Source organism: Bidens hawaiensis, unplaced genomic scaffold (genome assembly GCF_021521415.1).
Source record: "Bidens hawaiensis isolate Kalapana, Puna unplaced genomic scaffold, B.hawaiensis_p1.1 tig00039992_1, whole genome shotgun sequence".
Taxonomy (NCBI): domain Eukaryota; kingdom Viridiplantae; phylum Streptophyta; class Magnoliopsida; order Asterales; family Asteraceae; genus Bidens; species Bidens hawaiensis.
The window spans coordinates 867-145,045 of record NW_027497039.1 but is presented as its reverse complement, the minus strand read 5'-3'; the positions used below and the strand labels follow the sequence as shown (position 1 = coordinate 145,045).

The 144,179-nt window shown below is 35.8% G+C and overlaps 1 protein-coding gene and 1 pseudogene across 1 annotated transcript; one reads left to right on the top strand and one right to left on the bottom strand.

Moving 5' to 3' along the window:
- Window positions 1-45,557: 45,557 nt before the first annotated feature.
- On the top strand, window positions 45,558-87,616 carry LOC143591713 (uncharacterized; annotated as a pseudogene).
- Window positions 87,617-96,625: 9,009 nt separating this feature from the next.
- Window positions 96,626-119,557, bottom strand: LOC143591712 (protein NLP6-like). Its single transcript, XM_077071841.1, has 6 exons — window positions 119,446-119,557; window positions 118,894-119,363; window positions 116,478-116,525; window positions 115,563-116,358; window positions 115,096-115,434; window positions 96,626-96,813 (listed from the first exon to the last, which is right to left on the bottom strand). The coding sequence occupies exons 1-6, from the start codon at window positions 119,555-119,557 to the stop codon at window positions 96,626-96,628; spliced, it is 1,953 nt and encodes a 650-aa protein (XP_076927956.1).
- Between the last annotated feature and the right edge of the window lie 24,622 nt (window positions 119,558-144,179).

The following is a 144,179-nucleotide window of genomic DNA, read 5'->3' as shown; positions in this document are numbered from 1 at the left end:
TCATGCGCAACAGAATGTTATTTGAAATTCCGGTTAAATGGAAAATCCAACAAATGCAAGACCAATTGGGTTAGGTTCTTAACTCAACAAGTTGACTTCCAGAAATGGAACCAACCCATTTGGTCTTGTATTTCATGAGATATAATATTTACAAATCAACCTAACAGCAGCTCTCACAATTCAGATTTGCACAACGTTTTTGTAAAATCATAAAAGTTAACTTTTTCACGTTCAAAAATTTCAAATTTATATTCTTTAGAAACTAGACTCAACCTAGTTCACTGTAGTATCAATTATCTCGACCAATTTTCACATTCACACCCCGTTACAGTCAATTGAACATCAATAACACAATCTGTTCGGAAACTGTTTGCATCCAAACTCAACATATTAACTATCTATGGACCATAATCCGTTCATATGACATTCTAGACACTATAATAACTATCCATGCACATCAATTACACACTACATACATGATTAGGGTTTTATTTGAACTCAAAATCAAAGACACCAACGATTAACATGCAATAACACCAATTCTAGTTATCAAATCACAATCAATACATCATCTAATCAAAACAAAACATATGAACACCATACATATGTGTAACGACTCCGGCAAATTCAGGTATACCCTAGCCGGTATATACTATTTACATGTTATTTAATACTGAATATATGAACTATAATGTGTTTATACGAGTATATAAGATTCACAGTACGAATTATACTCGAATGTACAGCTAGTCGTATTGAAATTACGATTAATCGATGAACGGTTATTGAAACCCGAACGAATCGGGGATTTCATTATAGACGAAATATATGATGTTTAGTAAGATTTACGAAGTATTAAAGCTTCGGGATAAGTGAATTATAGCACAGAAAAAGGATTTCGATTTAATGGTACGTCGGTACGTTAAACGAAACCTTTAATATCAAACCAAGCAAGAGACGATCGATCAAGCCGAAAAAGATGCACAATTACCGACAATATGATATGTTAAGTCAATAAATGTCATGGTTTAAGTTTTTAAAGATTTTAAATCGGTTTTATATAAATTTTATTTTTAAGCCGAAAAACGACCGTTTTAGCCTCGTTTTAAGCCGAATTAAGTGTTTAACCGAAAAACGAACTGAACCAGATTATCCACAACATTATCCGGATTACACAAAATCCAAAGGTGTGGCCAAGGTTTGAGATGTGGGCCCCCCCCCACACCATACATGGACCGATCGGTCCATGTGGTGCATACAGACATATCATTTTCTTTTTTCTAAACTCCCAACTCCACATTTCTCTCCATCCTCCACACATTCACCCAAAAACCCTTGATTTTTAAGAAGATCCATAAGGTATAAACATGTTATTATGGTTTAATCTTGGTTTTTAATTCCAAAATCTTGAGAAAATGAGGTTTCAAGTGAAAAATGGGTGAAAACCCGAGATGAAACCGATTCTTGCATGATCAAGTGATGTATACAACTTATACAAGGGATCTTGGTCCAAGAAAGGAGTTAAAAGAGTCAAAAACGAATTTTTACGGTTAAAATCTTTGTTTTGATGTCTTAACCGAAACCATGAAAGAAATGGCTTGATTGTGGGTATAACTTGCTTGGTGTGGTGTTGTTGTGCTTGTAGGTGTTGTATCTAGTTGCTAGCAAAGGCTAGAAAGCAAGCTCTTTGCGATCTAAAGCTAGAAACACAAGGTAGTTCGGTTTTTCGTATGATTTGTAAGATTTGGACAGATTGTGGTAGACTTAGAGTTGAGTCACAAAATTTCACAGAGATGATCTACACATGAAAATATGAGATCTGTAAAATTTTGCTAATTTTTGGATAAAGAATGAATATTTGGTGAATTTAATGCTTGGTTTTTGCTAAAAATGGTGAAAAATAGCTAAATATCATGAAATATTCTGGAAAAATTTAGATAAGCTTTTTATAACATATAAAAGTCACACACAAAATTTCAGGTCCATTGGAGAAGTCTAAGTAGGCTTTTCGGTAAAACGAGTTCTAGGGTTTTCTTGCTCGGTTTTGGTGAAAATGGCATGAAAAATGAGTTTTTGGTTCTGTAAAAATTACTGGGAACTATATGGATGGCAGGAGTCATCCCAGAAAAATTTGGAATTTTTCTAAGGTCGTTTGGTATTTTCGACATATTTGGTGTTTAAATGACGTTTAAAAATAGATAAATAAATGCTAAATATAGAAATTAAATCTGGAAATATTTTTATAAAATTCCTTACTGTCAAAAACTGAATTGTGCAAAATTTCAAGATCCGAGACTAAACGGATAATTATTTGTGCTAAACAGAATATAAAAACAAACTTTTAAAGCTTAAAACGCGAAAACCGGCAAAGTTCGCCTAAGCGAGCTGACTGGTGTATAAAAACCCTAAAAATGGACTATTTTCATGAAACTACGTTAATCAAGTAAAAATAAATCATCCGAAAGTAATTCGGATGATTTGGGTAATTTTACCCGATTTAGCAGTTTCCGGTATACTAAAGACGGAAACGGGCCCCGCGGCCAAACGGGGTGTCTAAACCGAGCTCTAATTTCACCACTTTAATTAAAATATAATAACAACTATTTTCGGGTCGTATGTGGCCAAACTCACTTTGAAAACTTAAAGACGAATAACCGTGCTAGGCACGCAAAACGAGAAAAACAAACTAATGGTAATTTTGACTAAAGAACTCTAAGGGATATCACAATCTAAGTCCTGAGAAGTGTTTCGGGGTTAACATTGTCCCCGGATCGTGTACGGTACTGGGTCAACAGTGTCCCCAGACGTACCGGTTAACACGAATTTAAGTTATATTAATAGAAATTGTGTAGTAACGACTTAGGGATCGTATTACAGATCCGGGCCGGTAGCTGTTCACAGTATTACATCTTGCTCACAAAAAAGGTGAGTTTTCACGAGCCCCTTTTTATTGAACTGTTTTAAATATTTTCCCGGGGCGGAAAGCATGTTTTTATCAAAGTATTTAAGTACATGCCGATCGCATAGAAATGAATGTATTTATATAATGTTTATTGTACGGGAATCGTACGGTAATGTATTGAGAGGGTAATTGTCTGAGTTGCTAATATTGTAAGGCCCGAAACAGTGTTCTGGGTTAACAGTGTTCCCAGAGGTTATTAAATGTATTTCTGGGTTAACAGTGTCCCCAGAGGCTATTAAATGTATTTCTGGGTTAACAGTGTCCCCAGAGGTTATTAAATGTATTCCTGGGTTAACAGTGTCCCCAGAGGTTATTAAATGTGTTTCTGGGTTAACAGTGTCCCCAGAGGTTATTAAATGTGTTTCTGGGTTAACAGAGTTTTCACTTGTAGGCTCAGCATAATTACATCATTAATTTATGATTATTAAAATGATTTGTCATGGTTTATTTAAATTAGTGAAACTCACCAACTATTCGTAGTTGACCCGTTTTCTTTACATGCTTTCTAGGTACACCCAAATTGGAATGAGTGATACGTGCTTGATGATGTGTGCTATTTTGTGGAAGCTTAAGGGTCTATATTTTGTTTTAAACATGTTAACGTACTATTGGTAAAACTTATGTGATAACGCCTAGTCGGTAATGAAACTTGGAACAATGTAATACGTTTAAATTATTGTAGTGGTGTTTTCTTTATAAACAATGCTGTTGATATCAGATGTGTCTGTTGCATCCCGTGTACGTTTCCGCTGCGGTTACGGGGTGTTACAGAACTTGGTATCAGAGCCAGGTTATAAAGAATTAGGATGTCTTTAAAAGATACCTAAAATATAACCAGTAGCTCAACAAAATATAGGATCTGAATATCAACTAATAATTTATTGTGATGAGGTCTGGATGAACTTGGATGGACAAGTGAGTTATTATGGTCCGGAACATAATAACAGACTTGTCCGCACGAGGGAATTCAGGGGAAGTCACGGGGGACTTTAATAGGTAAAATTGGCAACATATGTGCAAATATATGATAATATTGTGTGTGGTCAAGTTGTATAAATAAGTGTATATTAATTTGATTACGATTTACACTATGGAAAGAACTATATGTTTGTTAACTTGTGTGCAGGTTAGAATGTCAAGAACACCTAGTGTATCGATGGAGGAGGACCCGGAGGAAGTCAGCTCCGGGAACTCTGGGAGCCTCCCCGTATCATCCAGCTCTGAGCCTAGCGAAGCTAGTGTTAGGAGCTCTAGCCAGTCCTCCCCTGCCAGGATTGCTAGATCTCCTACCCCACCCGCACCACAGGCCGTCCCTATCCCTCCCGGATTCGGACCCCGCCTCACGGCGCGGATCAGTGTTCCGCAGGTCCCACCTACCTCGCCCCCACCCAGACCTGCTACCCGCAGGGGCGAGTCCTCCCGCTCCCAGCCCGAGCCTGTGACTCCACCTGTGTGGGGTGTCCCTAGGCAGGAGAGGGACGCGGCGGCGTGGCTACGAGTGCTCACCGAACAGGTGAATGAGCACTCCGCCGCCTTGACGGTGGGGTTACAGAGGCGGATGTACCTAGGGGACTGCATACTGGACCACCAGTATGCGATTTCGCAGCTGAAGTGGGAGTGCTCATACTCCCAGTGGATGATCGGCCGGATGGAGACGCGGATCCGGGTTATGCTGGCTGTGATGGTGGTGTTGGTGGCGGTGTTGGTGGGTTTGGTATACCACCGTGTTTAGTTGTGTTAGGATGGGAGTAGACAGGAACCGCTTTTTATACTCTGTGTAAGCAGTTAGTGGTGATGCTAACATAGAGTGAATCTTGGGTAGTTATAATACAACCACTGGCCCTTAGGGGGTCTCTTTTGGGATATATCGTTATAGATACTTTTGGGTATCATTCAAGCACTGACCCATTGTGGGTTATGACGAGATGATGTCGACATAGGCCCTATGTAGGAAAACTTAACTTATGTAATGATGACAGGAAAAGTATGTGAACTGACAGGGATGTAATATGTACTAATGTTTATTAACGAATGGAATGTTTGTTGTGTTTTATGATTGGAACTTGTATTAATTATATATATTTTCTTGATGTTGTGTAGAATGGCACCAAAACGTTCAGCCTAATTGTCGGAAGTGGACGTGAGTCGTTTGATTGCTCAACAGTTAGAGGCGGCGATACCGGATATAGTATCGCGCATCGCCGCCAGTATTAACAATTCGGCCAATCCAACCCCTCCGAGCAATCAAATGACCACCAATAATGACGGGGAACAAAATGTTAATCCTCCACAGAATGATAACACGATTCCGAGTAATGACGCACCGCCTAGGGTGGTCGTTACAGACAGTAATGGCCCTATACCTACGGTAGAGACGAACTGTACTGAACCGACTCGTGCATCCAGGGGATGTTCGATCAAGGACTTTATGTTGTGCAAGCCCCTAGAGTTTAGCGGGTCTGAAGGACCAAATGGGTTGGTTAAGTGGATGGAGAAAATAGAATCCGTTGTGAATATCAGCAACTGCCCCGAGGATTGTGTTGTTAAGTATGCTACCTGCACATTCACGGACCATGCCTTGACATGGTGGAACACGATAGTGCAGACCCGGGGTCAGGCGGCGACAAACCGCATGACCTGGACAGAGCTCAAGGCTCTTGTACTGGAACACTTCTACCCGAAAAACGAATTGTAAAAATTAGAAAATGAATTGTGGAACCTGGAAATGCAGGGGGCAGACCATTTGGGTTATACGAACCGGTTTAATGAGTTGTCGCGTTTAGTACCATGGTTGATCACCCCAGAGTCGAAGAGGGTTGAACGTTATATTTGGGGGCTAACTCCAGTTGTAAGGAGTATAGTCAATTCTGGGGGACACCAGACGTATGAGGGTGCGGTGACGCAAGCTGGTATCGTCACGTATGATTTCGTAAGGAGCGGGTCACTGAAGGTGGCGGGAGAGTCCGCTGGGGGAAAGCGGAGTACACATGACCATAGGATCCATGAAAAGCAGCAAGGTAAACGTGCTAGGCCCACTGCCCAGAACTACGCCATGACTAGTTCAGGCGGAAGGCAAGAACCGCAGAGGGGAACGTTTCCTAAGTGTGGGAAATGCGGTTACCACCATGGTGGCATGTGCAAAGAGGTGGTGTGCCACCGGTGCGGCAGGATTGGGCACTACGCACCGAGTTGTAGGACAAACCTGAACAACTTGAACCAGCAACCGTAACCTATCCGTGCGCAGCCATTTAGGACCCAATCAGCCCGACAACAAAACCCACAAGGAAATCAAGTGATGACCACCAGTCGTGCTTGCTTTGAATGCGGTGGCACATATCACTTCAAGAGAAACTGTCCGAAGCTGAACCAGGGAGGAAATGGGCGGCAAACCGCGGGTCAGGCATCGTCGTCAAATCCGGCGCGAGGCCGAGCATTCGTGATGGGGGCGAACGAGGCACGCCAGGACCCCAGCGTAGTGACAGGTACATTCCTCGTCTCTGATCATTACGCTTCTGTATTATTTGATACAGGCGCCGATAGAAGTTTTGTTTCCGTTAAATTCCTGTCGATAGCAAACCTTCCAATTGGTGAAACCATAGAGCCTTACACCGTAGAAGTCGCTAACGGTAAAACCATGATAGTTAATCAGATAGTTCGGAATTGCCCCTTTCTTCTGAACGAACAATCCTTTCTGATTGACTTGTTACCGGTAGAATTGGGTAGTTTTGACGTGATAGTGGGAATGGATTGGTTAGCACGTAACAAGGTAGAAATAAACTGTGAAAAGAAAATCGTCAAGATCCGGGTGTCGGATGACGAAGAGGTATTAGTGCAGGGTGAGAAGTCGGGCAATATGATACCGTTTATATCCCACCTCAAGGTGTTAAAATATATACGCCAGGGATGCGTGGCGTATCTAGCGAGCTTGACGGCCACGAATCCTGAGGAAAAACGGGTGGACGATATCCCAGTGGTTCGTGAATTTCCACAAGTTTTCCCAGAGGAACTTCCTGGATTACCGCCAACCCGACAGGTCGAATTCAGAATCGACTTATTACCTCAAGCTGGCCCTGTTGCTAAGGCGCCCTACCGACTTGCACCATCCGAGATGCAAGAATTATCCAACCAGTTGCAAGAATTGTTGGATAAAGGATTTATACGTCCCAGTTATTCCCCGTGGGGTGCACCTGTACTTTTCGTGAAAAAGAAGGACGGGAGCCTTAGAATGTGCATTGACTACAGGGAATTGAACAAATTGACGATCAAAAATAGGTATCCTCTCCCCCGAATCGATGACCTGTTCGACCAACTACAAGGTGCGAGCTACTTCTCAAAAATAGATCTTAGATCGGGATACCATCAGGTTAGAATTCAGGAGGAAGACATCCCAAAAACCGCATTCCGGACTCGCTACGGCCATTACGAATTCTTAGTTATGCCTTTTGGGCTAAAAAATGCGCCAGCAGTGTTCATGGATCTCATGAATCGAGTCTGTAAACCCTACCTCGATAAATTCGTCATCGTGTTTATTGACGATATTTTGATATACTCGAAGAGTAAAGAAGAGCACGAGCAACACTTAAGATTAATTTTAGAGCTTCTAAATCAGGAGAAGTTGTATGCAAAATTCTCCAAGTGTAACTTCTGGTTACAAGAAGTGCAATTCCTTGGTCACGTTATAAACCATCAAGGAATACACGTTGATCCAAGTAAGGTCGAAGCAGTTAAGAATTGGCAAGCGCCTAAATCGCCAAAGGAAATCCGCCAATTCTTAGGCTTAGCTGGATATTATCGTCGATTTATAGAGAACTTTTCCAGCATCGCCCAACCTTTAACCCTTCTGACCCAAAAGGATCGAAAGTATGAATGGGGTGAAGAGCAGGAAACGGCGTTTCAAACGCTAAAACAAAGATTGTGCCAAGCGCCGATCTTAAATCTCCCCGACGGAGACGATGGTTTTGTCGTGTATTGTGACGCATCCCGGAGAGGGTTAGGATGCGTGTTGATGCAAAATAATAAGGTTATAGCCTATGCTTCTCGACAGTTAAAAATACACGAGAAAAATTACACTACTCATGACTTAGAACTGGGAGCAGTTATCTTCGCACTTAAAATCTGGAGACATTATCTCTACGGTACGAAGTGCACCATCTTCACCGATCATAAAAGTTTGCAACACATATTCGATCAGAAAGAACTGAATATGAGGCAACGAAGATGGGTCGAGTTGCTAAGCGACTATGACTGTGACATCCGTTATCACCCCGGCAAGGCTAACGTCGTAGCCGATGCCCTGAGTAGGAAGGATCGGGTTAAGCCATTGCGAGTGCGAGCACTGGAAATGATAGTCCAGTCGAACCTTTCGGACCTGGTTCGAGTCGCTCAACGCGAAGCGTTGAAAGAGGAACAATTGGATAAAGAGGGACTTTACGGTAACGAGAAGAATTTCGAACAGCGCGTGGACGAAATTCTCTATTTCAAAAATCGGATTTGGATCCCGACCCTCCATGACCTTCGAGAACTAATCATGGACGAAGCGCATAAATCGAAATATTCCATACATCCGGGATCGGATAAGATGTACAAGGATGTGAAGGAGTTCTACTGGTGGCCGGGTATGAAAAAGGATATAGCCACATACGTCGGCAAGTGTACGACGTGTGCGAGGGTTAAGGCGGAGCACCAGAAACCCTCGGGAATGTTACAACAACCGGAAATTCCTGAATGGAAGTGGGAGCAGATCACGATGGATTTTGTGACACATCTCCCCAAGACGTCCCGAGGACATGATGCAATTTGGGTAGTCGTGGATCGATTAACCAAATCGGCACATTTTATTCCGATTAGAAATAACTATAACACCGAGAGACTTACGCAGATTTATATAAATGAAATTGTGTCTCGTCATGGGATACCCATCTCAATCATCTCCGACCGAGATAGCCATTTCACCTCCAATCTTTGGCAAGCTGTACAAGAAGCGCTGGGAACGCGTATTAATCTAAGCACAGCCTACCACCCTCAGACCGACGGTCAGTCTGAGAGGACCATCCAAACACTGGAGGATATGCTTCGTGCATGCGTACTGGATTTTAAGGGAAATTGGGATCAACATCTCCCACTCGTTGAATTTTCCTATAATAACAGTTACCATAGCAGTATAAAGGCAGCGCCTTACGAAGCATTGTATGGTCGGAAGTGCCGATCACCACTCTGTTGGACTGAAGTGGGCGACACTCAGGTTATTAGATCGGACCTGGTCCAGGAAACGGCCAGCAAAATCCTTGAAATTCGGAACAATCTGAAGGCCGCACGGGATCGGCAGAAGAGTTATGCCGATACCCGTAGAAAACCGTTATCATTTGAGAAAGGTGATAAAGTGTATTTGAAAGTATCGCCTTGGAAAGGAGTAGTCAGATTTGGAAAGGCGGGGAAGTTAGCCCCTAGATACATTGGACCGTTCGACATTATTGCAAAAATCGGTCCTGTAGCATACCGATTAGAACTGCCTGATGAACTGAGTGCAGTTCACAACGTGTTTCACGTGTCGAACTTGAAAAGGTGTCTGTCGGATGAGACATCGGTGTTACCTTTAGAGGGTGTCCAAATAAATGATAAGCTCAACATTGTAGAGGAGCCCATAGAAATAGTAGGCGGGAAAATCAAGCAACTTAGACACAATAAGATCTCGTTGGTCAAAGTTAGATGGAACTCGCAACGAGGCCCAGAATATACTTGGGAACGAAAGGACGAATTTCGGAAGAAATACCCCCACCTATTTCCGCAAAAGGAAGTAGTTAATGCGTAAAATTTCGAGGACGAAATTTTTATAACGGGGGGAGAATGTAACGACTCCGGCAAATTCAGGTATACCCTAGCCGGTATATACTATTTACATGTTATTTAATACTGAATATATGAACTATAATGTGTTTATACGAGTATATAAGATTCACAGTACGAATTATACTCGAATGTACAGCTAGTCGTATTGAAATTACGATTAATCGATGAACGGTTATTGAAACCCGAACGAATCGGGGATTTCATTATAGACGAAATATATGATGTTTAGTAAGGTTTACGAAGTATTAAAGCTTCGGGATAAGTGAATTATAGCACACAAAAAGGATTTCGATTTAATGGTACGTCGGTACGTTAAACGAAACCTTTAATATCAAACCAAGCAAGAGACGATCGATCAAGCCGAAAAAGATGCACAATTACCGACAATATGATATGTTAAGTCAATAAATGTCATGGTTTAAGTTTTTAAAGATTTTAAATCGGTTTTATATAAATTTTATTTTTAAGCCGAAAAACGACCGTTTTAGCCACGTTTTAATCCGAATTAAGTGTTTAACCGAAAAACGAACTGAACCAGATTATCCACAACATTATCCGGATTACACAATCCAAAGGTGTGGCCAAGGTTTGAGATGTGGCCCCCCCCCCCACACCATACATGGACCGATCGGTCCATGTGGTGCATACACACATATCATTTTCTTTTTTCTAAACTCCCAACTCCACATTTCTCTCCATCCTCCACACATTCAACCAAAAACCCTTGATTTTTAAGAAGATCCATAAGGTATAAACATGTTATTATGGTTTAATCTTGGTTTTTAATTCCAAAATCTTGAGAAAATGAGGTTTCAAGTGAAAAATGGGTGAAAACCCGAGATAAAACCGATTCTTGCATGATCAAGTGATGTATACAAGTTATACAAGGGATCTTGGTCCAAGAAAGGAGTTAAAAGAGTCAAAAACGAATTTTTACGGTTAAAATCTTTGTTTTGATGTCTTAACCGAAACCATGAAAGAAATGGCTTGATTGTGGGTATAACTTGCTTGGTGTGGTGTTGTTGTGCTTGTAGGTGTTGTATCTAGTTGCTAGCAAAGGCTAGAAAGCAAGATCTTTGCGATCTAAAGCTAGAAACACAAGGTAGTTCGGTTTTTCGTATGATTTGTAAGATTTGGACAGATTGTGGTAGACTTAGAGTTGAGTCACGAAATTTCACAGAGATGATCTACACATGAAAATATGAGATCTGTGAAATTTTGGTAATTTTTGGATAAAGGATGAATATTTGGTGAATTTAATGCTCGGTTTTGGCTAAAAATGGTGAAAAATAGCAAAACATCATGAAAAATTCTGGAAAAATTTAGATAAGCTTTTTATAACATATAAAAGTCACACACAAAATTTCAGGTCCATTGGAGAAGTCTAAGTAGGCTTTTCGGTAAAACGAGTTCTAGGGTTTTCTAGCTCGGTTTTGGTGAAAATTGCATGAAAAATGAGGTTTTGGTTCTGTAAAAATTACTGGGAACTATATGGATGGCAGGAGTCATCCCAGAAAAATTTGGGATTTTTATAAGGTCGTTTGGTATTTTCGACATATTTGGTGTTTAAATGACGTTTAAAAATAGATAAATAAATGCTAAATATAGAAATTAAATCTGGAAATATTTTTATAAAATTCCTTACTGTCAAAAACTGAATTGTGCAAAATTTCAAGATCCGAGACTAAACGGATAATTATTTGTGCTAAACAGAACATAAAAACAAACTTTTAAAGCTTAAAACGCGAAAACCGGCAAAGTTCGCCTAAGCGAGCTGACTGGTGTATAAAAACCCTAAAAATGGACTATTTTCATGAAACTAGGTTAATCAAGTAAAAATAAATCATCCGAAAGTAATTCGGATGATTTGAGTAATTTTACCCGATTTAGCAGTTTCCGGTATACTAAAGACGGAAACGGGCCCCGCGGCCAAACGGGGTGTCTAAACCTAGCTCTAATTTCACCACTTTAATTAAAATATCAATAACAACTATTTTCGGGTCGTATGTGGCCAAACTCACTTTGAAAACTTAAAGACGAATAACCGTGCTAGGCACGCAAAACGAGAAAAACAAACTAATGGTAATTTTGACTAAAGAACTCTAAGGGATATCACAATCTAAGTCCTGAGAAGTGTTTCGGGGTTAACATTGTCCCCGGATCGTGTACGGTACTGGGTCAATAGTGTCCCCAGAAGTACCGGTTAACACGAATTTAAGTTATATTAATAGAAATTGTGTAGTAACGACTTAGGGATCGTATTACAGATCCGGGACGGTAGCTGTTCACAGTATTACATCTTGCTCACAAAAAAGGTGAGTTTTCACGAGCCCCTTTTATTGAACTGTTTTAAATATTTTCCCGGGGCGGAAAGCATGTTTTTATCAAAGTGTTTAAGTACATGCCGATCGCAAGGAAATGAATGTATTTATATAATGTTTATTGTACGGGAATCGTACGGTAATGTATTGAGAGGGTAATTGTCTGAGTTGCTAATATTGTAAGGCCCGAAACAGTGTTCTGGGTTAACAGTGTTCCCAGAGGTTATTAAATGTATTTCTGGGTTAACAGTGTCCCCAGAGGCTATTAAATGTATTTCTGGGTTAACAGTGTCCCCAGAGGTTATTAAATGTATTCCTGGGTTAACAGTGTCCCCAGAGGTTATTAAATGTGTTTCTGGGTTAACAGTGTCCCCAGAGGTTATTAAATGTGTTTCTGGGTTAACAGTGTCCCCAGAGGTTATTAAATGTGTTTCTGGGTTAACAGAGTTTTCACTTGTAGGCTCAGCATAATTACATCATTAATTTATGATTATTAAAATGATTTGTCATGGTTTATTTAAATTAGTGAAACTCACCAACTATTCGTAGTTGACCCGTTTTCTTTACATGCTTTCTAGGTACACCCAAATTGGAATGAGTGATACGTGCTTGATGATGTGTGCTATTTTGTGGAAGCTTAAGGGTCTATATTTTGTTTTAAACATGTTAACGTACTATTGGTAAAACTTATGTGATAACGCCTAGTCGGTAATGAAACTCGGAACAATGTAATACGTTTAAATTATTGTAGTGGTGTTTTCTTTATAAACAATGCTGTTGATATCAGATGTGTCTGTTGCATCCCGTGTACGTTTCCGCTGCGGTTACGGGGTGTTACAATATGATTTTCGGACATAGGGTTTATAATTATACCTTCAAAAACACCAAAGCAAGCAAGAGGAAGGTAGAAGATGGCTAGAAACGGGTGTAGGATGCTTCAATTTAGAAAGACAAGATCAAAAATCAAGTAATATGTGTGTGTGTGTGAGCCGATCGCAAAGAGAAGGGGAAGGGGGGGGGGGCTGGCCGTCGGCTTTGGGAAGAGAGAGAGGGAGAAGAGATTAGGATTTATTATTATTAATAATAATAACATGTTACACTTTAGTCCCTCAACTTCTAGTTTGTACTTTTCTAGCTTATTTTAACTAGTTCTTGTTTCTTGTCTAGCATCACACATAATATAATCAAGTAACACATATGTTAACACATAATTATCACATAATTATTGTTTTGACGTTTTTCGTTTATTCACCAATTGTTTGCGTCAATTCGTTTGCGTTTCGGTGCAATTCCCGAAAGACTACACATGTAGTAATTGCTCAAGCGTCATTTAAACCCTAGTTTAAATATAATGAGGTGTGTGTTATAGATTCAATGATCTTTAAGTTTGAATTGACGGAGTTGAGTTAACGGGGTTAACCTGAAATTGAGGAATGTCACATCATTCCCATGTTAAAGAATTTTCGTCCCGAAAATTTGAGTCAAGTCGTGATGAGTGTCTGAAAAAGTAAGAAAATTTTTCAGTTTGTCATATCATCCCCTAGTAGAAAGAAATTTCGTCCCAAAATTTAATTCATACCTCCTGTGATTTCTGACGGTTTGTCAGGTTTCGCGGTTTTCTGTGTTTGGTCAGCCCTTCAAAAAGGTAAGGATACTATTTCATCATTTGATCCTCGCCTTCCCACGTGAACTCCGGTCCACGTCTCGAGTTCCAACGAACCTTAACAATTGGAATTTTTCTATGCTTGAGTGCTTCGGTTTCCCAATCCAAAACTTCGACGGTTCTTCAACGAAGCGTAACTGTTCATCAACTTGCAGTTCATCCAAAGGGACTACTTGGGTTTCATCAGATAGGCATTTCTTCAAATTGGATACGTGGAATACATTGTGTACGCTAATGAGTTCCGTTGGTAGGTCCAGTTGGTACGCCACCGGACCAATGCGCTCAGTTATCCGGTAAGTACCAACGTATCGTGGATTGAGTTTGTTTCGCTTCCCAAAGCGAACCACACCTTTCCAAGGTGAGACTTTGAGTAATACTTGGTCGTTCACTTGAAATTCGAGAGGCTTTTGGCGCTTGTCGGCGTAACTCTTTTGGCGATCTCGTGCTGCTGCCATGCGGTTTCGAATTTGAACAATCTTTTCAGAGGTTTCGAGTACCAATTCTGGACCAGTGATTTGGCTGTCACCCACCTCTGCCCAGCATAGAGGTGATCGACACTTTCGTCCGTACAGCGCTTCAAACGGCGCTGCTTTAATTCTTGCGTGGTAGCTGTTATTATACGAGAATTCTACCAAAGGTAAGTGAGGTTCCCAACTTTTTCCGAAATCCAACACGCATGCACGCAACATGTCCTCCAAGGTCTGAATAGTTCGTTCGCTTTGCCCATCCGTCTGAGGATGGTATGCTGTGTTCATATCAAGACGGGTGCCTAATGCGCTTTGTAGTGACTTCCAAAAGTGCGAAGTGAAACGAGAATCTCGATCAGAAATGATTGAGACAGGCACTCCGTGTCTAGACACCACTTCTTTCATGTAGACACGAGTCAGTCTTTCCATTTTGTCCGATTCCTTAATCGCTAAGAAGTGTGCAGACTTAGTCAATCGGTCAACGATCACCCAGATGCTATCGCATCCCGTCGGTGTTTTAGGTAATCCCGTGATTAAATCCATTGAAATGTGTTCCCATTTCCACATTGGAAGTTCCGGTTGCTGTAGCAGGCCAGATGGCTTCTGATATTCTATTTTGACTCTTGCACAAGTCAAGCATTTGCTCACGTAGGTGGCAATGTCGGCTTTCATGTTTGGCCACCAGTAAAGTACCTTTAAGTCATGGTACATTTTATCTGAGCTGGGGTGGATAGAATATCGGGACTTGTGAGCTTCGTCCATCACTAGAGTTCTCAACTCTCCGTATCGTGGAACCCAAATCCGGTTCTCAAAATATCGGAACCCGTCCGATTTGGTTTCAAGTTGCTTGTTCATGCCCCGCATGAGTTCTGATGGAAGATTATCATCCTTCAAGGCTTCGAGTTGTGCATCGCGAATCTGATCGGGTAAGTTGGCATGAATCGTGAGTTGCAGTGCTCGCACTCGCCTGGGTTTATCGGTTTCTTTTCTGCTGAGGGTGTCGGCCACTACATTGGCCTTGCCAAGGTGGTACTTGATGGCACAATCATAATCCTTAAGCAGCTCGACCCAACGACGCTGTCGCATGTTCAGCTCCTTCTGATCGTAGATATGTTGGAGACTCTTGTGGTCGGTGTAAATGGTAAACTTGGTACCGTACAAGTAATGCCTCCATATCTTAAGGGCAAAAACCACATCTCCAAGTTCCAAGTCATGGGTCGTGTAGTTCTTCTCGTGAATCCGTAGTTGTCGAGAGGCATAGGCTATAACCCTCTCGAGTTGCATCAGCACACAACCGAGATCTTGTATCGATGCGTCACAATGTACCTCAAAGTTCTCTGTTCCCTCGGGGAGGGCTAAAATAGGGGCGCTACAGAGTTTGGTTTTCAACAGTTAGAAAGCGGATTCTTGCGCGTCACCCCAATTGTACTTAGTATCCTTGTGAGTCAAAGCGGTGAGGGGTTGAGCAATCTTTGAAAATCCATCGATAAAACGCCGGTAGTAGCCGGCCAGTCCTAGGAATTGCCGCACCTCAGTCGGAGTCTTAGGTGCTTCCCAGTTTTTGATGGCCTCTACCTTACCGGGATCGACATGGATACCATTCTTTTTAATCACATGTCCTAAGAAGTGAACCTCGCGAAGCCAAAATTCGCATTTCGAGAGTTTAGCGTACAGTTGTTCCTTCTTCAACAATTCAAGAATTAATCTCAAGTGTTCTTCGTGGTCAGCCTTGTCCTTGGAGTAAACGAGAATATCATCAATGAACACAATCACAAACTTGTCGAGGTACGCCTTGCATACTCGATTCATGAGATCCATAAATACGGCTGGTGCGTTGGTTAAGCCAAAAGGCATAACCGAAAACTCGAAGTGACCATACCGTGTTCTGAAAGCCGTCTTTGAAATATCTTCTTTGCGCACTCTTAGTTGATGGTAACCAGATCGATCTTCGAGTAGTAACTCGATCCTTGAAGCTGGTCAAACAGATCATCAATTCGAGGTAAGGGATAACGGTTCTTAATCGTCACCTTGTTCAACTCCCGGTAGTCGATACACATTCGGAAAGTCCCGTCCTTCCGTCGGACAAATAAGACAGGGGCTCCCCATGGCGATGAGCTAGGTCGGATAAAACCTTTATCCAACAAATCTTGCAACTGAGTGGACAACTCCTGAAGTTCCGCCGGTGCGAGCCGATACGGGGCTGGTGCTATGGGTGCTGCACCGGGGGTCAATTCGATTTGGAATTCGACTTGTCAAATAAGAGGGAGTCCAGGAAAATCCTCCGGGAAAACTTCCGGAAAATCTCGCACAATCGGTATATCTTCGATTCGTTTCTCCTCCGTGGGTTTCTCGACAATATGCGCTAAAATTGCCGGATGACCCTTTTGTAAATATTTCTGCGCCTTCGTGAGGGTGATGACGCTGGTGGTCATGCCGCGCTTCTCGCCCTGGATCGAAATGATCTCGCCGGAAGGTGTAGTGATGTGGACTATCTTGTCGTGACATATAATCTCCGCTCAGTTCTCAGATAACCAGTCCATGCCGACAACGACATCGAAACTACCAAGCGTAAAAGGTATAAGGTCGATATCAAAAATATGACCTGACAGTTTCAACTTACATCCCGCAAGTACATGAGTCGTTACTATAGTCTTACCATCAGCTAATTCAACAGGAAACTTAGCATCTAACGGGGTTGGAGTTAAGTCTAAGAGTTGGCTAAAGGCTTTCGACACAAAACTCCTATCAGCTCCAGTGTCAAACAAAACAGAAGCAAAACAGTCGTTCACAGGAAACTTACCAGTCACCACATACGGATAGTTGCTAGCTTGACCCGACCCAATGACGAAAGCTCTTCCTTTACTATTGCTTCCGCCACCGCTGCTGCCTCTATTGTTCTCGTTCTGTTTTAAGTTGGGGCAATCTTTCTTGAAATGACCCTCTTGACCACACTCAAAACATCCCTTAGTCGTCATAGGTGATTTAGGAGCACCCTTTGCCGCTAGGTCTCCCCTACATTCCTTGGCCTGATGACCCATTTTTCCGCACCTCAAACACTTGACACGGTCACACGGGCCAGCATGATGATAGTTGCACCGGTTACATTTCGGGTGTTTCCCAGCATAGCCGCTCGAACCCTGCCCGCTACCGTTGTTGCTATTGTTGGGACCCTGATGGCTGAAGCTCCAGGTGAATTCGGGTTTACGGTAGTGTTGTTGCTGTGGGGGGTTCGAGGATGAAGATCTGGCGTTGTCGAACATTCTCTTTCCATTGCCCGGGTTATTGTTTCTGTTGTTGTCAGTGCTCGGGTTGTCACGGGCCTTAGCGGTTGAACCCCTAGGTGGTAATGCACCTTGGGTCACTGCTTGATCCGTCAGTTTGTGAGCTAATCGGATCGCTTGTTGAATCGTGGCTGGTCTGGAAGACGTCACCATGCCCTGAATTTGCGGTGCTAACCCATCAATATACATCACAATACTCTTACTCGGCGGGTCTACCATCCGTGGTCACATCACAGCTAACTCGTGAGAACGGGTGGTGTAGGCTTCAATTTCGGAACCCACCATCTTCAATGACCAAAACTCGGATTCCAACTTTGCAATCTCCTCTCGTGGACAATACTCTTCACGCATTATATTTTGAACTCTTCCCAGTTCATGGCGTTAGCCAGTTCTAATCCAAGAATCTGTACATTCGAATTCCACCAAGTGAGAGCAGAATCTTCAAGTGTCCCAGCAGCAAATTTGACCCTACTGGCAGGCGGACAGTTACACATCTCAAACGCTGATTCGGCCTTCTCAGCCCGACGCAGGAACCCTATGGCTCCCTCGGTGCCCTTAAACGAACTGGGCTTGCAATCCAAATAGTTCTTGAAAGTACACGTTCCAGTTGGACCTCCAGCTTGATTCTGCACATGTGCGGCTAGAGCGGCCGCCGCGTGGTCGTTCAGCAGAGTTTGGAGTTCTGCTGCAGTCAGGTTGATGTTACTGCGACCGTGTCCAGCATTTCTTCCTGCCATTTCCTAGAATCACAGCATAAAATGTCAGACATGAATTCTCGGTTTCATATGCAACACGCCATACATGTAATAAAAAGAAAGGTAAGAGAGAAATAAAAGGAACAAACATCACATCACAACCATATATTAATCCAAATAATAATTCATGATTAAAACCATTGTATTCGCTACAAAGTATTTAAAATCAATCCTTAAAATCATAGAAAATAATATTTTGGATGGAGACAACCCCTCCATCTAGGTGTTATCATCCTTAGATGTCATCGTCTGAGGACACCTCTGAGTGTGCCTCCTCCTCAGCCGGTTCCTCCTCGGGATCCTCCTCAGGCTCCTCTTCAGGATCTTCTTCGGGTTCCTCTTCAGGCTTTGCCTCAGGTTCGACTGCGTTCTGAGCAACTTGCATTTTTAAAACATTGCAACGCTCTAAAGCTATCTCGGTTCGGGTCCCTGCCACTTGGAGTTGCTCTTGCAAGTCTATCATCTCGGCTTGCATCTTTCTCATAATCTTCATCTGTTGATCACTAGCCTCTTGCATTTCCTTCATCGCCGCTGTCAGGCGGGAAATTTCCTCTTTAGTTTCGGTTCCATCTTTTAACAGTCCGGATACGTTCGCTCTCGTATAGCGCATGTAACCAACGTCACGCTCCAAACAAGAAACGACAGCTGCGAGAACTCGCTCCACAGGTTCGGTTATGGGTGGTAGTGTGTTGGGGTAAGCAGGATGGTTCGGGTGAGGTAGCGGGGGAACTTGTTCGCGATAAACCATACGCCTAATCATATTAGGGTACCAATCCCAGCTAACTTCGTTTTCGTACATGCCTCCGGATAAGCGATACCTCTTCGGTGCAGGAGCTTCGAGTTCCGGGACTACACGGGGTGGCGATGAGGTGGGTAACTGTGGTTCCTTCCCATGAGCATAAGTCATTGGATCGGATGATGATGATGGTGGCATCGACATCCCTACAGGTAAGCCGTGTATGCGCGCGTATGAGTGAAAGAGGTAAAGAGATAAGATAACAAAGACTACACAAACATATTCAGTGCGTTTCATTATAACTAATGGGTCGTCGCGGTTATAGTCTAGTATGCATGCAGCTTCTAGTTCGCTATAACCAATGGCTCTGATACCAATCTGTCACACCCTCAAAATCCACTAACGGAGTTTTACCGTCAGAGGGTGTGAACTAACAGGATCGGAATCATTAGTTATAATCAAACCAATAAAACGTTTAAATGAAAATACGTGCGGAAGCGTAAAAACCAAAAGATAAAAGTTGCGTCACGCCCGCCTCGGCTACCTGAGAATAAACAAAAATCCAATGACAACAGTTTAAAATCAGTTTGCATAAACAAAAGCGTTTCAATCAATGCATGATCCTATACCGCGCGCCCGCCTCGGCTACCTGAGAATAACATACTAAAAGTGTCAACACGAGGTTGGTGAGTTCACAAGTTTATATAAAATAAAGCGTTTAACGTGTTGCGTTTAGCGTTTTGCGTTTAGAGTTTTGCGATTAGCGTTTTGCGTTACCAGATAGTGTTATATCAATTATATATCTATAGGTAGCTAGCCTATAAAGCAAGTATTACTAAGTGTTCGACACCGAAGCTGACTGTTTATCAAGTGCCTTGCCACCAGGTCCTCCAGACCATGGTAATTTGTTAGCCAAAATTACACCCACTCGACCTCCAGTCGAGTTTAGCGTTGGGTGGGGTTTGTCAAACCCAGTAGTACTACTCAACAGTGACTCGCTATTTTCCAATACTAAACGGTTCGATGTGTAGGACTTCAATTGTTTCGTTTGCCACTTAGCCTTTACAAGTGATATATAATTTACTAACAAAATCTTAAAAGCGTTTTCGGAGTGTGTTATCTCCCCCAAATGAAAAGCGTTTAAAGAGTTTAAAAAGGGGTAAGTGAAACTCACTGTTTGCAAAGATTACTAAAAACCAAAGTCCGAGAGATGTGCGTCACAGAAAACTCTCACTAGTGTTCTATAACAACAAGGAGACTTTCTAAGTATCGGAACTATTATCGAGTCTCTAGACCCGGCACATAATTCCTAAGCACAAGATACGTTTCGTGTTTCGTTTGTGAATTAACAAGCATATTTGTGATACGTTACACGTGTGAGTAACTACTTACGTGTCAAGTGTTAATAGCGTACGTATCTAGCAATTATTCCCCGCAAGGGCAATTTGGTCAAAACATAACAATTAACTAGCAACTAGCACTTTTCATGTATTTTCACAAAGTTCAGCACCTAACTTTACCGAGAAAGATTTCTACTAGTAAAGATTACTCTAATTCACAGATCATAACTCATCAATTAATTCATCAAAAATCATCACAAAAGCATACATGTGTTAGGTTTCCAGAACATATTTTGTTGTATTTTTATTCTACATATATTTCTCACAATGATCAATTTACTACAGCAAACTCAAAACAGTCAAATTCATGCGCAACAGAATTTTATTTGAAATTCCTGTTAAATGGAAAATCCAAAATATGCAAGACCAATTGGGTTAGGTTCTTAACTCAAAAAGTTGACTTCCAGAAGTGGAACCAACCCATTTGGTCTTGTATTTCATGAGATATAATATTTACAAATCAACCTAACAGCAGCTCTCACAATTCAGATTTGCACAAGGTTTTTGTAAAATCATAAAAGTTAACTTTTTCACGTTCAAAAATTTCAAATTTATATTCTTTAGAAACTAGACTCAACCTAGTTTACTGTAGTATCAATTATCTTGACCAATTTTCACATTCACACCCCGTTACAGTCAATTGAACATCAATAACACAATCTGTCCGGAAACTGTTTGCATCCAAACTCCACATATTAACTATCTATGGACCATAATCCGTTCATATGACATTATAGACACTATAATCACTATCCATGCACATCAATTACACACTACATACATGATTAGGGTTTTATTTGAACTCAAAATCAAAGACACCAACGATTAACATGCAATAACACCAATTCTAGTTATCAAATCGCAATCAATACATCATCAAATCAAAAAAAACATATGAACACCATACATATGATTTTTGGACCTAGGGTTTATAATTATATCTTCAAAAACACCAAAGAAATCAAGAGGAAGGTAGAAGATGGCTAGAAACGGGTGTAGGATGCTTCAATTTAGAAAGACAAGATCAAAAATCAAGTAATATGTGTGTGTGTGAGCCGATCGCAAAGAGAAGGGGGGGGGGGCTGGCCGTCGGCTTTGGGAAGAGAGAGAGAGAGGGAGAAGAGATTAGGGTTTATTATTATTAATAATAATAACATGTTACACTTTAGTCCCTCAACTTCTAGTTTGTACTTTTCTAGCTTATTTTAACTAGTTCTTGTTTCTTGTCTTGCATCACACATAATATAATCAAGTAACACATATGTTAACACATAATTATCACATAATTATTGTTTTGACGTTTTTCGTTTATTCACTAATTGTTTGCGTCAATTCGTTTGCGTTTCGGTGCAATTCCCGAAAGACTACACATGTAATAATTGCTCAAGCGTCATTTAAACCCTAGTTTAAATGTAATGAGGTGTGCGTTATAGATTCAATGATCTTTAAGTTTGAATTGACGGAGTTGAGTTAACGGGGTTAACCTGAAATTGAGGAATGTCACAAAGGTCCCGACTGGATGTTTGACTATGATGGCTTATTTAATTCATTCACTCCATCAACCGATCATCCAGATGAAGATTTAGTTCGTGCTTATTTTGAAGAACATTTGGAAATTCCAAGGTTCGCTAGTTCAAATGATGTTGAAGCTCCAATTGCTTCTCCAATTGAAGAACCTGATAATGAATCTCCTGTTCATGATGATAATGCATCTACTTCATCTTATGATAATACTATTGTGGATCAAGTTATTGCACTTGACAGTGATGTTTCATCTCCTGAATTGGGTGAACATTACACTAATTTATTTGAAAATGTTGTTGTTTCTGAAAATCCTACTCTCAGGATTCATAATTACCATCCACAAGAAAACATTATTGGATACCTTGATGTAGGGGTTCAGACACGACATCAAGTTGCTTCTTCTAGTGACAATAATGCTCTATGTGCTCATGCTGACTTACACGCATCTGAAATTGCAACTGTTGCTAAATTTACTTGTTTTCTATCTCAAGTTGAGCCTACAACTTCTCGTGTAGCTCTGCAAGACCCTTCTTGGGTAGAAGCTATGCAAGAATAATTACCACAATTTTGCATGTTTTGGTGTTTGGGATCTTATTGACAAACCTGCTAGAGTCAAGAAGGCAATTCCGACTAAGTGGGTATATAAGTGTAAGAAAGATGATCGTGGAGTAATTGTGAGAAACAAAGCACGTCTAGTGGTGCAAGGTTTTCATCAGCAAGAGGGTATTGATTACACTGAGGTGTATGCTCCAGTTGCAAGATTAGAGATAATTCGTGGCATATGCTGCTTACAAGAATATCAAAGTGTATCAAATGGATGTTAAGAGTGCTTTTCTCAATGGTGAACTTCACGAAGAAGTGTTTGTTTTACAGCCTCCAGGCTTTGAAGATCCTGATTATCCAGACCGTGTTTACCGATTAAAAAAGGCATTATATGGTCTACATCAAGCCCCGAGAGCTTGGTATGGCACACTCGCCGACCATCTGACGGATAACGGCTTCAAACGTGGAACTGTTGACTGCACTTTATTTCATAAAAATATTGGTGATGATCTTCTGTTCGTTCAGATCTATGTTGATGACATAATCTTTGGGTCTACAAACGATACATTGTGTAAGGAGTTCGAGAAATCTATGCAAACCACGTTCGAAATGAGTTCGATGGAGAGATGAATTTCTTTTTAGGGTTGCAGGTTCATCAGTCTGCGAAGGGAATCTTCATTCATCAGACAAAATATGTGAACGATGTCTTGGGCCGATTCAAGATTACTGCCAGAAAAATCCCTTCTACTCCTCTTCCCGTGGGTCACAATTTATCACCGGATGAATTGGAGGATACCGTTGATCCGACCCTTTATCGTGCCATGATTGGTTCTTTAATGTATTTAACTGCTTCTCGACCCGACATAATGTTTGTTGTTTGTTTATGTGCTAGGTACCAAGCTAGTCCCCAAGTGACTCACCTGGCAGCGGTCAAGCGTATTCTGCAATATCTACGGGGAAATCCTGACATCGGGTTATGGTACCCAAAGATGATACTTTCGATCTTACCGCTTACTCAGACTCAGATTATGGAGGATGCAAGATCAATTTTAAGTCTACTACAGCGGGATGTCAATCCTTAGGAAGCCGGCTTGTTTCCTGGCAGTGTAAGAAGCATACAACGGTCTCCACTTCAACCGCTGAAGCTTAGTATGTTGCAGCCTCGAGTTACTGTTCCCAGGTTTTGTGGATACAACATCTTCGCGACTACGGTTTGAACTTTCTTACTACTCCCATCTTGATTGATAACTCTGCTGCTATTAGTATCACCAAGAATCCCGTACAACATTCTAAAACAAAACATATCGAAATTCGATATCATTTTATACGGGATTGTTATGAAAAGAAATTAATTGATCTTGAGAAAGTGCACACTGATTTTCAAAAAGCCGATCTATTTACCAAAGCGTTTGATAAAACACGTTTTAAACTTTTTTCTTGGTTTAAATGGATTGAAGACCCTTGTTGAGATCCTAAAATTAGGATAATTATCATTATTTGTATTATTGTTCTAGTTTAATTTTCTTCTGTTTTTAGGTTTTAGGGGTGAATTCTAGAAAATACAAAAATATTGTGCTTTTTGTTTGTATAGATAAAACCCAAAAACATTAGAAAACATTGAAAAATCAAAAATATTGTGTTCTTTATTGTTTTTCTCTCATGTTTTATTCTAATAACCCAAAAACATGCTAAAATTAGAAAATACCAAAAAGATTGTGATTTCTGTTTGTACAGAAAAATTCTGAAAAAGTCAAAAAGAATGTGAATTTTTCTTGTTTTGTAAAGAAAAATCCGAAAAGACAAAAAGATTGTGTTTTAGTTTTAAAGAGAAAAACCAAAAATATTTTTGCTTATGCTCGCTAAAAATTATGTCATTTGCTTCTATTTTGAAGGACATATACTTGTATATGTTTCGTCCTGATAATTTCTTGTAAATCTTCGGGTTAGCCATTTACCTGACAAATGGATAGTACTTGGGGCATTTAAGCTTTCTACTTTAGTTTTAGCTGAAAATTTAGTCAATTATTTAAGTTTGTGAAGCGTGCTTGTATGTTTTGGTCCTGTTCTCTACTTGTAGATGGATAGGATATCCATTAATTTATATACTTAAATTAACTGGGGCAATTAAAAATATTTTGTTTTATGCTCCTCAAAATTTTGAGTTTTTGAAGCAAAAAGAGAAAATGATAGTACATTGATTATTTGACCCCAAATCCAGAAAGAAATAAGCTTAAAAGACCTAGTGCTTAACCATTGGTGCATTGATAGGTCTTAAACAAGCTGATAGAGTAAAGTAAGTGATATAAACTTAAAGAAAATCCAAATTGAAAGAGGTTTTAGTCTCTAGAAAAAGTCTCGGTGAAGATGGCAGAAATGTAATAACCGGTCATACTCAATCCTTATAGTTGTTGTTCATCCAAAAATATAATAAAGCAAACAAAAAGCGTTAGGATTCTGGACACTGTGAGTTTTTATGCGGCTTAATCATCTGGGTATTCATAAGCATGAATATTTCACTCGCTTTCTAGAGCAAACCAAAAGTCATTAAACTTGATCACTGCTGTACTCCGTACAATCTAAATTACTGACTTGATCAAAATCCGCTGTTAGTCATACAATTGTTCCTCCCTTGCATGCGTCTCAATACCAATAAGAAACGGACCCCAGGGGATACAATGTATGTAAGCCGACAGATGGACTCGTGCATACTCACTCACAATAAAGGAAACTTGATGCATTGCTCAAAATTTCACAATTGGTATCAAAATTTTTGATCAACACTATAATGGTTTAAGTCAAATTGGGGTGATTTGGCAAAAATCAAATTAAGCTTGAACCGAGATTAGGGGCTGATAGTTTATAATATTCTGTGGCTAATTGAACCATAAATCATATCACATAAATGCTCGAAGGTTTGTTATAAGATTTAAGTGGACAACAATATCAATGACCGACTTAACGGCAGTTGTAATATCGCTGAAATATAAAACTGTGATGGAAGGGCATTTTGGTCAATACGATTCTCTGCTCAAACTCAACAAAAACACAAAAATATGTACTGCTTTTGATAAATCATAGAAAAACACAAAAAGATTGTCCAATTTTTATGTTCGGATGCTTCTTTGTAAATATATTCTTTAATTTTTTATTTTTTTTTACAAAATACCAAAAATATTTTATTTTTCTTACTTTACAAATTATTTAATGTTTTTAAGTTATGTTTCGTAAAAGTGAAACGTATTTTAAGATATTCAATTATCGAGATAAAAAGGTTCTCGGTAATGCTTTTAAGTTAAAATTTGATTTAGTCACTATTTAATTCATTTAATTATTTAATTTAAAATTAAATAATGTTTTAATTCGTTAAAAACTACTTCGTTAATTATGGATAACGAACTAGGTGATTCTTTAGCGAACTGGTTTCTAGTTCGCTCACCTAATTCGCTTCCGCACTCTGTAACGAATCATCCCTTCTTCGTTATACATATTTAACGAATCAAGACACGAGTCATGTCTTGTTCGCTACTCTAAGGTAACGAACTGTAATAGTGAATTATCTGATTCGTTATTTATAATTCAAACGAATTGCGTAATTCGTACACTGTGTACCACCGGTAGTGTGCTAGGCTATATAGGCCAGAAAAAGATGAACAGTCCTTCACTGTTCATCTTTCTTCACTCTAAAGACACCTGTTTCAAATTTTTCTCTGAAAATCGACTTCCAAATTTCGATATTTCAAGTATATCTTTGTGTTTCTCAGGTATAGATGGTCACGGCGATGTGTTTTCGTCAAAAATGATTGTGCTTTGATAGACGAATTATGTACTTTTGTGGTCTAAGGGTTTTCCGAGTTCTTAAACCCTGTTTTGTTTATGCACCATTGTGATAATATAGATTATTTATGTTCAATGTAATCGGAATGTGATTCCGATACCCTTGGTGGACTTTAATCGACGTTTGATTATAGTTTGCAGGGTTGATTATGTTTTCATGGTTTCTGTGGTTCTGTTTGCTCAAGTTAACCTCAGTATCTCCAGGTTTTGAGTCTCAGTCTCATCACCATGAGCTTAATAGTGTGTTTCCGAGTTCAACATGCTCATTGTCTTGATTATTCAACGATAGTTATGGACTAATTGATTATGGGTTCATATTGTTGACTATCTATGTTCTTACCAATTTTGACCTTGACTATGAAAGTCAAAGATCAAGTCAAAATTTTATTGACCATTCGTTATCCTTAGCGAATTGGAACTGCTTCGTGTCCAATTCGTTAAGGAAATACACGAACTAGCTAAGCGAATAATTTAGTTCACGAATCAGATATGGATTCGTTAAAAATATAACGAACTAGATCCTTAGTTCATCATTTTGAATAGTAATTCGCTAAGTCTACTTTGTTAGCTAATTTACATGATAGCGAATCGCTCGATTCGTTACTAAATAGTAACGAATCAGTGTTATATTTAACGAATGACATTCAATTTTAATTATTTAATTAAATTTAAAATTCACTTTTAAATTAATTAACGTATTTAAATCGTCTAAACGCGTAAATAAATTAAATACACATATCTTATGACAATGATTACACCATTTATACATAACTAGACATATTTTGATGTTTAATACATATTACGTCCTCTCATTCCTTATATATGTTTCTATTTATTCAGTATAAATGGCTGATCAAGTAAATCAAGATCCACGATTGCCGATCAAGAGCAACACGAGCAACCACAAGCAGAACAACCTCCACAAGATCAACCACCACAACAAGAACAACAAGACGGCGTTATTTTACTACCATTTTACAAGAAACATAATATTTGTGCTTACGTGAATCAAGATGTTGCAGATTTGGATGTGTTTGGGGATATGTTAACTTTCTTAAGACCCTCAGTGATACACTATGCTATAACTGCTAGACCTAAAGTGTATCTGAGTATTATCAGGCAATTTTGGGACACAGCTGAGTATGTTGAGGAAGAAAACCACATTAGTGCTACAATAAATCAAACTCCGATTACAATTGATGTTGAGGTTATTCGCCGTGTACTTCACTATGCTGATAATGTTGACAACCCTAGTGAATTCGACAGGACGCTGGTCAAGGGTTTATTCACACGCGTGTGTTATGGTGGCGACATTGATAAATCTATGTTGAATAAGAATGGATTATGTCCACCATACAAGTATCTTCTGCATGTTCTAATTCACTGTATGAGTGGTCGTTGTGGTGGGTTTGATGAATGTAGACTCAGTTTGCAATCAGCTTTTGTAGCTTTGATCCTGAACAAGCCATTTAACTTCTCGGAACTAGTGTTTGATCATTTGTAAGAACAAGTTCAGCAAACTGTTCATTCCAAGAAGTTCTTAATGTATCATCGCTTCCTATAACTGATTATTAAAGACTTAATTCCCAATTTAGCCATTGATCCAACTCAGGTGAATGATATGCTTCCTATGGAACACATGAAAGCTGATACGGTGCATCGAATGTTAACTTATCGCAAAGAGAAGCCTCGGGATAAACGAATGATTGGCCATATAATTAATCCGAATTATGAATGTCCTCCTAATGAATGTTGGATCCATGACGACTCGGATTCCTAGCGTGAAGGGGGAGAAGGTGGGAACGATGATGATGGGAATGATGATGATGGAAATGATGGTGATGGTGGAGCTGGTGATGCTGCCTTTCAAGAGCAGCAAGAGGCAGTAAATGCTGCTTTAGCTGCCACCATTGCAGCTCAACAACAAAGGAAAAGGAAAGGGAAAGCGGTGGCAACTGGTGAGCCATCAATGAAAAGACGTGTTCCAGCGGGGGCTGGGGTAATTATTGGTGTTCCACCACCACTTCAATCAATGCCTCAACGCTCGGCAGTGCCGCCTACGACTAGCATTCTGATGCTTACATTCTCGACGACGTTGGTGTCCTATGAAAGGCTTGGTTTAATCCCTCAAATGGCGTTATCTGAGATACCAAGGCCTCCTGCTACATTATCTACCGTCCCTTCAACACCATCGATGAGGCCTCCTCCTCCTCCTCCTACTCCACCACATCCTAGTGATGTCTCGTTTATACGAATCACTCGACCTCAGGGACCGATTCAACCTGTTCATCCCTCACTATACAACTTGTCATCAAACCGTCAGACTGAGATGCTGCTGAATCTTCTCCACCTTTATGAAAACCAAATGGCAGCTAACCGTTAAAATCAAGAACGCCTCATGGAGAATCAACGACGGATGATGAGCTATATATCTTTTTGTCAGAAGGAGACTAAAGCGCTTCGGGCAATTGTTGAGTCTCAAGGGGTGAAAATGAAGAAACAAGAAGAATTGATCTTGCAATTGACTTGCAAAGAAGATGCCCTTAAGAAACTCAAAGATGATGACCAAGATCCTGACGAGTCTGGTGCAGGAGGTGAGCCTAAACAATCACACAGTTCATCTTCTGGTGCTGGTACAAGTGGCGGTGAAGACTCGGGTAAACAGATTATTATATATCAGGATCCAACTGCTGCTAAGCCTATTGAGATGATTGCAGCTAACACTATGATATTTGTGGATGTATCGAGGATGGTTAGGAGTGTGGTGAACAGAGATGAGATAGAGGTTGGTGAGTTTGTGGATAGGTCTCTAACACGGGAGCAGATTTCTATATTGCTTGGGTTGAATGACGATCAGTTGACTGCTTTAGAGACTGAGCCTGATGTCGAGGTGGTGAATGAGGAAGGTATATCGGATGATCCGTCATTTCAGATGAATAAGGACTTTATTTATGAAGATGACGATGTTGAGATGGAAGATGTAACTGCTGAGGAGTATCTGGACTTGTTTCAACACACTAATGTTGATCAAGGTGCTCCGGTATTTGATGAACAGACAGTTAAAGCGACAGAAGATGAATTGGAAAAGGTCTTGAAGTGTAAGCGGACAGTTCAGTCACTTGAAGTCATAACTGATGATGATATTGCAAGATGGTTCAAACGTTAGAAAGTGGGCAAAATCATCAATGCGTATCGATACGTTGATCAAGAACGTAAAGACACTGCTGCTGCATGGGTTAAAGAAAACCAAGTGACCTCCTTCAAGACTGTTTCCAAGGTACATGGTGATATTGTCTCATGGCTCTATGATTCTGAGCTTAAAGTATGTATAGTTAAGTGGGAGAAAGGGGTCCAGTACTACGAGACGATAATAGATGTTCTTACTTTGCCGCGGTGGGATGTTCGTACCCTCGTGAGACGTCCATTTATCAATCGTGGGGGTTACCGAACAGCTAAGTGGTTTCACCAACACTTACTGTTCGAGGTCAATCATGGCTTCAAGTTCTTCAAGCCTCAGGTCCCTAGGCATAAGCGTATTGACGAGATTGATCCTAGGACTTGCTGGAGGAAACTTGTCCTAAAGGTGAAGCCGCCAAAGACGATGAAGCAGGTTCCTGTGAAGACGATGCCTCAAAATATGTATCTATCGTTCAACCCCTGGTACTATGACAATCGTACTGGCGAGGCCGTCATTGTTCTTGCTAGAGGACTGAAGATTGAGCTCATCAAGATAATCGACCCGATGTGGTTGATTAATTTATCAGAGACCAAAAATGACGTGCTCCACAAGAAGCAGATTTTGTTCGAGCGCCATGAAGACTACGACCTGGCTATGAAATTCCAACTAGTTGTTCGTGTATGTCATGAGCATGGAATTCATAGTTGCAGAGACTGGCAGTCCAAGCGCTTCAAGTAATTTAAAGACAAAGAGCTCAAGACGAGGGGGTGTCTGTTAGTGCACGGTTTTGCGTCTTGAGTCTTTGTAATTAACGTTAATGTTTTTGTTTAAATATTTAATGTAATAATTAGTTTAATTATTATCTAGTTCGCTATATGTATGGTCTAGTTCGCTAGGGGATGTTAGCGAACTAAGACTTAAGCTTATTCCCTCCTGATTCGTTAGGGGATGTTAACGAATCAGGGGGTGTTTCATTATTTAAGTGTATGTAACGAAGCGAACTCTAGTTCGTTAAGGGATGTTAACGAACTAGGTTTGTCTTCTATTTATACGTGAACACTGTTCACGCTTAAAAAGAGTTTGAGAGAGTTAATTATCCAAACCCAATCAATACGCTCTCTCGATCTTCAACCTAATATTATACAAACAATTGATATATACTGATAATACATAAACATATACAACACTTAATCTAAGGTAATTATGAGCTAGATCTATGTAAACGTATTAATCGATTATAAACAGATCTGAGATCTGTTATTGTTATTGTTACTGGATTGATACGAATCAGGAGTTCTAACAGAGGAAGATCCTAGGATCCAACAAGATCAAAGTCAAAGACAGGCTGCAAGAGAAGCATGATTTGAAACTTTGTTTCAAAACATGAAAATTGTAAATAATATTGCTTTAACATCACAATAGTTTCCTGATGAAGCAACTGAATTTCATGATGCAACAACTTATTTGATCATTGATGAACCTAATCTCAATGACATAAATCTTGATTCAAATGTGTCTACTAATGTAATTGTACAAACTTCCCATGTTGAAAGAAATCATCCACCTGAAAACATCATTTGGGACATTAATGAAAGAGTTACAAGAAGTGCATCTAAAACTTCAAACATCTGTTTGTACTCCTACTTTCTATCCCAAATTGAACCCAAGAACATTGTTCAAGCTTTAAAAGAAAATACTTGGGTAGAAGCAATGCAAGAGGAGTTGGCTCAATTCAGAGATCTATAAGTGTGGGAACTTGTAGACAAGCCAAGGAATAAGTATACCATTGGAACAAAATGGGCTTTTAGGAACAAGAGGGATGAAAGAGGGATTGTTAAAAAGAACAAAGCTATACTATTGACACTAGATTTCTTACAAGAGGAAGGTATTGACTTTGAGGAAGTGCTTGTACCAGTGGCTAGGATAGAAGCAATAAGAATCTTTCTGGCCTATGCTGCTTCAAAGAATATTAAAGTGTTTCAATTGGATGCCAAATCTGCCATTCAAAATGGAAAAAAAAAGAAGAGGCGGTGTATGCTTCTCAACCACCAGGTTTTGAGGACCCTGATTATCCTAACAAAGTATACAAGTTAAACAACGTTTTGTATGGATTGTATCAAGCTCCAAGAGCTTGGTATGATGAGTTATCAAATCACCTGCTTGCTAATGGTATTCAAAGGGAAGGCATTGACAAGACCCTGTTCTACAAAAGAAGAGGGAAAGATTTACTTCTTCTACAAGTTTATGTAGATGACATCATCTTTGGGTCTACCAATGAACAAATGTGCATTGAGTTTGAAGAAGTAATTAAGTCAAAGTACTGCTTGAGCTCCATGGGTGAAATTAATTTCTTTATGGGTCTACAAGTTCAACAAAAGAAAGATGGCATATTCATTTTTCAATCAAAGTATGTGCAAGACCTTCTGAACAAGTTCAAATGTCAAGACCTCACGACTGCTTCAACTCCAATGGACACCAATAAAAAGATGATTGAAGATGAAAAGAGGGAGCCTATTGATGAACATGAGTACAGAGCAAAGATTGAATCTCTAATGTATTTGACTGCTCAAGGCTAGACAATATGTTTGACGTTTGTGTTTGTGCAAGATTCCAATCAAGTCAAAAGATGTCTCACATGTCTACTGTGAAGAGGATTTTTAGATACTTAAAAGGGATGCCTGATTTGGGGATATGGTACCCAAAGAACCATGCCTTTGATCTAATTTCTTATATTGACAGTGACTATGATGGCTGTAACATGAGTAGAAAATCCACATCTGGAGGTTGTCAACTTCTAGGAGACATGTGAGTACATTGCTGAAGCTGAGTACATTGCTGCATCTGCCTGCTGTGCACAAGTTTTTTGGATTCAAAATCAGATGCTGGATTATGGTCTGAATTTCTTGAACACCACTATCTTTATTGATAATACTGCTTCATTGTTTATTATTAAGAATCCAGTTCAACACTCCAAGACCAAGCACATTGGAATCATACATCATTTCATTAGAGACTGTAATGAGAAAGGATTGTTTGAAATGAAAAGAGTTGAAACTAGTGACAACTTGGCTGACCTATTCACCAAGCCGCTAGATTCCACTTTCTCCTGATAGCCTTAGGAATGATTAACCCTGATGAAGTCTGATTGCCTTAGGAATGATTAACTCTGATGAACGCCCTGATTGCGGTGCGCGCATATAATGTATATATGTGTGAACCCTCGGGTGGGCAAAAGTAAAATTGCACTAATTTTGACGTTATTTTACTAATCTCGTGAAAATAACGTTAAGAGTGGCGGAAGGTTAATCAGGCATCATGTGGTGGCGTTGATAGCCGAAAGACAAGGGCACATGCACCAATCGGTCGCTGTCCCGATGATTGAGTGCTATGTGCCTTTTGTCCAAGGATTGATGCAAAACTATTATCGAGCCGGGGTCTCACCGGAAGCAGCCTCTCTATCCCTATGGGATAGAGGTAAGGCTGTCTACATCTTACCCTCCTCAGACCCCACCATAGCATTTCTATTGGTGAGATATACTGAGTACGATGATGATGATAATGATGAAGTCTGATTGATGATGTGTGCTCATTGTGCAAATTGACTATCTTTAGAAAGGTCATGATGAATAATTTTTGTGATGTGTGAATATGTGGTTGATTTTAACTGATTTGGGATATGAATGACTATTTGTGTGACTTAGGTATCCTTGATACTTAGGTTTGATATCAGTGAATGTGTGTGATATCAGGATAAGTATTTGAAATGATCTATTTGTGTGTGCTTATCTGATGTTTTGATTAGTTTTGATAATCTGATATGATGATGTGATTAGGATAGGATAGACTATGCATAATCTGTCTTAATTGTACATTATGTGGAGTCTACTTGTTTTGATGATTTCATTCATGTTATAATTGTCTTTGAATATGTTACTTATTATTTGTGTCAAAGTATGTTTTGTGTCAAAATTGCATGCTCAAATGAAAATGAAGAACAATTGCAGCCCTTGGATACTACAAAGAAGAGGTCTATCGATGATGTGTTAAATGTTAATGAAACCGATGAACAAGCCAAATTGCAAGATTCCAAAAGGCATGCTGACACTTTGAGTAAATTTATGGAGAGAGAAAGAATTGCAAGATCCCTGACTGAGTAGGAGTTTGTACAATAATAAACTCTGTTGGAGGAGGCTCAGATTGTTAAAACATTAAATGAAGAGGGGTAGCTAGACCAGGAGGTGAATGAAAGCTTGATAAAACTAAGGCAAATTGAAGAAGTTGATAACACCCTGGCTCTAGTTATTTACAATCTAAAACAAGCCCAACCTGAAAAAAACAATTGGTAAGTGCTGATGTTGGAGAATCTATAACCTGAATTCTATCTAAGAAATTGTTAAATCATGTAGAAGAAGTTTCAAAGGAAGAGGATATTTGGGTAACAGATAGAGAAAGAAAATTCGAAAAAGAATTATTAAAGGAGGAAGAGAAGGTATGATGGGAGAACAGATGATTATGATGATGAATCAAAGAGACAAAGGACTGATGAAACTAAAACAAATGAATATTTTATGGAAATTTCTAAGGAGATTGAAAGTCCTATCAAGGTTGTTCCTCTACAAACTGTTGAGCCTGAAGTTAATGATCCTTGGATAGAGGCTCTTGATGATTTCTCTGATGAGTAGATGATACTGTTGACTCCCCAAATGTTGAATTGACTGATGAACATATGGAGAACATACAGACCATGTTGGATGGAGCAAGGAAAGTTAATCCAATAAGTCTGAGTTTGATTAACCATGGTTATAAGTTTGAAACCCTGGCTCCAATGACAGATGAGGAGCTGCAAGAGTTGTTGGATGGTGAAATAAGAGACATAAAGAAAAAGATGGAGAGAAAGAATCGTGATTCCCTGAAATACAAAACTTACTTGAGAATGCATGGACTCTCTAACAAAGATTTAAGCAAAATGAAGTTTGATGAGTTGGAAAATCATTACAATTTAACTGTTGAAAGGGTGAAGAGAGAATAGCTAGAAAGAATGAAGAAAGCTGTCAACCAAACTGAAAGAATTAAAAGACTATACGCCAAATTTGATGGGAAGTGCACGTTGTTGATTGAACATGGTTTCTCTTATGAGCTGGTTGATAGTTTAAGCAGAGAACAAGTTGAAACTCAACATAAAAGAATATCAAGAAAGATCAACTTTGAAAGAACAACAAAGAGGCCAAGGATTGTGACTCTAGATGAGAGGGAAAAGGCTGAGAAGAAGAAAACATGGGAGGATGAGCAAGTTGTTTTGTTTCACAGGTTGATGGAGGCAAGGGGCAGAAGAGATGAAACAAAGAATCTAGGCAAATCAGAGAAGTTGTCCATGCTTGAAGCTAAAAAGAAGAACCATGATCAAGCAAAGCCCTGGTCATCCAAGGTTCCTCATGTTGTATTTGTTAAAGAGGAACCAGTTCAGCACCTAGAGCCACGAGAAGACGAAAACAAGATCAAGACCCTCAAGGGCTTGATGCTGAGCCAAGGTATGGCTGAAGGTGTCTTTAACAATCTTGGCAAAGATCAATTGAAACAATTGTTTTATGAAGAAAAAGATGAATGGGAAAAGTTGGAGGCTGAACAAAAAAGACTCCTACAATTCCAGTGTGGACCACAGGGTGAGCTGATTGGAACACAAAGATCTGTCCCTGAGGGTCCAACTAACAAGGAACTAATGGGAATGATTACCACCTTGGAAAGAGAAGGAGAAAACTACTTGCACTCATTTTATTGCCAAAGGAGAAGATCATTGAGATGTTTGTGAAAGCCGGGCATGTAACGGCCACCAAATCTAAGAAGAAAACAACTTCTAGGCCCTCAGCTGTAAGTGTCCCGATTCCTACCACCAGAGCTGCTCACCAAAGACAACAAAGACCACCATCTGATGTGGACCTACCCAAAAATCTCATCTTTGATTCTCAAACTGATACTTTGAAGGTGGTTATGAAGAGTGGAGAATTGAAGGAAATTGTATTCAATGATGATTTTGCAAATTTCAAAAGAGAGCAACTGGCTGAGATGGCAACTATGAATCTGCATGATTATCATAACAGACATAGATTTACAGGAAGACAAACAAATGGATTATCAAAGCATCTTAAGGATCAAGCTAGAAAAGGGTTCCCCATGCTAAACAAAAAGAGGAAATGGGAACTCTCTGAGTATGAAAGAAATAAGAGAGTGAAGAGGATAAGGGAGATAAGGTATGCTGAAGATACCTACAAGTCAAAAATGAAAAACAAAAACCCTCTAGCAAACATGATGGAGTGCATTAATATGAGGCAGCAAATGACAAGGCCAAACTGTGAAGTCTAGAGAAATGGAAGATTGCAAGTATTGATTATCAAGTCCAAGATGAATCCTACATGCTCAGAAACTCAGATGGGCTATCCTTGGGCATCATAAAAGAAGATGAAGAACTGCAATTCCTGCATGATGATGACTTGGGAGATATATTCAGGTGGACCCTGCCCCCCAATCATCCTCACCAACAGGAATTATTCTTGTTTAAGGAAAGAGCCGCTAGTGTCAAGTTGGATAGAAGACAAGAAGCCTCAAGCTCAAAAAGATAAGTATACTTTTCTATCTTAGGTTTACTTTGTAATTTCCATGGGACATAATTTCCATCTTGTAATATTTTTCATTTTGATATGTAACTTTTATTTTGAAATTTGATGTGTATTTTGGCTAAATGTTTGTAACCATAGAGGTGTTTTGGTACAGCTGAGGTGTTCCAATCTAGTGGGAGATTGTTGGGTTGAAGAAATGATTATAAAAGACAAGATGAAGATTGGAATCTTCTCAACCTCTCCAAAAATGGCTAAGTATGGATACCGAGCACACTTAAGCCTCCTAGCAAGCTTTTACTTATCCTAGCAAGGTACTTTGCCTTCCGGATAAGGTTATCTTCTAGAATTCCTCTTCGGTGTTAATCCGAGCAAGGTTCACTTTGTCTAGCAAGGTTGTTCTTCAAGTCAAGAAAGGTTTGTTTTCGAGCAAACCCTTGGCTAAACCAAGCTGATACCAAGTATTTTGGTAGATATAGTAAGGTTTATTCTTAATAAACAGTAGTCCCAGCAAGCTTGAAGGAAGTTGATAAAGAAATATGCTAAGGAATTCTTCTAGCAAGGTTCAACTCAAAGCAAGCTACAGTGCTACCAACACAAGCTACAGTGTTACCAGAACACTTTGGTTTGCTCAAATAAGTTATTATTATCAAAGAGTTGAAGGGATTTCTGAAGAACATGTTTGCTCGTAGGACCATATCGAGCAAAGTTTGCTATGGTCAAGAGGGTTGAAGTCTGCTAGGTGATTATTTTCTTTTGAAAATATTCTACGTAAAGTCTGCTCGAAGAACTATTCCCCAGCACAGTTTATGATTACCAGGTCTGCTCGAAGAAGACAAAAGCTGCATAGCATGCTCGAAGACCTGTTTACACTTAGAATCTTTTGTATTTTGTTTGAATATGTAATGTTACTATCATTAGGGTTTCTAGAAGGAATGACAGTTGTCAGGGCAGGCCTATAAAGGGAATAATTTAGGGCACACCTATGGCACATGACACCCATACCTTACACCTGATATTGATTTTGACGGTTGTCTTTTTCATGTATGGATAAACATTCCATTCTGAACCCCTAATCGATTTTTTATTATTTATGACATTATATTAATGGAAATCTTTTGAGTTACAATGTGTGTTTGTTACCTTTGTGTCTTTTAGCAACATTTAGTGTGTTAGTGTTTCCTCCATTAATACCTTATTGTTCTTTCCTAAATTAGCAAGTCGTTAACCCTCTTTTCGACACTTAATGTGTGGGTTATGACATAGTGAATGAGTGATATAATTGCGACCGACAGAAATTCTCAAAATTTTAACTAAGAAATATTCCTAAATGTGAAACCTTACTCGAATACCCTATCAAACTGAAGGTTACTCGAATTAACTTAATCAAACAAAGAGTTAACATTGTTGAATGATATATACTGTCAAGTGTACTCGAAGAACAGAGTTTACTTGAAAATACTTCAAAAACATAAAGCATGTTTGAGAACACTTATAATGTTAAATCTTAACATAGAAGTGTGCCCAAAACATAATGTGTACTCGAGAAACTAAGTTTGCTCGAAAACACTTAAACTTTACATACAAAGCATTTAGACATATTCAAAACATAATCACATCAAGATTTTATCAAGTATGCTCGAAAATATACCAAGTTTACTCGAATGAGCTAAACAGTGAGTAAATATTCAAGTTTACTAGAAAAACACTTATTCAGACTATTTTAAATAATAGATTCATCAAGTATGATTGAATTAGAAAAATTTCAAAAACACTTACATGTGTTTCTCTTAAACATACAAGTTTACTCGATACACATATTCAAAGCATAGTCAGACATATTCATATCAAACATTTATCAAGTATGCTCGAATGAGCCAAATTTCAAATAAACAGCTTAGTTTTCTGGAAAGTTCATAAACATTTAAAACTTACTCGAAAGCACATATTCAGGCATATTCAATGTAAAAATGCAACACTTTTTGACTTAAACCTTACTTTAAACAGTTTTTTTATTAAAAGTTTAAGAGCAAATGGTGCATTATGTGATCAAATTTCAATATTATCATTTCAAATCCTTTTCTTTTATGAAAAGATCTCAACATGGGATCATATTGATTAAGTTACCTTTCATTACTTCATTCTCAGCATTATTATGACACATTAGGCAGGTTAATAGTAGGTACTTACTTAACATGAATTTAATTACTTTGGTGATATGCTTAAGATTCAATTAGTTGCATAGTTCATAAATGGATAACACTTATTGCACTATTATGTCCCGTATCTCTTCTCAAGGCTTATTTTGCTTTCTCTAGATCACCCCAAGTTGACTTCAACCCCCTGATATTTGGTCAAAATATATTTAATGACAGAACATTTATAACTTTCTTTAATAAATTCATCTTTTGAAAACTTCTCAAACTTTGAGGTTGAACGTTGGACTTACATGCCACGCAATACAGACTTACATGCCTTACATTCATGGTGTTTAGGACTTATAATGATGCCCCACCTATGTAGTTCTACTATAAACCCTCATATTTGTAATTTTATCAACTTTTGGTAGATGTATAATCTTTTTGTTCAATTTTTTTCTTTTTCTTATATAAAAGTGGATCATTTTGAGTGACAAAATACCAACAGGCTTGTATATTACTGGATAGTAACTGTTCTGCCTATCATTTGGAGAGAATTATCTTAAAACATGCATATTTTAACAATGCACTCCACATTAAGTTTAACATATTCATTTTGTTTATATCACCTCAGTGCTTACACGTCATGGAAAGCTACCATACATATCAATGAGCGCATTAATAATCTTTTCAGCCTTTTAAATCGATATTATTGGTATAAACCTTTTAAGCTTCTTTAAAGCTTGAACTGAATAGTCTTATCATGTCTTTACACCATTGGTTTGCTCTTTTGTTAAAAAATATTTTACTTTGAAAATGTTCTTTTAAACACATAAGTTTTATTACCAAAGCAAATTTTGACAAAAGCAAACTATAAAATAATCAAACATAATCAACAAAACACATTCATTGCATAAATGCAAGTAGGCTAACATGAAATTCTAATCAAGATAAAACATGCATAGTTTAACAGATCTGACCATACTCATCAAACTATCATGAAACTTAACCACAAAATCATACTTAAGCATCATAGATACCTAAGTCATAAATATTCACTTAAGCACATTTTGATCACATCAGATATCACAAAAGCACACATAGTGACAATTAAATCATTTCAACTCATTCAAGACCTTTAATCAGATAATCAGTTAGCACATATTAGCATATATCATTAATCAGACTTCATCAGTTCCAAAAGCTTTGAATTGAATGTTGATCATTCCTATGAGTCCTTTCTTATTGCAATTTCTGACGAAATGGTGTCTGATTTCAATATGCTTGGTCATTGAATGTTGATCTGGATTTTTCAATTAAAATTGGAGTGTTTAAGCAACTCATACCATAATCAAGCAGTTGATTATGAATCCAGAGGACTTGAGCACAACAAGCAGATGCAGCAATGTATTCAGCTTCAGCAGTTGAAATTGACACGGTTGTTTGCTTCCTGCATTGTCATGAGACCAGCCTATCTCCTAAGAATTGACAACCACCAGATGTTGACTTCCTGCTCATGTTGCATCCACCGTAGTCACTATTTGTGTAGGCAAGAAGATCAAAAGCATTTTTCTTTGGATACCAAATTCCCAAGTCTGGCTTTCCTTTCAAGTATCTAAAGATTCTCTTGACAATAGTCGTTTATGAGACTTTAGGATTAGCTTGGAATCTTGCACACATACACACAGCAAACATGATATATGGTCTTGATGCAGTCAGACACATCAGTGATCCAATCTTAGCTCTATATTCATGTTGATCCACATGCTCCCCCTTTTCATCAGCTGTACATACTTAGATTGACAAATGAATATTCCATCCATCTTTTGTTGAACTTGCAAATCAAGAAACAAATTCATCTCTCCCATAGAACTTATACAGTATTTTGACTTCATGACCTCTTCAAACTCTAAACACATATGTTCATTTGTTGACCCAAAGATGATATCATCAACATAAACTTAAAGTAGAAGTAAATCTCTTCCTCTTTTATTGTAGAAGAGGGTCTTGTCAATGACTACCCTTTGAAAACCATTACCAAGCAGATGATTAGACAACTCATCATACCAAGCTATTGGAGCTTGATGTAATCCATATAGAGAATTGTTAAGCTTAAATACTCTATTTGAATAATCAAGATCCTCAAAACCTGGAGGCTAGACTTGTTAAGCTTCTAGCCTTGCTACAAGAGCAAATAGTTTTTCAAAGTGAACTCCTTCTTCTTGTAAACATCCAAGTGAAACTAATCTTGCCTTGTTTTTCATTACAATTCCTCTTTTATCCTTCTTGTTTCTGAAAACCCACTTGGTACCTATTGCATACTTTCCTCTTGGCTTGTAAACTAGTTCCCAGACATGCAGGTTTCTAAAATGAGCTAACTCTTCGTGCATTGCTTTAACCCAACTGTTGTCCTTTAGTGCTTGAAAAATGTTCTTAGGTTCTTTTGAGATAAAAAGCCGGAATATAAACAAATGTTTTCCGTTTCAGAGGCATTTCTGGTCACTCTTTCAGCAAGTCACCAATGATGTTCTCAGCATGATGATTTCTTTCAACCGAAGAAGTATGTATGATTTAAGTAGAAGTTAAATTTGATTCATTTTGCTCAAGTTCTACAGTGATCAAATCTTGTTATTCATTGTTCATTTCTGCTTTTTCAACATTCTGATTTGATATTAATGCAACATCATTTCTCATAGTTAAATTCTGAAACAAATGTTCAAATACTGACAATCTGTCATTTTGATTTTGATCTTGTTGGGTATTTATATGAGTATATTCCATGTCATGGTTCTCGTGATCTTGTGGGTGATCAAGTTGTTCGCTTTTCTCAACCTCATTTTCTTCAAAAATATTTCTGTAGAAAGAGAAGTCATGATTTTCATCAGCAACTTTAGACCATAATTTGTCTAAGTCAATTTTCTTTTCAGATTTTGCTTCAGGAACACTTGTTCTATAAGAATTTTCATCAATATCTTTAGGATAGATTTTGAAGGATTTGATTAACTTTTCTAGATCAATCAACCATGTTGCTCCATCAACAGTGTTGAACTGATTCTCATTAAAAATGATATCAGATGATTCAAAGAAACTGTCCATGACTTTGATTGAAACTTATTCAAATAATCTTTGGTGTTTAACGAGAACATTTGCGTTCAAAATGCTTGAGAAACTTGACGTAGGGTTTTCTTTTGTACAAAATCTCAAGGAGTTTTGTTTTGTCTTTTGTTAAGAAGGAGTATGTTTTGAACATAACATGCAGCGTTAATTTCTTCCGCCCAAAATGTTACATGCAAATAATCATTTGCAAGCATGGTCCTTGCAGCTTCTATGTAACACCCCTAAATTCTCATAAAACGAAAGACACGAGTGTAGAGTTTGTAATTAATTTCTCGAGCTTCGCTTGAGGGCTCGGGGACTCATGGACAGGTCCAAGAAGTATTATAATCAGTTTGGAACAAGGGGGATGAGTTTACAAAGTGCAGGGACCAAAAGAGTAATATCGAAGATTATAACATAAAACCCTCTCCCATCACCCTATTGCGGCCGCAAGCTTCACAGCCCCCGCACCCTTCATTAGTTATCATACTAAAACTATTCCAAGCTTCTAGAGGTTGCTCAAGGTGTGTACTACACTCTCCTAATCTTTAATTTCATAATATAGGTCGTTAAGAGGGTCAATTAATCCTTAAATTAGGGAAAGATTCGGATTAAAATCAATTGGCACACTTCCCGAGGTCAATGGTTGTATTTTTTGGTGCTAAATTATTCCCAAGTATTTCTAGTATATCATACTAAAATTTCATGATCATTGGAGTTGTTTTGATAGGTTAATTTAAAAACCGATTTCTAGGGTTCTTGAGTGTTGAAATCGTTAATTATTGTCTTCCGGGTATTGATTAACGATATGGTCAACCCAATTAGTTTTAGAGGTCCTATGTTAGTGTAAGGAAAGTAGGAAAATTATTTTTTGGTTATAGGGGTTGGTTTGGTTGGTGATTCCTTAATCGAATTGTAATAGCGCGTAAAATTGGTTAATTGTGAATTAACGGGGAAAATGATGAGATTTCAAACCCATCAACTTCAGTGGTTAAATAATGATGGGTAGGCTATAACAATGTCAAATATTATCAAAATAGAGATGGTTTGGTTGGTGGTTGGTTAATCAGTTCGTTAATGCACGAATTCGACACAATTAACGTAAAACGGGCATAGTTTGGGGATCCATTGGTGGTGCTTATATTGGTAGGGAATATTGGGTAATTTAAGGTCTCTGGGGGCTTATGTGGATGCTTATGAATGTTGCGTGAGTCAATGGGTCAATTCAATCCCATTAGGATTTCTCGTAGAATAAGCGAGTCGTTGCGGTCTAGTTAGTGATTATTTTGTGCTTTAACTTGACAAGATTGTGATTTATTGAGTGATTATCTAGAGGATCCGGTTGTGATATTTGTGTGATTCGTTTCAGGTTAGTTTCAAGATGCCCATTTTTAAATGTTTTACGTTTTGGGCTAGCATACACACTTTATGACAATTTACCCTCTAGAACCGTTTGGATGACTTTGCATAGTTTATGTTATTTTTACTATCTATTCTTGGAAGTTTGTATGTTTGATGTTTGTTTTATTTGGATGTGTGTGTGTGGCCACCACATGAATGTTTTTGTTAAGTCGTGACCGAGTCGAAGAGAAGTATAAACCTCAATTTCCCTGTTGGGGGGTTAAGGTGAGGAGTCCCATAACATGAAGACTGCCCATGGGGCGAATGGATGTTTAAAAATCCCCTAACAATTTATCTGTCCTTGGGGTGAAATTTATTCGAGTACTTAACCTTGTGTTTTGAACTTGAGAGAATGTGACCCATGTTACGTGCTTAACTGAGGAAAAATCATTTATTTATTTATTCATTTTTATGAAAGTCGTATGTTGAATTTTTTGACCTTTCTTTAATATCTTTCAATTATAAAAGCATGAACTCACTCAGCTCAAGCTGATTTTGTGTGTATGTTACATTGATTGAAGGTTGAATGTGGATGGGATTGCTGCTTGGAAGTGCTCAAGACTACCCTTGATCTCGAGGCAGTTCTAGTCGAAGCTTTTTACCATTTTAATAATTAAGACAATCATAAACTACTTTTCTAGACTTAAGAACGGTGTTTGGATATTTTTATTAACTTTTCCGCTTCAAGAATACCCTGCGTTGGATTTTTGAATTTCATAAAACTGGTTTACCTTTTAAAATTTGAGTTTGCTTGGAATGATTATCAACTGTAGGACTCCCGGGTTTTGGGGCCTTACAAGTTGGTATCAGAGCCAACGTTTGAGAGATCCGGGCACCCGTCGGTGCTTGGACTCAAACAATTACGGAAGGGACTAGAATTGCCAATCGCGGGTAGCTGCACTCCAAGAGGTAACCTTTCACTTTACGAGTAACTGTAGATATTTTAAGTGTTTACAATTTTCTTTAAGTGTTGGGTAGAATACTAACATGAATAGGATGGGCGGGGTAACATAAACAACTAACCACACGGGCTAAATGTTGTTAGCGGTTACCATTATTTTTCATATTCTAGACAATACTTGTGCTTAAATTTATTAAAGTTCTGTCCCTGTAGGGATAAGGCATGGCTAAGACTCGATCGACAAGAAGGGGTCATCCCACCTGGCGTGGTCATAGACCTCGCGTTGAGGCTGGAAAGAGAAATCTAAGCCTCGTGTGGGAAGAAACCCCGGTTCCTGAAAAGGAGGAGAATATCGCCTTAGACCCGTCTATGCGTGCGGAAATTTTGGATGAGGTTCTTTATAGTTCTATTTTCATAATCTGACCCAAGTCATGGGAGACAGGGCAGTGAGGAGGATGACTTGGGGAGAATTGAAGCAGCTGGTTACCGATCAGTTTTGTCCTCCACATGAACTTGATAAAATCGAACATGAATTCTTAACTCTGGAGGCGGGGGCCTTGACCCATCGTGAGTATACCACCAAGTTTAATCAAATGGCTAGACTGTGTCCGGACGTGGTTACTCCTGAGAGCAAGAGAATCAAGATATACATGAAAGGTCTTCCGGTGGATATTCGGAGGGGGTGATGAATACTGACATGAGCACCTTTCACTCGGTGGTTACCCTGGCTGGTACGTTATAATATCAACGGGAGGTCATGAAGCCGGCCGAACATAAAAACCATTGGAACTCGAATGTTAACTCCAATGGCAAACGGTTTGGGGGCACTAGTTTTTTGTCGGGGGAAAAGAAAGCAAGGACCGAGGGGGATAGTTATAAGAGGGAAGTGAAGGACGATAAATGTAAGAAGTGTGGGAAAGGGCATAGGGGCGAGCGCAAGATAAGGTCTTTGGCTTGTTTCCGTTTTGGGAAGACAGGACATCTTCACTACGAGTTGTTAGAGCATTAATGTCTAATGCTAGGTCTTATGGGCTTATTATGTAATAGTTTGTTTTGTAAAGGGCTTAAGCTGTCAATTATGTAAACGGTTAGTAGCGTATAAGTCACAATCATCCATATAAGACTTACACGGTCATATAAGTCTTATATGTTAACCATGGACTTATACGTAGATACTGTAGCAGTATAAATAGGCTTTCATGTTCATTATTTTGTAACAATTTTGGTAACAGTTCTGATTTTGTACTCAAGTTGTTATATCAATATATCAGGTCTTATAAGTGAACGTGTTGTTATTCCTTTACAGTATTATTTTGCGATATTGTTTAGTATAACAAATAACAAGTTAATCAGTCTGAATCATAACGTGTTTCACATAAATGATTTCATGCATGATCATCATGCACTTTCAAGTGGTATCAGAGCATGTGGCTCATATTCGCTATTGATTTCAACACATTCTGGGGTTAATTGTTGAATATTTGAATATTCAAAGGCAAACCTCATCGCCGATTACACTTTCTTCAATTAATATCTTGTTTATGGATCATTTTTCAATTCCTTTGGTAAAGATGATCGCTGATACCTAATAATCATTTCTGCACGAGTGATTTTGATTAATTCAACCTCAAATCTTTAGATTTTCAAAGTTGATAAGTATGTCAGGCGTATAAGATGTATTGTTCACGTATAAGTTGTCTTTCGTCCGTATATGATGTTATACAGAGTATAAGATTTGTGTTGACCTGATAAGTTTGACAAATAAGCTGAGTGTGCGTGTAAGGTATTATACGGGATAAAGAGGTTACACGGTTATACATCGAAGGTTATACGCTGAAAGGTTATTTGTCCGGATAAAGTTGCACGTGTGTTGTTTGCTGATTTTTGTGCAAAGATTGCAAAAATGGAGGATTTAAATGTATTTGTGACACATACATCACCGATCATTCAGAATATTAACTTGGAAAATGAAATGGGAACACTAACCAAGCCCCCGAAGCCGCTTAGGATGGAAGACTATCCTACTTGGGCAAATAAGTTTGAATCTTATGTACAAGCTGTGAACTATGACACTTGGGAAGTTGTTGAGGTTGAATATATCATTCCAAGAAATGAAAATGGCACAAGTTATAGATTATCTCAAATACCTGAAGCTAACAAGGCTAGATTTCTTCATCATAAACAGATGATGAATGTGTTTAAACAATCAATCAAGTCTAAGATCTTTCAATTACTACAACACAATGGGTCATGTCATTCAATATGGGAAGCTTTATTGAATAAAGAAAGAGGGAATCCCGACATGAGAAAGTCAAAGATGGCATTGTTAAAGAAAGAGTTTGACATATTCACAATGGTCAAAGGTGAATCAATGACTCAACTGATTGAGAGATACTATCATCTTGTGAATGAAATGAAAAGATTGGGAATTTTTGGGTCCATATTTGGTGGTTTGTACTTAGTTATATGTTTATTGGGTTTTCGTATTGGGCTATGTATGTAAACCGAGATCCTTATGGATCTCGGTGGGCTTTGGGATATGGTTGGGCTAGTGTTTTGGTTTACCTATATATAGATAACATGTATAGGGTTTATGTTGGTTGTTCACATTAAACACTTTCATAGCCACCATCTAGAGAGCAATACAGATTGTGTAATCTCATGTACCAGACGGTTTAATAATATAATCGTGTGAATTTGGAGTATTACATCGTGTTCATCATATTTACATTATTTCGTATCATTGCTCTTGAATCACCACTGTGTTAGGATTCTACACTAACATCATGTTTTATTGATATCATAATTGTAGTGATCCAGATTCGGGACTTACAATTGGTATCAGAGCTTTTTGAACCATTCAAGGTTCGGGTTTGATATCAACGATTCAAGATTTCGATGTTCTTGGTGTTTTAATTTGGTGTTCCGGTGAACAGTGGATCAGGGAAGAAATAGTGCTATTTTTGGCCATAGATTTGGTTAATTTGGAAAATATTTGAATCCCATAATTCAAGGGATTCAGTAGGTTACAAATCTCAATACGATCAAGTCAGATCTCGGCTAAAATCAACAGTTCTCGGCCATCAATCAAGAGATTTCAGTGTTTTCGGCTGAAATCAGCAGTTCTCGGCTTGAATCATCGTTTTCGGTCAACAATTAGAGTTTTTGGTCAAAGTTCGTTTTCGGTCAACATTGGTTCTCGGTCAACTGTGTTCTCGGTCAAAGTGTGTTTTCGGTCAATACCTGTTTTCGGTCAAACAGAGATCAAAGTTTAGGGTTCTCGGTAAAAAGAGTTTTTTGACAGGAAAAATTTTCTTGAACGAAATTTTTCCAGAATACTCCTTATAAGTAAAAATACATTTTTGAAAATTTTGGCGAAAACAATTTTTTCCGGGTGATTTTCGGTGAATTTTTGGCGAGAAAAATCGGAAAAAAAAATTTGTCTTAAACGAAATTTTTCCTAGACGCTTCTTTTGAGTGGGACATCTTTCTTGAAAATTTCGGCTATCATATTTTTTCAAATAATTTTGGTGGGGAAATCAGATCAATTCCTTTAACTACTCAATAGCTTCTCCTTAACTCATCTCAATGTTTGAAGTTACTCTTAATCAGTCTGCTCCCTCACAAGTAGCGAATTCATCTGAGCTAAGGTTTCAACCATGTTCTCTAAATTGTGGTGAAAAAATAGAAATGTATAAGATACAGTCAAGTACCCCCACCATACAATGACAACTATACTAGTCTTCCTCTTACCAAAGAGCAGGAAGAAAAGGTAAAAGACATGAAGTATGGTAAACAGGTTAAATCAGAAATTGTTGGATCAGGATCGCTAGAGGGAATCAAGCCTGTTTTTTAAATGTGTGAACAATTTTGATGTTTCTATTTCATGTGTAGATATAGTAAATGATGTTGCTTCTAATAGTACAGGGGTTCAGGCTAGTGAACATGAATCTTATTCTAACGTATCATCAAACTCAGATGACACCACAACACAAAATTGTACAAATAATAATACACAGAGTTGTGACAACAAAGGGAAGGCACATAAGAAATCAGCACAACAAGGACAGTCTCGTCCTCATAGATCCTCCGGATCTCCATGTGTTGATAAATCAGTGAGTGATATTTATATTAAGAGCCAAAAATGTTACCACTATGGCACGCCAGGACATATAGCCAGAAATTGTGTTCATCGTCTATATGTTTCCTATTACAAGCAAAATCAGAAGGCTGCGCCAAAGGACAGGAAGAATGGAAAAACCTTTCATACGAAGGAATTCCAAAATGAGGCTAGTGCTTACGTTGACATTAGAAGAAGGATGAAGGTGTGCTTCGTCTGCGGGAACAGCGGGCATTTGGCAAACCAGAGTTACTACCGTGTTGTTAATAGACAAGCTCCTCAGGTGAATGGTAACAGCTTTCAACCGAATCTAGTGGTTAAACAAAATGCTTATCTTAGAAAACCATGAGTATCTGTACAACGGGTCACAAATACTCAAGTATTCATAGTTAATATGACAGGTCTGCACTCAAATGATTTAGAAACTGTTAAAAGAAAATTAAATTTTTAGAAATCAAAGAGTGTTGAGAGTTCTAAGAATTCGAATTCAAATTGTTCCACTCCAAAGTTTGTTCTTTCAAATTTCACTAAACCAAGACAGATTTGGAAACTTAAAACTCAGCAAACAGAATTTGTAATAACAAATTATTCTGTTAAAGATGGGAAAAATATGAGTTGGCAAGAGGTCACATATGTTGATGCTCAAGGGAACCCCAAGACATTTATGACTTGGGTTCCTATGTCCAACTGATCTCGCTATGCGTGTAGGAACAACCAAAAATTCATTGTTTTAAATGGGTTGTTCCAGGCACATGACAGGGCAAATATTCATTGTTTCTAAATCTTTAAACCATAAAATGGATTATTTGTTGCCTGGACGGGATTTTAGGGTGATAGAATGTTTTTAATCTGCTCTCCAAGTGTGTAGGATCAATTAGGGAATACATTGCATATTAAAAGGTTTATTCCAGACATTTAACTAGAAAGGATGCATAATCTCAAAACAAGCTTATTCTTAGGGGGAGATTCTCACAAATGGGAAAATGATGTCTTGAAGACAAAAGGTAACCGTATCACTTTGGTATGAAAGATTGATCAAACAAAAAGATTTTAAATTTTTAATTTATTTAAAAAAATTACAAAAATATGTTCACGTATAGTTTTTCATGTATAGTGTATTTTGTTTCTCAAATATGAGAATATGACTTGAACGAACATGAGAAATGATAGTACATCAGTTAGCTGACTATCACACTTCTTCATATATTAAATAATACGTTTCGACGATTGAGTCTTTTTTAGGTTAAATATGTACATAAAAGTTTTCCTTTCGGTAAAATTTTTTGCACAAATTTAGGTGGAGAAAATTAAAAAAATCAAAAAGGGTGTGTGTGTCTTTAATTAAAAGATATGTTTTTACACACTTTTGCTTAAAATTATGTCGGTTGCTCAAGTTTGAAGAACATATACTTGTATATGTTTGGTCTGGTGATTTACTTGTAGATTCACAGGATAGCCATTCATCTAAATAATGAAAGCATCCGGGACGATTGTGATGTGTTTTTGTGTTTTGAATTCTTTCACTTAAAATTATGTCGGTAATTCCAAGTTTGAGGGACACGAATTCTCATATGTGTTTTGGTCATGTTAACCACTAGTGGTCATACGGGACAGCCATTTACCTGGAAACTGAAGAGTGACCGGGGTGACTGAGTTCTTAACATGTGTGTGTTAACCACTAGTGGTTATACGGGATAGCCATTTACCTGGAAACTGAAGAGTGACCGGGGTGACTGAGTTCTTAACATGTGTGTCTTCTGGGAAGTGATATCATTATTCAGTTAACAGCTTTTTAGAAGCTTTAAAATATTTTCAAATGAAAATTGATCCAACCTTTGAAAAGTGATAGATAAATTGTTTTTGTGTGCCTAACGGGTGAAGTTATTACGCTTAAAAGGTTCTAGATCAGTCATTGATTTGTATGGTAGCTTTCCATGATGCGTAAAAGTTAAAGTGATATAAACTAAATATGCTAAACTTACTGTGGAGAGTCATTTTGAAGAAATGTGCATGTCTCCAGATATATATCTCCGAATGATAGGCAGAAAAGCAATTACCCAGTCATACACGAGCCCGTTAGTGTCTTAATCACCAAAAATATTATGTTTCTAAGTTTTTGCTCAAGTTATAAAAAAAGGGGAGAAAAATATATAATAAAAAGAAAAAAAAGATTATTATGAAGCAAAAAATAAAAAAAAATATTCGTATTTCAAAAGCTTAAAGGGTCAAACTAGAGCTACAGAGATGGGGCACAAAAATAAGTCATGTCATGTCTCGAATGAAAGGCCTGTAAGTCCGGATGGCTTGTATGTCCAACGCTCAACCTTTAAAGCCTAAAATGTTTACTATCTATAAAATCTTTTGATCAAGCACTAGGGGGTTGGAGTCAAACTGGGGTGATCTGGGGAAAGCCAAATACGCTTTGAGAAGAGATAGGAGGCATCACAAGTCCATGAGTGATGTCAATCTAAGCTTTATGCCGAACTGAATATAATGCATATCACTGATGCAATGAAAATCATGCTAAGTTAGTTATACCTGCAATCAACCTGTCTCTTTATGTCATAATAACGCTGAACATGAATCCTTGTGACAGCACCTTAAACAATATGATTTCATGTTCGGATCTTTTCATAAAGGCGGCATTTTTATCAAAAACTGAAATTTGATCCCAATTTTTAGCAAAATTACAAAAAGACTTTGTGATTAAATTTGTTTTATTTGTTGTTTTTGGTTTTGTTTTATTTCATTTATTTTTACTTCTTGATTACTCTTGTCGAAACAAATGTGTTAAGAAATTGTTTTGAAGTTTTCAGCTCATGAAATCTGATATCGGTTATTGTGTTATAGTTGTTTAGCTGGTATGATCTCATTTCAAGTCTTTTCAAGAAAATCATAAAAAATTAAAAAATAAAAAAAAATCAAAAAATATGTGTGTCTTATTTTGTTTTATTTAATTGTTTTCAAAATATTTTGGTTGATCTTTCTATCAAACTTGATTGTTCTTTCAAGCCTGATTTCTTTCAACGGAAGCATATGAAGTATCTGAGATTCAAATTGGATGATGCTGTCAAAAGGGGGGAGATGATAGATTATTGGATGCAGATGTTGAAGTTTCTGATCACTGAAGTTGCTGATTATGTTCTAGTAAAGATTCTAAAGATCTTGAAAGCATAAGTCTAAGGGCAAGATTGTTGGGCCATAATTTGGTTAGACTGACGCATATCAAAAGGCCATGACATGATCAAGACTAAAGTGACATAAACAAAGACGAGTTGAAGAATTGTTTTGGTGTAATACTGAAATCCTTAGGCTAGTCTGAATTGAAATAAACAAGAACGAAGCTACAAATCAAGGGGGGGATTATTGGGTCCATATTTGGTGGTTTGTACCTAGTTATATGTTTATTGGGTTTTCGTATTGGGCTATGTATGTAAACCGAGATCCTTATGGATCTCGGTGGGATGGGCTATGGTTGGGCTAGTGTTTTGGCTTCCCTATATATAGATAACATGTATAGGGTTTATGTTGGCTGTTCACATTAAACACTTTCATAGCCACCATCTAGAGAGCAATACAGATTGTGTAATCTCATGTACCAGACGGTTTAATAATATAATCGTGTGCATTTGGAGTATTACATCGTGTTCATCATATTTACATTATTTCGTATCATTTCTCTTGAATAACCACTTTGTTGGTATATCGCACCAATACTCGTTCTATTGATATCATAATTGTAGTGATCCAGATTCATTGTAATCGAATAACCAATCGGGACCAACATAGGCGTCAGTCTCATTTTCTTCTAACCAACGAACTTCATAAGACTCTAGAATTTGCTTGGTTGACTTGTTGTAGACTCTATAGGCTGTATTTCCCGCATATCCAACAAAGTAACACTCATCTGCCGCGTCCCCAAACTTTGGAATGGTTTCTAGATTTAGGGTTTAGGGTTTAGGTTTTGGTGGTTTGTACTTAGTTATATTTTTATTGGGTTTTCGTATTGGGCTATGTATGTAAACCGAGATCCTTATGGATATCGGTGGGCTTTGGGATATGGTTGGGCTAGTGTTTTGGTTTCCCTATATATAGATAACATGTATAGGGTTTATGTTGGCTGTTCACATAAAACACTTTCATAGCCACCATCTAGAGAGAAATACAGATTATGTAATCTCATGTACCAGACGGTTTAATAATATAATCGTGTGCATTTGGAGTATTACATTGTGTTCATCATATTTACATTATTTCGTATCATTGCTCTTGAATCACCACTGTGTGGTATTCCGCACCAATACTCATTCTATTGATATCATAATTGTAGTGATCCAGATTCATTGTAATCGAATAACCAATCGGGACCAACACGGGCGTCAGTCTCATTTTCTTCTAACCAACGAACTTCATAAGACTCTAGAATCTGCTTGGTTGACTTGTTGTAGACTCTATAGGCTGTATTTCCCGCATATCCAACAAAGTAACACTCATCTGCCGCGGCCCCAAACTTTGGAGTGGTTTATAGATTTAGGGTTTAGGGTTTGGTGGTTTGTACTTAGTTATATGTTTATTGGGTTTTCGTATTGGGCTATGTATGTAAACCGAGATCCTTATGGACCTCGGTGGGCTTTGGGTTATGGTTGGGCTAGTGTTTTGGTTTCCCTATATATAGATAACATGTATAGGGTTTATGTTGGCTATTCACATTAAACACTTTCATAGCCACCATCTAGAGAGCAATACAGATTGTGTAATATCATGTACCAGACGGTTTAATAATATAATCGTGTACATTTGGAGTATTACATCATGTTCATCATATTTACATTATTTCGTATCATTGCTCTTGAATCACCACTGTGTTAGGATTTCGCACTAACATCGTGTTTTATTGATATCATAATTGTAGTTATCCAGATTCGGGACTTACAAGAATAGATAAAGAAGAATATGAAAACATTGACAAGCTTGTTGAGTCTTTATCTGATGATTGGGAAACTTTCATAATGATTCAACAATCAAACCCGATCAATTATGCAAGATTGACTTTGGCCCGATTCATTGAGAAGCTGGATGCACACGAGCTTGAGATTCATAAGAAATAGAAGATGAAGAATTCATAAGTAACTCAAGACATTAGGTTATATTTTAACTCATCACAATAGGTGATTGCCCCGAGCCAGAAAATTCAAACTGCTTATGTTACAAATAGTAGTTTTGTTGGGAATTCTCAATCGAGTCAACCGTCCAACATACCTTATTTTACAAGCTCCTACACTGGAAGTAATTCAACAACTTCTTTTGTTCCTGATGAATCATCAAAGACCACTAGTCCACCATCAGATGTTGTTCAATGCAATATTGCGGTTAATATCTAGAACAACAATGGACTGACAGTTGAAAACGTTCAAGAATATATAGCTTTCTTAGGATCCGTCCTTAAGTCGTATGAGTGTCTGATTGCTGGGTGTTTTGGTAATTACAACATGACTAAAGAAGACTACGATCAGATTGATCCTAAATAAATGGAGATACTTGACATTCGTTGGTGTATGGCACAAAGATTCAGAGAGATCACCGGTAAGAATTGTCTTGATGGGACGACTGCTAAACTAGGATTTGATAAGTCCATGTTCCGGTGTTTTAGATGCAAAGAGAAGGCTCATTTCAAAAGAGAGTGTACTAATCCTGAAGTTGGAGATCTAGTCCTAATCCGTTTGGTCGACACTACAACCGACAAGCAATATATCATCAAAGTTCACCTACACTAGCTGAGAAATCTAAGAAACCTAAAGCTTCGTCATCAAAGTGACATGAGGTCGAAGACTCACTCAAAAATAAACCAAATACAACTAATTAGATAGCAATAAATGGGTGTAGAACACAGAGAGTTTGTGAAAAATATGCTACTAAGTAGCTTTGTAATCTAACTATATTAAATTAAACTAAATTCCATAAAAAGTAAATTCAAAGGTATGGTTGGTTGATTTGATTAACAAAATGAACTGAAGACGAATTACAAGTTTTAACTGATTCAATAAAAAGAATGCTCTCTCCCGATTTCAGGTTTGCAGGATTGATATTATTAACTTTTACTTTTGGGATGAACTACATAGACATAGTTCGCTAGTATGTGTTTGATTGTGATAAAAGAGGACAAAGTACTTGGATTGTAAAAATACAAGGTTGTCACTCAATAATCAGTTTTATATAGCCAACCCTAATTCCCTTCCAATAAATCCCGATTACTTATGGCACCAAGTACTAATAGTCAAGAACACGAATTACACTATACTAACAATTACTAATCAAACTCACAATCACCATAGCAACATAATCATTAGATCAAACTACTATCCCACTAATAACATAAACAATTAACAATCATTCAATGAAAAATCTTACAATTCGGGAGAGAACACAAAGGAATTTAGCCACACATAATTCGGTTAATCATCACATCAATTAGAGTATGCATATGAATCACAAACACCAAATCAATGATTGCAATCACAAAACTATTTTTCTTGGACTCCCAATTCGCCTCTAGGCCGTTCTCCAATGTTTTGATAGCTAAAAAGACAATGAAATCCGGAATAAAAACTAAAAAAAAATCGGCAGTTACCATCTCCGGACCGTGGCCCACGGTACCCACCATGGGCCACGGTGGATTCCACGGTGCTCCAAAACACCACTGTACGGTTGGTTCTGGTCGGCTATGATCAGTTGGACTGTGGTCCTCAGCCACAATCTTCATCTACTTGTCTCTTTTGACCCCTCTCGAGTCTCCGGTTCCTTCGGATGCCTCATTGTGCGTCATACTAGCTTCGGAACCTCCTTTTAACCTACAAATAACCACACATATTATATAAATTTTTGTATCATTTAAGCTCATTTACGGGTCATACTTTGATGGACCCGTCACATTCCCATACTTAATCATTGCTTGCCCACAAGAAACACCTCAAATAGCAATTATTTTCTTTTTTAACTTATAACCACCAAACATACAACGAATCCGGTTTAGTCAAGGTCCCAAGTCATACTCTATTCCCTCTTTATTATAGGTTTGCACTAGTATATTTGATATTCTATTTAAACCATAAAATTCAAACCAAACCTATCATGCTTTCGGTTTTACCCATACATAGCACACCTTCACACATTAACCCTCTTCTAAATGATCATTCACACATTTTCAAATATAACCAATTCTCCTTGCATACGCTTGTACAATCATCAAATCTCCACCTATATAAATGCTTTGACACAAATGCAATTCAAGAGGGCTTAAAATGGGTTATAACGGGGCTAGGTGTAAGGGTATGGAAGGGAATATTTAAAATAGCTCAAACGATCTGAACCGGCTTATTAAAAAAAACTAAGTAAACAATGAAATAAACAACCATACACATCACTAACTTCTCTTTTTTTTTCTTTTTTCCTTTTTTTTGAACTACATAATACTTTGAACATTGCATCTCTAACACAACTTTTTTTTTCGAAGTATAAAAAACATAATGCTTATACATCCTATTGATGAATACTAAAGCAATTACAAGTACAAAGAAACCTACTAAGCCGGATCGTCTCGCAATCTAACATCGGGGTTGATTGAATAAACAGAATAAGTCCAAAATTGTTTTCTAAGGGAACCAACCCCCACTCTCTCACTCATCCAGACGAGGCTTTAACCTAATTGCCTCTATCACTTTTGCACTCATGCCCCCGCCCCTCTCATTATCCACGCTCATTTATGTAATGTATGAGGCCCAATCACCCAAACCCACACTCTCACTCATCCAGACGAAGATTTAACCTAATTGCTTCTATCACTTTTGCACTCATGCCAAACTAAGGTCTCGAAATGCACGGATTACACAAGTTCTATCGGAGGATATCAACATTTTTACCAACCGTTACTTTCTCAATGCGCAAGAGCAACGAACATGTTATGCCAGTTATTGCACCAAAAGAAATGCTAACCTTGATTAGAATACTACATAACCTCCTTTTTTTTAAAACAACTAGGCAAACTTTTCCTTTAGGGAATTGTGAGCATGAAAAGGGACCAAAACCTTATCCAGCCATCTTACCACTTTTCGGTTTCTTTTAAATTATTAAAAATTTTCTTATTTTTCATCTTTTTCAATTTATATATATATATATATATATATATATATATATATATATATATATATATATATATATATATATATTATTTTTTTTAAAAAAAAATTCCCTCATCCCCACACTTGGGATACATTGTCCCAATGTACGGTTTAGAGAAAAAGAAACAAACAAACTACTAAATAAAAACACCCTTCTTTCCTTCATAACCCACAAAACTTAATCATAAGTGCTTCAACCTCCTCCCATCCACCCAAAAATAATTAACACAAAAGATAAATAACTATACAGGAATATATAAAATAGTGTTCACTGACATGACGAGACTCAACCAGAAGTAAGGCGGTTGGGCCGGCCCGAAGATAGACGTCATGAAATCTGAAAATTCCCCAACCAGAAGTAAGGTAAGTGTGTTCACACTTCACATCGAGTATGCACACAGCCTTGAAAATATAACAAGGAAAATGGGGCTAGAAACTCACCTGAACTCGGTTACATTCACCGTTAATTGTTATTCCTTTCTTGAGATGTACACGGCTAACTGTATAATAATTACATGTATTAGTTAACTATTACTACTCATCGTATTTCTAGTTTATTTATAACCCTCAACGAACGGGGGTCCGGGGGCAGCGCCCCTGGCAGCGAGGTTCTAGGGGTGGCAGCCCCTATCAGGGTCCAAGGGGCAGAGCCCCTGGCTAGGGTCGATTAAATGTCTTAACACATTTTTCATTAGGATTTTAATTTATTATTTAATTCGTCCACTTGTCTGCTATAATGAATTAAGCCTAATTCGTTATCTGAACATAGCCTGATTCATGGCCTAATTCGTTATCAGAACATGTCCAGATTCGTTATCCTAGTTCGTTAGCCTAATTCGTTATCTTGACTTGATTCGTTATCTTGACATAACGAATTGGGTGAGTAACGAATCACCTTATTCGTTATCTTGACATAATGAACTGGGTGAGCTAATTCGTCATCTTGACATAACGAATAAGCGAGTAACGAACTACCTGATTCGTTATCTTAATATAACGAATCATCTGCAGTTCTTATCCATACTTTGACTCAAGGGTCAAAGTCAAAATCGATATGAACATACACGGTCAACAGACCCTCAGATCTGCAATTACCCCTCGAATTCGCGATGAAACAACATGATTTTGGTACCATTGAACTTGTCTATACAGCGCCTACAAACCCCAACCCATTAATCATCCAAACATTCACGTTTACATGGTGCGATTTATGTATATACATATGGGTCTTTCATACTAACAATTAACCTATCAAACTGTAATCAATTTCAGTAAGTTTATCTTCGTTGGATTCGTTTTTACCAAACTAAAATAGATCTACGATTTCTAGACTAAATCCGAACTTAAACGAACAAGTTCTCGATATAAACGTACCTTAAACGAGTAGGTTTACGAACATGGTCTAGTCTTGATATTGTTTTGGTTCGTCACAAAGTTATATAACTCACAAATGTTTTGAGCAATAAAGATACAACCTACACATAGTTATATAACCTACACCTGTTTTGAGCAATAAAAACGTACAACATACAAAAACCATACAACTTACATATGTCATTCGACATCAACAATTATATAAACTACACAAATATACACATATCTTACACGTGCGTAGGTTATATGTTTTTCATATATAGGTTATATGTTTTCTTATTCTTATAACAAATGTAGGTTATATGTTTTTGTGTAGCTTTTATATTTATTGTTGACATTTAATGCAAACATATGTAAGATAGTTTTTTGTATTATTCATCACAATGTAACTACGTGTTGATGAATATTGATAGTTGGAAGAATTTGGTTTTGAATAAAAAGAAAATTTAATGTATGAATAAATTGTACTTGTGTAAGATAAAATTTGCGTGTGTAGGTTACATGTTTTTCATGTGTAGGTTATATGTTTTCGTGTGTGTAGGTTATATGTTTTTCGTGTGTATGTTATATGTTTTCTTATTTTTAGAACAAGTGTAAGTTATATGTTTTTATGTAGGTTGTATCATTTTTGTTGATATTTAATGCAAACAAATGTAAAATAGTTTTTTTTATTATTCTTCACAATGTAAGTACGTGTTGATGGATATTAATATATTGAGTTAGAAGAAATTGGTTTTGGATAGAAAGAAATTTTACTGCATGAATAAATTGTACTTGTGTAGGATAAAAATTTAAGAGACAAAAAATAAGTTATAAAAATAAATAAGTTCTTAATATTTTTCAATTATAATAATTTGATTAGTTATATTAATTAAATATATAACTATTATGGTTTATTAGTTATATTAATTGAAAAAAGAGAATGCATTTATACTTTCTTTATTTATCTTTAAGCATTTCAAACCTATAACAAAACTAGTGACTCAAATTCATTTCTAGAATTTCTCGCAGTAATATCGTTTCTCTCATGAACCATCCCTTACATATTTATATATATATATATAGGGGATGGTTCATGCGAGAAGTCAAGTTATAGCGAGAAGTGCGAGAAGTTAATCTGGGCCACTCATCTCATATTTAATCTTACATCATTAAATGAAAAGAATATTAAAATAAATAATTATATTCTCTCTCCAATTAATATATAATTAAAACATACAAGTTACATTTTCAACTAATATAATCAATCTAATCATAATAACTAAAATATTTAAAAAATCAATAAATCTATAAAATAGTAAATCTTTATAATTTTTTATCCTATCTCTTGAGTTCACCCTACACAACTATAATTTTTTCTTACACCTCTTCAAAAATTCCTACATATGTTTAATTTTTACATGTATGTCTTAATTTGTTTTTCCTACACATTTTCAATTTCTTCGTATGCATGTTTTTCATCCTACACATATTCAAATCTTTCTTACGCATATTCAACTTCTTGTTACACATCTTTAGTTTTTCATACACATCTTAATTTATTTTCCTACACATCTTTTAGTTTTCTTATACACAACATATTTTTTTCCTACACATCTACAATTTCGCCGTACGCTTTTTTCGTCCTACACACCTTCATTTTTTTCATACGCATATTTAATTTCTTCTGACACATCTTCAAATATCTCATACACATCTTAAACTTTCTCATACGCATCTAATTTTTTCACCTACACATCTTTAATTTTCGCATACACATCTTTTTGTACACGTTTTCAATTTCTTCGTACACATTTTTTTTCCGTCTTACACATCTTCAAATTATTTATTTATTTTTCAAAAGAGCAATCGATGATCAAGATAATATTTTGCTTAAATGTTATAAACTATAAACATTTTATTGGTGAAACAAAAACAAAATTAAATCTTACGTACACTAAACAAATAAGAAATAAATAAATTGTAACTTACAAATTATAAATTTTAGATATTTATGCTTTGAGCTTTTATTTAGAGATGGATGAAATAAATTAAATGATGAATTATTTTATTTTACCTAAACTAACATTTTCTTATTTATTTTAATGTCTTTCAAATTGTATTAAGTACAATAAATACAATAATGTTTCATCATTGATTAATAATCTAATGGTTGAGATCACTTCTCGCACTTCTCTCTATAAAATCACTTCTGAAAAGAACCTGAGCCTATATAGGGGTATATATATATGTGTGTGTGTGTGATTAGGACCATCTGAAAACTATTATGAAATTGAGAACTTTGAGAACCATTTTAGACCACAAAAAACACTCTTCTTAACAAAAATTTATAAAATTTATAAAACAAAAAAAACTCAAAAATAAAAAAAAGTAAAAAAATTTATTTTTCATCCTGGTTTTATAAAAAACTGAAAACAAAATATCGGTTTAACAAAATTATACACATATGTATAATACTTATTATTTTAATTTTATACATGTTTTTTTACACATATATACAATTTAAGGTAAATGATAATGTAAATATGTGTACATTACGTAACTAGATATTAAATGAAATTATACACATGTGTATAATAAGAAGTTTTTTTATTTTGTTTTTTTTTATGAAATCGGAATGAAATATAATAATTTTAGTTTTTTTACTTTTTAAATTTTTTTTTTTTTGGTTTTATGATTTTTTTAAAATATTTTTTTAGTGGTTCAAAATAGTTCCTAAAGTTATCAATTTTCAAATGGTTCTCTAAGGATCCTTATCATGTATATATATATATATAGAGAGAGAGAGAGAGAGAGAGAAAGGTTATAATAAGAAGAAGATTTTCTTAAGAAGTGTAAAAGTGTGTTTTCACCATTAGATCTAATAAACACACCGCACAATAAACACACTTACCATTTAATCAACATATTTAACATACCAGATTACTTCTTACACTTCTTAGACACACTTAGGGGTGTTCACGGTTCGGTTTCAAACCGTGAAACAAACCGGCCATCGGTTTGGTTTCACGGTCGGTTATTTTTGTTATCTTTCGGTCGGTCGGTTTCAAATTTTTTAAATCGATATGAACGGTTTGGTTTACGGTTTTAAAATTTTCAAACCGAATAAAACCGGACCAAACCGTGAGATTTTAATTTACATAATGTTATATACTGTATATTATAGGTATTCGATCATCTATAATTTTGTATAATTTAGTAAAAAATAAAAGTTGGATGAGATAGTAATTTTGTTTGTATAATATTTTCCTTCGGTTGCTCTTTGGTTATATGCTTCGATGCTTCTACAAATTTATTTATTTATTTATTTATTTATTTATTTTGTTCTACATAATCATTTTCTTGTTTTGCTTATATTGAATCCATAATCATTTTGTTTCTTCTTTGATGGAATTATAAAATTAAAGTGTTTAGCAGGTAACGGAAAAACTTCATAAAACTTGTTTGATTGACAAGCTTTAGTTAACTACGTAAAGTAATGCCATTTTCTCATTTTGATTTTCATTTAACAGTCACATAAGGGGAAAAAAATGCTCTACTGATCTAGTTTAACAAGCTTTAAATGTGCTTTAAATGTCTTTGTTCCTCTTTTGATATTTATGGTTCTTATACAGGTCCTAAAATGGAGTAGGATATACAATGAAATATTTTAACAAGACTTTTTATTTTAATAATCTTAATGCAATATATAAGAGACTAAAAAGTCCAAACCGGGAAACCAAACTGGAACGAAACTGTTAGTAACGGTTCGGTTTGGGTCGGTTTTAAACTTCAACGATTTGGTTTTGGTTTTTGATAATCAAAAACCGTTATCAACGGTTTGGCTTCGGTTTGACCTAAAAACAGTCAAAACCGGACTGTGAACACCCCTAAACACACTCCACTTCTTATTTTAACATCACCCTATATATATATATAATACTATTTATATTTCGTCCATCACGTATACACAAAATATATAAAGCCGTGGATAATGTTGGAGTTTGTGTTAAGAGCTCCGAATATGTTCTTGCTATCAACAATAACGTTTACTCTTCCGAATTTGGTAGCAGCTTTTTCGTTTCTAATTCAATCATTGGCTTCCATTTTCTTGTTACTCATTCGTATCATATATTAATAATATTGTTATTTATATTCTTTTAGCTTGCTAATTTATTATATTTTTCAATATAAATATTGTATTTTAGGAGGTTTTGACACTTTAATAAAATAATGTGCACAAGAAGCTCATACTAGTGGAAAATCAATTTTTCATTACTTATTTTGTTTTAACGAGATTATTTTACGTTATTATTCGTTTTTAATATTTACGTAAAGTTTCAGGTTGATTGTATTTCAAGAAATATATTTGAGTTTGATATGCTTTTAGTTATTGTTTAAAGTCGTTCCAAAAAAAATAAATATATTATGACGATTCCACTGAGGCGCGGTTCATATCCTACGTCCACGATCCTTAAACTATTAGCCTGGGGATTAAACTATTACAATATTATTGATGATTTAACTAATGATGAATCTTAAACGAACTAATTAAATTCCTACTTAATTATTGATGTAGCATAGCTTCAGGAGTAGAGACAGATCAAGAGCCTCTGCATTTCAGGTAAAATTTATCCATTACATGAGCTGAAATCTTTTAAGCATGCTAGGATAGTAGTTTACTTCTTTCTATCAAGTCACATATACTAATTAACTAATTAAGGTGAACGATTCAGACACTAATCACAGTATGTAACTGTGCAATATTAATATGATATCAGGATTTGTTAGATTAGATGGCTAGATCTATCACTTTGATTCAACTATATATATGTATCTCATATATAAAATCAAAATTATATAATACAGTTCCTACTTTTATAATGGTTTTTTATAAAAAAAATTAATGTGACCAGTTTAACTAGAGATTAAGCATTTGATAATTAATTAAAATAGATGCCCTGCTAATAGCTAAACAGATTCAAATAAAAAGCGTACGTAGTCTCCATGGAAAACCGTAGACGGATTATGAAACATAAGTTAAAGAATTAATGGTTAAAATCAACATGTTGGAAAAAGAAATAGGGTTTAATATTTATATAAGTGATCCATATGTTCATGGTGCAAAAGGAATTACAAAATAAGAAAAATGCCATTGTGTTGGATCTGGTTCCATGACAATTGAGTTGTGGAGTATCTGATTTTATACATTTAATCATAGTTTGCAGCTTTTCATAAGAGTCATAGGAGAAGGAGCACAATGTGTGATACTTTTGAGATCTTGATCCTAAATTATCCAACCTTGTGATAAAAATGCGGTTACGGAAAATGGATAGGTAACGGTAGGATTGAGATACAGATTCACCACTCAATGTGCTCGTAGGGCAAAACTAATTAGAATTAAGATACAGATACACCACTTATTCCACAGTTAGACTCCAAGAACACTATTCAAGTTACGAGACTTGAATCGTTGTGGAAACAATTAATCACCACATAATCCAATGAGAAAATTAACCAAAAGAAATATTCATTCATAAACTCTTGCCCTTTCTTCGTTCCTACATAGTACATATAGATAAAATGAAAAGAAACAACCCATGCCGCTAACATTCAGAGAAGTGGGAAAAATGGGTTTGTGTGTGCATGCAATCCTTAATTTGTATGGGATCCGTTTCCTCCACCAACATGGGCTCTCGATCTAACCCGATCAACTAATGTTGATGTCGAACCGTCCATTGAACCAATCATATGACTCTCTGTGGCTCGATTGTACCAACGGCTAGCAATTTTAAATCGTGCCATTCTACTGGGGTTCCACCAATATCATCAAGTCCAATTATTTTATTTATAACCCGAAAAATTGTAAACCGAACCCCGAAAGTATTCATATCCATGGAACCTCAACCCAAATTCATCAAATTTGGACTCGAATCATTCTAATTCGATTCGGCTACTAGTTACTCGTCTGGGATTTTCAGGTATACCCTAAAAAATTGTTCTTTGATTTATTCCCTAATACTATTTGATAGAAGCCAAGTTCGAGATTGGCTAATCTCCTTCTAAAACAAAATAACACTAAATGTAAAGATACTTGTTTTGATCAAATTGTTCATGTTCTCCATTAAAAACCAAATATGCCTTTTATAGGCTTACAAGAAACGTAAATATGCATGAAATAAGGAAGATAGGTTAGTGGCATAACTACCCACTAATACTTCTAGGAATTGAAACAACTAAAATAAAGGAGTTAACCAACTAATGCAAATAAACATGGGATTGACTAGAGAACATGGAGCCAATAGTTGTGCATCATGGAGGATCCGTATCAATACCCGCCCCATTAAAACGGGTCGTGTCCTCACGACCCACAAGTGGTGCAGTCAAACTTTCCCATGGCAGTTCTACTGGTGGTTCAAACAACAAGAACTGGGGTGTCTTGCAACGGTGCCCCGGATGAAATTTTTCATCACAAAGGAAGCAAATGCCAGCGGCTTTCTTGGCTTTTATTTCCGCGAGAGTGAGACACTTCAACGGAGGAGAAGCTGGCTGCGATGATGATGGTGGGGCAAGTGTATTAGGTTCCCCGGTAGGAGCGAGATTTCCCGCAAGAAGCTTGTCTTCAATTAGACGGGCCAAATGTAACATCCCGAAATTTCTAAAGTAATATTTATTATATTATTTTGTCGGGTGAAATAAACGAGTTAGTGGAACGATAATAATAATAGCAAAATATGAAGACTTAGTAGGATAATTAGATGGGATTAGATATGGACCAAAAGGAAATATGGGCCTTCGGTCCATGGGCTTAAGGGAGTATAAATACCCCCTTAAACCCCAATTCTTTCCATTCCATCCATTTATCCATCCTAATCTCTACACACTCCAAAACACACACAACCCGAACCAAGATCCAAAGGCGAGGACCCGAGCTCGTTGGTGCTAGATCGTCGTGACGAACCAAAGCAACAAGACCAGCTCGTGTTCGTAGTTCGACTCATTTACGGTACGTTTATATCGAAAACTTGTTCGTTTAGGTTTGGATTAGTATAGAAATGATAGATCTGTGTTTGTATGGTAAAAACGAATCCAACAAAGCTAAACTTACTGAAAATGGATATGATTTGATGGGTTAATCGATTGATAAAAGAACCCGTAACCTATATGCCTAAATCGCACCCTTTAAACATCGATGTTAGGTCGATTTGATGGTTGGGGTTTGTAGGCGCTGGTCAGACGATTCCGTGGATACCTAAATAGAGTTATTTGGTTAAGAAACGAAGATGATTAAGGGATTTAAGGACGAACAGTACCTGCAGCTGGACAACTTCGCCTGCAAGCTAAGTTCGCCTGATGAACTTCGCCTGCAAAGCTAAGTTCGCCTGATGACAACTTCGCCTGCAAAGCTAAGTTCGCCTGATGAACTTCGCCTGCAAAGCTAAGTTCGCCTGATGACAACTTCGCCTGCAAAGCTAAGTTCGCCTGATGACAACTTCGCCTGCAAAGCTAAGTTCGCCTAAGGTTTAACTTCGCCTAAAGCTAAGTTCGCCTAAGGTTTAACTTCGCCTAAAGTCAAGTTCGATTAGAAAATAAATTAAAAACGATAAGTAAAAGTAAGCTAATACTAGGCCACCAGATTAAATCAGGCGAGTATTGATACGTGTAACTTATACAGTCAGCCGAGCTCAGTTAAAGAAGGGATTTACAACTATCGAAGGAAGAAGCAGAGTTCAGGTGAGTTCTAGCCCCATTTATGTGTTATGTTTTCGGGGTTGTGTGCATACTCGATATGTTTGTTAATACGCTTATCCTAAGAGATAATTGTATGCCTTATGTGAATGATGTGATATGTATGAATGATTGCTTGATGGTACGTGAACGATCTTCGGATATTGCATGTACTGTCAGGTTGTAACGCTATGTATAAGGTAAGTATGATATGTATGCTTATGTGTATGAACGTGATAAAGTTAATAAAAGAAGGAAATGATGGTTGTATGGTTACGAAAAGGGTACCGAGCCCTAATAATACTCGAGGTATGATGTATGGTTGTATGGTAACGAAGAGGGAATCGAACCCTACTAATATTCGAGAACTAGGAAACCGAACCCTACTAATATTCTAGGAAAGAGGGTACCGAGCCCTAATAATACTCGAGGAAAGAGGGTACCGAGCCCTAATAATACTCGAGGAAGGAGGGTACCGAGCCCTAATAATACTCGAGGTATGATGTATGGTTGTATGGTAACGAAGAGGGAATCGAACCCTACTAATATTCGAGAACTAGGGAACCGAACCCTACTAATATTCGAGGAAAGAGGGTACAGAGCCCTAATAATACTCGAGGTATGATGTATGGTTGTATGGTAACGAAGAGGGAATCGAACCCTACTAATATTCGAGAACTAGGGAACCGAACCCTACTAATATTCGAGGAAAGAGGGTACCGAGCCCTAATAATACTCGAGGAAAGAGGGTACCGAGCCCTAATAATACTTGAGGTATGATGTATGGTTGTATGGTAACGAAGAGGGAATCGAACCCTACTAACATTCGAGAACTAGGGAACCGAACCCTACTAATATTCGAGGAAAGAGGGTACCGAGCCCTAATAATACTCGAGGAAGGAGGGTACCGAGCCCTAATAATACTCGAGGAAGGAGGGTACCGAGCCCTAATAATACTCGAGGAAGGAGGGTACCGAGCCCTAATAATACTCGAGGAAAATAGGGCGTAATGCTCTTTATAACGTAAGATATGAAAGTAAGTTAATACAAAAGAAAGTATGAAAGTATGAAAGTATGAATGAAAGAATATAAGTTTATGTGTATTGTATAATGTATGATTAACTAGAACTCACTCAGCGTAGCTGACTTTTAGTATGCACGCAGGTGAGTAGAATGAGACAGCTAGCTTGAGCGGGCACATGGTGGGCGAATAGGAGACTGGCATCTGAAGACTCAAGATGTTTTAATGTAATTGACGTTTATTTTGAAAGACAAGAATGTTTAATTAAGGCAAGTTTTGGATTGTTGTAACGTTTCATGAAAGTTTTTATATTCCGCAAAAGTTTTAATGAACTCTGATTTGTAAGAACTGTGTTTATGAATAAATCCGACGCTAAAGTAAGGCTACCGGGTTCGGGGCCTTACACCAAACCCGTGGCTTGATGGAGCGCTTGAGGATGATGGACAGCCAATTCACTTTGAATTTCCGGTTTAAGTCCGGAGATGAAACAGTTCATCAGAATCACCGGGGATAAACCAACGACTCGGTTGGCAAGTCATTCAAACTCGGTTTGGTATGCGGCAACACTAGTAGTCTGGCGAAGTTTGAAAAGTGCAACTTGGTGGTTTTCGTAGGTGGACGGACCGAAACGCAACTCCAAAGCCCGCTTGAATTCCGTCCATGTTCCCAACATATTGTTGTTATCCAGATGCTTATAGCAACTTAGGGCGTCTTTTGTGAAATAAAAAACGGCCAGACTAAGACGGTTAGCCACCGGAACTTGGTAATAGGTAAAGTAATTCTCGGCTTGGAATATCCAATCGAGAGGGTTTGATCCATCAAAAGTGGGAAGCAATATTTTAGGAGGGCGGGGTTGATTGTTACCGGGCGGTGCACGGTAACAATTAGAAGTGGTGCACTTGGTTACCGTGCATCTCGATTAGAAGTGGTGCACGGTAACCAGGTTGTGGTGGTGCACGGTAACCAGGTTGTGGTGGTGGAGGTGGTGGTGGTGGTGGATGGTAACCAGGTGGTGGTGGTGGTGGTGGAGGTGGTGGTGGGTTGTTGGACGAAGAACCGAATCCGAAAGAGGAGGATGTGTCCTTGTCCTTAACAAGGGCAGCTTGGAGCTTGTTGGATGTTTCCAATTGTTGGTTCATGGTGGTTTGCAAGAACTCTAACTGAGCTTTGGCTTGAGCAGAAAGGCTGTGATCTGGGCATTAGTTGAAAGGAACTGGTCGAACCTCTCAAGGAGAGCCTGTAGAGGATCGTCGGTAGATGTAGTTTCTTTTCGGGGATGCATGATTCAAGGAATGAAAGCACCAAATGATAGAAGCCAAGTTCGAGATTGGCTAATCTCCTTCTAAAACAAAATAACACTAAATGTAAAGATACTTGTTTTGATCAAATTGTTCATGTTCTCCATTAAAAACCAAATATGCCTTTTATAGGCTTACAAGAAACGTAAATATGCTTGAAATATGGAAGATAGGTTAGTGGCATAACTACCCACTAATACTTCTAGGAATTGAAACAACTAAAATAAAGGAGTTAACCAACTAATGCAAATAAACATGGGATTGACTAGAGAACATGGAGCCAATAGGTGTGCATCACGGAGGATCCGTATCACTATTAGTGTGCGATAGGTTCAATCGCTTAGTATTTCATTACAAACTCTTCGATTGACATTCCATCTATTTCTAGTTTTATGGAAATTCTACTTTTAATTACGCTTATTTATTCTACTAATTATAGAAATAATTTCAAGTTCATTCTATTCTACAAGTGAAGATAATGATGATTTAATCATACAGATTGGGTTTATGGATTATGTTAGTTTATTAGTTGCTTATTTACTTTACCATTAAAAATGATAATGTCACTTTAAATTTACAATTATGTATTTATTTATTTAGTTTTCTAGGTAAAATACTCAAAACCGGATTAACCCAATCGTATAAACGCGAACCCAAATAACTCGAGAGAGATTGGGTCGGGTTTTGGTTCTAGATTTTAATTTCTCAAACCAAAGAAACACGACCTAGGGAACCCGAAACTACAGCCCGAGAAACTTGTTATTTTCAATTTGTTATGCTTTTATTGTGATTACACTTTAGTTAAAGGTATGATTTTTATTTCCTGATTTACCATGTAAACGATATACAACTCCCTAATCATGAATAACAAATCAACCATTCATTTTGATACTGTCATAAAATCAAAGTTAGGGTTGTAGTAGTAATCACTCGTCATCAAGAAGTACAAGGGTCGTAGTGCAATTAGTTGAAAGTATGTTAAGTAATACTTAAACAAATCTGTAAAGTCTAGGGGTTAGAGTGTCCATATGTAAAATTTGTTACTCGCTAAACACTTGTCTTTTGTTTTATGGTTCTTGAAATGTTGCAAACCTAATCATCATGTCTTTTGGTGATCTTTAATGGGGGTTAGAGTGTCCATATCTTTAATAGAAACGTTTAAATCATTCTATCTAAGTTCAAGTTATCAATAAAGATTGTTGTTCATAACATATTGGTCATTTTATTTCTTTATCAATTCAATATCAAAGATCAGGTTTGGGCCAACATTGGCATCAGAGCATCATGTTTTCACAAATTTATTAACTGATTGAACAATTGGAGATCGACGGTGGTCAAATTCGTGGTTAGAATAGATTTCCTGTCAGAAAACGTTGACAGCAGTAGGTTTCCGACAAGTTCATATTTCGGCAGTTAATTCCAGCAAGATCGTTTACCGGCATATATTTTGGGAAAAATAGAAGAACGTGGGTTATCATCGGTGGTTTAAGGTGATATCCGGAAATTCTGGAAACAGAAAAAACGACAACAAATTTCCTGCAAAATTCTTTTTCCGGAAGAACGTTTTTCCGGAGAATTTTAAAGAACTGGGTTTGTCGGTGCATTTCTTTGGCAATAGAATGAAGGTTTGTGGTTTAATACCGGTTTCAAAGTCCAACGAATTGAGTTTTGCTTTATGGTGGTGGTCAGCAGTAATTTTGGTAAGAACCTTAAAGAAGGCAGCGCGACGGTGGTGTTTCCTGCGACGTGGTGACCGGAAAAATCAAGATCAATGCAGAAGGCAACTTTGATAAACATTAACGGAAGGAGGGATTGATCAGGATCAACACAGGGAAGTAGGTTTGATTGTCAACAGAGGCAAGCAGGATTGATTGTCAATGCTGAAAGCGGGATTGACTATCATTAGCGAGGCAGGTTTGATTTTCAGCGCGAGGCAAGTTTGATCAGAACCATTGGACCAAAGAACCATGCTTGTTTTCAGAAAGATTGTACATGTATAATTAGTGGGGTTACTTTTATTTTTGGGTTGAATAAAATTTGATTAGATTAGTACTTAAAGAAAGAAAAAGTTTTCCAGAATAGGTAAAAAGAAGACATAGAAGATGGTTCAGTCAAACGATAAGGAAGTTGCAACAACAAATGATTGAGGGACATTAATGACTTTCCAATGCCCGATCCTTAATGAGACAAATTAAACCATTCAGGCGGTAAAAATTAAAGTGCTCTTCAATGTCCATGGTATATAGGAAGTTGTTGAACCAAAGGCAGAGACTGAAGTCGATGAGAAAAAGAATAATACGGCAATGTATTTATTATACCAAGCAATTCCTGAAAATATGGTATTACAAATTGCTAATCTTACTTTTGTGGAAGAAATTTGTGAAACATTAAAGGTTTAACATGTTGGAGTTGATAGGGTTAAGGAGGTGCATATTGAAACACTGAGTTGGAGTTTGATATCTAAAAGTGAATGTTGGTGAATCACTCAATGTCTATGCAGGAAAGATCAGTCAAGTTGCTACACAAGCAAGCAGTCTTGGTCATGCAATGAATGAGAAAATATTGGTTCGAAAAATTTTGGGTTATGTACCTGAAAAGTGTTTTTAAATTGTAGTGTCAATTGAATAGTGTCTTGATCTTAACACGATGCCATTTCAAGAAGCGGTTGGGAGATTAAAGGCTTTCGAGTAACGCACGAAGAAGAAAATTGAGGAGGAAGATGTATCTGGATTTAGCAAAGCAAATGAAAAATGGAAGAATAAACACCAGAAATGTGACCATTACGGTTTTGGAAACTCAAATTGGGCGGACTTTGGACATGGACGAGGGAAATGTCAAATGTCAGCGAAAGGTCGAGGCGATGATGGAGTGTAACCAGTTAAGAGCCACGTAAGCTGTTACAAATTCAATGAACTTGGGCATTATAGGAGTGAATGTCTAAATTGGAAAAAGGTAGATGAGGCAAACTTGGTTCGGGATGGATACAAGGAACCAACATTTTTGTATGCAGATCTTGAAGAAGATGATGGTGATTAAGGGGTGAATGTAGTATTAATCGCTCGTCATCAAGAAGTACAAGGGTCGTAGTGTAATTAGTTGAAAGTATGTTTAATTTATACTTAAACAAGTCTGTAAACCATCCACTCAAAATCACGACCTTTATACGGGAGAAACATCGAAAAGTCAAGGCAGCAAACACAACACGACCGTGTTGAGCTCAACATGGGTCGTGGTCACTTTGGGTCTGCCACTGCTCATCATATATGCAATCGTACTGTAACACCTCGTAACCGCAGCGGAAACGTAAACGGGATGCAACAAACACCTCTGATATCAACCACATTGTTTATAAAGAAATCTGAATACATTAATATACTTCAAATTACATTATCATGTATTTCATTACCGTCTAGGTGATACACACATCATACAATACGATACACAATTCTATTTGTTATAATGTATCCTAACATCCTGCTCGCAAATCTTACACACATCAAGCACTTAGCACGTAAGCAATCACTTCATCTTAATTGTACCTGAAAAGCATGTGAGAAAACGGGTCAACTACGAATAGTTGGTGAGTTTCACAATTCGGGTAAACCATGATAAATCATTATCAAAATATAGTATTATCGATGTAATTATGCTGAGCCCACAAGTGAAACCTCTGACTATCACACACAACCCCCGTGGCATATCCCCCGCCCACGGACCCGTGGCATATCCCCCGCCCACGGAACTGCCCCAAACCGCTATGTCTAACATTACATAGCAAAATATATATAACACCCAAAATAGACATGTGCAACTGGCTGGGAAACATCAGCAAATCCATGCCGGACCAGTTGGGTTTGTCAGACCAATAGTACTATCCACACTCTACCGGCTTTCAGTTAATCACTCGTGTTCCGGGGCCTTAGAATGTTAGCAACTCAGACAATTACCATCTTAGTACATTTCCGTACGATTCCCGTACAATAAAATATATATAAATCCACGCAAATCCATGCGTTCAGTATGTACTTAAACATTTCAGTAACAACATGCTTCTGCCCTGAGAAAATATTCGAAAACAGTTCAGAAAAAGGGGCTCGTGAAACTCACCTTAGCACATGCAAGCAGGTAACAACAATCATTATCAATTAACACGTCCAATCTGTAATATGATCCCTACGATCGTTATTATACAATTATTGTTTATATAACCTTTTAACCGTATCAACCGGTACATCTGGGGACACTGTTAACCCAGAAACACTTCTCCGGACTCAGATTGTGATGTCGTTTAGAGTTCAACAGTCAAATTTTCTAATAGCTTGTTTTCCCCGTTTTGCGTGCCTAGCACGGTTACCCGTTTTTATGTTTCAAAAATTAGTTTGGTCACACACGACCCGAAAATAGTGGTTGACTGATAATTTAGTTTTAGTTGTGAAATTAGAGCTCGGTTTAGACGCCCCGATTGGCCGCGGGACCCGTTTCCGTCTTTAGTGCACCGGAAACTGTTTTATCGGGTAAAATTACTCAAATCATCCGAATTATTTTCGGATGATTCATTTTGACTTGTTTAACTCAATTATATGAAAATAGTTCATTTTTAGAGTTTTTATACACCAGTCAGCTCGCTTATGCGAACTTTACCGGTTTACGCTTTTTAAACTTTAAAAGTTTGTTTTTGCACAAATAATTATCCGTTTAATCTCGGATCTTGAAATTTTGCACAAATCACTTTTTGACAGTGGGGAATTTTATAAAAATCTTTCCAGAATTAATTTCTATATTTAAAATTTATTTATCTATTTTTAAACACCATGTAAACACTAAATATTTCGTAAATACCAAACGATCTTAGAAAAATCCCAAATTATTCCTGGATGTACCCTGCCATCCACATAGTCCCCTGTAATTTTTCCAGAACCAAAATCTCATTTTACATGCCATTTTTACTAAAACCGAGCTAGAAAACCCTAGAACTCATTTAACCGAAAAGCCTACTTAGACTTTTTCAACTGACCTAAAATTTTGTGTGTGACTTATACATGATATAAAAAGCTTATATGAAATTTTACAGAATTTTTCATGATATTTAACTATTTTTCACCATTTTTGGCCAAAACCGAGTATTAAATTCACCAAATATTCATCCTTTGTCCAAAAATTACCAAAAATTTACAGAACTCTTATTTTCATGTGTAGAACATCCCTGTAAAATTTCATGACCTAACTCTAAACCATCAACAATCTGTCCCAAAACACATACACCGAACATAAACCGAATATACCTTTCGTTTTCCGCCACTACAAGCTACAAACTCGTCTTTCCGCATTATCTACTACTAAACACAGAGCCTACAAACAACATACCACAATACCAAGCAAGTTACACTCACGATCAAGCCTCTTACACTATAGTTTCGGTTATGATTCAAAAACAAAGATTTAAACCGTAAAAATTCGTTTTTGGTCCGTTTAACACCTTTCTTGGACCAAGATCCCTTGTATAACCCGTATACATCACTTGATCATGCAAGAATCGGTTTTCATCTTTGAAACCTCATTTTCTTGCAAATAAACTCAAGAAACGAAGATGAACACGTGCATAACTCTATCATTACCTTGTTTTTCTTGCTAGAACTCTCGGTTTTGAGTTCGTGATGTTGAGAGGATTGTGAGATCTTGAAAGATTTGTGTAAAAAAAAGAAATGAGGATTATGGGATATCCTCCCATTCCGATCGGAAGTAGTGAGGGGGTGGGGTGGGACCCACCTCTTCATTCTTAGCCACATGTTTGGATATCCGCAATCCGGATAATGTTTTGGATAATCTGGTTCAGTTCGTTTTTCGGTTAAATGTTTTATTCGGCTTAAAACGAGGCTAAAACGATCGTTTTCGGCTTAAAAGTGAAATTTATATAGAACCGATTTAAAAACTTTAAAAACTTAAACCATGACTTTCATTAACTTAAAACATCATATTATTAATAATTGTGCATCTTTTTCGGCTTGATCGATCGTCTCTTGCTCGGTTTGGTATTAAAGGTTCCGTTTAACGCACCGACGTACCATTAAATCGAAATTCTTTTTCTGTGCCGTACTTTACTTATCCTGAAGCATTAATGCTTCGTAAAATCACTAAAAATTATAGATATCGTCTATAATTGAACCCTCGATTCGTTCGGGTTTCAATAACTATCGATCGATTGATCGCATATTCAATACGATGAATTATATATTCACGTACAATCAATACAGTGAACCATGTATTCTCGTATAATTACTATAGTAATTCGTGTACCCGACATTAAATATGACGTAACTATTGTCTATCGGTTAGGGTATCCCTGGTTTCGTCGGAATCGTTACATTCTCCCCCCGTTAAGAAATTTCGTCCTCGAAATTTTACACGCCCACTATCCCCTTCCGAGAGAAAGGTGGGGGTTTTTCCTTTAGGATTTACCCTCGCGTTACCAGGTATAATCTGGTCCTCGCTGTGAATTCCACTTAATCTTTATCAATAAAGCTTGGTATGTCCAAACTGTTTAGTTTTCCCGTCTACTAACTCTATGGAATTATTTATGATATCAGGCATGTCTTCTATGAGTACCTCTATTACTGGTACTTTCGTTGCCTCAACGCCTAGGCACTTTTCAATCCGTATACATGGCAAAACATCTTGTATAGTACTTAGCCCCTGAAGTATTTTAATCGATTAACTAAATGACCAATCATGGAGATAGTCTCATGAGGTCCAATATATTAAGGAGCTATTTTCGGTTTTGCCAAACCTCATATCACCTCTCTAAGATGATGCCTTAAAAATACCTTGTCACCTCTTTCCAGCGACAATGGTTTCCTTTGAATGCTGGCATAAATCCTTTGCCAATCTCGCGCTGCTTTCAACATATCTTAATTATTATAAATCCTATTGGTTGTTTCTCGAATCAATTCAAATCTTATGGCTTGAGTGACGCCCATTTTCAATTCAACAAATTGGTAATAATTACTTCACCCATAGAAAGCTTCAAGCTCGATGCTTCCTTCCCCGCCTTCCAATAATGGAAGTAGGATGCTATTTCAATCTGAGATAATTGAAAATGGTACTCCATGACGAGATACCATTTCACCATCATGAATTTGGGCGAGAATTCATTGTGGTAATCGACATGGATTGGGATGAAAAGCGAGGATTGGTTAATCGATCCGCGATTACCCAATTTACCTCATGCCTTTGATATATCTTGGGAATTTGCGTCCCGAAACCCATTGTAATTTATTCCCACTATCATTGGCGAATTTTCTGTCGTTGTGGCGTTCCCAAGGGTTTTCGGTACGCAGCCTTATCTCTTGCATAACTTAAATTTTCACCAACATACGTAACCATATCTTTCTCCACACTCGGTCATTAACAAAATCCTTTCAGATATTCGTATCATCAATAGTCTAATCCGATCCCGGATGTATGGGATATTTCGATCTATGCGCTTCGTCCATGATTAATTCACGAAGGTCATGGAGGGTCGGGATCCAAACCCAATTTTTTGAAGTAGAGAATTTCGTCCACGCGTTGTTCGAAATTCTTCTCATTGCCGTAAAGTTCCTCCTTTTCCAATTGTTCCTCTTTCAACGCCTCACGTTGAGCAACTCGAATCAGGTCCGAAAGGTTCGACTGGACTATCATCCCCAGCACTCGCACTCGCAATGGCTTAACCCGATCTTTCTTACTCAAGGTATCGGCTACAACGTTAGCATTGCCGGGGTGATAACGGATGTCACAGTCATAATCGCTTAACAACTCGACCCATCTTCGATGAATATGAGACTGCGGTCTCTTATTATCTATAAAATTTGTACATTTGCGTCGTACAAAGGATTATGAGTTGGGTAATGCTAAAAATTCTTTAATAACCCGCTGATAGTCTCTGGCTAGTCCTAAAAATTGGCGCATTTCCTTTGTCGCCTTGGGTGACTGCCAATTTTAATGGTTTCTATCTTATTTGGATCTACGTGAAATCCTTGTTGCTTTACAACAAGACCAAGGGATTATGCTTTCTGTATTCAAAATCACATCTCGAAAACTTCGCGTACAACTCTTCTTGCTTTAACACTTCCACAATTTTCCTTAACCGTCGTTCGTGCTCTTCTTTACGTTGCAGATATATCACAATATCATCAATGAATGCTTTGACAATTTGTCAAAATAAGGTTTATAGACTCGGTTCATGAGGTCCATGAACACTGTCGGCGCATTTGTTAGCCCGAACGGCATAAATAAGAATTCATAATGGCCGTAACGAGTCCGAAACGCTGTTGTTGCAACGTCCTCCTCTTGGATTCTTCATTTGGTGATAACTATATCTAAGATCAATTTCTAAAAATAAACCGCCCCTTGCAGTTGGTTAAACAGATCATTTACTTCGAGGAAGTGAATACCTATTCTTGTTCGTCACTTTATTCAATTCTCCCTAATCAACACACATCCTAACACTTCCGTCCTTCATTTCCCAAATAACACTGGTGCACCCCATGGTGACTAACTAGGTCGCATAAAACCTTATCCAATAATTCTTGCATTTCAGTTGATGCAAGTCGGTAAGATGCTTTAGCAACATGGCCAGCTTGAGGTATTAAATCGATTCTGAATTCGACCTGTTGGGTTGGCGGTAACCCAGGAAGTTCTTCTGGGAAAACTTCTGGATATTTACGTATCATCGAAACATTTTCTATATGTTTTCTTTTAAATACTTTTGGCAATCGCGTTTGTTAAATACACCACGTCTTCTTGTCGTAAATATTATAACATCTCAAGATGAGATTAGAGTGGTAACATAATACCGTACACTTTTCTCTGTATCTAATCGCTTCATCGTCCGATTGAGAGCTTCTAATCATCTTCTTCTCATATTTGATTTCAGCTTCATGTTGAGTTAGCCAATCCATGTTAACTATTACGTCAAAACTTCTTAACTTTACTGGTCGTAGGTCAATAAGGAAAGGATTAATCGTTCAGAGTAATAGGACAATTCCGAACAATTTAGTTAACCATTAGGGATTTACCGTTAGCGATTCTACCGTATGGGGTTCTATAGTTTCACTAATCGGTATCTTTCCAAATGATAGGAGGTTAGCAGGAACTAACTTCTATCGACGACCGTAAAAATATCGCTGAAGCCCATTGATTTAAAACTACAACGTACTTAATACCACCTTTGGATCATGACGTGCTTTATTCGAATTACTCACAAAATCACGGCTCCTTGCTTGATCCGAGGTTGATGCTTGTCTTGAGGTTCGTCTTCCAACGACACCTTGGTTCAACTTTGGGCAATTTCTCTTGAAACGTTCTGTACTGCCACATTCATAGCAAGTACATCTGTTTGGCATAATTTGATTTCTTTGGATGGATTGTTATTGAAGTTGTTGGGTTCGGAGTGGTTGTACACGAATGAGTTGGGGTTGCCGGTCCACATGGCTTCAGTTGGTTCTACAATTGGGGCATTACGTCCATCTTTACCATACCTGTGGCCTACTATCACCCGACATTCTTCTTTCTGCCGATAACTATATTTTCCACATTTAAGGAATGACCCTTTATGCGGTTCATGTTTTCACACCAGAACTAGTCTTAGTATAATTCTGGGTTGTAGGACATACCTACTTATTCACAAGTCTATCTTGCACTATACCTTTATCATTTCCCTTCTTTAACACTCGACGTTTCACCTAACGTCCTTCCATTCCGCTTCCCATAGAATCAAATATATCAATGCTGGCTTGTGACACAACCCTTCCAAAGGTTGTATATTTTACAGGGTTGACTATACTCCTTATCGATGGAGTTAGCTCCCCAATATAGCGTTCACTTCGCTTAATTTCAGGAGTAATTAACCATGTTACCAGACATGACACTTCCTTCAAACGATTAGCGTGTTCTAAGTGATCATCACACAACGTTTCTATCTTCCATAGCTCAATTTCCAATCTCTGAACTTAATTACTCGAAATAAAGTGCTCTAGCACAAGAATTTTAAATTCTGACCATATCATCTGAGTAATAATTTTCTAACTATAATTTTGTACCATCGTGTTCCATCACGATATAACATAATCTACCAATATATCTGTAGCATATTTTCACTACACAATGTTCTAGACTCTTACTAATATCCTTAACCATTTCGATCTTTTCTATCCACTCGCTAATCTATTTCTCCCTTTACCATCAGTAAACTATTAATAATCCCCTTAACACAACCGATAAACATATCCTTCATACCGGATCTAATTCATTACGACTACTATTCATGTTTAGTTTATAACTAATACTTGTAGTCATAATAGTATTCGGTGGGACAATAACACTCTTAGTAATAACACTAAGAATTGAAATATTCGTAATCATGTGATTGCTCGATCTATAATTCTGCGATCACATTTGCATCAACACTAGCAGTGATCTGTGATACAACATTCGGTATCATCGTCTGCTATCTTTGAGCAATCAACTGAATCATATCAATCTCCATCATTGGAGTTACTCTTTTCATGTCATTCTGCCGTACTCATCCCGTACGCAGTAATCAATACTAATCTCACCGTATAACTCGTTACCAGCTCAATCATAACAACAGGTACACATACACACCAAATATTATCATACATATTACACATACCAGTATCTAGTATATATGTCCCACAAGTATAATATCACATGGACTTAACCTGACGTCGGTTAACGTTTAAATATGTTTCATAACCCTTGTCACCAACTGACATATAGATCTTTCTCAATAAGGATTAATGTTTTAATATGCTTGATTTCAATATCCTTCTGCATGTCAGCATAACCGATACATGTTCACCGTGAGCACCAAACGATTACGTACCACAGAGTTATAATATCCGTGTCTATTCGTATATCCTGCATACACGGTATACCACCTACGAACGAACAACCAACTATGCTATAATGATTCCAACACCTCTTTGTGTATGGGTAATCATTCTTTTCGAGTATACATGGGTATAGGCATCTAACGGATGTAAGGATAACATAGGGAGTTGCACGGTTCAAAGTGATCGCGCAACATGGGTTGCCTTCAAATATTATTAATTACTATTATGGGAAACTCTATCACTTGCTCAGTTAATGTCCTCAGGCGTTCTAGGTTGCTAAAATCAGTAATTCTCGATCCGGAGGTGGTATGACTCATATGTTTGAGAGTGAGAAATACATATATATATTTCTTTATATTATTTTTATCTGCTCATTTATTATCAAATTCATTATTATTATTATTTTATTTTATTTATTTATTTATTTATCTTAATGGAATAAGAAAGGGTTCAGGTACAGGTCCATCCGTACGTGAGGATCGGCGGTTCGGGTGAACATATGGGGTTATTAGGATATACAGTACCGGTGTTGGTAGGGTAAGGTATTTATCACTTTTGGTTGGGAGTGACGGTTACTAGATATTTCTGGTTAATGTCAAACGGGAAATCTAACTTGGTACTATCATAACTATGGCCTGATAAGTCAGACTCATTATCAGCCGATGCTCTAGGAATTTCAGCATCCTCGGTACTTTTATTATTTCATCCACCGGTTCCTCATCCGGGTCCTATTTCTCAATACAAGTACCCACAAGATATGCACACACACATATATATATATATATATATACACACAATAGCACGCATAAATAATATTATATACTTTACACATATGTTGCCATTTTTACCTATTAATGTACCCCGCGACTTCCCCTGAATTCCCTCGTGCGGACAAGTCTGTTATTATGTTCCGGACCATAATAACTCACTTGTCTATCCAAGTTCATCCAGACCTCGTCACTATAAATTATTAGTTGATATTCAGATCCTATAATACTTGAGCTACAGGTTAGATTTTAGGTATCTTTTAAAGACATCCTAATTCTTTTAAAACCAATGGCTCTGATACCAACTTCTCTAACACCCCGTAACCGCAGCGGAAACGTAAACGGGATGCAACAGACACCTCTGATATCAACCACATTGTTTATAAAGAAATCTGAATACATTAATATACTTCAAATTACATTATCATGTATTTCATTACCGTCTAGGTGATACACACATCATACAATACGATACACAATTCTATTTGTTATAATGTATCCTAACATCCTGCACGCAAATCTTACACACATCAAGCACTTAGCACGTAAGCAATCACTTCATCTTAATTGTACCTGAAAAGCATGTGAGAAAACGGGTCAACTAAGAAAAGTTGGTGAGTTTCACAATTCGGGTAAACCATGATAAATCATTATCAAAAATATAGTATTATCGATGTAATTATGCTGAGCCCACAAGTGAAACCTCTGACTATCACACACAACCCCCGTGGCATATCCCCCGCCCACGGAACTGCCCCAAACCGCTATGTCTAACATTACATAGCAAAATATATATAACACCCAAAATAGACATGTGCAACTGGCTGGGAAACATCAGCAAATCCATGCCGGACCAGTTGGGTTTGTCAGACCAATAGTGTTATCCACACTCTACCGGCTTTCAGTTAATCACTCGTGTTCCGGGGCCTTAGAATGTTAGCAACTCAGACAATTACCATCTTATTACATTTCCGTACGATTCCCGTACAATAAAATATATATAAATCCACGCAAATCCATGCGTTCAGTATGTACTTAAACATTTCAGTAAAAACATGCTTCCGCCCCGAGAAAATATTCTAAAACAGTTCAGAAAAGGGGCTCGTGAAACTCACCTTAGCACATGCAAGCAGGTAACAACAATCATTATCAATTAACACGTCCAATCTGTAATATGATCCCTAAGATCGTTATTATACAATTATTGTTTATATAACCTTTTAACCGTATCAACCGGTACATCTGGGGACACTGTTAACCCAGAAACACTTCTCCGGACTCAGATTGTGATGTCATTTAGAGTTCAACAGACAAATTTTTTAATAGCTTGTTTTCCACGTTTTGCGTGCCTAGCACGGTTACCCGTTTTTATGTTTCAAAAATGAGTTTGGTCACACACGACCCGAAAATAGTGGTTGACTGATAATTTAGTTTAAGTTGTGAAATTAGAGCTCGGTTTAGACGCCCCGATTGGCCGCGGGACCCGTTTCCGTCTTTAGTGCACCGGAAACTGTTTTATCGGGTAAAATTACTCAAATCATCCGAATTATTTTCGGATGATTCATTTTTACTTGTTTAACTCAATTATATGAAAATAGTTCATTTTTAGGGTTTTTATACACCAGTCAGCTAGCTTATGCGAACTTTACCGGTTTACGTTTTTTAAACTTTAAAAGTTTGTTTTTGCACAAATAATTATCCGTTTAATCTCGGATCTTGAAATTTTGCACAAATCACTTTTTGACAGTGGGAAATTTTATAAAAATATTTCCAAAATTAATTTCTATATTTAAAATTTATTTATCTATTTTTAAACACCATTTAAACACTAAATATGTCGTAAATACCAAACGATCTTAGAAAAATCCCAAATTTTTCCTGGATGTCTCCTGCCATCCACATAGTCCCCTGTAATTTTTCCAGAACCAAAATCTCATTTTACATGCCATTTTCACTAAAACCGAGCTAGAAAACCCTAGAACTCGTTTAACCGAAAAGCCTACTTAGACTTCTCCAACTGACCTAAAATTTTGTGTGTGACTTATACATGATATAAAAAGCTTATCTGAAATTTCCAGAATTTTTCATGATATTTAACTATTTTTCACCATTTTTGGCCAAAACCGAGCATTAAATTCACCAAATATTCATCCTTTGTCCAAAAATTACCAAAAATTCATAGAACTCTTATTTTCATGTTTAGAACATCCCTGTAAAAGTTCATGACCTAACTCTAAACCATCAACAATCTGTCCCAAAACACATACACCGAACATAAACCGAATATACCTTTCGTTTTCCGCCACTACAAGCTACAAACTCGTCTTTCCGCCTTATCTACCACTAAACACAGAGCCTAACAACATACCACAATACCAAGCAAGTTACACTCACGATCAAGCCTCTTACACTATAGGTTCGGTTATGATTCAAAAACAAAGATTTAAACCGTAAAAATTCGTTTTTGGTCCGTTTAACTCCTTTCTTGGACCAAGATCCCTTGTATAACCCGTATACATCAATTGATCATGCAAGAATCGGTTTTCATCTTTGAAACCTCATTTTCTTGCAAATAAACTCAAGAAACGAAGATGAACACGTGCATAACTCGATCGTTACCTTGTTTTTCTTGCTAGAACTCTCGGTTTTGAGTTCGTGATGTTGAGAGGATTGTGAGATCTTGAAAGGTTTGTGTAAAAAAAGAAATGAGGATTATGGGATATCCTCCCATTCCGATCGGAAGTAGTGAGGGGGTGGGGTGGGACCCACCTCTTCATTCTTAGCCACATGTTTGGATATCCGCAATCCGGATAATGTTTTGGATAATCTGGTTCAGTTCGTTTTTCGGTTAAATGTTTTATTCGGCTTAAAACGAGGCTAAAACGATCGTTTTCGGCTTAAAAGTGAAATTTATATAGAACCGATTTAAAAACTTTAAAAACTTAAACCATGACTTTCATTAACTTAAAACATCATATTATTAATAATTGTGCATCTTTTTCGGCTTGATCGATCGTCTCTTGCTCGGTTTGGTATTAAAGGTTCCGTTTAACGCACCGACGTACCATTAAATCGAAATTCTTTTTCTGTGCCGTACTTTACTTATCCTGAAGCATTAATGCTTCGTAAAATCACTAAAAATTATAGATATCGTCTATAATTGAACCCTCGATTCGTTCGGGTTTCAATAACTATCGATCGATTGATCGCATATTCAATACGATGAATTATATATTCACGTACAATCAATACAGTGAACCATGTATTCTCGTATAATTACTATAGTAATTCGTGTACCCGACATTAAATATGACGTAACTATTGTCTATCGGTTAGGGTATCCCTGGTTTCGTCGGAATCGTTACACGTACAATTTTCCAAAAGTGGCATTTATGTCACTCAACTACCACGGTCGTGTTTATGTCACCACAGTCGTGTTTTCCCCTCCCGCGTGCCTATAAATGGCTATCACTTCCCATTCTTTTGACAAACCCCCTTTTTATACACTTATTATAAAAACTAGCCATGGAAAAGATAGAACGGGGGCTAAGTTATGAAAGACAATAAGATGTGCCAATAGATGTAGTTTGGGAACTCATGTGCTTACGCAAGAGAATCGGTGAGCTAGTTAGTGTCAACATGGAAGCGGAACAGAGGATTCGAGAGCTGCATGACAAGGTCGAGAAATTACGTTTGGAACATTATCATGTAGACCGAAGGATAGCAATGCTAGAAAACAACCTCGAGCAACTCACAACCAAACATGCTCGATTTAACCGGAACCATGTTGTGAAGGCAGCCCAAACTAACTTCATAAAAGGGCCTACCCACATGCACCAACATGCAGGCCTTGTTTGGAGGACCAAGATTATTCAAGTAGTTTTGTTAGGTTTAGATTCTCGTTTATCGTATTTTGTACTACTCGTCATTTCCGTTTATCACTTTTATACTCGTTCACCCTTATCATCAATGAAATATCATGTTCTTGTGTTGTAAATTGACATACCTAAACTTTTCAGTCCAGTACGACCGTTAAGCAATTCCAAGATTCGAAAAATGGTTAAAAAAACAAAAAACTGAACCAGACCGGCCAGCATGAGCCGTTCCCAGCTGACAACGGCCATGGTGAGTACATCTGATGGGTAAACCCTAAAACCGTCCATTTTCACATTTTAACTCACCACCCGAACACTAGGGGCGATTTTTCGCCGATTTCACCACCCATTCCTTAGATCAATCGTCAAGGTTTGTCAATTTACTTGTTCTAATCTCATTCTAGGGTTCGGATTAACCCACTTTATGTCAAATTCGAGTATAATCCGAAACCTACGATTGTTAGAACTATAATGACAATAAATTAAATTAGTCCATTCATTAATTTGATACCGATGACGCTAACCTTGCTTCACTCTTCATCAAATAGTATCTAGAGAGATTAAAGTCGAATTTCAACAAAAAAAAATGAACGCACAAAGGTTTTAAAGCAAGTAAAATTCCCGATTCTATCGTGAAAATTGCACATTACACAAATTTCTCCTCACCTAGGTTACGGGTCTGGGCGCGTTGGATGCATCGTTGCACCTACAACCGGGTGTGTCTTGATATACAAGTAGGTATAGATTGTTTAAAAAGCTCCCACTTATAAACCCACTTAAGATCTATCTTTTCACTAACGTGGGACAAGCTCCACCTTTACATTTTTTCATGTTTCAACCACACAACTTAAAGTGTTGATATCTCATTCATCTTAACCTTATCATCGACATGGTTTTGTTTGGTGAAATCCCTTAGTGGGGAATTGATAATCTAAATATACCGGTTATCGACTTTACTTATTGGATAAAAGGGGTTCCTTTGAAAATAAATTGCTTCATGTGGCAGCCGTTACTCGACCGCATTTCGACTAAACGGGAGCTGTCCAACAGAAGGGTTATGTTGGAGGATTTACAATGTGTGGTTTGTGGAGAATTTGTTGAAATATTACAACATCTTTTGATAAATTATAGTGTCTCCAAGTTGGTGCTATCCAAAAGAGAGGGGGAGAGAGATAGAGAGACTGGAAGGGTGTACTCATAGAAGAACCGAATGAAGAAATCACAATTTCAAAATCAATCATCTGAAAAGGAAATTGTTGATTATAAGTTGAAAAAAGTCAAACTTTTTTAATTTCAAAACCGGCTAACGATTGTTCGAACGATAATGACAATAAATTAAATTAGTCCATTCATTAATTCGATACCGATGACGCCAACCTTGCTTCACTCTTCATCAAATAGTATCTAGAGAGATTAAAGTCGAATTTCAACAAAATAATGGACGCACAAAGGGTTTAAAGCAAGTAAAAGTCCCGATTCTATCATGAAAATTGCACATTACACAAATTGCTCCTCACCTAGGTTATGGGTCTGGGCGCGTTGGATGCATCGTTGCACCTACAACCGGGTGTGTCTTGATATACAAGTAGGTATAGATTGTTTAAAAACCTCCCACTTATAAACCCACTCAAGATCTATCTTTTCACTAAAGTGGGACAAGCTCCATCTTTACAATTTTTCATGCTTCAACCACACAACTTAAAGTGTTGATATCTCATTCATCTTAACCTTATCATGGACATGGTTTTGTTTGGTGAAATCCCTTGTGGGAAATTGATAATCTAAATATACCGGTTATCGACTTTACTTATAGGATAAAAGGGGTTCCTTTGAAAATAAATTGCTTCATGTGGCAGCTGTTACTCGACCGCATTTCGACTAAATGGGAGCTGTCCAAAAGAAGGGTTATGTTGGAGGATTTACAATGTGTATTTTGTGGAGAATTTGTTGATACATCACAACATCTTTTGATAAATTGTACTGTCTCCAAGTGGGTATGGTCTATTATACATGACTGGGTCAAACTTCCTAAAAGGGCCAGTTTTGGCACGTTGGAGGAGATGCTCGGTTACCCAGATAATTTAATAAAGAGCAAAGAGGAATGTAAAGAGGTGCAATCCATCTCGGCGGTTACTTGTTGGATGATATGGAAAGCCAGAAACGACATTATTTTCAATAATGTGCCTTTTCATATGTCCAAAGTGGTCAACGATATTATGTCCGCTTCCTTCTTGTGGGTGAAACATCGTGGCAAGGTCTCGAGCCTTGATTGAGAGAAATGGTGCAAGTTTAGCTTCTTTAATTTCCCCTTATAGGGCTTTTTGTACTCGGTTGTGACTATTTTTGTTTGTTTGGGCTTCTTGCTAGTTGTCCCCCTTTCGTTTATTAATATTATTGGTCTTTAAAAAAATTTATAATAGGTCTACTCTCCAGCCAGCAAACATTTTTGTGTTTGGATGGGTAGGCGGAAGCATGCGTGTGGACCTTACTGGAGTGCCCCCCTTGTCCGACTTAGGAAACTGGGTTTGTTGCTTAGCAGGCCGCATTAAAGGTATATTCCGGAAAACATGCTAAGCACGAGAACGCATGTGCCGAGAATCAACATGCCTTATTCCTTTTGCTTTTGATACATTTAGGCCCCTTCCCCAGATGCAGTTACGTTTCTGAAAATAGTTCAACGGGTTGTGCACAATAACATATTGACGCCTAAGAACTATAATTTTGTTTTCGTATGACCGGATTTTCCATTTAAAAGGGGGTTGTGGTAAAGCTTGCTGTCTGCTTACTCACCTCTCCTTTGTAATTGGATTCTTTTGAAAATAATGGGTAAAAAGTTTATAATGGTTAAAAATACAGGTAACTGTTTGTGTCCAAATTAAGTGAAAAACACATTTTCACTAAATTTTCAACACGTTATCCCACATTTTTGTAGTATTGTAATAAGTTCAAATACGGAGAGTGACAAATCCAGAACCACGTTTGAGTGATGGCTAACTTTACAATCATCAACAACTAATTCAATTTGAGATATGATTTATTTATATGGTTTTGTAGGAAAGAAAGAATAGAATTTCATGGAACAAGAATGAGAAGACAGGAAACAAAAAACTTGTCGATGATAGTGTGGTTATTTCAGATGCTCAAGATACAGAAAACCTGCAATTGGTAAGTAGACTAAAGGCTGTAGCCGAGCAAAATGTTGCATATTTTCAGTTTCCTGGTCATAGCAGAGGTAGAGCAACTCCATCTTCCTTGTCTGATGTCATTGGAGTGCAACCTTTTCTTCACGACTTTACAACGTTCCCAGCCGTCGACAATCTATTCGCACCCAAGGGTCCCATTCTGGATGCACAAAAGCTAGCAGCTAAATTGTTTGGAGCTGAAGAGACATGGTTTCTAGTTGGTGGTACAACGTGTGGGATTCAAGCATCTATATTGGCTACTTGTTCACCAGGCAATACACTAATAATACAACGAAACGCTCATAAATCCGCCTTTTCTGGTATGGTTATCTGGTGCAATACCGAAATACGTCAACCCTGATTATGATTTTGAGTGGGACTTTGCTGGTGGTGTAACTCCTGTACAGGTAAGTGAGGAAAAAAAACCCAAAAAAATAAATAAATAAATAAATAAATAGTTAGTTAAATTTTCTAATTATTCAAAATCAGATAATTCTTATGATCAAAATATTCATTATTGTTTAACTAGTGTAGCGCTTTCATGCGCGACAGGTGGAGAAGGCAATGAAAGAGTTGGATGCTGAAGGTCAGAAAGCATCCGCCGTTTTCATCACTTCTCCTACTTATCATGGCATTTGTAGCAATCTAGAAGAGATTTCCGTCTTGTGTACGTCATTCTCGCAACATTCCAGTCATTGTAGATGAGGCTCACGAGGCCCACTTACGCTTTCACAAAAGCTTGCTACCTCTTTCGGCTCTTCATCAAGGGGCTGATATTTCCATACAATCAACCCACAAAGTATTAGGCTCGCTCATACAATCTTCAATGTTACATTTGAGTGGAAAGATTGTGGATAGAGAAAGAATATGTAAGTGCCTTCAAATCCTTCAAAGCACAAGTCCTAGCTATCTCCTTTTAGCTTCGTAAGACGCTGCGAGGGCTCAAATTAGTGAACACCCACAAACCTTTTTTGACAAACCAGTTGAATTAGCCATGGAAGCAAAATCTATATTTGAAAGGATACCTGGAATTACAGTCTTTAGTTCTTCTACTTTTGGGACCGACCCTTTAAGACTTTCAGTTGGGGTGTGGAAGCATGGTATATCTGGTTTTGAAGCTTATGATATCTTAGAAAAAGATTACGGTGTGATTCCAGAACTTGGTGGGACACGTTCTAGCTTGTTTGTAGTAAATCTAGGAACCAATAAAGATGATATTGCGAGACTTGTTTCAGGGTTAAAGCATCTATCAAAAACAAACAACTCAATTCAAGAAAACAACATACAACCTCTTACTAAAGCGAATACTTGCATGCGACTGAGCCCTCGAGACGCCTTCTTTGCACGTAAAACAAAAGTGAGGTTTGAAGAAAGTATTGGGAAAGTTTGTGGGGAGTTGGTATGTCCATTCCCACCAGGAGTCCCACTACTTGTACCCGGGGAAGTCATCACAGAAGAAGCATTAAGTTATCTGAATGAGCTGAAAAAGAAGGGTGGTTTTGTTATCGGAGTTGCTGATTCCACTATATCCTCCATGGTTGTTTGCAGTTAATCCTCTCATGTATGATGTTTTTAATTTTTTATTTTTATATAAAAACATTGGAAATGTGTTCATGATTCTGTAGTAGAAAATTAGAAATATGTCATAAATTCTTATAATAACAATTGTGATGTGACCCCACTCGTTTTAAAACCATTTGAATATTGAAAACAATGGACTTTTTTGACTAATTATTTAGCTGTTAATAGCAATGTTTCTAAAAAAAAATATTTAGTAAGATGGTTGGGTTTTGTTTTGTTTTTTTTTTAATATGTTTGTTTCTCATTCTTAATATCATTTAACTAAAAAAAGTTTCTATTTAAAAATAAGCTTTTAAAATCGTAAAAGAACTACTTTGGAAAAATAAATATAAAAAAATATAGTGTTAGATCATGATATCATATAAAAGGACTGGCATTAGAATTCATATATTATATCGGTGGAAAAAATAAAAAATTAATTTATCTGGACAATCAAAAAGAAAATGTTTCAAGATATCACAGAATTCGAAATATTTATATAATTACATTTACATATATAAGTTGTATAAAATGTGATATCAAAGATATTTTGTGTATTTTCAATAATCTTTATTGTTTGAGAGCTACATAATATATAGAATAAAACACATAAGTTCCTCCACTAAAATAGCTAGTAAATTAGGAAGTAAACAAATGTGAATGGAGCGTTGGTCAACGAGCCATAAAATTGGAAATGGGAAATAAGGCAATCATTTATATTCTCCATCAATTTGAAGCGTGTAAGTCACGAAAGCCCAACTTTCCAAGAAGGTATTGCAATTGTTGAGAACCTAAAGCCTTGGTAAATAAATCGGCTATATGGTTTTTTGTGTCAATGGCTCTTAGTTGAATGTGTTTAGATTCTACCCGTTCTCGTACAAAGAAACAATCCATTTCGACATGCTTTGTGCGTTCATGATAAACTGAATTGTTGACAATGTGTCCCGCAGCTTCGTTGTCACAAAAGGGGGGGTCGGTTGGTCTTGTGGTAACCCAAGTTCTTTCAAAAGCAAACGTAACCATAAAATTTCAATTACCGCAGTAGCCATAGCACGATACTCAGCCTCTGCTGAAGAGCGTGACACAACGGATTGCTTCTTGGACTTCCAGGAAATGGGTGCTCCTCTTAAGAGAAGTAAGTAACCCGTTCTAGATCTTCTTGAGTAGGGGCATCCGAGACAATCAGAGTCACTATACGTGGTGAAGTTGATACCACCTTCCTTTGGTAACAAAATTCCTTGTCCCGAGGTCATTTTTAAGTACCTTAGAATTATATTAGCCGCCTCCATGTGGCTTTCACGTGGATCAGAAACAAATTGGCTCAAGACGTTTACAGAATAAACGATATCCGGCCGTGTTGCTTGTAAATAAAGTAACCTTCCCACAAGACGCCTATATTGATTTGCATCTACTCAAGCTCTTTCATCGTCTTTTCCCAATTTCAGATTCTGCTCCATAGGGAAAGCGCTAGGTCGGGACCCAAGAACACCACAATCCTTTTGAATGTCAAGAGTATATTTCCGTTGGCTAAGGACTAAAACCTCTTTGGTTCGAGCCACCTCAATGCATAAGATATATTTTAAATTCCCTAGGTCTTTAATGCTAAATTTATTCTTGAGATAACCTTTGGTGGCATGGATTTTCAATGGGTTATCGCCAACAATGATAACATCGTCAACATAAATCAAAGCGGCAATGAAGGAGTTTTTTTCTTTACAAATGAAAAGGGAAGGGTCTGCCTTTGATTGTTTGAAATTAAGCGCCAAGAGGGCCGAAGTGAACTTTTGGTACCAATTTCGAGAGGCTTGTTTCAATCTGTATAACGATTCTCTTGACCGACAAACTTTGTTTTCCCTTTGTAACATTCGTTACTTTTCAAACCCGAAAACCAGACCCATTTTAAATTTTCGGTTTTGTTCTATTTAATTTTATATGTATTTCAAATTCATTTATGTATTTGTATTAGTATTCGTTGAACCGACCAGTTTTGTCATTTTAATGTATCTCTTTTTAAAAGTTACCAATTTATATCATGTTCAATGATTTAAAGTTCGTTTATGTTCACTTTCTATTCGTATTGTTCAATTTACGAATCTCCGAGCTTTAAAAATTTATAAAAATCAAGTTCCAACATATACGAGTGTAAAACATAAACCAACCAAAGATAATAAAATATATAAAGTTTTTATCTAGTTAAATACATTTATAAAGTTCAAGGTTCAAAGGATAAACAAAGTTTAAAACCATATTATAAAGATATTCAAAGTTCAAGGGCTTATAGTGTAAATTTCATTTAAAATAATTATAAAAAAATAATCAACCCAGCCCCCCAGCCCTTCCCTCCCGTCGGTTTTCCGGCGACGACAAAGCTCTCCGACGAGCATTAAAATCATCCAAAACGTCAATTTTAATCCCATTTTAATGTTATAAATTCGTTGCACCATCATTTTTAATGATTAATCAAGCCTATTAACATGTAATAACACTCCAACGGACGGATTCCAACCCGGAACCGTCGGAATAATATTAAGATCGCAATAATTCGAAATAATTATCCAACGGACCAATTACAGCTATAAATAGCATCCTAGTTTCTTCCTAAACGTGTTGGAACAATAAAATCACACTCACAAACTTTCAAATATCATCAATCGTTCTTATAAACTCGGTTCCGGCTAACCCATTGTTCATCCTCATTCCGGCATTATTCGAGGTAATTGATACATGGTTTTGATTTGTTTTAACACGTCTAATAAAACCCCTAATCTAAATCAATCAAATCTGGAATGGATCAAGATAATTGAAATCTCTAGGGTTTAAGGTGAAGAAGATGAGATTTTCATTTCTGTTTATAAATAATTGTTTTCAATCTTTATCAACAAATGCCCTTTGGTCAAGTGGTGGTGTATGTGTTGTGTGGGCATGGTGACCCGGGTCGAACCCAGGTCACAGCAAATCATTTTCTTATTTCTTTTAAAAACCATTTTTTTATCAATTTTAATAAGTTAAATGTATAATTATAATCATACAAAAATTAAATAAAATTATTTTTATAGTTAAACAAAAGATGTTACGATTTTCGTTAACAATTTTCGTTCAAGAATCAACTTTTACAAACCAAATCACTCATTAAAACTCGTTAAATAGTTATTTAGATAATATATATAATGACGTTGTAACTATATAAATTCTAACCGCCAACGATTAATCCCGTAAATATGATATAAATCTAATATTCAACTTATAAGTAAACTTATAATAATAACTTGTTAAAATTCGTTAGACTTAATAATTAAAATACTTTAAAATGGGTAAGAGTATACATATAAACAATAATGCATGAACCTTAATACCAACATTTTATTTTCCATTACTTAGTTAGTAATTATCGTATTTATTATTTTACCTCGCGAGATTCGAACTTTTGGTTTCATATAACGCGTTTTCGTTTCATTTTCAAGATTGTCATCCCAATTCAAAGGTGAGTTTCTCACACCCACTTTTTACTACTTTTTAACTATTTTGGGGGTAGCATATATATCCTATTAAAGATTCAACTTCGATTACTTATTATTTACAAACTATAATTCGTTACATGGACTTGTGTGTTTACTTGCTACTTGCTCAAGATTACGTGCTCATGGTTTCTTCATTATGTTTGAACATACGCCCCCTATGCACTCAGGACCTCGATGTTATGAGGGAATAGGGACCCCCGATCCGAATACATTGGTTGTTACCAATTGGAAAGGACATTACTTGCGCTTATCTGAGTACGCTGGTGCACAATCCCAGCTGGAAAGGACATTACTTACTCATTTACACTTGTTCATGGAATTGTAGATTTTTATGTACTTATGTCAAAACTTGTGTGAACTCACCAACTATTCATTTAGTTGACATTATTTTATATATATGCTACAGGTACCTTATTTAGAGACTGCTGCCTCACAAGGACATTAGAACTTAGGGTATTTTAAATAAATGGACAAGTAGTTAAATTGTTATTGTATACTCCTTGTATTTCTTGCTACAAACTTGTGTACTTGACTTTTAAATTAATTAATGATAAGATTGTCACTTAATAGTGTCACATGTGTTTTGAGCAATCTGTATGTCACACTCAGGCGTTTCCGCTTTACCGGGGTGTTACAGATTGGTATCAGAGCCGTGACTATAAGATAGGACATTAGACTTAGTGTTCAAGTTGGTTATAGTTTATTTGCTTAATTGTTTAGGTTGCATGATTAGAGATTATGTGAGCCTAATTTGATTGTTCAATGCACATTATTTGGCTATTATTGATTTGTTTATGCCTCATGTACGCAAATATTATTATACTGATGATTCAAGTACTTCAATTACACAAGCACACACAAGTCCAAGGCCTATGCCTAACGCAAAGATTTTCAATTTCAATAATCAGATTTTCGACTTTTGGTTGCCCGATATTTCTTCCTCTTAAAGATGGTACGTTATGGCGGGTATGTAGTAACTGTAAGGGGGACGTGCCTGTTCTCCGAAACTCTTGACACCAAGGTTATTGAAACCTAAGGATAAGCAATGCGTATAAATCCCAATCAGACGTGGGACCCGGTTGCTTACCTGGAGAGTTAGGAAAGAGCATGAACTCTATTAAGCCAAAACATACCACTTTCAACGCCATATGAATCACAACTTTAAGTTTTCCAACGCGACCATGTTCTCTTTGTGAAAAGAATATGGTTGCACTCCTCTTTGTTTTACAATGTGTTTAACTGGAAGTCTGTACTCGAATACCCAGCTTTCGGTTCGATTTAATTACGCATTTTTATACGAGAATAGTTAAGTTTTAAAATTTTGTGACACGTTTTCTTTATTTATACGCTCATTTACGGCTTAAACTTTTAAAAGTTTGCAAAGTAATAACCGAATTCAAACGATTACTTTATTATTTTACTATTATGTTTTAGAATTGAAAGTTCAACAATGGTTGAAATTCGATTTGATTACTATATTATTTTATTCATTTACTACTAAGTTTTATAATTGAAAATTCGAAAGGTCATGGTGATATATAAATGGTCGAATTTCAATTCGATTACCTTATTGTTATATTCATTTACACTTATGTTTTAGAATTGAGAATTTAGAAAATATTGGTGGTACATGAATACTCGATTTGCAATTCGTTTCTACAATTCATTGTTAAGTTTAATATTTATTCCATATGATTATTCAATAATTCCTTAGATTTTCGTTTGTTGAATGTGAAAAACTCATGACGTCTCATGGGAATTCAAATTTCGATTTCAAATTTTGTTTCATATGATTTCTTTTCTTTACTTGTTTCATTGATGTATCTATTAGTCATTTTTATACTTACATCCCAAGTCACGCAAATTCCTCACGTTTCGTATCACGCCTTCTCGTTTACCTAGTTGTCGCACTCAACTGGTGAAATGACAATCCAAGTTATCCAGTAAATGGCCTTCGTGATCCCGATCACTCCACGTTTAACCACACCCACCTCCATCGCTATAGTAAATTCAAATTCAAACCCAACACCATTCTTGGAAACGCAAACTAAACCCAACCGAAAGGCCTCACACTGAAACACACCCTTTGTATGGTATGTGTAAATCCCACCACTTTACTTCCCTGAAACGTTGATATACTTCAATTTGTGGTAGATTCAATTCCCACTTATTGCTAAAACCCACCCAAACCCAACGCCACTCGCCCATCTGCAAGACCTGTACCTAACCATTTGTCTCAATCACATGTTTGACCTCATGCTTCAAGCCTACTATCATTGTGGTGACCCTAGCACACCCGCTATACTATGGAAGGCCTGACTTGGTTTCGCCATGCAATATCCTAACCCCGCATCCTTTGTTGACCTTACACGATTTTCCTGTTTCAATACTTAGATCTTTACAAAACTCATCAAACTCGTCTATATATACTTTCACGTACTTTCCTACGATTTATTTCTTTTACTAACACTTTGCGCCTAATTCCAAATCCTCAGTTATTTTTAACTTTCAGTCAAATGGATTTTCTTAAAAAAAAAGAATTTATTATCTCTATTATTACTATTATTATTATAGTTATCAAAAATACCATCATTATTAATATAATACAAGTATTGTTATTAGTACCATCACCGTCATCATTATTATTATTATTATTATTATTACGGTAATTATCTATACTATTATTATTAATAATTTTATTATTACCATTATTAATACTATTTATTATTATTAGTAATATTATTATTATTAGCATTATCGTCACCACTAATGATAATGTAATTATTTATTCAAACCATATTTAAAGTAATATTTTTGTTCCAAACAAGTCTTAAGCCATTTGAGGCTATTTTTCATTCAACAAGTCGGATACCTTGACAATCATTTCTTTCCTTTCTACCTAGGCCGCGGGCCAAAAGAAAACATTTGTTTTTATATGAAAGTTTCATAAAATTTGTGAGTCCTAACGATAGCTAAAAACTTTTTTTCTAAATAAATTTTATTTCACCATTAGATTTAAAAGCATCACGATTTACAACCGATTTTTGTAAGATTAAAGTTTTTTTTTCATACTCCTTCATTAACGCCAATGAGTTTCGGCTAAGAAATCATGGCGCCACCTCCCACGTCAACCTCTCCTACCTCAAATAAACCGACATTCGAGAAGAAAAGCGTCACAAGCAACATTTTCGTTTCTTTAAGTTCTCCTTCACATATTTTTTTTTCGGACATACCCAAAGTGATTTTACATCCACGTCTTTAGAATATTGTTTACGAAGTTTATTTTGATTGTTCATTGATCTTTGATCCATATTTGTTTGTATTTTACGAAACGTAAATTCGTACATTATTCTTATTCGCTTTATTAAATCAGTTTACGTTTGTTATTTCGAATTCTGTGATCTATGACCAATTTCCCATCAATGTAACCGTTAAGTGGAAATTGGGATTATGAACATGTATGTGTACATAGTTAACTAATAGAAACCCTATTTTCATTTTATTTCTACATTTTACTATCGGTGACCGATTCTCTCCAAACGAATTCGTTTACTTAGAACCGGGACTGTGTCCCATGTACATGCCGAGTTTATGCTATGTTACAATTTTTTTTTACACAAATTGGTTTGGTTATTCGTGTATTTCTCTTTCACTCGATGTTATAATTAAACCATTTTGTTGTTCTTGATTTCATCAGTCTGGAACAAATGCTTTATTTTGATTTCGAAATTTCAATTGTTTACTTTGAGAATGTTTCTTTTCACAAACTTAATCAGTTTTAATAATTTAATATTAAAATTTCGTTTATCCATTTCATTTCAAGTTATTATCAATTTACATGTTGGTAAGATATAATTGTTTATTCATCTCAACGTTGCCATTGGTCACGTCGATGTTTTATTGGAAAATTTTCATTTGTTAAACATCATGATATTTTGATACTTAAAAGTGTCGTTTATCTAAGCTATTCTCGAACCCAATGCGTTATCAATTTACATGTTCATATTACGTTGGTTAAATGCTACGTTTACTTACCACGTTATTCACCCCCCGTTATTTCAATTGCATGTTACGATATTTATAATTCTAAATGTTTCATTCTTTAATTTCATTACCTCGTTTATTTCGTGTTCGACAACGTTTACTTACTTTAGACACGATGGATTTATTTTCTTAACTTAGTGTTTTCGCTTTGTCCGAATGGTCTATCAATGTCTTTTGTAATGTTTTTTACTTTTATTAATTCATTGGTTTTGAATTTCAAAGTTCTATATGATAATTTTTATTTATTTATCAAAGGTCTATGTTTTAAAACACATAATAGAGCAAGATATATGGATCATCCGACTATTCATTTAGTTGACATTATTTTATATATATGCTACAGGTACCTTATTTACACTTGTTCATGGAATTGTAGATTTTTATGTACTTATGTCAAAACTTGTGTGAACTCACCAACTATTCATTTAGTTGACATTATTATATATATATGCTACAGGTACCTTATTTAGAGACTGCTTCCGTCACAAGGACATTAGAACTTGGGGTATTTTAAATAAATGGACAAGTAGTTAAATTGTTATTGCATATTCCTTGTGTTTCTTGCTACAAACTTGTGTACTTGACGTTTAAATTAATAAATGATAAGATTGTCACTTAATAGTGTCACGTGTGTTTTGAGCAATCTGTACGTCACACTCAAGCATTTCCGCTTTAGCCGGAGTGTTACACCCTTCCTTTATCAAATCCTTGTGGAATCTTCATGTAGATTTCCTCATGGAGATCTCCATGCAAAAAGGTGTTGTTGACATCTAGTAGATGGATGAGCCAATTTTTCTTAACGGCTACCGCTAGAAGAGTCCACAACGTGACAAGGTTGGCGACCGGAGCAAACGTGTCATGAAATTCGATCCCTTCAATTTGAGTAAACCCTTTTGCTACGAGTCTTGGCTTATAACGTTCGATCTCACCATTGGGCTTGTATTTTATTTTATAGACCCATTTTGATTTTATAGCTCGTTTGCCTTTTGGTAAAGATTCATGGGTCCAAGTCCCATTTTCTTCCAAGGCTCGTATTCCTTTTCCATCGCTTTCCTCCAATATTCATCCTACACTGCTTGTTTAAAAAATCTTGGCTCATCTTTCGAACTGATGGCCGCCAAAAAGGCTTGATGACTTTTTGTAAAATTTTCATAAGAAACATAGTGGGCTAGAGGGTGTACCCTACTCGACGAGGGACCTTGATCGGACGTGGGTAAACTTTGGCCAATGGATTATGGTAGATTAGCAATGAAGTCATCTAGTCGTCTTAGTTGGCTTCTTGTTCTTTGTTGCCTGACGGGTTTGGTGTTTTTGTTGACTGTTTCGTCACTAGGCTGATGATCACGTGATATGTGAACCTCAATTTGAGAAGTTGGTCCATTAATTTGGGGTTCATTCTCGTTAACAGTGTGAAAATGGGCCTTAGTTTCAGGTGTTGGCTAACTGTTTTGAATTTCATTCTCACTAGCAGTGTCAAGATGGACTCCACAATCAGGAACAATTTCTTCATGGTTTAAGCCATTTTGGGCTTGAGTGGTTGCAGGCCCAATGTTGGTGGTGGGTGGGGTGTTTTCGATTTCTAGATCAGGAACATTTTGTTTTGCCATTTGTTGAGTGTTGTCAATTTCTGCATAATACCATTGAGGGAAACTGAAAAGATTTTTCATTTTCTTGCCTATCTACAGGTTTCGCGTTGCCACATCCCTTGATAATATATTTTGTTGTGTTTCACGTTATAAAGTTTATACCCTTTTGTTCCTGTCGGGTAACCCAAAAACACACTGGACCTCCCCCGTAATTCAAATTTGTCTCCTTTTGTGTCGGTATTTAAATAATAAGCCAAAAACCCAAAGACCTTCATGTGCTCGTATTCGGGCTTCCATTCGTAAATAATTTCAAACGGTGTTTTGTTATTAAAGATTTTTTATGGAAGACAGTTGATTATGTAGGCCGCCGTCATGACACACTCGCCCCAAAACTTTGTTGGCAAATTCGCCTCAGATCTAAAGGCTCATGTGGTTTCAATAAGATGTCTATGGTTGCGTTCAACCACACAATTTTGTGGAGGTGTGTGGGGGCAAGTGGTTTCAAGAACAACACCTTGTTCATTATAAAAATCTTGCATTCTGTTGGAGACAAACCCCCCCCCCCCCCATTGTCACAACGGACTCTTTTAATCAATTTACCAAATTGTGTTCTTACCATTTTATGGAAATTAATTAAACGGTCTGCAGCTTCATGATTGTTTTTTAGGAGAAAAACGCACACGGCACGACTATAGTCGTCCACGATGGTTAAAAAATAACTCACCCCCGATAATGAAGGTGTTCTATATCTTCCCCATATGTCACAATACAATAATTCAAAACATCCTTGGGTTTTAATGAAACTATTCAGAAAGGGTTGACGAGTGTGCTTAGCTTTGCACACGAGTCACAATCCACTGTTTTAAAGAATACATTCTTAACAAAACTAAAACGAGCAATTTTGTTAGTATGACCTAGTCGTTTATGCCACACATCCATCATTGACATCATGGCCTTTTTTTATTTTCCAACATCTTGATGCGATATAGCCCGTCCTTGCATTTACCCACACCAATCAGTTCCCTCGTTTACAAGGCTTGCATAAAACAAAATTCCGGATAAAAGGTTATAGAACTTTGAAGATCCTTTGATAAGCTACTAACGGATAAGAGGTTGCATTTAAATCTTGGAACGTACAAAACACCTTTTATGGTGGTTCCATTCGGTAGTTGACAATACCCTCTACCCTCTACGGGTATCGAATCGCCATTTGGTATCATGACGGAGTATTCGTGTTTAGAAATCACTTTACCTACTAGCCATTCGGCTCGATGTGTTATGTGTTCGGTACAACCCGAATCGATAACCCAATAATCACCCTGGTTTACCTTACCAAACATGTTGGCTATCGGTCGTGACACATCATCGGACACATATTCCAGTCCAGCAAGATGGTTTAAGAGTGCAAGGTGATGACCGTCGTTTGAGTCATGCAAAAACCTAAATAACCTAAGTAGATAGGGTAAATAAGGTATCGTATCCCCCAGGAGTATGTGGTCAATGCAAATCGTGTAAACAGTTTCAATATTATGAAGTAGCAGATTTTAGTGCTTATATCACAAGCAATAGTTTGAATTTAGAATTAGGCAAACAAACGAGTAAACAAGTTTCAATCAATTAACAAAAGCAAATCACGCCCGGGACTTCAAGTAAGCAACCTACGGTAATCTCATGCAACCTAACAGATTAATCGTTAACGGTCAACTACAGACTGGTCAACTAGACAAAACCTTAGACATCAATAATCGCTTTACACACGGCAGTGGTTATCAAACTGCCCCTGCCAGTGTGACTCAGTTAAGGGCAATCATATGTTTTATTGCATTCAATCTAATCAAACAGTCCTATGATCGATTGTTATAGCAACTGGTAACTAATCGTTCAGATTAATGTAAACCTAAACCGATTGAACACACAAAAATACCAAACATCAATAATCATAAACCAACCATAAACAATTATACATAAGTGTTCTTAGTCACATGAGAAAACTGAAAGAATTACAAACTATACATTCCAGGGTGAGATTCTAAGAGATTAGCCGAGCCTCGACATCATGGAATCGTCAATAATGATGAAATGGAGCATGTATCTGGTCTCGGTACGAACTGGAATGGTGGAATCGCCTTCTCTAACCTATGGAAATCGCCTTCCTTGATAAAAAAAACGAGTTGAGGTCGAGTTTGATGAAAAATTGATATAAAACTCTAACAGCCCGTCTGCACACCCCATCGCAATACGCGATGGGGTCTTCACTGGTCCATCGCGTATCGCGATGGACCCTTTGGTCATTATTTCATTAAACGCCCATCGCGATACGCGATGGGTCTCTAAGCAAGCCCATCGCGTATCACGATGGGACATGTGACCAGCATAAATCTTTTGTCTTCTCGTTATGTGTGTTGGACGTGCCGGGTCTTCAATACGTGCATCAGCAGGTCCAAATTAAGTACTTTAACGCATTTGACCTGAAATACAATAATACATGTATGAAGTATCGAAGTTCCTAAAATAAACGATTAAACCTAATAAATAAACGAATTAAAACATATACAAATTAACCAACCATCACATGGTATTGTTCTGCGTTTAAACCTGGAACAGGACTTTTGGTCGGTTTAGATTTAACATACACGGTCTTCGGTTCACTCTTGTCGTTATTTCCTTTCCCAGACGACCAATCCGGGTACCCGATCTTCTTAAAACATCCTTCTTTGTTGTGCTCGTCATTTCCACACAAATCACAGTCTTCGGGATGGTCGCTTAGATTTCTTTTGATATACCAAAAGCTTTATGAGTGTGAGTCGGAAGCGTGAATGAAGTGTGGAGAATTAGGGTCGGCATGGGTTTTTTTGGGATTCTGCCCATCATTAGTCATTGTTGATGAACAAAATTAAAAAAAGTTTAGGGTTTTTTTTTAGGTAGTTTCAAAGCCTGATTTGATACCATAAAATGTGATATCAAAGATATTCTGTGTATTTTTAATAATCTTTATCATTTGAGAGTTACATAATATATAGAATAAAACACATAAGTTTCTCCGCTAAAATAGCTAGTAAATTAAGAGTAAACAACTGTGAATGGAGCGTTGGTCAACAGGCCATAAAAATGGAAATGGGAAATAAGGCAATCATTTATAAGTTGTACCCTTTGCTTTGGTATTTGTATCATTTAGATTTTTTTATTTTGGTTTTCCAGGTGTCTGCTTTCTTCCATATGGTTCCGTGTATCTTTTGATACTTACACGTATGTCTACTTTACATCATAAGGAGACACAGATGTCTATCTCTCTACACATATCAATTTTCTCTTCTCTCTCACGATTCGTTGCATCCGTCCCCCCCTATATATATATATATATATATATATATATATATGAGATTTGGATCATGTGATGTCACACCCCGATTAGGTAATTGCGTAAACGTAATACGGGAATGTAACAGACACCTCTAGTATCAACCACATTGTTATAAAGAAAATTTACAACTAATTTTCATCATATTACATTGGTTGGTACTAAGTTTACAAACTAGGCGAAAAACACATAACCAGTTTTCGTGGCTTCTTATAATTTACAACTAATTTACATCATGTTAAAACGGGTCAACTACGTCTAGTTGGTGAGTTTCAAGTTTCACGAGTACGAACAAAAACCAGTATACGTGTTCGTAAAGTTCACAGTATGTATGTATGTATGTATGTATGTATGTATGCATGCATGCATGCATGTATGCATGTATGTATATATGTATGTATGTATGTATGCATGCATGCATGCATGTATGTATGTATGTATGTATGTATGTATGTATGTATGTATGTATGTATGTATGTATGTAAGTGTATGATGTATTTATACTAAGCCACAAGTGAAGCTGGAACGAGCTAAAAACACATAGCCACCCCTGCCCATGCACTCATGTTGGCATTTAACAACCACTTTGTCCCAAACATGTACTATGTCTAACAACACATAACAAAATGTAACAAGTTTAACTGACAATGTGCAACTAGGTTAACATGTTCCGGCATACCCTACCGGCCCTGTCAGTTGGGTTTGTCAAACCGATAATACTATCCACACGTCACCGATACAAAGTGAATTACTTGTGTTTGTGGGGACTTTCAAGTGTTAGTACTTAGATAAATTACATCATAACAAGTTTTTAAGTACATAAGTATGTGCAAACATGCTTTCCACCCCAAAAGTTCGTAAAACAGTTTATAAAGTGGGGTCGTCAAACTCAACTTATCGCAGTTGAACTGGTAATACGTATCAGTAACTAGCCTTCGATTATAGCTTGAATCCTATAACCGATATAGTACTGTTAATACTAGTACATTGTTTAAAATAAATCGGGCTGCTTATCTAGTCTGGGTATATCTGTTAGGCCTAGAACATGTCAGTAGTGTTAGATTGTGACATTGTACGTTATGAAATGTTCAAAACCAGACTTGGCTCAGTTTCACAGTTTTCCGTGCCTGGCCAAATTAATCGTTCATAGCGTTTCGAAATAGGTAAGATCACACAAACTTAAGTAAACATACTGTTTGATAAAATGATTTGATTTATAAAAGAAATTTAAGGTTTCGGTATCTGGATTGGTCGCATGATTCGTTTCCGTTTTCATACGGGTTTGATTATACAAAACGCGTACAATCCACCCAAAATGTCCGATAATCTCGTAAAAAGTTCATTTTTTTCAAACTCATTCAAAACTATGGTATTTGACCACTTTTGACGTTTTAGCATACCGGTCAGTTTGTTAAACATAATGCTGCCGGTTTTGTCAAAACATATATAATTTAAATCTTTAAATTATCATAACTACTTATATAATTATATATAAATTATGAGAAATTTAGTAAAATAAATTAAAATCTTTAGAACTTTATAAAAACATTTTTAGATTTTTTTCACTTAGCTATTTATTTATAAAAATACATTTTGTGTGCTATAATTAACCGATAATTAACCCGTTTATATTAATAGATTCCCAAAAAATGCAATAATTTTGCTGAGAGATAAAAATACTATAATATAACCCAGTAAAATTTCCAGAACCTAATTCTTTGGCCAAAATACCATTTTGCGCATTTTTCGGCTGTTAAAACCTGATTAAAACGCAAATGCACAAACTGTACTTAAACATCTCCAAAGGATCTCAAATTTTACCAGTGATCTTACCATTACATGTCTGAGTTCCTAACCAAATTAAAAAAATTTTCAAGAAGTTTAACTATTTGTCATAAATAAACGCTAATAAACGGTAACAAATTCGCCAAATATTTTTCGTTTATCGAAACATTACCAAATTTGAACAGGAACTGATATAATGCTAAATGTTTATGTTTCCCGTGTATATTTTATTTAATATTTTAATAGTTTTTGTTCGTTTTTAGTCGAGATTTGTATACTACTAACATTTTATGTTTCGTAGGTTTCGGGATTTGATCGTGACTAAAAAAGGCGAAAAATGAGCTAAAACGAGCCGAAACGGAGATCCGGAACGCGTTAGGAAGGAGCCAGAACAGAGAACCGGTCTGGCGGGCCCCCTTGGTAGAGCACGCCGCGTCGCGCGACCGGGGAGGCCAAAGCCCGTCGCGCGGCGCCTAGGGACTGCTGGGTGGATTTTTAATTCGTTTGTACTTCGAGTTGGGCCTTGTTTTGGGTATTTAAACATGTTTAACTTAAACCTGAACATAACCTGCTGGCCCCAGACGAATTTGGAGTTTTTGAGAGTTATCATTCGAGTTTCGTGGAGGTTTGGAAGGCACGAGAACATCCGGTGAAGAGCTTTACGTTCAAGATCGAAGACTACGGGTTTTATCACCTTTAATCTTTCGTTTCTCATTATTTTCACCATGTTTTCACTTTTATTTGTTTTGTGTGATTTAGACTATATGATGCTAGGCTAAACTCAATAAACTACCTAGGTCGTGATGAACCTTTGTTCGGTATGATTTTGTTTGAGATTTTGTTCGTTATGCATATTATGTTCTAAGTAAATTGTTGAGTTTGAATTGATTGATGCGTATGAGTGCTTGGTTTTATTTACTTGGCTTTATTGTTTCACATTGCCCTTGGTGATTGTTTCATAGGATAGGGTTTTGTTAGGTCATTTACTGTGTGTTTTTGACTAGTTTGTGATTAAATTCGAATAAGATCATAGAAACAATAAAATCAATTAAATAGATAAAAGTGAGCTGCTAGTCTAAAAAGCTGTAACGTGATAGGCTATTGATAGATCTTTGCTTGTCGGGATTGCTAGATTTAGTTCTTCGTAAGGAGTCCGTCTAGGTTTGATTGTCAGCTTAGTCTATTAAGTCAATTGAGTCTTCTTAACTATCTTTGATTTCCGCGCTGTAAGGTAGGTTTTCGTCATAAAAGATACTTATACATAAGCTATTAAATAACCGTAAGGAAGTTTAATTCATAAAACTGGTGAGTTTTAAAACTTGTTAGAAATCCATAGGCGTCTTCTTGAAGTTCAAGGGTCCTGTTCGGGTTTTCTGCCAAGGGTCTATTTTATGATCTCAGTTCCATAACTTGAGATTTTCATTTAACTAATAACCGTAACTTTGGGGATTCTAGCCTAGGTTGTTATCTTCATCATCTGAATTAATCTAAGCATTTTAATAGTTTATTATAATTTAAATATTTAGGGTTTAAGTAATCATTAGATTTTATAATATTTAATTAATTAGGTTTTAAGTAATGATTAGGCTTTATTATTATTTTAATTAATTAGGGTTACTCTTAGTTTATTAATAATTAGTTTAAATCACCCCCTCAAACATTATTACTAAATAGTCGTGTCTTGTAGTTGAATCTAATTTGCTAGTTTCGTAATTTAAAGAGTCTCGTGGGTTCGATATCCAGACTTACTTAGCTGTACTCGAGTCGACCGGTACACTTGTCGGTTAGTAGTTTTAGTTAAGTTAAGAGTCTAGAATTATTACTTAGTGTCTAGATCAGCGTAATTTAGTTAATAATTATTAGACTACTTTTAGCACATCAGGAACTCATTTATATGATTCCTAATATTCCTAAAAAGTTTCATATACCAGTCTTGAAAGGTCCAATGTATCTGGGCTAACTTACCGGTCTTTCCAAACCTTATAACACCTTTTCAAGTGGACACTTTAGGAAACACTTTGTTGGATATTTCAAAAGATAACAGTTTCTCTACGAACATCGGCATAACTCTTTTTCGTTCACGGGCAGCTTTTAGTTTTCGTTTAATCTTATGAATTTTGTCAGTTATTTCTTGAATTAAATAAGATCTTGTAATTTGAGTATCGCCCACTTCTGTCCAACAAAGTGGCGACCTACATTTTCGCCCATATAATGCTTCATAAAGTGCTGCTTGTATACTACTGTGGTAATTGCTATTGTACAAAAATTCAGTGAGCGAGAGGTGTTGATCCCAATTCCCTTTGAAGTCTAGTACACAAGCACGAAGTAAATCTAGTAAGGTTTGAATGGATCGTTCGGATTGGCCATCTGTTTGGGGATGGTAATCAATACTAAGATCTATTCGGGTTCCCAAAGCTTCTTGAACTGCTTGCCAAAAATGTGAAGTAAAGTGACTGTCTCTGTCTGAAATAATTGAAAAAGGTACTCCGTGTCGAGATACAATTTCGTCAATGTAAATTTGGGCGAGTTTTTCGGTAATGTAGTTGTTACCGAGTGTTAAGGGTAAAAACTTGAAAGTTTATAAGTTAGAAGGTGTTAACAAGATGTTTGTTGATGACCTCTTTCCGACAGCCCTTGTTAAACCTGAGTGTGTTGAAAAAGTTTGTGATTGTGATCACTCAGTTTCTCTTAATTGTGATGCATCAGTGATACCTATTGGGGAAATGTAAAAGCTAAAATCAACCCCAAAAGGAATCCAAACCAGTGTTGTTTCAACAGAACAAATTTGTTAAATCTACTGGTTCTGATGTATTAGACAATTTTGCACAGTGTTCAAATCTTGATTTTTTCCAAAAGAAAAAACGTGAGAAAATTCAACCCTCCGCGTCTAAGCTTGTAACAGAATCATCTTCAACGCGGGTTGAATTGAGAAAATGTTTCTATTGTAATGTCAAAGGACACTTGATTGTTGATTGTCCTTACAGGAGAAGACTCAAATTGCCTAATGCTTTTAACAAGGTTTCATTAACTTTTGGACAATTTGAGACATTTGAAAAAAAAGCTAAACAACAAAAAGTTTATGTTAATTGATTGTTAAAATCTCCCACGGTTCTTACGATGTTAAATTTTTTAGACAATCAGTTGATAAACCGTTACCAGCTTGGAAACCAAAGATTTCAACTGCATGTGCTGATCATGTTGAGGATACTGCTCGATCTACAACCATGGTCTGGTTCCAGTATCTCGTTAATTATTTAGTTTTTGTGCAGAGATATCCAAGAAGATCTATCAATGACATATGGATAGTTGCTTAATCAAATTGTTGATAGTGGATTATCTCGGCATATTGGTTTAGTTTGATTTGATTGTTACTTGCAAAGACTTAAAATTCATAAAATTTTCAATCGGCAAACTTGTTCACCATTCAAACTTTTAAATGTAAAATTTCTTTTTGGTGAACAAGATCTTCAAAATATTTATCCATGTTGGAAGATCGCCTTTCATTTTTCGTTATTTTTCTTCCATTTTTTTCTATTGTTTATATTTTTTGGGGGAGAAAATTAAAAAAATCCAAAAATATTGTGTTTTATGTATGAAAGAAAACTAGAAAAAATATAAAAATAGAAAAAATTAAAATTTTGAGAAATGTGATCCAACATAAAATGGGAAGTGATAGTACATTGACTTGGCGGGCCTAACACATGAATAAATTAGACTAAAAAGTGTCGTAAGATCAATTGCATGATATGTATGATACGCTAAACAAATCTTATAAGTGCTTAAAATATATAAACTTAAATGCTTGCCAAATCTAGTGGTATTACATCTTGATGCATGGTTAATATTGTAACATCTCGGATTTTTCGTATTTGTATTCGTTTAAGTTTAAACCGATTCGGGAATGCAATTCGGATCTTTCGAACTATTTAAAACTTGTATTTATTGGTATTTAACTTGGTTTAAATTATTTTATAATTTCATAATTTTCATTTATGCCGAATAGTTCTAAAAACCCTTAAAATCAGTTAAAACGGCTAAAAATCACATTTATAAAAGTACATGGACTATTTTTGACCCAAATCTCGAAACTTATGCCCCAAGATAAGTTATATAATATTATAACATGTCCATTTTCTTACCTTAAATATTAAATACGAATTTTTATTATTAATTTGTTCGATTTTGTTATTAATTGATCATTTTGTTTCCTAATTCGTTTTTAGCATGCAAATCACTTATTTAAGGCATAAATCGAGTGAATTAAGCTCCAAGAAAACTAATACAACTAAAATACATGTCCATGTATATAAACCCTTGATCAAGAACGAAATTTACAGCTTATAACATTGATTTAATCATTAAAGACCCATTCGGTTCTTAAACGAGTAATTTACCATATTTAGATCGATTTAGTGTATATTATATAAACATATCATTATTTCTCTACCACAAATCATCCCTAAACCCTAAAACATTACTCTCAGCCGTCACCCTCCTCTGACCCTCCTCAAACTCTTTGGTTTTTGCTTATTGGTTGAAGATACGTTCATAACCGGTTGACTTTGCATACGTATGGACCTTTGACTCTTCGTTTCTGTTGATTCTTTCACTTTCCGGGTAAGTTGTAAACATAGAAATCATTCATATATATTCCCTAGTCAATAACCTTCAATCAGTTTTGGTGGTTGAAGGTGTTGACTGGTCAAATCGTTTAAAACTCGTTAAAGAACAAAATAGTCAACTAGTTTGACTTAACGTTTTCTCATACTTCTGGTCGGATTCAACGTTCGGTTCAGAAGACTTTTATTCTCATAACGAAATTTTAAGGTTACTGACCAAAACCCGACTTCCGACTCGCTGTTCGGATTCTGGTCAGTACTAGCTCGCTTAAACGTTTAATTCGACATAACTAGAGTTCTACTCATCCGTTTGGATTGATTCCAGCGGCATTAAGTTCATTTTTATTTATAGTTTCATCTCACAAAGTTTCGGGTTCTGGAAAAACGGTTCCAAGAACCAAAGGTAAGACGCTATTCCTTACCTGGGTGATAACCTGACCACAGTACTCGACCCTATGGACCCGAGCGAGACCCATAAATGCCATATGACCGACACCGTAAGCTGTCAACCGTAACCACGATAGTGGTTGCATTCCTTATAATATTTTTAAACCGAATTCACGGTGGTTCGTGGCTTAAATTCGGTAACCTTCCGATTATGGTTTTACGATATTTTAAGTGGTTAGTCGGTAATCCCGACTATCCATTTCTTGACTTGTTTTTGTATTTTTGTTGGAGTAATCAACGTGGTGATTCACAAGATGCTCTGACTACCCATATTTAATTCGATAATTCGTTGATTAGTTGGGTCAGTTAAATGTCATGTACACGCTCATGGACTGAACAACTCAGTTGTTTATTACACATTATTTGAATTGGGCCATCAAAGTGCCATGGAATGCTCATGGGAGGCCAATTCACAAACTTTATGTTGTTTTGTTTAGATGGATCATTCAAATTGCCATGGAAAGCTCATGGTAGGTCAACTAGTTTGATATGCTTTGTTATTTTATTTTTGAAAAATCTTACAAAAACATTATTTACTTAAATGCTTTAAACTCATACGTATTATTTTAATTCTTGTCTCGTCCTCGAGTCTTCACTAGTAATAATTCATAAAAATACATATACATATACATACGCATCCCCGTAATTTCATATCATCTCATTCCTACAACTCACCTGTCATCTTACGCATTTCCATTATTGGGCCTCATAGAATGCCTTTCTTAAGAATCATCATCGTAATCAACGTCGTTCATTTGTTTCCCGTGATTTCCATACAACTACTAGAATCACCAAGGAGTGCTGCTGTATGCTATTAACCGACCAACCGCCAACCTCGACAAAACTAAAATACACCGAACAAGAAAACTTATACTAACTCTTATCCGTTAAAATACTATTTAAATTATATTTTCTTAATTATAATCATATCCTCGAACTATAAATTTCTAAGTACATTTAAATACTTATACTCAACGTTAAACTAAAAATATTTTATTATCTCTTGTTTTCCTTAATATCATGATGGTTTTCACAATTTAATTTCCGCTTTATAAATCTTTATTATTAAAATTCAATTATTGTATATTTTATTATTATTAAACTAAATTATGAATTCTCTAAATTTAATTTCCATTTTTAAATTAAAATTTTTCATTAATTAATTTAACTTTGTGTATTAAATTGACTTTTTGATTAAACCTTCATCGTAAACATTTCAAGTCCCTACTTTGATTTTTTTTTTGAAAACATTGAACGTTTTAAATGATAAATTCGTAGTTATTAGAATAGTCATGGTGGTTCATGCATTTCTAGCCTCGCATTTATCTTATTTTGTTATATGCTTCACTTTAATTTAGAATTTGTTACTTAAATTTCCAAAAAAAAAACCACGAATTCCCAATCTAATCTAATTTAATTACCTACCTTATATTTTATATAATTTTAAAGGTTTAATTGGAATAGGACTATCTCGGTGATTCGGGAGTATCCGCTTCTCAATTTAATCTAATAACGACTTATTCAAATACGTATATTTTCACATTTTCATTAATAATTAAATTATTAAACTAATTCTTATAATATTTTAGAATATCTTAATCGAATTAATCTTATCCCAAATTCACAATTTGAAAACATATAAACTTTACTTAACTTCCCTTTAATCTCATAAGTTATTCAACTAACTAAGCTCGACCCACCAAAATCCTTGTTTAAATTTATACCCTCGAACTTAAGAATTGTTATGAATTAAACTTTTGCGCATATCAACTCATGAATCAAGTTCCTTTATCAAACACGGTTAACTTCATATTACTCTGAGCTTATTCTCGATCATCATAATTCATTTCAAACGTCTGCTTTAAGATATCCACTTCACTCTCCAAAATTTGTAACTTTCCTAACCAAAAGATATAATAAAAATCTCCTGGTTTTATTAATAAAATTCGAACGTTAAATAAGTATCTCTGGAATTTATATTTAAAGTTGTACTTTTAAAAGCAAAAGAAATTTTAGAAATTACACGGTTTTATCAATTCAACTTGAACATGTATTAATTAACTTTTAAAGTATATTTAACAATTATTATCAAAACAATTGTTTTCTCTTAAAATTTTATTTTCAATGTTTATAACCCACATGATGGAACGGATTATGCGGACCATCCGGCGATAAGAGTAATTATGGATGCATACATAATTATCCAAGTCCTCGCATGGAAGTCATAATACGTACAATTATGAGTCATGATTTAGAACCTAAGATGGCTTGGGTAACGGTACAAATGATGAGATGATAAGGACATGGTGGGTACGACGCTGGTACATCCTATATATAAGTGCCCTTATCGGATTGTCATTTGAAGCGTTGCTTCGGTTATTGGAAATTTTCTATGTTATGATATTTTCCTTAAAATTTTAATTGATTTCAAAACGATGATGTTAAAGTTTTCATTAATTTCGGGACGAAATTCCATAAAGTAGGGGAGACTGTAACATCTCGGATTTTTCGTATTTGTATTCGTTTAAGTTTAAACCGATTCGGGAATGCAATTCGGATCTTTCGAACTATTTAAAACTTGTATTTATTGGTATTTAACTTGGTTTAAATTATTTTATAATTTCATAATTTTCATTTATGCCGAATAGTTCTAAAAACCCTTAAAATCAGTTAAAACGACTAAAAATCGCATTTATAAAAAGTACATGGACTATTTTTGACCCATATCTCGAAACTTATGCCCCAAGATAAGTTATATAATTTTATAACATGCCCATTTTCTTACCTTAAATATTAAAAACGAATTTTTATTATTAATTGGTTCGATTTTGTTATTAATTGATCATTTTGTTTCCTAATTCGTTTTTAGCATGCAAATCACTTATTTTAGGCATAAATCGAGTGAATTAAGCTCCAAGAAAACTAATACAACTAAAATACATGTCCATGTATATAAACCCTTGATCAAGAACGAAATTTACAGCTTATAACATTGATTTAATCATTAAAGACCCATTCGGTTCTTAAACGAGTAAGTTACCATATTTAGATCGATTTAGTGTATATTATATAAACATATCATTATTTCTCTACCACAAATCATCCCTAAACCCTAAAACATTACTCTCAGCCGTCACCCTCCTCTGACCCTCCTCAAACTCTTTGGTTTTTGCTTATTGGTTGAAGATACGTTCATAACCGGTTGACTTTGCATACGTATGGACCTTTGACTCTTCGTTTCCGTTGTTTCTTTCACTTTCCGGGTAAGTTGTAAACATAGAAATCATTCATATATATTCCCTAGTAAATAACCTTCAATCAATTTTGGTGGTTGAAGGGTGTTGACTGGTCAAATCGTTTAAAACTCGTTAAAGAACAAAATAGTCAACTAGTTTGACTTAACGTTTTCTCATACTTCTGGTCGGATTCAACGTTCAGTCCAGAAGACTTTTATTCTCGTAACGAAATTTTAAGGCTACTGACCAAAACCTGACTTCCGAATCGCTGTTTGGATTCTGGTCAGTACTAGCTCGCTTAAACGTTTAATTCGACATAACTAGAGTTCTACTCATCCGTTTGGATTGATTCCAGGTACATTAAGTTCGTTTTTATTTATAGTTTCATATCACAAAGTTTCAGGTTCTGATAAGTTATCTCGTTTGACGCGTATTGGACGACTCGCTTATCCGTTTACTCGTTTATTCTTAATTATACTCGTTTGCCTTTAATCTAAGGTGAGTATTTCACTCCCCTCTTTTACTTATTTTTAAACGTTTTTGGGACATATGCGTTCGTAGATATTTTTATGTTATATATTACTTAAACCGCAATTGTTTATCCTTGTGTGTTTATCAGTCTGCCTAACTTGCTATTTGCTTACTTTCTTTATTTGAATACTATTGTTTACTTCGGCAACCAATGTCTATTTTTATGGCAACTGTTTAATCCTTTCTTGGTAACCAATGTCCATTTATATGGATTGGTTGAGACCTTTCTTTATAGTTTCTTTCTTTATGGTTTGTTTTCTTTATTGTTTGCTTTCTTATGGTTTGATTGATTGTTTATGTGATATGGCTTAACTGTTAAATCACACGGGAACATTTTGCATTTTTCTTTATTTATTTTATAATATTATGATAGTGTCTTAAACTGGTGTTTTACTCACTCAACATTGTGTTGACAAAACCTATTGTATTTTTAACGCATATGCAGGTTATCGTGTGATGTGATTCTCATGCTTGTATTTGAAGAAAACCTAGGTTGCATGCTAGAGAAGAAGATACAAGAATTAGAATATTTGATTTTGTTTTATTTGATTAAATTTAATTTATGTACTTTGGTTAATTTTGATGTAAATGATTATTTAATTAAATCTATTAGATATTGCCACCTTTAATATTGCATGATAGTACCTTGAGAGCTGTGACAATCAGTTCACGCCCCGGCATTTCCGCCGTAGGTTGGGGTGTGACAAATATTAGTTTTGAGATCCACAAAGTTTAAGGATTGATGTGCGTACATGTGTTCATTTTGCAAAGAAATTCAATTTATTTTTTCTTTTATTTTGCAAAGAAATTCAACTATATTTGTTCTTTATTTTTGCTTAAGTCTTTGATCATGTCTGCGTGTAGTAATACCGATATGAGGGTTAAGGCCTAAGTATTCTACTTTATTTTCTTGGAGTTTGGTACAAGCCTTGGACCTTCTACCCGCATACTATAAGCACAAACGTGTGAAAGCCATGTATCGAACTGGAGGTTAAGGCCTTGTACATTTTCAACTTATTTTATATTTTTATTTTATTAAAATTGAACTTTATCTGCATGTAGTAATATCGATCTTAAGGAAATATTTTAACCTTCTGCTTTTATTTTTTATTTCTTATTTTTGCATGGGTCACAGCTAATCATTTCAAGAAAAGAAAAATATGTACATGTGAAATTCACTGTATAAAGATATAAAAACTTTGTCTGAAAGTTGGGGTCCACATAAGATTTGTTCTTAATTTAATCTTAATATGTACCGTAAAGGTACTGAAGGATCTGTATAAAGTTTAAAGTGGACAATTAGATATGCAATCATCGTTGGATTATGTGCATATTAATGTCGAAATTTAAGTGGAGTCTAGGACGTTACTAGTCAATATGATCCCATGTCACGATCTTTCGCACAAAAAATATAAATTGTTTTTACTTCTTACATTTACTGCTTTAATTTTCTTTTCTTTATTTTGAGAAAAATACAAAAGGATTTTAGGTTTATTTTGATATAAACTTTGAAAAATCAAAAATATTTTGGATGTGTTTTAGTATAAACTTTGTAAAAGCCAAAAATATTTTGTTCTTTCCAATTTATTTTTTATTTTTTGACAAAAGATATACATTTTCAAATTGTTTTGCCGTGTTATTCAAATGTTTTCACCATTGCACATTCTTGTTCATAAAATTTTGTACTCAAATGCTAAATCAAGATAAGTTTTACGATTTATTGATGGAATGTGTTGATTGACTGATGTTATTATTAGAGCAATGATTATTCAATCCTTGAACCTTCTCAAGATGGTAACTTTAAGTTATGGTAGAGTATTCGAGTAAAGGGAGAGTAAAGATGCTGATAAAGATTAGAGATGTACAGCTAATGTCAAGGGGGAGTTTGTTAGTGCATTGTTTATATCGCATTACGTGTATAAAGACACACGTGAAGATCAACTGAAAGCGACAAAGTTTAAAGCTTAATGAACTCCAGCGATTGTCAAGGGTGGGTATGTTAGTACATGAAATGTGACAAGTACTGGGAGTTGAACCAGAGAGTCGCTTAGTCTTTGTAATTGGACTATAATATGACGAATGGCATGGGGCGAATGCTAGTTAATTATAACGAATGGGAGTCAAGTATGGCAAATATCATGCATGTGTGACTCATTCGTTATAATTCGTTAGATTATTCATACAAGGAGGTGAATGGAATGCAAATTAACGAATGGGAGGTTCAAGCCTAACGAAGATTTCAAATGTAACGAATGGGCATGTCATAGTTAACGAATGAGTAGAATACTATATATAGTTCAGTTAGTTTCATGTATGGTAGTTACAACAGTTTTATTTTACGAGACACCGATTTGTGCCGTTACTCTGCCGAAATTTATAACGAGCTTCAACGAGTTAATATTTACATCTTGTGTACATGCTCGGTCGTTTCAATTCGTTACCAAAATGCACCGAAACTAACACCGTGTGTTTTCAGTTTCGTAGATCAATATCGAGTTCATCAATACTCATCGGGAAAAACATTGGGGCTATACCCGCCGGCGACAATCATAAGGGTGGCGGCTAAACCCGTTGCCCCCACACCCTCCACCCTAACCAGAATTTATTACCAAGGGTACCTTTTTTTAAACATGTTTTGTATTCTTGCAAAAAAAAAACCGTTACACCAAATACGCCAAAATGTTGTGTTACAATATAAAGAAAAAAATAATACGCATCAAGTTAGCATGTTCTTGTGTTGTTTTAATACACTAACAAGTGTTTTTACTAATTTGATACATATCTTTCAATAATCAAAATTAACCGTTTGGAGTGTAAATGAACCGAATGAACACTAACAAAACATGATTGTGTTTGTTTGTTTAACATTAATCAAACAAATGATTGAACTCACAAAAAGTAAACGAACATGGTGTTCTTCGTCTTGTTCTTGTTAAGAAAATGATCATATTCTTATCCCGTTATGTTCGCCTGTTAACAATATACGCCAACAGTTCAGGTATTAAAACAAGTATAACTAAACATGGATGAACGAATGTAACTGAGCTAAACCTAGTTAAAAGTAATATGAAGAATAGTGTGTTGGCCCTCGGCCGACGGTCCGACTCGTACCACCCCGGGCCGGCCATGTGTTTATGAGCTGTAGACCATCTTATTTTCTCACGGCCATGGATAGTTATTATTACAGGTGGCAATTAATGACACGTACGTCCTGGAAAAAATGGCTTTGGGTGCGACTATCATAACCCATTTAAAAAATGGGTCAGGTCTTGATAGACTAACACAACTCGTTAAAAAAATGGTTTGAGCTGACCAGTTTAACTATCATAACCCATTTAAAAAAATGGTCTTGGTCAACTCTTTTAACTATTAAAAAAAACCTTTTACAATTGTTTTTATTTGTGTTTTTTACCTATTCCATTTTTTAAGATACACTTGTGATTACCAATCAGTCCTACCAGGGACACTCCGCACCAACCAATACGCCTGCCCTGTGTAGGGCTATACGGGGTGCTATACAGGGGTCTATACGCTCCCTGTATAGGGCTATACGAGGCTTAATTATATAGGGCCTATGTATCCCGTATAGCCTTATACGAGGCATATTGGTGGGTTTTTTTTAGCAAAAAGAGGCGGTGCCCCTAGAAAACCCCTTACCAGTATCAAATTGTTTTTAAAATTTATTTATTTATTTATTTTTTGATAAATGGGTTAAATGGGACGTGTTCGGGTTGACACGATTTTTTGTGTGTGTGGTTAGGGTTAAAATCTTTTACACGAATAATAATATGGGTCGAGTTCCGGTTGCACATTTTAGCCTGTCAATCTGCCAACCGGACGTGACTGATAACCCTAGTTATTATTATTATTATTATTACTACTACTAAAATATTTTACACGAATAATAATATGGGTCGAGTTCCGGTTGCACATTTTAGCCCGCCAATCCCCCAACCGGACGCGACTGATAACCCTAGTTACTATTATAATAATAATAATAATAATAATTATTATTATTATTATTATTATTATTATTATAAAAGAAGTTAGCCTATTTCTAGAAACATGTTACATCTTTGAAACTATTTTAGACACAAATTTCACGATCAAGGTTTTGAACTTGCTAATGATTTCCCATGAAGCATACAAATACTAGTGTTTTGGTAAAAATAAAGTAACATCATTACATTGCAGAGAAAAGAAAAACAAGTACGCTCATTAGTTTAGTGAAGATTCCATAGGAACAAGGACTAGATATTGGTTGAGTAGATGGTAGCACGCGTAATCGAACTTCGGTTGGATTTGATTTTCTCGAACTTTCAATACAATAACTCATTTCTTCATTACTTGTTAACAGTATCCATTCTCCAACTTCATCCTGGTACTTGAGCTTATAAGTCCCGGGACATAGCTTAAACTTCTTACCGATTTCTTCCTCAACGGTCGCAAAAGTTGCTTGCCAGATAGAGAGACTGAATTTGATGATGTCATTTGCATATTTTGCTTTTATAATCAGGGTATTTTGTTTTATATTGAAGATTGATGACTCATGAATTGTTCTACTATCTTCATTTGTGTCAATTTGAATAATGGACAATTCATTTGTCTTTCTCCTTACAAAATTTGGTCCTGGCCACTTTGTGATGCCGAGTTTTCTCAACTTGCGTTTTAACGTAGATTCTGAAACTATAACACAATATCAAGAAAGAATATCTTTTTAATGTTTCAAATGTGAATGCATAGTAAAAAGGAGCATTTGGTATACAAATTGCTAAACAAGTTGTGATTGAAAATATAATATTCTCATTAACTACCATTAAGATTGTTTGCAGCTTCTTTCATAGTTTTTCCAAATTGTTTCTCAATTAATTCCGGATGTAATACTTTTGGAGTTGTCTTGCAGCATGTCATCTCTGAAGGTGCCATGCAGTCCACAGCCATTGATTTGTTTCCTTCTTCTAATGCTTTCACCACTGGTAGTGATCTTTTTCCTTGACAAATCTTAAACTTTTCAGTTTCACTTGTTTCATCGTATTCGGTAGAAGTATCGACAACAAGAACTTCTAATTCATCACCTAGTTCTGCACCAGATGCAAACTTGAAACTTGGTAAACACCTTTTCAATGTTAAGAGTAGGGCCTCCAAAAAGCTAACATAGTTTGTATGTTTGATCCATATGAATTCAAACGCATAATCAAAGTAACCAGTGTCAATACTCCTCAAGCATATCACAAGAGCACTACTTTCAGAGTATTCACGGTCCCAATCTACAAACATATTTTCACAAATCTTAGAAACATAGCGTGATTCATAATCTTGGAGTGTCTTCAGAGCAACTTCCTCCCCAACTCCATGTGGATATATATCACACAAACTATAGTACTTCTCAAAATCATCAGAATCTGACTTTCTTACAGCATAAAGATAACCAGTCAATTTGAGAGCCGACACTTGATTTGTTTGAATGCCCTCCAAAGAAGAGGAAGAGGGCATATGCTTTTTATCCTCAAAACTTATCCAAACTTGAGCTAGAGCTAAGTTATGTGATCCACAAATGATCTTTAATGCATCTTCAATCTTTTCCGTTGTAGGTTTGAGATCATATAGAGTCTGTTTTAGAATAATGCATTTACAAACATAACATTTTCTAACAGTGGGATATAATGTTAAGATTATTGGCTAAAGCAGTTATAAAACAAAATTTTAAGTTCTACTTATGTAAGTCTTACTTTGCCTGGCATAAGGTTTGCTACCAGAAACACATCCAAACCGGCTTCCTGCTAAGAGATGAAACAATCATATGGATAGAACTTTTAGGTCATGAGCACACTCTTAGACTCAAATGATCTTTATCTGAATTCAGGCTTATTATTTGTTGTAACATCCTACTTTTGATCATAATAATAATATAAATTTCGTCTATTTTACTGTGGGTCGTTATCGGTTTAGATAAATATAAATGAGTTGGGCTAGTGTTGGGTTAAATGGATATGGGTTAGGGACTTTGGGTATAAAAGAAAGAAGTAGAGTCCATGGGCTTGAGCCCATGATCTCTAAATATATAAACCTTTAATCATCCATTAATCATTCATTTCACATATTCCATATACCATCCAAAACACACACTTAAGCTTTCTCTCTAGTTCTTCCTTTTCTCTAGCCGAAACCAAGAAGGAAACTGAGCACCAACCCAAGGTAATACCAGTATGATGTTTTATTAACTTAAACTCGTTATATTTAGTTACGAAACAACGATCCGACACCGTTACATCATTAAAGTCACGAGATTCGGATGGAATCGGGTATAAACCGAACCTAAGATGAGCTTAGGGGTCACCCTAGCTCAGATCTGGATCGAACGGGACAAAAAACGGTGAAAAACGAGTTAAAACACGTTTTTCCGGCGAAAACGCGTTTTTCCGGCAATGGCGGCGCCGGAAAGTGGTACGAGGTTAAGAGGAGTGTCAGGGAATGTTCTGAAATTCCCTGACCTAACCCTAGTTCGCTAAGGAGGAACTAACGAATCAGAAGTAATTCGCTAGCTGATTCGTCTAAGGGAATATAACGAATTAGCTTCAGTTCGTAAAGGAGAAAAGATAGCGAATTACCCTTGATTCGCTATAGTTAAAAGATAACGAATTGGAAGGTCTAATTCGTTGCATAGATTGGTTCGCTATGGACTAATTCGTTATGAGTCCAGTTTGCTAAAAGATCTAATTCGTAAGAGGACTGGTTCGTTATAAGAGTTCAATTCGTCATAAGGTTCAACTCGTAACCAGACCAAACGAATAAGGTCTGATTCGTTATAAAGTAATGAATGGGTTCATTCGCTATGAACCCCATTCGTTAAAGGACTGGGACGAACTAGAAGTTTAACATAATGACAGAATGGTCCCTGAACTTAGAAAAGAATGATTTAATTACAAAGAAGCCCTTGAACTTTTAACTTAGCGAATTAAATAATGATTTAAAATCTTAATGGAAAATGTGTTACGACAGCTCGACCCCAGCCAGGGGCTCTACCCCTTGTACCCTGCTAGGGGCTGCCGCCCCTAGACCCCGCTGCCAGGGGCGCTGCCCCCGGACCCCCGCTCATTGTGGGTTATAATTAGACTCGAAACGCGAGATGAGTAGTGATAGTTAATTGATGCATGTAATTATTATACAGTTAGCCGTGCCCAACTGAAGAAAGGAATAACTATTAACGGTGAACGTAACCGACTTCAGGTGAGTTTCTAGCCCCATTCCTTGTTATGTTTTCGGGGCTGTGTGCATTCTCGATGTGATTAGTTAATACACTTATTCTAAGTGATAAGTGTATGCCATATATGTATTATGTGAAATGTATGAATGGTTTCTTGTCGATACATGAACGATCTTCGGAATTGCATGTATTGCCAGGAAATGGTTGATGTTATATGTATATTGTAAGATGAGGAATGAATGATGTATGTATGAAACTTACAATTATGTATATAGAAAAGTATGTTAAAAAGGTATGGAAGAAAGGGTACCGGACCCTAATAATATCCGAGGATGGAGGGCACCGGACCCTAATAATATCCGAGGATGGAGGGCACCCGACCCTAATAATATCCGAGGTATGTAGGGTGAAATGCTCTTTATAACGTAAGGTTAGTTTGTATGTGTATGAAAGAATGATGAACAGGTTATGTATGTAAACGTACCTTCGGGCACGTATATGTGTATGTAAAGTAAGTTATGTGATTAACTAGAACTCACTCAGCGTAGCTGACTTTTAGTATGCACGCAGGTAAATAGGTTGAGGCAGCTCGCGTGATTGAAGACACATGGCATGGAATCGAAGATACTGGCATCTCGAAGAAATGTTGTGATGTTTTAAAGACTATGTTTTATTTAATTGACTATGAATGTTTTATAAGACAAGATTTGATGGTTATGTAACATATTATGGTTGAAGTTTTAATGTTCCGCGAATGTTTTAATTAACTCTGATATTTAGAACTGCGTTTATGAGTAAATCCAACGTCCAAATGTGAGGCACCGGTAACGGGGCCTTAAATTTGTGTACTTTATATGCTTCACATCTTGATTATCGTTGAAACCTAAAAATAAGGAAATGGTAATTCCTTTTGTACGGTTTTGTAGAATTGTAGCACATACCTTTATTGCAGTTGCGGCTTCTAAAACAATGCGCCCCAAATAGTTAGTCCAATAGTCTAAAGTAAACTCGAGAACACCAATACAAAAGCTTTGAGAAGGGAAACAAATAGGAATCATAATAGAAAAGTTCAATCTCTCTTGATCACATGAGTCTGATGGAATCCATTCCAGTTCATTCACACATGGCAAACGTCTAAGGAACACGGTGGCAGGTCCACCACTCATGATCAAGTGGTCCGGTTCAATGTCAAGGTTATTCACATCGATAATATATTGGTACCTTTCAGAATAGAGCCTATACCGGGTGAACTCATTGGATGGATGACTGATGGCAAATGGTTGACCAGAAGTTGAAAGTACCCGCTTGCCTCCTCCGATTGTTTTAGGTGCCCAGAACTGAGCAAAGAACCACCAGTCGAGTGCAAAATTAGAAAATGCATATTTTATCTTCTCGTGAATCAGCCGATCCGCTGGGTCATTTAAAGTGGTTAACTGGTTATGCATGAATATGATTAAATTCTTAAGGAAAACAGAAAATTAAATTAAACTCACCTGAAGATGAATTATTTTCATATTGGCTCCATAGAACCCATAGTTTACTAGGTTGCCTATGATGAAGAGGGACTGGAAAGGCTCCAAGAAACTCCGAGTACTTTGTACTCATATCTCAAATTACGTACGGTTATAACAAGTCTTAATTTGTAATTATTATAATCTAATATATAGCTACCGTTTGCTTTCATATAAGATTTTTTCTCCAATGTATAACATATATATATATATGTATGTATGTATGTATTAAACGGGTTGGTTGTTTGTCCATTGAGGAGCGTTGGAGGTGCTCTGATGACAAATTAATGACGAAATTTCGGAGAACATCCTTATTTGTTTGCTAAATTTGACTTTTGACTCTTCACCGTACACTCTTAAATAAGGGTGATCATGGGCCGGACCGACGCAAAACTGAGAAAGACACAAAAATTGTAACCAAGGACCAGACCAGCTGGTATTCAAATCGTGTTTCGGTTTATTTCAGGTTGGATCTGTCAATTGAGGACCGACACAAATAATTTGAGTGGCAGTAAGGTGGAAAAAGAATGAGCTGCAAAGCGCCAGCGGTTGAAATCCTTAAACTGTAAAAGTCAAGATATCTCAGTTTCAAGTTTGTCGTTGTCATTTATGTAAGAGCACCCACATTGGTGCCAATGCAACACCGTCTGGATCTAGATGGAAAAGGTTTGCAAAAGGGCTGACAGACACTGATGTGGGGGTAGTTTGTGAATGAATTTTGGATTGAGGTTTGCATATTCAGACCTCTATGCAGACTTTCATGTGGGTCTCTATACTCATAAATACATACATATAATATGTATATATACATATAATATTTATATATGTTATTTTACTTTATTTTGGTTTAATGCTTTTAATGGAGTTTCTAGATGTTTGTGGTTGAAAATAAATTAATGTGTTTAAGATGGAAAGGTTTATTGCTAAGAATACTCAACAATACCATTGTCATAAAAGTAGTAATAAAAAAATAAAAAACATTCCATAAATTGGATAAAATATAGATGTGCAAGTAATAAAGTGTTCCATAAACAAGTTTCTGTTATGAATATTTAGGTGGTGTTTATTTTTGAGAAAAACTTTGTGAAAGATCTTCTGTTTGCGTCGTACAGATCACGTGCAGACATGAGCTTATACAGAGTGTTTGTTTTCTCGCATGTTTCATTAAAAAACAAATGTGCGGGCTCTTATTGGTTCATACGTGGTGCAACCTATTTTTACTTCTTCTAACGTCTTCTAGCCTCATAAAATAAACCATCGTTCTTTCTCCTTCACAGGACTCTCAACCCTAGCTGTCCCCGCGGTCATCGCTGCTCTCTGCCACTGTCACTGCTGCTCTCCTCCACTGTCTTCGTCACCGGTATTTAATCTTTCATCTACATAGAAAGACTTACATTATGGTAATGTATCATCCAACTCTAAAAACAATCATATTGATAGCGTGTTGTAATACAACGGTCTAATAACAACTTCGCTTATTTAAAACACCTTGCGGCCTTTCAAATTAATTGTTGTTAGTTGATCAAAATCTTCAATAGAAGGAGATTCCACAAACAATTCCTCAATAGTAAAGCCAGTAGATTCGACAAACAACCTTCTTATTATAGACTGCAGACCTTTGGTCCACCTCTTGTTCTACAGAGGTCTGTAGATGTAATCTGCATACTACAAACATTTTACCTTTTAAAAACAAACTCACCTTATACTATTTGACTCGTGTTACCATTAAATCACATTAAATTAGTATAAATATAGGCTTCTTATATGTTGTACTTAATGAAATAGTTCTTCCATTATGTTTATGTTTTCTCTACTATTCATATGCAAAGTTGCTATTAGATCGTTTTTTTACAACACATTATCAATATGATTGCTCTTAGAGTTGGGTGATACATTTTCATAATGCAAGTCTTTTCGTGTTTTATCCTGATTATCTCAAACATAATTCATTTGTAATTTAGACAACTTTGGGTATTTTGAGGTTTATTGTTCATTGATTTTGTTTAGTTGTATCATACAAAATCCATGTTGTAATTCACATAATTTTGGGTTAAGTTGATTTTTATATTTGTTAGTTCAACAATATAACTGAATCTTAACAAATAGGGATCAAATATTGTTTCCCCTAAATCTTAATATAAAAGTCAAACTGGATTTTAATAATCTTAATTTAATGCAGTTGACCGATGATAATCATAATTTTGAAAATAATTGTTATTGATCCCAACTTTCAAAGTATTTGTTTTCATTGGACATCCTTTAAAAAAAAATTAACGACATTAAGTTTTTTCCAAATTTCAAACTAATAGTTTAGGACTTTTGATTGGAATGAGGATACGAGTCGATTGATGTAACCTTACCTCCAAACGGTGGTTCAGACGACTAAAGGATGATTCAATTATGGTGTTTAAACTTTTAATTAACAAAAATCTAGTTGTTTGAAGCTCCATTTCGAGATAAGTTTTATATCAATCTATTCGTATTTTCATTCCGATCAAAAATCCTAAAACATCAATTTGAAGTTTGGAAAAACTTAACGTCGTTAAATTTCTTTTAACGGTGATCCAATGAAAACAAATAGTGTGAAAGTTAGGACCAATGATAGCTATTTTTAAAGTTAAAAATTTTATCGGTCAACTGCATTAAGTTGGAATTATTAAAATCCAACTTTCATGGATAATTAAGTAATTTATTATTTTGGTTTGACCAATTGATTTACTAAATTGGATATATCACAACCATAACAGTTTCTCTAATTTTGGTTGTCAAGAGAAAACACCATAATCGGTACAGATACTCTCGCAAAAGAATGCACACTTTACTTATCAAGTTTTTTTTTTTCTTTTTTTTTGGGGTGGGGGGAGGGGGGGGGGGGTGTGGGAGGGGTTGGTTTGGTTTGGCCTGACTTAAAATTAATATGCTTTCTATTATATGTATATTAATTTATTAGACTAATTTAATATGTTATTTATTAATTATTTCCAATTTATATTTGAGAAATATTAGATAATGACTATATATAATTGCTTATTTATGTTAAATAATCATGATCTTTAATTTTAATGATACATTTTAATCATTTATACATTTATTTATTTCAGTTTTTAATAATCAAATTTGATAATTCTTTTATAGTTTTTAATGGTCTTCAATATCAAACAAAGTTTCCATCTTTTATATTTGAACAATTTTTAATTACGCATAAATGTCAAGATTAATGTATACATTATATAATGAAATTGATTTTAAATAAAGTAATGATGTTAAAGAGTTTGAAATACTGCAGATTGCAGTTACTTTAATAAAATTTTAATTTGGGAATGACTTATATGTAAAAATTAAAATTAACCGGTTTAATTTTAATTATCTCTATATTATTTTTATTATACTTAATTAGTGAAATTAGTAGAATAAAACTTTATTGCTTTGATCTAACTTAATACATTTAACTAAAAGGTCTTTGAATCGAAATAAAACAAAAGTTTATTTACATAATAATTTATAATAAAACATATCTTTATTTATTTATTAATGTTGAAATGAAACTCATAATACCTAAGACTTTAGTTATATATTTAACCAGACTGCTATGGTTAAATTTGTTTTTTAGATTGTGAAGCAAAATGACTTTTTTTTTATGTGAAATGTCGAAGAAGTTGATGGTGGGCTAATATGATTATAGCATTATATCATGTTCATATCTTCGTTTGGTTTTTAATTTATGTGTATATTAAGTTTGTGTAAGTATTGACTTTTTATATACACAGTCTAAATGTTTAATATTTTGGTTACAAACTTATGTTAAATATTTGTGTTGGTTTAATATGTTAGTTATGAAATTTTTTGGTTGTCTATATTTATATGGTTGTTTATATGTTTTCAACCCATATGTAACATGAGCTACAATTCTAAAAATATTTGGTGAGTTGGATACTTTTAAATAAATGAATTTTTGATCATCTATGTCGATCAAGTTAGCCGTTAGTCTTCCAATCGAGTAGAGTAAGTTATGTTATTGTTGTTTCCTTTATAATATTCTTAATTTCCATGTCTTTAATATCTTTATAAACACCAAATATAAATAACCTACAATTGTCACTAAAGTTAATAGTATTTGGTTTCCCGGTTTTTTCATTTTTCTGATTTGTGTATTAAAATCCTTCATTAAGTCAGCAAAATGAAGCATCATGCTCTATAAATTCTGTTTTTATATTTATGTTATTCTTTTTCATATGCTAACCATATTATATTCTATTATAGATGTCTTCAAAATTAAAGAAAATGTAATTTAAGGTTAATCAACGTCTTCCAATAAGAGAAGTAATTCAAACGGTTAGTAATTTAATATTTTTTAGTTACCCTTTAAATGTTTTTAAGAATGCATTTTTTTTTTGTAAACGTGCTTCTTTAATTCCAAGAGAACTACTTACTAGCATTTTGAACGGTAACGTTTTATTTTAAACGCGTTAATACACTATATTGTATTAAAATATAATCTTTTATTAACTAGAATATAGTAAATAAATATTATTATTTTATTAACTAAAAATTAGGCACTTGTGACAGAAAATTATATATGATTTTTAATATATCTATTATGAAATACATTATACCTTTTTAATAAACAAATTTTTAATAACACTGAATGTATGTTTACACATTTTTTTTCTATTTTCTTTTTTAGAAATTATACGAAACATAATTTTCAGTTATCCAATATTATTTTATTTTCTTAAAACCAATTAAAATATATGTTTTAATTAAGATGTGTATACGAATCAATTTATGTTAATTAAATGCGCAAATATATTTCTCCATTATTTTTTTACTTATATTTGGTTTACTCAATTTATATTGTTTCCATACTTAACAACAAATTCACAAATTTAGTTGTGGTCCATATAAAAATCAGTATTTTGGTTTTTAACGAAGATCATACCAATTATTTTTTTATATTTTAATTTGATCTAAAATTTTCATAAACACATTATACTAAATAAAATCAAAAAGACCAAAATTATTTTCACTCACAGATTGGTTCTATAAGTCGGTGTGCCAATAATGTTACAAAGGAATATGAATCAGAAGAATGGTTTATGTAATGGAACTAGATTGTGAGTAATTAATTTGGGTAGATATTTGTTGAAGTAAAAGTGATTTCATATCCTAATACTGGTTATCGCACTTATATAATTAGTTGTGGTCTAACATCTTCAGATAAGAAACTTCCGTTCAAATTGAAGAGAATGTAGTTTTTCCAGTTGTAGTCTGTTTTGCAATTACTATTAACAAAAGTCAAGGTCAATCTCAAGCAAAAATAAGATGGAGAAGATGTTAATGGCCAAGTGCATGACTTTGCGGGAGGAAAATAACTAGATTGGTTGCATATGGACAAGATTTAAGAAAAGTCTATTAAATTCATTTCCAAAGAATACTGTAAAAAGAGAAAGATCTGTTTTTAATATATTAAACTATTTTCTAGCCAAAGTCATTGTGCAATTTGATTTTGTATTATCAATATATCATATGTTGGTGACATTTGTCTTCGTGGATATAAAGATTATTAATATAGATCAATAACTAAAACCAATATTTTAAGATTTTTAAATATTGTTAGGCTCAATGAAAACTACTAAATATTTAAGAACCACTAAAAATTATTTTATTCACCTTTTGTATGTATTAAAAGATGAATACATTATTAATATCTTATTGAATGGAAAATAAAATACGTCACTATATCAAATAGTTGCCACATTCGGACTGTTATTAGCAGCCATATGGATATATAGTTAGGCATGCCAAAATGTATTGTTGTGCAAGTTCGTGTCATGATTTTAGAACATGTTTGAGCTAATATGGGTTATTAGCATCTTGAGTTCAAGTCATAACAAGTTCAAGTCAATATTAGTGTGTATACAAGTTATGGCTCTATGAATCGTTAAACAAGTCATATAAGCCAATTGATATGTTTCTAAGTATTTATTCATTAGCTACTAAAAAACCAATTTCTTCCTTTTTATATTAATCTTTGACAACAACAAAATGCTACAAATTAAAGTATAAACATTGTATACAAGAAGTATTTAGGGAGTTGTAAATACTAAATTTATGATACTTTTTGTTAAATAAATAGTTAAATTGTGTAGACTTTTGTTCGTATTTACTTTAAATTACACTTCAACTAATTCTTCCTAAAACTTGTCAAAGTGAAAAATACTTAAACTATCAAAAAAACACGAGGCTCACGGTTGGATGTCAATTCCAACATGTTAAAGAGATAAAATAATTTGCGAATTAACTATTGGATATAGATGAAGGGAATGTTGGGGGGGGGGGGGGGGCAAATGACGACGAATGAATGTACAATTTCCCGATGATCTTGTAAGTAACAGTTCATTATATCCAATATATGATTCAATAGACTTTGTCTATCCATCGATCTTAGACAAGTTCAATGAACTTACTTTCAAGAACGGGCAATATTGTCGGCTAAATTATATGTGTTTATCAGACGATTTCTATATTTCCACCCGTGACCTAATTGATTTACTAAATTGGATATATCACAACCATAACAGTTTCTCTAATTTTGGTTGTCAAGAGAAAACACCATTATTGGTAGAGATACTTTCGCAAAAAAATGCACACTTTATTTATCAAGAATTTTTTTTTAAGGGGGGGGGGGGGGGTAGGTGGTTTGTTGGACTAACTGAAATTATCAAGATAAATCTACATGGTGCTTGCAACGAGTTAATTGATTATCATAAATATTTCTGGAAGAAACCCAATCGTATCTATGCAATAATATTCCAAACAAATCACTGGTGGAAGAAACAATACGTACACATGATTTGTACTCTTTCACGCGAAAATTCCTACTACACGTTCTTTTGTTTTAATTTCACTATTTGTTAGTACAGGTTCATATAATTGTACGGTGTTTCAAAATTTAAAATGAGATTCAAAATGTTAGTGGAGCCGTGGAGGTTCTAATTATAATATTTACTTTAAATAAATTAATAGTGTACTTATAATTTGATAATAAACTGATTTCATAAATAAATGAGATGTTATAACACAGTTTAAAAGTTATACAGGTTTGATGAAACCCATGACTCGCTTATGCTTTTACTATAAACTTGTTTGTTAATTATAAATATTTTTTTTAAAAAAGTCAGATATTACTTTTAATGTATCTCTATTTTATAGGATTTTCATATCAAATATTTTGTGAGATTAATTTTTAATTTAATGAGATGTTATGACCCGTTTAAGGACTATCTGGGTTTGGTGAGACCCATATTCGTGAATTCGGGTCGAATGCATGACAAACCTTCATTTAAAAATAATGCAATCTGGTGGCTTGAGAGAACGTAGGGAGCAACCAGAGAGTTTTTAATGTTTCTTTCATATATGTTATAGATAGATATATATTTTTGATTTAATGAGAGATCTTATAACCCGTTTAAGGGCTATTTGGGTTTGGTGAGACCCATACCCATGAATTCGAGTTAAATGCATGAGAAGTCTCCATTTACAAATAAATCAATCTGGTGGCTTGAGAGAATTTAGAGAGGTTTCGTTTATATATATAAGATTTATTAAATTTTCGTGCGTGTTAATGTATTTTTTTCAATTTTAATTAGGGGATACTAAAAAAAAGAGTTATTTTGAAAAGACGTTCGGGAAAAGTTTGGGAAAGTGGACAGAAATGCGTCGAAAACTTAGAAATTTCAACTCGCACGCACAATACAAAGATGAATACAATGGTGTGTTTACCTTGGAAAAGGTGTGGGAAGTTTTGTGAAAGAGCTCAAAGTGGGATCGAGTCCCGTTGGTGGTGGGACGAGCGTCTAAGCGGTTGAAATATTTAAGGTCAAATGATTACACACGTCGTCGCAACTTGATTCTGATGGACACACACACATAAATCTTAACGACTCGTTTGACGATTTTGATACTTCCGAGGAACCGGCTAGGCCGCTAGGAAGACCCAAAAGCAAGGAAAAATCCAAAACCAAAGCCTCCTCGTCTACGTCTACACTCGATCCGGAGGTCTAGGAGAAAATTGAAAGTTTGGATTCAATAATCAATCGATTGCTCGTTTTAGGGAGAAAACAAAAGGTCGTCGAACTTGAAATCCTTGCAAAAAACATTTCTCATCTAACAGGACGAGCTTGTGAAGCTATCGAAAAAGGACAAGCAGAGATCTTAGCCCAATATGAGAACGATCAAAACTAGTACTAACTTGTCGCATTTCCATTTTTAAGTTTTGTTTTTTTTCTTTTCTTTTGTAACTTTCTTTTTATTGAAGTATTTTAGTTAAACTAGTGTTGAAAGAAAAAAAGAAGTTAAAATAAACAAAAATGAATACGAAATGTTTACAGAATTAGTTAACCAATTTAAACTATAACACTTATTTTTAGATTGATTAATGACTCACTGTCTACGTGGTAGTAAGACGTCAATATTTTCCTTTAACCAAATTTAAACCATAACACATAGTGTTAAGGCTAGCTAGCCCACTAAATTAACTAGTATAGTAAGGTTGATAAAACCAGTGTTTAATTTTCAAAATCAAAAATAAAATAATGTTGGTTTGTGTGTTATGACTTAACTCTCATGGAATTTTATTTTGATTATACCATACTATAAAGCATTTCATTGTTTTATAAACTTATTTTATGATTCAAACCCGAACGTTAATATGCATACAAATGTCCACATTTGTATACGAATATTACGTATAAATATCGATACCAAATAAATACGCTATAGATCGTCATTACTGCAAGTTAAGTAAGAATCTACCTATTCTAATAAAGTAAAATAACTGGGACACGTGTCACTTGTAGATTTATTCCTAGCCTCAATTTCCCGCTCAAATTAATTTCTATTTTTAATATAACCATATTTATGTCAATGTAATTAAAACAAATCAATTCATCTTTTAATTAAATAACTAATTACCTAAATTATAGAAATTACAAATCTGCAGATATGTATGTAAATATAATATTTATTCTAATAAAGTAAAATAACTGGGACACGTGTCACTTGTAGATTCATTCCTAGCCTCAATTACCCGCTCAAATTATTTTCTATTTTTAATAAAACCATATTTATGTCAATGTAATTAAAACAAATCAATTCATCTTCTAATTAAATAACTAATTACCTAAATTATAGAAATTACAAATATGCAAATATGTATGTAAATATAATTAAATTATGTATATCTTTAATGAAATCAAATATGGGTCTAAAATGATTGGAAATAAATTCTGAATGAATAATAATTTTATTCTTACATATTTATTCAACCTAGGTGTTTTGAATCTGTCTTTTGGGTTTCTGGTTTCTCGGGTCGGGTTATTCAGTTTTAAATTTAAAACCGAAACCCAACCTAAATCTGTCACAGTTTTTTCGGGTTCTGGTTATTTGAGTTTGTGTTTTTCAAGTTGGGTTACTTGGGTTTCGGGTGTCTAACAAAACAAAACGTAAATAAAAAAAAGTAAATAAAAGCTACAACGTGAAAACTAAAGCAACATATACTTTTTTATTCCTTATGTAAATAACCAAATAATAAATAAACATAACCCGGTAAAGCGACATATATATCGATTACAGATGTTATTAGCCCTAAGTAGAAAAGATATATATATAAACAATAAATAGTCGATCAACTATAGTAAATGGAATAAAAATAAGTGAAATGTGTAGAGTGTTCCCTATACATGTACATACCTAATAATAATATCATGTTTTTAAACAAATAGTTTATTCTGGTTTTTTATGTTGACCCAAAACCTAGACATCAAACCCAAGAAACAACCCGGATCACTTAGGTTCCGGTTCGGTTCAGCCTTTTCTCAAGTTCGGGTTTTTCGGGTCATGTTAGTTTTGATTTGGGCTCGGGTTTTCTTGGGCCGGGTTTCAGGTAAAAGTGACAACTTTAATTCAATCTCCATTGATCCATTGAGTTTTCATCTATCTCTTTTAAAACTGTATCGTGTTTTATTCATGTTAATTTTATATATGATATTTTTTATGTCATTATTAATGAAATATTATATCATATTTAGTTAGAATTTGCTATTTTATTAAAAAAATATATAATTACAACTTATAAAATCATTAGGTGCAAATTTTTCATGATTACGAAGGAGCTGTGTAACAATCCACCACGTATTCGTATGAATATACAATTACAAAATATAATTTGTACTTATAAAATCATTTCACTTGATAAAATATAATTTTATTAGTTTAAATTTAATCATTTAATTTTATAGCTTAAAAGTATTTCTTTTAAGAATCACGTGTATTACACGGACTCTAAAGCTAGTACTATAATAAACGAATGTAGTTTTTTTTCCTACGCTGATTATTTTTGTTGAACATTAACATAATTGCGACTGAATATGTTTTTTTAGATATTATTAAACAGTGATAGAAAGATTATTGGATAAAGCAAACTAAACCAGGATTAATTTTATATGCCACCCAAAATGTCAATCTCCCTGAACTTCACTATTAATGTATTGAAGGTTGTAAATATAAATGAAAATTCTTTATCATGGTTACTTCTTAGTTGATATTATGTAATGACAAGATTAATTATTAGAAAAGGTGTAAATAAAATAATTTTCATTATTAAACCTCAAATTTACTCTTAAAGTAGCAATATTATTAGAGAATATACAAGGTTTGAAAGGAGCACCATGGAGACGCACACTATGAAAGTTGTATGGTCCTAATACAATCTATGAAGTGAATGTGATGATTGAATAGTTATTGTAAATATGTGATCATCTACATGAGTAAGGAAAATGTAACGATGTCACCATGAAAGTTGTTTGTTTAATAATTCATTCCTTGAAGTGATTGTAACGATATAATGATTGATGTAGAGTTTGTGATCATGATAATTAGAGAAATTGTTACGATGCTCATGCTAATAATGAGATTAACTATGTTAATAATGTGATAATTATACATTTGATGGAAATTGAGGAAATGTAATGAACCTTTCGTTGATAACTAGATCAACCATGTTAATTTTAAAATCGATCGCAAGAAGTGACACACTAAGAGAGTGAATATTATATGAGAAAGGAGTGGATGAAACATGTTTTAAGATGAGTGTTTGAAACGATAGCAGAGTATTCTGTCATATATGATCATAAGCCAAAAACTTATAATTCATGACCATTAAATATATTGGTTTTACCGGTTAAATCATTCCAAGTTATTGATAGTGTGCAAAAAAATGAAGAACTAGAAGATTTTTCGTGGTAATCAAACATATAATGTTTGCTCTTAAGAGGAGGTTAATTATTATTCAATTAAGTTGGGTGCAAATCTCTAATATACTATGGAAATAATAAACGGTTATGTGTATCCCGACATGATACCATTTAGTGTTTTGAAATCGATGCATTGTCTAAATGGTTATCAAGTTCGCAACCTAAAGTTTGTGTGACTTATGGATTGGCTAAAAAGATAGCAAGCAAAGTATTCCGAACTATTTTGATAAATGCGGTGATCGTAATTCCCATTTTAGTAATGATTATTAGAATAAGTGTTACACTGCATGTGATGAATGTGGTTACAAAACTTGCTTTTGTCAAAGACGATGAACAAAATTCTACGATTGATTACAAATCCAATAATCATGAAAGAAAAAGTTACATTGAAACATGTGTTTTTACATGATGCAATACAAACACATCAGACCAAATAAGTTATAATAGTTCCTTCGAGGTACAATTGGTTTTTTAGTCAAACCCAAATACTTCTCATCTATAATTTATAGTAGTGGAATATATGTTGCAATTACTCCACTATAATGCACAAAGATGGGACATCAAAGAAGGTTGGTATTATATGAAATTGCCATTAAATGTGGGATTCGTTTATGACTAAATTAGTTCTTATTATGAACGAATCAATATTTCCAACTTGAGAGGGAGGTAAAAGAAATAAAAAAAAAGGTTTGGAATGAGTTATCATTACGCTATATTGATCCTCAAGCTAAGAAGCTAGTGTGAACTGAAAGTTTAAACGATAATTCATTTACAAGAATATGAGAATTAATTGTCATACGCATTCACTTGCCTGAATAAAGTGACTAGCTAAGTCACATATAGCAACTACTAGTGCTCCATTTAAGATTAGTGTCCCTAAAGGAAAAAATACATTTGACACGAGTCTATGGCATGCCTGAATCGTGGTAGACTATTCGGTTATAAGAATAAAAATCCTTAAAATGGAGCAAGTAATAAAAATGGCCGAGTCAAGATATAATAAAAGACTCTCCTAAAGAGACATTAAACATGATGGTTCCAAAAGAACCTAAGGTACCTAAATAAAGAGATCTCCATAAATTATATCATATTTGAAAATATGTGGAACTGACATATTATCAACGTCGTCGATAATTTTGTAGCGCTTGTAATAAAGAAAATGATGAGGATCAATAACTAACGTATGACGATAAATGAAATTTGAAATGACTGGCCAAAAGAAAAGACGCAAGTGCGGCAGGATTGAAGTCTCTCACGAATTGAGAAGTTTTAAGCAATTGGTCCTTACAACTAAAAGTTGTAAAATATGTTTGATACAAATTAGATTTTGCGAGAAACGTGATAAGAAAGGTGACATTATGCAATATAAGGCACAATTGGTGGCACAAGTATTCTCACAAAAACTTATAGTTAATTACGAGGAGACTTATTTTTCAGTGATGGGTGCAACAATTCTTAATCTGATAATACAAGAGAGAATTGATATGCGTCTAATATATATTATGATAATTAAAATCATATGAAATCCCTGAAGTATTTAAGTTGCAAAAATCTTGTAAAATAAGTTTTCGAGAACGATATGATTGCAATATATAAATTCAGATCCAAGTGCATTATTATTCTTGTATGCATTGATGAATGAAGTATATATGCAACTCATGGTGCGTTTCCTAAGACGATATATTGCTTAATATCAAATATCTTAAGGATGTTATTTATATGCATCAATAAGCATATGGTGATATTTAATAACCTATGTACACGATTTGTGCAATATGAAATGAAAATGCAATAATTGTTTACAACATATTTGAATACGATACAGATAATGATTTGCTAAATAGATTAATCTTATGTGTAAAACTCTTGAAATGTAAAATTGTACACATGACGGTCAAGTGGAAGATTGTAAAATTTTAAGAACCCGAAATCTTGGAGTCCAACCGTTGAAATATCATATCATATAATTAAAAAAAAACAAAAAAACAAAACATTTTGACACGTGTATTTAACCTCAAAATACAAACAAAGAAAGTGTTTCTTCCTAAAATGCGGGAAGCATATAAACAAAAAATAATTAACTTGGAAATAAATTGTACTTTTGTATAATTCAAAACTCAAGTCTAAGCAACAGAAAGATTTAAATCAAGATAAATAAACAGCGGTCTATAAAAGCCATAAAAGTCTTTCAATATAAAAATTTCATAATCTTTAGTTATTATTCTATAAATAAGGTCATAACTCTAATTAAATAACTATGGTCTTCAATTAGAAATGTCATCTTCGAATATTGGGTAGCCTCTAGCACATCCAAGTGGTGATCCAACATCCATCTAACCTGCAATAAATCTAACATGCATATAAAGTCAACTAGGCTGACTGAATTAATGTCTTTATGAATGCAATATTGTTGGGTCCATATTTGTGGTTTGAGCTTAGTTATGTGTTTATTGGGCTGGGCTACGGGTTAGCAATGTAAACCGAGAACTCCAAGAGTTCTCGGTGGGCTTGTGATTAATATGGGCCTAGGTGTTTGGTTTCCCTATATATAGTTTACATAATGTATAGGGTAGGGGTTGTTCACATTAGCAGAGAGTGAGCAGAACTAGAGGGTTGTTCATTTCTCATTATTATCAAGCATTGTAAGTGCTTAAGCACCCGACGTATTTAATAATATACGTGTGTTTTGAAGCAATCCTGTGTTACTTTTACTGTTCTTTTTTGTGTTCTTGAATCACCGATTGTTGGTATTTCGTACCAATACTCGTTTAGTTGATATCATATTGTAGTGATCCAGATTCGGGACTTACAATTTGTATCCGAGCCTTGGACGAATTCAGGCTCGTTATTGCGATATCAACGGATTCAAGATATTAAGGTTTGGTGGTGTTGGTGATTTCTCCGGCGAGTTCATAATCGGAGAAGAAGAAAACTGTGATTTGGTCAAAGACTCTTTTTTACTTGGAAACAATTTGAATCCCATAAAATCAGGGATTTAGCTGTTACCAAAATAAGATCATAAAAACGTGTTTTTTGGAAGTTCTCGGCTGGGATTCTTAGTTTTCACAGAGGTTTTGGTCATTAAACATAAACATCTACCTTGTTTAAGAGATTTCGGCCCAAAACCATTGTTTTCTGCCAAATTAAATTGTTTTCGGCCATAAAACTGGTGCTCTCGGCCAATAACAAGAGTTTTCAGCAAATATTAAGTGTTCTCGGCCAGAGTCAAGGAGTTCTCGGCCAGATTAAAGTGTTCTCGGTCAACTGAATTTTCGGCCAGCTGGGTTTTCGGTCAAATCACTAGTTTTCAGTCAAGATTTGGAGTTTTCGGTCAAAGTCAAGAGTTCTCGGTCCAAGATAATAGTTTTTGGTCAAATAGAGATTTCGGTCAACCCTTGTTTTCGGTTCACCTTAGTTTTCGGTAAAAAAAAATAAAAAATAAAAAAAAAAAGGTTTTTTGGCGGGAAAAATTTTCTTGAACGAAATTTTTCCAGATTAATCATTATAAGTAATAATTCTTTTTTGAAAATTTTGACGAAAACAAATTTTTTCGGGTAATTTTCGGCCAAATTTTGGCTGGAAATTCGAAAAAAAAAAATTTCTTGAGCGAAATTTTTCCTGGATGCCTCATTTTGAGCGGGACATCTGCTTTGAGAATTTTGGCGATCATATTTTTTCGAGAAATTTTGGCGGGAAAATCAGTTTACTCTTTTTAATTACTCAACGGATTCTCCACAACTCATCTCAATGTTTGGAAGTACTCTTAATCAGTCTGCTCCCTCACAAGAAGTATATCTAAATCCATCTGAGCTATGGTTTCAACCATGTTCTCTAAATTGTGGTGAGAAAATGGAAATGTATAAGCTTCATAATGACAGTCTAATTAGAGATAGGGAAAGAATAAAATCAGAAAATTTTAAACTTAAGAAAAATGAAAAGGGGTTTCTAGACAAAATAGAAGCACAGAACAAGGATATTAAAAAGCTTAAGTCTGATTTTAGTATAAAAAGCTGTAACCATCGTGATGCTAAACAAGAAATTGCTGAGTTAACTGCTCAACTGGAAGCTTCCAAGTTAGAGATTTTAAATCTAACTAGTAAGTTTGAAAGGGCTAAACTTGATTTTAAAAAATTCAAGGGTTCTAGTAAAGTAGTCAGTTCAATGATTGAAAATCAGTTATGGTGGAAAGAAAACACAGGTGAGGGTATAGGTTGTAATCAGGTACCCCCACCTTTCAATGACAACTATGTCCCTACTCCTGTCACCAAAGAACATGAAGAAAAGGTAAAGGACATGAAGTATGGTAAACAGGTTCAATCTGAAATTGTTGGATCAGGTTCCTTTGTGGAAATCAGACCTGTTTTTAAATGTGTGAACAATTTTGATGCTTCTACTTCATGTGTAGATATAGTAAATGATGTTGCTTCTGATAGAGTAAATGATGTTGCTTCTGATAGTAAAGGGGTTCAGGCTAGTGAAAATGAATCCTTTTCTAATGTGTCATCAAACTCAGATGACACAGCTCAAAATTGTACTAATAATACTACACAGAGTTGTGGCAACAAAGAAAAGGCACGTAAGAAATCAGCAGAACAAGGACAGTCTCGTCATCATAGATCCTACGGATCTCCATGTGTTGATAAATCATCGGGTGCTACTTATATTAAGAGGCAAACATGTTACCACTGTGGCACACCAGGACATATAGCCAGAAATTGTGTCCATCGTCTGTATGTTCCCTATTACAAGCAAAATCAGAAGGCTACGCCAAGGGGCAAGAAGAATGGAGAAACCTTTCCTAAGAAGGAATTCCAACATGAGGTAAGTGCTTCCGTCGACTTTAGAAGAAGGTGAAGGCGTGTTTCGTCTGTGGGAACAGGGGGCATTTGGCAAAGGAGTGTCACTATCGTGCTGTTAATAGACAAGCTTCTCAAGTGAAAGGTAACAGGTTTCAACTGAATCCAGTGGTTAAACAAAATGCTTATTTTAGAAAACCACGAGTATCTGTACAACGGGTCACAGATACTCAAGGATTCAAAGAAATATGACAGGTTTGCACTCAAATGATTTAGAAACTGTTAAAAGAAAAATAAATTTTCTGAAATCAAAGAGTGTTGAGAGTTCTAAGAGTTCGAATTCGAATTGCTCCACTCCAAAGTCTGTTCTTTCAATTTCATTAAACCTAGACAAATATGGAAACTTAAAAATCAGCAAATAGAATCTTTAATGACAAATGATTCTGTTAAAGATGGGAAAGATATGAGTTGGCAAGAGGTCACATATGTTAATGCTCAAGGGAACCCCAAGACATTTATGACTTGGGTTCCTATGTCCAACTGATCCCGCTATGCGTGTAGGAACAACCACAAATTAATTGTTTATTAAATGGGTTGTTCCAGGCACATGACAGGGCAAATATCCATTGATTTTTAGTCTTTAAACCATAAAATGGATTATTTGTGGCATGGACGGAAATTTAGGGTGATAGAAAGTTTTTAATCTGCTCTCTAAGTGTGTAGGAACAAACATGGAATACATAGCATATTAAAAGGTTTGTTCCAGACATTTAACTCGCAAGGATGCAGAATCTCAAAAGAACCTTATTCTTAAGGGGGTATTCTCACAAATGGAAAGTTGATGTCTTGAAGATAAAAGGTACCCGTATTACTTTGGTATGAAAGATTGATCAGTCAAAAAGGTTTTAAAAATTTTAAATTTTTATAAAAAAATACAAAAATATGTTTACGTATAGTTTTTCAAGTATAGTATATTTTGTTTCCCAAAAATGAGAAAATGACTTGAACGTACATGAGAAATGATAGTACATCAGTTGGCTGACTATCACATTTTTTTTTATTAAATACTTCGTTTCGACGATTGAGTCTTTTTGAGGTTAAATCTGTACATAAAAGTTTTTGCACAAATTTAGGGGGAGAACTTTAAAAAATTCAAAAAGAGTGTGTGTGTGCATTTAATAATAAAAAATTCTATGTCTTTCAAACTTCACTCTTGCTTAAAATTATGTCGGTTGCTCAAGTTTGAGGAACATATACTTGTATATGTTTGGTCCGGTGATCTACTTGTAGATTCACAGGATAGCCATTTATCTAAAGACTGAAAGCATTTGGGGCGTTTGTGATGTGTTTATGTGTTTTGAATTCTTTCACTTAAAATTATGTCGGTAATTCCAAGTTGGAGGGACACGTATTCTCATATGTGTTTTGGTCCTGTTAACCACTAGTGGTCATACAAGATAGCCATTTACCTAAAAACTGAAGAGTGACCGGGGTGACTGAGTTCTTAACATGTGTGTCTTCTGTAATGTTTTTTTGGGAAGTGATATATTTATTCAGTTAACAACTTTTTAGAAGCTTCAAAATATTTTTCAAATGAAAATTGATCCAACCTTTGGAAAATGATAGGTAAATTGTTTCTGTGTGCCTAACGGGTGAAGTTATTAAGCTTAAAAGGCTCTAGAACAGTCATTGATGTGTATGGTACTTTCCACGATGCGTAAAAGTTAAAGTGATATAAACTAAACTTGCTGAACTTACTGTGGAGAGTCATTTAGAAGACATGTGTATGTCTCCATATACATCTCTCCGAATGATAGGCAGAAAAACAATTACCCAGTCATACACGAGCCCGTTGGTATTTGGTCCCCAAAATGAAGTATCTCATTGAGAATGACAAAGAACAAATGTGAATAAAATTACTTTAAATATATATAATCAACCAAAAGTTGATAAATGTTCACAAGCTTTTAAGAAAAACACAAACATGAGGGTTAATAACAGAACTACAGGGGTGGAGGCAATAATATAAGTCCTTTAACATCCTGAATGAAAGGCTTGTTAATTTAAACTGTAAGTCCAACGTTCAACCCCAAATATGTTTTCAAATTTGAAAAGAAAAATCAAATAAATAAGTTCTGTCATTAAAAGTTTTTAAAACCAAATCCAGTGGGTCAAAGTCAAATCGAGGTGATCTGGGGAAAGCCAAATACGCTTTGAGAAGAGATAGGAGGCATCACAGGTCCATGAGTGATGTCCATCTAAGCTTTATGCCGAACTGAACCTTAATCATATCACTGATGCGATGAAAAATCATGCTAAGTATGGGATACACGCTAGCAACCTGTTTCTTAATGTCATAATAACGCTGAACATGAATCCTTATGACAGTACCTTAAACGATATGATTCCATGTTCGGATCTTTTCATAAAGGCGGCATTTTTATCAAAAACTGAAATTTGATCCCAATTTTTAGCTAAATTACAAGAAGACCGTGTAATTAAATTTGTTTTATTTGTTGTTTTTAGCTTTATTTTAGTTCATTCATTTTATTCTTTACTTTTTGATTACTCTTGTCGAAACAAATGTGTTAAGAAATCGTTTTAAAGTTTTCAGCTCATGCAATATGACATCAGTTATTGTGTTATAGTTGGTTTAGCTGGTATGATCTCATTTCAAGTCTTTTCAAGAAAATCATAAAAAAAAATTAAAAAAATTAAAAAATATGTCTGCCTTATTTTGTTTTGTTTAATTGTTTTTAAAATATTTTGGTTGATCTTTCTATCAAAGTTGAGTGTTCTTTCAAGACAGATTTCTTGCAGCGGAAGCATATGAAGTATCTGAGATTCAAATTGGATGATGCTATCAAAAAGGGGGAGATGGTAGAGTATTGGATGCAGATGCTGAAGCTGCTGATCATTGAAGTTGCTGATCATGTTCAAGTAAAGATTCTGAAGATCTTGAAAGTATCAGTCTAAAGGCGAGATTGTTGGGTCATATTTGGTTAGAATGACGCATATCAAGGACCACGACATGATCAAGACTAAAGTGATGTAAACGAAGACGAGTTGAAGAACTACATTGGTGTAATACCGAAATCCCTATGAAATTCGGTTAGGCTGATCTGAAGTGAAATAAACAAGAACGAAGCTACAAACCAAGGGGGAGATTGTTAGGTCCATATTTATGGTTTGAGCTTAGTTATGTGTTTATTGGGCTGGGCTACGGGTTAGCTATGTAAACCGAGAACTCCAAAGAGTTCTCGGTGGGCTTGTGATTAATATGGGGCTAGGTGTTTGGTTTCCCTATATATAGTTTACATAATGTATAGGGTAGGGGTTGTTCACATTACCAGAGAGTGAGCAGAACTAGAGGGTTGTTCATTCTTATTATTATCAAGTATTGTAAGTGCTTAAGCACCAGACGTATTCAATAATATACGTGTGTTTTGAAGCAGTTCTGTGTGTTTACTTGTTCTTGTTTGAGTTCTTGAATCACCGAGTGTTGATATTCTGCACCAATACTCGTTTGGTTGATATCGTAGTTGTAGTGATCCAGATTCGGGACTTACAAATATAATGGATATAAAAGTAAAACATTAACCTTCACAACACAATGAATAGTGATAACAATAATATCAAATATTTATTCATCACATCAGTAAAATAACACATCTTCCTTAGCCAAACACACGACATGGATCTCCTCACCTTAAGTATCCATATACAAAGTAAGGGACTTAAGGAATTTTACATCCTCACCTTTGATCGCCAAAAGGGAATAAGGAATTTTAAAATCCCGCCCCAAGGACAGATAAACTGTTAGGGGGGCTTCCTCACATTAGATCACCAAAAAGGAACTAAGGAATTTTATCCTCAAATTTTGATCCGGTAATGGCTTGACAAAACATTCACATTCACATTCACAGAGACATTCACATATAACTACATTTAGCTAACGCATAAGCTAAACATTCCTCAAACACACACATACATTTAGCTAAAAATTAAGCTAAACAGTATTCGAGCATACACACACGTTTAGCTAACAAGTAAGGTAAACAATCCTCACTCATAGACCTAATAAAATATCTAATTACCTCTATATATAAATATATATAAGCCTATGATAATTTCATCCAAGGGTAAAATTATTAAAAGTAACTTCATGGTATGCATGTTAGCCCGAAATGTTAAATCATTTAAAAAGGGGCAGCATGAACTCACCAGCGTGCAAATCCAGTTTATCAATAAGCCACATGACCGTCAAGCAACAAACAATCAATCAAAGACCTGTAACGTGGTAATAATATATGTAAATATACCACTAACTAGGCTTATGAAATTAAATTAGTCAAACAGGTCAAACGGGTCAACAACTCCTAACAGGAGTTAGTATAGTTCTAATCCGTACAACCCGCGACTATATTTCTAATAATGGCCTAAGCATTCCAAGAAACCATACTAAGTACTATAAGACCCTCCTTAACCATTTAATATAAACCCGACCCGTTTTCCAACTTTAACCAACCACTTAAAGTTCAAGAACACCGTAACGGGTTGTTTGTTTACAATTTGGGTTCTAACAAGAGTTAAACTCATCCAATACACATCCTCATTTAGGTTACTTGTGTAAGGCCCCGGTTTCGGTGCTCTACATTGGCGTTAGATTTTCTGATAAACACAGTTCTAAATATCAGAGTTAATTAAAATGTTTCGCGTAATATAAAACTTTAACCATTCAATACAAAATATTCAAATCTTATATTTAAACATAACATAAAATATCGTATTAAAAACATCACAAAAATTCATTCAAATGCCAGCCTCTTCAGATCATGCCATGTGTCTCTCTCAAGCCAGCTGCTTTAATCTATTTACCTGGATGCATACTAAAAGTTTGCTATGCTGAGTGAGTTCTAGTTAATCAGGTAACATACTTTACATTCATATACTTACATATATACGTATCCGAAGATACTTATAACATACTTTACTTTCATATGTACGTGCCCGAAGGTACGTATTACGTACTTAACATAATTATCATTCTTTCATATATACAAACTTTCATTCTTTCATATATATAAACTTTCATTCTTTCATACTTTCTTTCTTTAACAAACTCAGTACATTCATAACTTTTCTCACATTATAAAGAGCATTTCGCCCCTACGTACCTCGGATATTGTTAGGGTCCAGGGCCCTCCATCCTCGGATATTATTATTGTCCGGCGCCCTCCATCCTCGGATATTATTAGGGTCCGGTGCCCTTCATCCTCAGATGTTCTAAGGTTTCGGTGCCCTTCTTTCCATGCAACCATACCGTCATTCATTCATGTCATTACTTTCATATTTATACATACTCTTAACATTTCCTAAATCATTCATAGATCACTCATAACACATTCATATATCATTTACACATTAATAATAAAAAATTCACATATCATACACTTACAACTTAAGGTAAGTGTATTAACTAATCATATCGAGTATGTACACAACCCCGAAAAAATAATAAGGAAATGGGGCTAGAAACTCACCTGTAAACGATTCCATTATGAATTTACGGTAATGCCCTTCTTGAGCTGTGCACGGCTAACTGTTTATCAATTAACAAGCATCACTTAACTACTCCTAATTATATCATTTTTCTAAGTCATTTCCTGTTTTAAACGTTATCTTTCTTTATTAATTGGTTCCTTGTTCTTAGTGTATGTACCGTACAAGTTCGTATTCCTTGCTCACATACGTATACGCCATATATATATGTATATATATATACACACGGCATAAGTACATACACGAAGTTCATACATACACGTCCTATATACATACACGGCACGTTGTACTTATACGGTATATATACATACGCAGCATGCATATATACACGTTATACATACATATATACACATTATATGCGTACATATACATTATATACACATACACTTCATTCATACGTAGTGCATATACATATATGGCATACATTTACACATATACGGCATACACGACATGCGTATATACATATACGACATACACGACATGCATATATACATATCCGGCATACCCATACACGTTACATACATACGTGTACGTTATACACATACACGTTACATGCATACATATACGTGGTATACACATACATGTTACATACATACATATACGTTATATACAAACACGCTATACATATACGATGCATGTATATATACGGCTCTCATACATATGCGGTGCATATACATACACGCCATACATATACGGCCATATACATAAATATACGCCCATACATACACGACCATATATATACATTTACGCCCATACATATACGACCATATACATACATAACGACCGATACATACACAGCCATATACATACATATGCGTCCATACATACACGACCATATACATACATATACGCACATACATACACGGCAATGTACATACTTATATGCCCACACATACAAGACCGTATATACGAACTAACGTTCATATCAGCTTCATATTTCGCGTTTTAAGGTTTTTCTTCGATTCCGACGCCGTCAGCCGCCGTTAGCCACGATGGTTGGGCGGAGTTTGATCGTTTATGACCCATGTATCTTCGGGGTGTCCAAATCTGAGCTAATGTGGCCCTTAAGCTCGTTTTTGGTTGATTAAACACTAGAATAAAGCTAGATCTAGATTCAAACGGCTCATTCGGCATCCCAGGGCTGCGGTGTCGGGTTCTAAATTGTTAGGTCAGATGAGAAAAATGATTTCTTACATTCGGTTGGTCTTGGATCGTTGAATGGAATAGTGTAGAGAGTGTTTGGCTTAAGTGTGTGTTTTTTATGGTGTAGGCTAGTGTGTAAAATGGATGGAGATGGAAAGGATTAGGGTTTAAGGGGTATTGATACTCCCTAAGCCCGTGGACCTTAGGCCCATCTTCATCTAAGTCCATGATTTAATTCTATCTATATAACCCACCATCCTTTTAGCATTATTATTATATTATTTATTTTTCTAATAACATAAATTAATTCTTCCAACGCAAATAATATTTTTATATTATTCTTAAATTTCGGGATGTTACAAGTCTACCCTCCTTAAAAGAGGTTTCGTCCCCGAAACCTAACTATTACTTAAACAGATCTGGGTAAAACTTGCGCATCTCTTCTTCCACCTCCCAAGTGGCATCCGATTCCTTTCGGTGTTTCCATATCACTTTAACTAAGGGTATAACTAAATGACGGAGTTGCTTTTCCTTATGGTCCGCTATCTCAATAGGTTTCTCGATATAGTTTAACTGCTCATCAACCTCAATATCTATTAATGGCATGTGGGACGTTCCATTAACTAGACATTTCCTCAAGTGAGAGACGTGAAAGGTAGAGTGAATCTCTTCTAACTCTTTAGGCAAATCCAGCCTGTACGCCACTTCGCCCACACGATCGACGATCTTAAACGGTCCAATGTACCTTGGACTTAACTTTCCTCTATTTCTGAATCGAATAATTTCTTTCCAAGGCGAGACCTTGAGCATTACATTGTCACCAACGCTAAATCGGTCGTCGCCGCTTATCAGCATACGACTTCTGGAGATCTTGAGCAGCTTTCATTCTTTCCTTGATCTGATCGAACCTTGAAGAGGTTTCCTGCACCATTTCTAGACTTCCAATCTCTTTCTGACCAATCTCTCACCAACATACAAGAGTTCTACAACGTCTACCATACAACATCTCAAATGGCGGCATACCAATACTCGAGTGGTAGCTGCTGTTATAAGATAATTTGGCAAGATGCAAATGATCATCCAACTTCCTCCAAAATCTAAGACACAAGCACGTAGCATATCCTCAAGGGTTTGGATAGTCCTTTCAGACTGCCCATCTGTTTGAGGATGATACGCCGTATTGATGTTAAATCTTGTTCCCATAGCTTCATGGAACTTCTTCCAAAATCATGAAGTAAAGCAAGTATCTCTATCGGAAAATGATTGTTAACGACACTACCCGTTTAGTTACAACCTCTTTTATGAACACATTTGCTAACGTTTCTGACGAGATAGCCTCTTGTATAGGCAGAAAGTGAGCACTTTTCGTTAAGCGGTCCATTATCACCCAAATGGTATAATGATGTTTAGCTGTATGCGGTAGCTTAGTTATGAAATCCATGGTGATGTGTTCCCATTTTCATTCTGGTATCTCTAATGGCTTTATCTTCCCATAAGGATTCTGGTGCTCTGCTTTGACTTGCAAGAAAGTTAAGCACTTACTGACATAATCTACTACATCATTCTTCATACCCGGCCACCAATAGTCTCTCTTCAGATCCTGATACATCTTGGTGGATCCCGGAAGAATCGAGTATCTCGACTTGTGAGCTTCATCTAGGATTCGACCTCTAAGATCTCCATGACGTGGAATCCACATGCGGTCAAACCTAGTCTTCACACCATGAGTGTTATCCACCAGCTCGTCTTGTTGTCCGATAATTCTTTCCCTTTTCATTAACCCTTCATCTATAAGCACCTCAGACTGCACCTTGATGATTTCTCCAAAGAGATATGAGTTAATGATCATCTTATAAGACTTCACTGTTGCAATGACTTCTTCATTCTTACGGTTTAGCGCGTC

What these genes read in the sequence shown, in the direction of transcription:
- LOC143591712 (XM_077071841.1), bottom strand. Translation starts at nt 119,557, where the DNA reads ATGAGTACAAAGTACTCGGAGTTTCTTGGAGCCTTTCCAGTCCCTCTT. An exon ending in TGAAAATAATTCATCTTCAG is followed by an intron (nt 119,364 to 119,445) that starts GTGAGTTTAATT and finishes TAAATGACCCAG; the next exon opens with CGGATCGGCTGATTCACGAG. An exon ending in AAGCCGCAACTGCAATAAAG is followed by an intron (nt 116,526 to 118,893) that starts GTATGTGCTACA and finishes ATCTCTTAGCAG; the next exon opens with GAAGCCGGTTTGGATGTGTT.